This window comes from Pimephales promelas, chromosome 1 (assembly GCF_988280905.1).
Source record: "Pimephales promelas chromosome 1, fPimPro1.hap1.1, whole genome shotgun sequence".
Classification (NCBI taxonomy): domain Eukaryota; kingdom Metazoa; phylum Chordata; class Actinopteri; order Cypriniformes; family Leuciscidae; genus Pimephales; species Pimephales promelas.
Genome location: NC_142769.1, coordinates 2,204,915 through 2,349,093, shown reverse-complemented (window position 1 = coordinate 2,349,093; position 144,179 = coordinate 2,204,915). Strand labels below are relative to the sequence as shown.

At 37.6% G+C, this 144,179-nt stretch overlaps 4 protein-coding genes across 13 annotated transcripts in view; 3 read left to right on the top strand and 1 right to left on the bottom strand.

Moving 5' to 3' along the window:
- myo9aa (myosin IXAa) overlaps positions 1-2,740 on the top strand; it is a 180,159-nt gene extending 177,419 nt beyond the window's left edge. For all 8 annotated transcript variants that reach the window (XM_039690796.2, XM_039690795.2, XM_039690799.2 and 5 more), the window contains one exon: positions 1,280-2,740. In XM_039690796.2, coding sequence (XP_039546730.2) covers positions 1,280-1,683 — 404 coding nt within the window. In that variant the 3' untranslated portion in view covers positions 1,684-2,740. The remainder of the gene's footprint in view (positions 1-1,279) is intronic.
- Positions 2,741-4,958: 2,218 nt separating this feature from the next.
- Positions 4,959-15,435, top strand: scamp2l (secretory carrier membrane protein 2, like). Its single transcript, XM_039690746.2, has 9 exons — positions 4,959-5,332; positions 7,145-7,222; positions 7,597-7,671; positions 8,664-8,778; positions 9,497-9,625; positions 10,294-10,453; positions 11,778-11,879; positions 13,895-14,012; positions 14,086-15,435. The coding sequence occupies exons 1-9, from the start codon at positions 5,189-5,191 to the stop codon at positions 14,212-14,214; spliced, it is 1,050 nt and encodes a 349-aa protein (XP_039546680.2). The 5' UTR covers positions 4,959-5,188; the 3' UTR covers positions 14,215-15,435.
- Positions 15,436-16,984: 1,549 nt separating this feature from the next.
- Positions 16,985-29,261, top strand: enosf1 (enolase superfamily member 1). Its single transcript, XM_039690972.2, has 15 exons — positions 16,985-17,145; positions 17,223-17,325; positions 19,307-19,422; positions 19,499-19,585; positions 19,691-19,717; positions 20,433-20,505; positions 20,589-20,627; positions 21,993-22,075; positions 22,156-22,278; positions 23,648-23,782; positions 23,854-23,895; positions 24,741-24,870; positions 25,195-25,294; positions 26,482-26,563; positions 27,754-29,261. Exons 1-15 carry the CDS (start codon positions 17,062-17,064, stop codon positions 27,844-27,846), a joined length of 1,317 nt encoding a protein of 438 aa, XP_039546906.2. The 5' UTR covers positions 16,985-17,061; the 3' UTR covers positions 27,847-29,261.
- A 39,260-nt stretch (positions 29,262-68,521) lies between these two features.
- adamts7 (ADAM metallopeptidase with thrombospondin type 1 motif 7) lies at positions 68,522-142,390 on the bottom strand. Of its 3 annotated transcripts, XM_089134640.1 has the most exons (24): positions 141,971-142,390; positions 137,162-137,526; positions 133,961-134,138; positions 131,707-131,891; positions 125,317-125,400; positions 123,348-123,472; positions 123,122-123,271; positions 119,576-119,719; positions 113,240-113,384; positions 108,251-108,343; positions 108,005-108,150; positions 105,162-105,331; positions 103,060-103,193; positions 98,208-98,328; positions 97,852-98,096; positions 94,893-95,040; positions 88,562-88,688; positions 86,282-86,495; positions 82,936-84,522; positions 81,296-81,448; positions 81,039-81,212; positions 80,805-80,951; positions 78,249-78,411; positions 68,522-70,343 (listed from the first exon to the last, which is right to left on the bottom strand). In XM_089134640.1, the coding sequence occupies exons 1-24, from the start codon at positions 142,098-142,100 to the stop codon at positions 70,195-70,197; spliced, it is 5,277 nt and encodes a 1,758-aa protein (XP_088990766.1). In that variant the 5' UTR covers positions 142,101-142,390; the 3' UTR covers positions 68,522-70,194. The 3 variants fall into 3 exon arrangements, with proteins under 3 accessions (XP_088990766.1, XP_088990788.1, XP_088990818.1); XM_089134662.1 differs by lacking the exon at positions 108,251-108,343; XM_089134692.1 differs by lacking the exons at positions 68,522-70,343; positions 78,249-78,411; positions 80,805-80,951; positions 81,039-81,212 and having other exon boundaries at positions 81,354-81,491.
- Positions 142,391-144,179: the final 1,789 nt, after the last annotated feature.

The window sequence follows — 144,179 nt, the reverse complement described above, 5'->3', positions numbered from 1 at the left end:
TCCTGAATTATGTTTGTCATTACAAGAAGTGTAAAATGACACACAGATCTGGGCCAGGGCGGGTGCATTAAAAGTGTTTATATAAAATAAAAAATCCAAAATAAAAGTTGTGTTTATATGATGTGGGTGTAGTGTGTATAATTAATTTGTATATATAAATACACACAAGCATGTATATATTTAAGAAAAATTTGTTATATATAAAATATTTACATTTATTTATATATATATATATATATATATATATATACACATATACATACAGTATATACATGCAATTTTTTCTTAAAAATATACATATGTGTGTATTTATATATACAAATTAATTATACACACTACACCCACATCATATAAACACAAACTTTTATTTTTGATGCAATTAAATAATTAATAGTTGTCCAGCAATTATTTATATATATGTATATATATATATATATATATATATATATATATATATATATATATATATATAATTGCTGGGCAACTATTCATATATATATATATATATATATATATATATATATATATATATATATATATATAACTACCATATATATACCATATATACCATATGGTATATATATACCATACTATATATATATATATATATATATATATATATATATATATATATATAGTCAGTAGCACTTGTACTTTAAGTTGCTGGTTGTTAATGGTGCTAATGTTTGCCGTCCTCAGAGCGATTAAAAGTGTTTATATAAAATAAAAAATTCCAAAATAAAAATTTGTGTTTATATGATGTGGGTGTAGTGTGTATAATTATTTTGTATATATAAATACACACAAGCATGTATATATTTAAGAAAAATGTGTTATTTACATATAAAATATTTACATTTATTTATTTATATATATATATATATATATATATATATATATATATATATATATACATGCAATTTTTTCTTAAAAATATACATGCATATGTGTGTATTTATATATACAAATTAGTTATACACAGTACACCCACATCATATAAACACTAATTTTTATTTTTGATGCAATTTAATAATTAATAGTTGTCCAGCAATTATTTATATATATATATATATATATATATATATAATTAATTGCTGGGCAACTATATATATATATATATATATATTAATATACATAACTATTAATATATAACTACCATATATATACCGTATATACCATATGGTGTATATATATACCATACTATATATATATATATAGTCAGTAGCACTTGTACTTTAAGTTGCTGGTTGTTAATGGTGTTAATGTTTGCCGTCCTCAGAGCGAGGCCCAGCGCTGGCCGTCTCGAGGCCCAAGAAGTCCGAAGCGAAGAGCAGGAGAGTCCTGCGGAAACAGCCCGAATCCCTGGACTCCGTCGACTCCAGTTCCACCGTGTCCTCCGTGTCGTCCTCCTACATGCAGCCGAGCAGAACCCAGAGGTTACGGCTGCGCTCCAAATCGCCTTCGCCCCGATCACACCCGTCCGACGGCCTGGACCAGGACGACGAGGAGCGAGCGCAGTTCACCAGCCGAGGCACGTTCAACCCAGAGAAAGGCAAACAGCGTCTGCAGGGGGTCAAGAGCTCGCCTCAGAGACAGCGGGACAATCCCGGCGGAGAGAAGAGGGACCCGGATCTGCCGGCCGCGCAGGTGGTGGTGTACGGGAGCAACGAGTTCATGGTGTGAAGACGTCCGTCCCCGGAGAATTGCTGCATTATAGTCCTTAAGTGCCACGTCGAGATGGGCGGCGCTTCCCGAAGCAGGGAAAAGGGAATGTTGAAACGTTCCGAAACGGAACGTTCTCCTTTGATCTCGGATCGGGAGTTCCGTGACGTTCCGACGACGAAGCCATCGACGAACTCGAGCTGCTTTAACGTTTACAATGTAGAATCACGCGAGCAGATGTGTTTGCCCCCCCCAATCCTATTTTATTGACGTATAAATCTATATATAAATATACAAAGCCAGAGCACCAGTGATCGCTGGGTTGTTGAATTCATATATTATATCGAGAGAGAAGTGTGTGACAACCTCTGGTTGTGTGTTGTGCTTGGAGGGAAACCATGCCATTAAAGGGACCAAGCTAACTGGTGTCATAATGCCAGAGGATCCCACCGCTAAACGAAGACTCGCCACACAGTGTATTATTAAGTCATAATCCATCCCTGCTCTTTCTGCCTCAAAGAAACCAGTGTTAAAACACAAAGCCGCTGTTACTTACCTTTTTATATAGATATAATCCGCGTTACTTTTCTTGAATTACCTCTTGCCAGAAAATGACTAAAATATGACTTAATATATTACGGAATGGTCTCTTCTGCCTGTATATATAGTGCGATACACCCTATCCTTTTTCTAAATATTTAATAATTAAAAACCATGGCTATAGTAATCCACAGAAGTGCATTTGGATTCGAGACACCGCTCGCTTTCGACTGCAGCGTTTGATTATTAGGATAGTTATAAAATTCTTGTGCCACCAGCAAAATCGAGCATCTGTCGCTTCCATCCCTCGTGTTAAACTGTGGTCGCACGGTTCGTGGAGGGTTTCTGCATGTGACGGTGTTTTTCACAGGTGTACTGTGTGTGTGTGTGTGTGTGTTAATTTATATTCTGTTATCGCTGACACTGGTCACGCCGCCTGCAGGATTCAGCAAACTGATTTGTCTTCCGTCATGTGTTGAACAAATATTTCTTATGAAAGAGAAGGAGATGTAAAATAAATTACACATTTTGAACAAATGAGTAGTGGTTTGTTGCGAGTTGTTCCGCCCACATTCAGTTTTTTGTATTTCTTGATTGACCTGTTCATCACGCTCGAGTCTCTCCTTGTTTAAATGCGTGACTTTCTGAGCGTAGATGTTACAAATGCACCATTCGAATGGAAATGATTGATAACTCTTTTTTTTAAAGGTGATCCTCCACAGATTACTGCTGAAATGAAAGTGTGAAAGAAGCGGTGTTGGGTGTGACTAATTACTAAGTAATTAGTTACTGTAATTTAATTACTTTTCCCTTGAAAATCTAAAGTAAGGGATTACTCTTCATTTTTTTTAGTAATTTAATTACAGTTACTCCTGATGTAATTGAGGTAAATACACTCTCAGAAAAAAAAGGTACAATAGCCGTCACGGGGGCTGTACCTTTTCAAAAGGTACACTTTTGTACCCAAAGGCTGCATATTGGTACCTTAGTGGTACGTATTAGCACCTAAAATCTACATATTAGGACCTAAAATGGACATATTAGCTCCTGAAATGGACATATAATCACCTAAAATGTATAGCACCTAAAATGTACATATTAGTACATAAATGTACATATTAGAACCTAAAATGTAAATATTAGCACCTAAAATGTACATATTAGCTCCTGAAATGGACATATTATCACCGAAAATGTACTTAGCACCTAAAATGTACATATTAGTACCTAAATGTACATATTAGAACCTAAAATGTACATATTAGGACCTAAAATGGACATATTAGCTCCTGAAATGGACATATTAGCACCTAAAATGTACATATCACCACTTAAAATGTACATATTAACACTTAAAATGTACATATTAGCCCCTACAATGTACAAATTAGCACCTAAAATGGACAAAAGTTTTCCTTTTGAAAAGGTACAGCCCCAGTGACAGCTTTTGTACCTTTTTTTCTGAGAGTGTACTGTGTATAGAGCAATCCGATCTCACAACTAAATCGTACGACCGCACTCGTACAAATTCGTATGAATTAGCCATCTTGTAAAATATGTATGAAAAAAGTGTGAAAGGTCATGAGATCAGACATAACACAATAGTGGGTTTAACATCAAAATGTATTGTCTGATGTTAAAAAGTATGTTATTATAATGTAACCTTCGCCACCTTGGTCAGTTTAAGGATAATTCATGCAATTTTATTGTATTTATTTGAAAGAATTAAAACAGATTCATGTCTATGCTTGTATTATTCAGCTGATTGAGATTGATATGGGATTTTAAAAGTAATTAGTAATTAAAAGTAATTAAATACTTTGTAGAGAGAGTAATTAGTACAGTAATCTAATTACACTGTTGAAGAGGTAATTAGTAACTAGTAATTAATTACTTTTTAGAGTAACTTACCCAACACTGAAAAGAAGTTTGTTCATGTACTGTACTAAACATCTACATCTTTGAAACATAATGTCTAACCAAGTTGTTGATATGACAAGTTCCTATGGGATTTTATTTTAGGCGTAATTCAAAAAATAGCCACCAGATGACACACATTCTATATAATTTTATTATGTTACTCCTGTAACAAATCAATACACTTCTATCACAAATCAGTTGTCATATGTGTAACGTTGAGTTTCAGACCTTTCCGACAATATGTGTATTGTCATGAAAAGTTTTATTTAAAATAATTGAACATGACACGCCCACTAGTGGGAGGAGCCTGCCAAAAAAAGGCTTTAAAGTACCAATGCAATGTCCAAATTAAAAACGGTTGTCACAGGATAAATTTTGTGTTTTATGGGCTTCACAAAAAGAGTGCATTAGGTGTGGTGACAAATCGAGACCACATATGACCATTAATTAGTTAAAGTAGTACTAGCATAGCATACAGATGCCAGATTAGCCTAATAGCTTAGTTTATACACGCAATTCACAATCATCGTTACTGTAATTGCCTGTTAAATGCCTAAATCATTCATTTAAAAAAGAATGTAATGATGTTGAATTATTCACTTAATTGGTTATGTATTTATTCATTAATTAACATTTTATCAAGTGAAAGAAATGTTCAATTATGCACTATATAGTAACATATACATATTTTAAATTAATATCGTTCGTATGTACCTAGTATAATCATTAACTAATAGTTGTTAGAGACCCGATTTGTCATGACACCGGCCTGAGGACATAGTAATTGCGTAAGAGCTGTTAAACCTGTAATACTGCTGCCAAAGGAAAGGTGCGGAGTTATTTTGATTTCTCCAGAGAGGTTGAGTCTCGTGAATTGCACCTTCCTGTTTTCTTCCCTTTTGCAAGTCTACACATAATACAACGTTATTAAAATGTTATGTTACTGCACGTTTATTAGTTTAAGTCTACATCAGAACTCAAGAAGTATTAATTTCAAGTAGTGTGTAAGCAGAGCTGGAAGATGAGATCCAAACAAACTGGATCCTGGCGGTGACGTCATTGCCGAATGCACCGCGCATGCGCAGCAGCGGTCAGTGAGTTGCGCTGGCAGGTACACGGAGCACGAGAACACCTGTGCTTGCCACACCACAAGATGTCTGGATTCGATAACAACCCCTTTGCCGAACCTGTTGATGTCAATCCTTTCCAGGTAAATACCTAATGATTTATTATGCCTTTGGTAATATGTAATATAGTAATAGTTTTTCACTGTGAACCTGTTTGTTTGGTTCGGAGTCACTGGAGAAAGGTGAGAGGGCTCAGCCAATCAAATTTCACTGTTCGGGTTACAAGCCAATCACCTGCCGATGACGATCCAGGAAGTGTTTGTTTTTTTGTTTTTAGTTGCCTTTAAATATAACAATCGAGTTTTTATTCTGCGTCGTGAGCATTTTAATACTGTTTATCACCATTATGTAGAGACCTAAGCGTTTTGGCATACACTTTGATTAATCACTTCACGCGATAAGTGTGTGTTCAAATCCAACAGGTGCATCTTCAAGCCGTGCCGTGTTGACTTGTAGCTATTCATTCACAGATATCAACAATTCAGTTTTCACGAGTTCAAGTGCTAATTCTTGATATAAGGTATTAGATTTCTACTAGTAAAAATGTAAATTATTGATTCCAACAATGACGTAATTACTCACAGAAATACGAATTCTTTATATTAAAACTATCATTCTTGATGTCTGTAATTGTGTTTTCATTAGTTAAATGTAGGCTTAGTTACTAGTTAGTTAAACTAATTAGTTAATAATAGGCTACCTATCAAATTAACTGTTGATATCGAGAATTGATTTATTATTTCAGATTTTAAATAGGCCTATCATAAACATAGCCTAATTCTTACTAGAAAAAAGGTATTTCAATAATTATGGTTGGTGCAATTGTCTGTTCTTGATCATCAATTAAATTGCTGGTAGAAACATTTTCAGTTTTGACAAGTAACATACTAATCTTATGAATGTGATTGCTACTGGTAAGACTGAAATTACTCTCTCTACTTATTGATATCAGAAATAACAAATTGAATAGGCTATGTTGAATACATTTCTTCGGAAGTGTATTGCATTCACTCGAGGAAACAAAATCTGCTCTGTTTTTATGAATTAACGAATTAATTATCTCAGAATTACAAGATAATTTTTCATGGAAAAAAAGTTTTCACTCTATTTTTATGAATTAATTTTTTGAGTTTTTGAGATAATCAAGTCATTAATTCAGAAAAACAGAGCAAAAACTTTTTCCATGATAAATTATCTTGTAATTCTAATTAGTTAATTACTCGTTAATTCAGAAAAACAGAGTCGATTTTTTTTTTTCTTCAAGTGAATGCAATACTCTTCCGTACATTTCAGCAAGTGAAAATTTGGTTTTTGATTTCAGGAATTTATACTTTACTAGTAGAAATCATTATTGATATCAAAAAGTATATTTCTGCTAGTAAGAAATGCATAGCTGAAACATGAAATTGAAATTTCTAGCAACAATTAATTTGAATGGCAGCCTTTGGTTACATTTAACTAGTGAAAATACAATTACAGACATCAAGAATTACAGTTTTCTCTAGTTGAATTGAATTCTTGATATGAAGAATTTGATTTCGGCAAGTGATGACGTCATTGATGATATCAAGAGTTCACTTTTTTTTACTAGTGGAAATTTAATGTCAAAAATTGCCTACTAGAATTGCCTATTAGAAATCTCCTTCTTGATATCAAAAATAGCATTTTAACTAGTGAAAATTGACTTGTTGATATCAAGAATATCAGTTCCTGGGAAAGAATAAAACGGCTTGCTATAGTCGGCTGCATTTGCAGGCCAATTATAATTCACAAAAAACAGACGGGAAAAACAGATGGGAACTTTAAAGCACTTTAAATAATCCGTTGGCACCCAAAACCGTTCATAACATACAGTGTTTAATGAATAGGCAAGTGATATTTGTTTTGCCTGCCAGGATCCGTCAGTCACTCAGGTGACCAGCACTGCAGTCGATGGCGTGGGAGAGTTTAACCCGTTTACAGCCACTGCTCTGGTAAGCCTGAACCTTTCCAATCCTCATCCTGCAAATCAACAGTTCCTCGTGTCACAGTACATGCATATCAGTCGTAATGTGGATCCAAACGATCCTGCTGCATAATTTGTAATGGGATTGACATTTATTCAGATCTTCAAGACTGTAATAAGTCAAAAAAATAAATATTGCTCAAAAAAGAATCAAATAGAAGTCCTATTAAAAACTACAGTAGATGAACTGGAATCCCTTGAGAAGTTAATTTCTGTTTTCTTTTTTCTATAGTTGATTGAGTTTCCAATCCAATATATTCCTTAAGGAAGTTTTGAGTTTTATACCGAATGAAATCACAAGCAAAGAGTTTGTATTGAATATTTTCCCTCTCTCTTATTCAGAGTGGAAGCACCATCCCTGTGTCAGTCGCTTCTCAACCAGCGGTCCTCCAGACGACTGTGGAGCCCAGTCCACAGGTTAGTACAATATTCATGCACAACCGTAATGTTTTAGTACGGCATGAAAGAGGAAAAAGCTACTAGGGGTGTAACGGTACACAGAAGTCACAATTCGTACATTAACATGTCCACCATCGTCATTTTCTTAGATTGTGAGAGTTCTTTAAAGGTGCTGTATGTAACTTTTCCACATGCAAATACATGTTTGCAAATATTGAGGAAACATGTTAAGTTCACATTCTGGTTTCTCTGAAAAACTTTTCAACAGCCAGAATTTTTTTATTTTGAAATGTGTGTTTGTTTATTATAGTTTTGGTCTGTGATACTGCACGTTGCCGATTTGCTCATTTTCGTTGTCTATTGCGCTCGTTCCTGTTGCGTGCCCTCAAACTGGCAACGTGTGTGAGCGCCGTCGAGTCTGAGGAGCAGGTGGCGGGAGAAACGACGTTTTGAATTGGACTGCAGTACCTATTCCCACCACTAGCTGTCATTCTTGTCATCTTGAAAAAAAGCACACAACAGTGAAGGGGTGAATCTATAAAACATCAAGAGTGCAAAACAGACACATCCACACACACACAAATACACTTTTATACACAAACACACCAAAAAATTCAGATTATACACGTGTTTTGCATTTTTAAAATGCTCAGTTTGTCCACCAGATGGCATCCATCTCATTTCAAAAATTGCTTTTATGAGGCCTAGGCTTGACTCTAAAATGAAATACAGCTTTAAAAAAAAATATATATATATATTTTTTTTTTAAATATTATTTCTATTATATTCAATGGGGGAAAATTTGGTCATAATTATTGCATTAATACTAATTATATATTTTTTTATTTTTTAAATTTTCTCAAAACACCAAAAAAGAAAAGAAAAAATATTATAAATAACAAGTAAAAAAAAAATTATGATTTTTTTTTTTTTTTAATATGAATCCCGCCCTTTGGGTCCAGCATCTTTGGTTGATGTTAGTGTGTAAGTGTGTGTGGTTCCTCCATCAGGCCAGTGCCGCAGCGGGACAGGCGGATCTCCTCCGTCAGCAAGCGGAGCTAGAGAAGAAAGCAGCGGAGCTGGAACGTAAAGAACAGGAGCTTCGGGATCGAGACACTGCACGAGGTGAGACACTAACATTACATTCACGTTTATTTATATAGCGCTTTTCACAATACACATCATTTCAAAGCAGATTTACAGAAAATGCATGAGTCCACTTTACAATTGAATTTACAGTGATCTCTTATCTACGGTAGCGTATTGCATTCACTTGAAGAAAAAAATCTGCTCTGTTTTTCTGAATTAACGAGTTAATTTTTCATGAGAAAAAAAGTTTTTGCTCTGTTTTTCTGAATTAACGAGTTAATTTTTCATGGAATTATTATTTTTTTTGCTCTGTTTTTCTGAATTAATGAGTTAGTTTTTCTTGAGAAAATTTATTTTTGCTGTTTTTCTGAATTAACTCATTAATTCAGAAAAACAGAGCAAAAAAATAATAATTTCATGAAAAATTAGCTCGTTAATTCAGAAAAACAGAGCAAAAAAAAAATAATTCCATGAAAAATTAACTCGTTAATTCAGTAAAACAGAGCAAAAACTTTTTTTCTCATGAAAAATTAACTCGTTAATTCAGAAAAACAGAGCAGATTTTTTTCTTCAAGTGAATGCAATACGCCTCCGTACTTATCAGAGGTGACTGTCGAAGTTATGTATTTCAGAAATCCAAAATCACAATTAGCTACAAATGTAGTAATTTAAAGAATGTAATAATTGACTGCAGAAACAATGAGCTCTTAATGAATTCTCCAGCACTGATCTCACTCTGAATGTTTGCTTGCAGGTAAAGAGAACAACTGGCCACCTTTACCCAAGTTTCTCCCCATAAAACCTTGCTTTTATCAGGATTTTAGTGAAGAAATTCCCGTGGAATATCAGCGGGTTTGCAAGATGATGTACTACCTCTGGATGTGTAAGTGAACACACAGATGTGTTGGAATACAATCAAAAGTATTCAACCCTCATTGCAAATCATGTTTATTGCCAAAATGTACAGACTTTCAGCCGTTTGCGATGAACAAATCAAACAAAAGCAATTGAAATTGCTCAATATAACACATTTTTCAAGTGGTTTCCCCAAATTCAACTTAAAATGCAACTTTCGGAAATAATTACAAATTCACAGACTTTCCTGCTATAATCATCCTGCAGTATTTTGTATTTTTTTAAGTCTGCATTTGTGTAAAAATAAAATGTTTTAACATTTGCATTCTGAATAATGTCACCCGAGTATTCCATGCATGCAAAAGATGTGTGTACTGTGCCTACTACACTGTAAAAAAATAAAAAATTAACTTAAAAAATAAGTAACCTGGCTGCCTTAAAATTTTAAGTTCATTGAAATGGAAAAATTGAGTTAATACAATGAAGGAGTCATCAGAAACTCAAAATATTATGTTATTGAACCACAAAATATATTTAAGTTGATTTGACAAAAGAAAAAATGTTGTGTTTACAAATCATGAAAATATTTTTTTACAGTGTTTACATACTGAAAATAGTTTGAGAAGTACGTTGTATGCTAGTAGCAATGCTCGTTAGCAAACATTTGAGGATAATAATCCACATGTTGATCCACAGATCACAGTGTGACGCTGCTCCTGAACCTGCTGGCCTGTCTGGCGTATTTCTCTATAGACACGAGACAAGGAGTTGACTTCGGACTCGCAATCCTCTGGTTTCTTCTGTTCACTCCCGTCGCGTTCCTCTGCTGGTACCGACCCGTCTACAAGGCCTTTAAGTGAGTTCACTGTTGATACGTCGCATTATTTTGGTAACACTTTACAATAAGGTTCATTAGTTAACATGAACTAAGAATGAACAGCATTTATTAATCTTAGTTGATATTATTTACTAATACGTTATTAAAATCAAAGGTTGTATTAGTTAACATTAGTGTGAACTGCTGGATTTTTACTGTCACCCCCCCTTTTTTTTTTTAATAGACATGGAAATGCTAATTTCAAACTTAAATGGTTGTAATTCAAGAATGCTTTGGAATATAGACGTAAGATTGGTCTCGTTTTAAAGAAGACATTTGGCAGATTTTTCTCGAAGTGAAATAAATTAAGAAAGTGAAACAGAAAAAAAGTTATAGAAGTTTGAGTTTATAGAAATGTACAATGTAAAAAAAATAATTATTCATATTTTATATAAAATATATATTTTCCAAAAAAAAAAAAACAGTAATATTGTGAAATATTATTACAATTTAAAACATCGGTTTTCTATGTGAATATATAGTGAAGTGTAATTTATTCCTGTGTGATCAAAGCTGAATTTACAGCATATTTGCTCACGTGATCCTACGGACATTATTATAATATGATGCTCAAGAAACATTTATGATGTTGAAAACAGTTTTTTACATTTTTATTTCAGGATTCTTTGATGAATAGAAAGTTCAAAAGAACAGAATTGATCTGAAACGGAAAGCTTTTGTAAGATTAATCACTACCATTCAAAAGTTTGGGGTCAGTAAGAATTTATTTATTTTTTATTTTTGGGGGAAAGAAATTAGAAAATACTTTTATTCATCAAGGATGAGTTAAATTGATCAAAAGTTACAGTAAAGACATTTATAATGTTAGAAAAGATTCTATTTTAAATAAATGCTGTTCTTTTGAACTTTCTATTCATCGTAGAATTTTGGGGGGAAATGGTACACGACTGTTTTCAACATTGAAAATAATAATTTATGTTTTTTGAGCATATGATTTCTGAAGGATCATGTGACACTGATCAGCAACAGTAATGATGTTGAAAATTCAGCTTTCAAATTACATTTTAAAATAGATTAAAATAGAAAACTGTCATTTTCACAATATTACTGTTTGTCATTTTTTTTTTCATCAAATAAAGCAGCCTTGGTGAGCAGAAGAGACTTCATTTAAAAACATTAAAAATCTTACTGATCTAAAACTTTTGACTGGTAGTGATATATATATATATATATATATATATATATATATATATATACATAATATTAGTCATCATGACGGGGTGATTATTAACAGGTTACACTTTAACTTTTAATGTAACTTTTCTTTTGTTTTGCATTGCAGATCTGACAGCTCCTTCAGTTTCTTCTTTTTCTTCTTCATTTTCTCATTCCAAGTAATCGTGTACATCATCCAGAGCGTGGGCATCCCTGGCTGGGGAAACAGGTGAGTCTCGTCTCTGCACAGCTCTGCTTTAGTAAGTGTGTGATCTGAATCTTCACGTGTTCTTCCTCTCGGCATGTTTTTAGACAGATCGCCGCCTCATAATCTGTCGGTGTGTTGGTTTTCCGGGGCTCTCTCTGTTTTCTGCTGACCCGTCCTGTACTCTTCTCAGAAATGTGCTTTTTCATTTACAGTTTCATACTGTTTATTAGGGGTGCATTACTATATATATTGTGCATAGTTCACCCAAAATGGAAATTTTGCTTTTAGTTGAGTTAGTGTCAGTACTACATTAAACTATTATATATATAATGTTGATTATAATGTATAATAATGCAATGGGGGTCCTGATAATGTCAAATCTCTGATATTAGCAGTAAAAAGTGGCCAACATTATTTTAAACACATCTAGTCAGTGAAAGAGTGCAAGCATATTCGACTAAAATAAGCTTCAGAATTATGAATATTATTATTCTGGTGTCTCTATTGTCTGTGCTTTGGGTTTCCAGCACTGAATTTTTGCGAAATTGACGTGTTTCCATTGAAATCCAATCCTATTCATTTACACACTCAATGTAATATCAGATTTAGCATGTTAACCTTTTATCACATCTCTTGAGTATCGCAATAATGTCCTATTGTGAGTTTAATAATATCGTGACATGAGGGTATCGTTACACCCCTAATATTCACACTCTACCATTGCTATTAATATCCTACAAATCTCTATCCATCATTTAAAATTAGAGATAGCTGAAATTTTATTTTTACATTTAATTAAAAATAAAAATTGTATTTTTAAAAATTTAAAGAAATAAATTTAATTCATTAAAATTAAAATTTATTTTTTATTAATTACATTTTAATTAATTTTTGTAATGTTTAATTTTTTTAATTAAATAAAAAAATAATTTAATTAATTAAAATTTAAAATGTAATTTTATTAATTAAATTTTCATTTTAAAATTTTTATTTAAAAAATTAGAAATTTTATTAAATTTTTTTAAAACTATCTTTTGTCAATTGAATTTTGACAAAGATAGTTGTGTGTTTGCTGGGGAGAGGTGTGGGATTCCTTCTTAACCCAAAAAGTTGATCAAATTGTATGTTTCGTGGATTTAGGAAGAAAGTCTTGTTTATTTTTATTTATGTAGCGCTTTTTACAATACTGATTGTTTTAACCTTCAAATGGTCTTGGTTTCCTGTTTACACTTCTGGGCTTCGGGGTCTATACACCCCAACAATTGATTGAGTAATTATATAAAAAACTATACATTTTTAATCATGCAAATAATATATCATTTATTTTTCTGTTTACTTCTCATCTATTCATTAATGCTGTGTTTTTGGAGATATAAAGTACCACACAATTCCTCAACTACACCATTATTACACAGCATATGAAATATTATTTTTTTATCATACATTGCATTTATGCTCTAGTACTAGGCCTCATTTCTGTGTAAAAATTTTCAGATTTATGCCGGATTTTTTTATTTTTGACACATGAAGAATACATATTATTTAGTTTTTTTTTTTTCACATTTCCCATTCATTTCATTGTGGGGTCATTTTGACCCTCGAAGACCAGAAGTGTAAACATTTTTTTTATTATTATTCCTTCAGAACTATCGAATCAAGCCCAGTTTTTTGTGCGAGTATAGATAGATAATGTATAAAAAGTCCACTGAGATGAAGGGAACCTTTTTTTTATTAAGTAAAAGTCGATTGGGATCGTATAGACCCCATGACTTGATTGAGGGCTACAGAGATAACAGGAAAATAATGCGACAAAGTTTGTTTCTAGAAGAAAATAGCGTCACAGTCCAGCTTAAGTAAGTTCAGTGATGTTTCATTTTTGTTGTAAAAAAGTTTATATTCTGGAGGAAACAGTGACATCATCGTCCAGTTCAGTTCTCATATAATGGTGTCACTGCAGGCAGATCAATAATATTGTTGAATATGAAATGAACTGAGACTGTATGAAGCTGTAATGTGCTGATATGTTTGTGTGTCAGCGGCTGGATCACGGCCATCAGTGTGATCAACACCAATAAAGCTGTGTCCGTCTTCATGATGCTGGTCGCTGCGTTCTTCTCTGTCAACGCCATGCTGTCCGTCGTCTTACTCAAAATGGTAAGTTATTTTAGTTTTATTATGGTTTAGGATGGAAACTCTCTCGTTGACTGACTCTGCCGTGTGTTTTCAGGTGCACTCCATGTACAGACACACGGGCGCGAGCTTCCAGAAGGCCCAGGACGAGTTCTCTCAAGGTGTCGTCACGAACCGAAACTTCCAGTCCGCCGCCGCCACCGCCGCCGCTTCAGCCTTCCAGTAACATCGTTCATTCAAGGACGAACCGTGTCCGAGGCTTCTCGACACGCTCATTTGGTTTACTGAAAACACGTTTGGGTGAAAGTTACCTGGCTGTTGATCGTATAATGAAGGCAATGTATACAGGGTTTCATGCAAAAGGTACAATAAAGGAGTAGTTCACTTTTAGAAAACTTTTCCTGATGATTTCCTCACCCCCATGTCATCCAAGATGTCCATGTCTTTCTTTCTTCGGTCGAAAAGAAATTAAGGTTTTTGATGAAAACATTCCAGGATTTTCTCCATATAATGGACTTCAATGGGAACCAAATGAGAGTTTCAGTGCAAACTGTTCAAAGGGCTTTAAACGACTCCAGACGATGAATAAGGGTCTTATCAAGCGAAACGATTTATCAAAATGAACGAATGTCGAACTCATTTATCAAGATGAATTAATCTTTTTTCGTGTCATTTGGTTCATGCAACGAACAAAATGAACGAGTTGACTTGAGAAAAGATTTGTTCATTTTGATGAACGAGAGTCACGAACGCAAATCACAAAACAGAGCAAGACGAGCTTATAAAACTTAAACTTTGTTATTTATTTATTAAATGAGCGATCGTTTCACTTGATAAGACCCTTATTCATCGTCTGGAATCGTTTAAAGCCCTTTGAACAGTTTGCACTGAAACTCTCATTTAGACCTTGAACTGTTTGGTTCCCATTGAAGTCCATTATATGGAGAAAATCCTGGAATGTTTTCATCAAAAACCTTAATTTCTTTTCAACTGAAGAAAGAAACATCTTGGATGACATGGGGGTGAGTAAATTATCAGCAAAAGTTTTTCTTAGAAGTGAAGTTAAAGTGTTTCAAACGGCACTATTTACTTTGAATTTTATGTGATGTTACAACATCGTTATAATAGTCAATCCATGTTTCCAAATGACACTTTCCATTGCTATATATGTATTTAGATATCTCTCATATTGTTGTATGTTGAACAATCTTTGATTTAGTCCAGATAAATGTATTAAATGTCAGCTGGTTTTACAATATTCGAGCAATTTATCGTTATTCTGCGTATCTGTTTGTTACATTCTTAAACTGAAGTGATGATTTTGCAGTGTTCTTAATTACGAACAAAATATGTATATATTTATAAATGAATCGATTTTATTTTACTGTGGTTCAATTGGGTGGACATCTGTTTTATGAGTTATTGTTGAATAAACTTATTCAGATTATGTTGTTCATTGCTGTTTCTATATACAGTATATAATAAATTATAGTTAGCCTATATTATAAAGTGGGGTCTAAGCTTATTTTGATAAACGTACAATGTAACTTTAATATTATGTAAAATGTTTTTACATTGAGTGCTGTTTGAATTTATGTTGAAACAATATTTAATCTAAATATTTTGAAGTCGAGCATCAGTAAAAGTGAAATGTCTGAAGAAGAAAATAAAGCATTTAACTGACTCAAGAAAGAGCTGAAATATCAATATAGTCATGCAAGTACATTTTGTTTTATTTTTAAATTGTCTTGAAAGATTCTTTTATGAGTAATTATGACAAATTATATATCGTTGGAAAGGTCTATGACTTCTAAATAGATATTCTACCCCTGTTGTGTGTTACAAATTATGTAGGAAGAGTAATTAATGAATTTATGACAAGAGTGCACCTCAAAACTGCATCATAACAGGAGGTCTGACATTTATCACAAAAAGTCGATGCACCCACTTTTAATCATTGAAACTTCTGTTTTTATGCTAAAAGTTCAAAATAAAACATAATCTAGTATTTTTCAATAAATGCTAAAAAATTATAGTATAACATTATCCTCTAAAAAAATATAATATATATAATCCTCTAAAATATAATATTATTTTTATCAACTTTTATTTAATTATTTCACATATTTTAGTAGCTATCATAAATTAGGTATCATTTGAAAGCTTACAAACTCAGAATTCATCCTGTGAAAACCGTTTTATAATTGAACGTTGCGTTACCATAGAAACGGTACTTATTTTATCAGGCTCCTCCCCTTTTGGGCATCATTAAATTTCAGAATTTATGATCAAAACCTTTTCTAATCTTGACTAAACACATATTGACAGAAAGGTCTGAGTCTCCAAATTTTGTGACTTAATACAATTTTTGTGTATTAATTTGTTAAAGGCAGAATTTATACAACTAAATTAAATGGAATTCAATGGCACCCGGTGGCTATTTTTGGTACTACGCCTAAACAAAATCTCATGGGAACTGCAATTTGTAACTTGTAATTTTTTAACTTGGTTAGATTTATGGCTTTGATTTTATAGTAGTAAAAAATAAGTATATTTGATTTACTGTAAATTTAAACTTCCATTACTGTTTTATACTTTGATTTTTCAAGTGTTTTCACTTCAGCAATAAACTGTTGAGTGTTTTCTTTAAAACAAGACCAAACTATTTTCCAAACTATTATTAATTATGTTTAATTTTATAGTTGTTACCATAGAATACATGTGACAACAACACAATAAAATAAAGTGTAACTAATAAATGTAAATAAAAAAGTAGGCTTTGTTAGCTTTCTCACGGCAACAGAGATATTCATCCTATTATAGGACTTTTTTTTTATTAATTAATTTTATTTACAAAATAGGATAGCATACAACAACAGTATTCCAGCAGTGGTTTCGTTTCTGACGATCATATGATCACGTTGTTTCCACTTGTGACGTCGTTCCAAAACAGCCAATCATATTACGGTCTGAAAATATTGTCGAAAAGCCAGCCAATCAGAGCGTTCTTAGGTCGGAGTGTGGAACGAAGTGTTGCTCTCAACAGAAACACAAAGTTTACACCTGTAACAAAATGTCTGGAAGCAAAATAATAAACGTGAGCGTGCGCGACGTGAGATTCCCGACTTCACTAGAACAACATGGATCGGATGCAATGGTTTGTTTTCTCTGGTTTTTATATTACGCACCAACAACAATGAATGCATTGCTGTTATGAATGTGATTGATTCGCAGCACACCGATCCGGATTACTCCGTGGCGTATGTTGTTCTTGAGACGGACACGGAACTGAAGGGTTATGGCTTGACTTTTACTGTGGGAAGAGGGACGGAAATCGGTGAGCTTCACAAATATAGCAATTATACAAATACTGTATGTCATATGACCATGGCGTGCGAGTGCAATGTCTTATTCAATAACGACACGAGCCTGACACCCTCTGGAGAAAACGGTCATCAAGTAAAACTCCTTCACAATCGAATGAACGTGTATATTATGAATGAACAACTGTAAACATGAACGAAACCAGCTGTCTTTGCAGTTTATCTTGATTTTTCATTCAAAATTCGTTGATTTATAACATGGACTCCTTCAAGTAACTAGCATTTTAAACCCATGCCTGCCTCTACTAGAAGCTTTAACTATGGACAATAATCCAAAGTACACCTCAAAATCAACACAAAAATGGTTCACTGACCAGAGAATGAATATTTAGCATTTGCGAACACTTTGATTAAAGTCCCCCTCAAAAGCGACTTAAAGGGATACTCCACCGCTTTTTCATATTAAACTACGTGTGGTGTGATTCAAAACTTTTGCTGATAATTTACTCACCCCCATGTCATCCAAGATGTCCATGTCTTTCTTTCTTCAGTCGAAAAGAAATTGAGGTTTTTGATGAAAACATTCCAGCATTTTTCTCCATATAATGCACTTCCGAAAATTAACAAATCTTTTTCCCAGTCAATTCGTTCATTTCGTTCGTTGAATGAACCAAATGACTCGGAAAAAAATTCGTTAATTTTGATAAACGAGTCCGAACAGGAGAGTCACGAACGCGCATCACAGAACAGAGCTATTGACGACAATGTTGTCAAAACGATCCCGTTCACAGAACCACGAAAATGACTAAAAATGCCGTATTCTGTTGCCAGGCCAGTAGATGGCGAAGTCACTTTGTAAAGAAAAGCTACGCAACTATAGACTGAACCCTAGATTGAATGCGCATGATGCCACCGTTTTCACAAATTCATGTTTTTGTAGTTTACAAGGAGACGATAACGGTATCGTTCTCAAAAGCATGTGTTTTGAAACCCTAAAAGTTTGCATTTTCAGGCCCGCAAAATGGCCAAAACGCATAAAGTTTTCAGTTTTTAGTTAAAAACGGTGTGTGAAAACGGCCTCTAAAAGATCTAAACTAAAAATGTAAAAATTTGTATGCATTTTGGCAGTTAATTTACACAACGGCATTTTGCACACTTTTGATAACGATAACGTTATCATTCCCGTGTACAATTACAAAAACGCGAATTTGTGAAAATGGTGACATCATGCGCATGCGTATTATCTTTTCAGTCTATAGGCATGTGTGTTTCTGTACAAAGTCACATCGCCATCTACTGGCCTGGCAGCAGAACACAGCGTTTTGTGCCGTTTTCGCGGATCCGTGTGAATGGGGATCGTATTGACAACGTTGTCGTCTGGATGAGAAAAACACAAAGGAAACTTTCCCATTTTTCAACATTGTTGTAGTTTAAACGTACCCTTAGATATGTTACCTTGGTTGCGCAAAGAATTAAATGAAGTGCAAAAAATTGGGAAACACATTTCAGATAACAAAATTTTTTTATGATAAGAATATTTGACTAACTATTTTACCAAAGGTTAATATTTTGAATGATAGACCTGTTTTGATAATATTTACTAATATTAGTGCCCCAATAATAATAATGTCTGCATGTATGTGTCCACGCTATCGCTATTTTCACTAGTAACGAGTAACGCATTACTTTTAAATTTACAACAAATTACGAGTACTTTTACTTTCCCCAACAATGCTGTTCAGTTTATCAGTACCATACTTGTATTTAAGTATTCTCGGCTAAAACGGTGACATTGTGATGATGTAACCAGACCGAACAACGTTGATTTTGAGTTCAGTGTGTTTTATATTATTGCTAACAATAAATAAGCTGTTGTTTTGGCTTAAATGTCTCACTTTTTGGATTCCCATTAGTATCCCTCAGTTCCAAATTATGATAGAAATTCCCATTTTAGGCCTAGTTTACACTAATCTAGATCAGTGTGTGTGTGTGTAGTCGTATGTGCAGTTAAAGCCCTATCTACGTTGGTGTTGGGAAAGACTTTGGAGGAGATCACGGGTGACTTCAGAGGCTTCTACAGACTCCTGAGCAGTGATGGTCAGATGAGATGGGTGAGTATCAGGTGTGTTTCTGTCCGCTGCAGACTTCTTCATGTTCAGCTGAATCAACAGATGATCTCACTGATAGATCGGACCAGAAAAAGGAGTTATCCAGCTGGCGACGGCAGCCATTCTGAACGCCGTCTGGGATTTATGGGCACGAGTGGAGGGAAAGGTGAGCAACAACATCGATTCTTTTACATGTTGTCAATTTGCACAGATGTCGTGACAATTCATGAATACAGAATATCATTAAAGTTCAGAATTATATGTTTTGCAGCCCTTGTGGAAGCTGCTCGCTGACATGGTGAGGACTCGATTTTTATGATCGCAATTAAGATGCTAAACAAAGGAAAGTATGCAATATAGAAACTGTATTTCCATATTGTTAAATGTTTTGCTCAATAACCGGAGTTAATCCGGTTATTGAGCAAAATGTAAGACAAGACCTGATTTTTGTAGATTCGATTGTGATTCTAACTTTTCCATGAAAGATTATTATTATGGGTCAAAAAATATAGAAATTAGGGCTGTCAAACGATTAATCGCGATTAATCGCATCCAAAATAAAAGTTTGTGTTTACATAATATATGTGGGTGCACTGTGTATAATTATTTTGTATATATATATAAATATACACACATGCATGTATATTTAAGAAAGAAAATATTATTTATATAAAATATTTATATTTTTATATAATATAAATTATATATAAATCTATATACATGAAAATATTTCTTAAATATACACAAGCATGTGTGTGTATTTATATATATAAAATAATTATACACAGTGCACCCACATATATTATGTAAACACAAACTTTTATTTTGGATGCGATTAATCGTATGACAGCCCTAATACAGTAGAAATGGATGAATTGTGCACAACAAGAAAAAATAAATAGAGCCAATTTAGATTTTTATGCTCACCGTGAAGAAAGAAACTCTTGTTGATGTGCTTTATAGACGTGTTGAAGATTCAGCATTATGAGTATGTTTATGAATCCTCTGCCTAGGATCCTGTGAAGCTGATCAGCTGTATTGATTTCCGATATATCACTGATGCACTGACGGAGCAGGAAGCTTTAGGTGACGTCATTTAATCAGATATTCTTCATATTATGAATTACTTCTTATACTCCATAATAATACGTCTTTTCTCTTTCTTTTAGAAATTTTGGAAAAAGCCAAAACGGGAAAGAAAACTAGGGGTGAGATCAGTTCATAAACGCTATAAACTGTTTTAACTAGAGCCCGACCGATAAAGGATTTTGAAGGCCGATACCGATACAAATATTTTTGGGTTTTAAAATCCGATATTCCGATATATCGGCCGATATTTTATTTATTTATTTGAAACTGGACATGATAGTCATAAATTTTGTCATGCTTATTTGAGTTAAGAGAACTAATGAGGATGTTCTTTTAATTGTTATTCAAGCAATGTATGTATCGTGACCAACTCAACGAGTGTTGCCAACAGGAACGGTGTAGAGTGCCCTCTGGTGGACAAACTATACAACTCCAACACTCATGACATGGTTCAAGCGTGTTTCGTCCGTTTTTATTTTATTTTTTAAATATTAATTTATCGGCCATTATAACTGCCGATACCGATAGTTTGGAAAATGCCTAATATCGGCCGATAATATCGGTCTGCCGATATATCGGTCCGGCTCTAGTTTTAACATATTTATTTATCATTTTATAATTTTTCATATTTGATCAAATCACATACATGCTCTGCTAAATCTTTGGGGTCAGAATGAGTTTTGTTTTTGAAAAATTTTTTGGAAAGAGTTTTACCTTGTAAAGGGCCGTACACATCGGGACGAATATTGGCGCGCGTTATTCGCCAGCGTTTTTCAACATGTTATTTGTGTTCACACCTAAGCAAATTTCTCTGACGATGAGTCGAGTGAACATGCAAATTCATTCCCTGACATTAGATGGCGCTTAATGTAAAGCAGAAATAGTCCTATTTTGAAGTCGCAGTTGCGTTTGTCACATGCGTTTGACGCGTTTGACGCAACTCTACATTCATCTTGCCTTGCATCTTCGTCATTTTATTTCTTCCCGGCAGTGTAGATGCAACTTGGCGTATATCTTCTTCGCCGTTACGTATGTGTGGTTGGCAAGGTCGTTTTGTGTTTGAGCGCCCCCAAGTTGTGTTTTACTGTAACTTCAGAAGCTCCAAACACGTGAGCAAAAGCAGCAATCTCATTGGTCGGATAGTTTTTGACGAGGCGCGTCAAACCAAAAAAACATCTAAAAAAAATTTTTTTTTTTTTTTTTAAATGACGCTTTTACCTGTGCTGTTTTTCGCATCCGTGTGCACTAGAGCCAGACCGATATATCGGCCGGCCGATATTATCAGCCGATATTAGGAATTTTCCATAATATCGGTATCGGCAGTTATAATGGCCGATAAATTAATATTTAAAAAATAAAATAAAAACGGACGAAACACGCTTCAATCATCTCTCCTTGGCCTGTTGTATTGAAAATGTATGTTTTACAATTTGCAGTATGATGTTATCTATTGCTTGATTTGATGTGACCTCTGACCCCTGCAGAGGAGCAGATGTTAAGGGAAGGCTATCCCGCTTACACCACTTCATGTGCTTGGCTGGGCTACACTGACCAGCAACTTACCCAGGTACGCCTGTTCTTTGGCTGTTCGCTTTCTGTTATCATCATCATATTGTGATCTTAACAAATATCATTTGCTTTGAATAGCTCTGCTCTGAAGCTCTTGCCCAAGGATGGACTAAATTTAAAGTGAAGGTTGGAGCCGATTTGCAGGACGACATCCGTAGATGCAGCCTTATCCGAAAGTTGATTGGACCAGACAACACCCTGGTGATTCTCAGTCAAATGTGTATATAACAGTAGATAGATATTTCAGCCTGATCTGAATTAGCTTAAAGGGGTAGATCACACAGAAATGAAAATTGGCCCATGATTTACTCACTCTCAAGCCATCCTAGGTGTATATGACTTTCTTTTTTCAGACGAACTCAATCTGAGTTAAATTAATAAATGTCCTGACTCTTCCAAGCTTCATAAGGGCAGTGAATGGAGCATAGATGCTCTTTAATGATGGATAGATTCACTTTTATCATGGATAGATGCATTTTTATGAGGGATAGATGCACTTTTATGATGGATAGATGCACTTTTATGATGGATCGATGCACTTTTATGATGGATAGATGTACTTTTATGATGGATAGATGCACTTTTATGATGGATAGATGCACTTTTATGATGGATAGATGCACTTTTATGATGGATAGATGTACTTTTATGATGGATAGATGCACTTTTATGATGGATAGATGCACTTTTATGATGGATAGATGCACTTTTATGATGAATAGATGTACTTTTATGATGGATAGATGCACTTTTATCATGGATAGATGCACTTTTATCATGGATCGATGCACTTTTATCATGGATAGATGCACGCTTATGATGGATAGATGCACTTTTATGATGGATAGATGCACTTTTATGATGGATAGATGTACTTTTATGATGGATAGATGCACTTTTATCATGGATAGATGCACTTTTATGATGAATAGATGTACTTTTATGATGGATAGATGCACTTTTATCATGGATCGATGCACTTTTATCATGGATAGATGCACGCTTATGATAGATAGATGCACTTTTATGATGGATAGATGCACTTGTATGATGGATAGATGCATTTTATCATGGATAGATGCACTTTTATGATGGATAGATGCACTTTTATCATGGATAGATGCATTTTATCATGGATAGATGCACTTTTATGACGGATAGATGCATTTTATCATGGATAGATGCATTTTTATCATGGATAGATGCACTTTTATGATGGATAGATGCACTTTTATCATGGATAGATGCATTTTATCATGGATAGAGGCATTTTTATGATGGATAGATGCACTTTTATCATGGATAGATGCATTTTATCATGGATAGACACACTTTTATGATGGATAGATGCCTTTGTATGATGGATAGATGCACTTTTATGATGGATTTTTAAATATAACTCTGATTGTATTCGTCTGAAAGAAGAATATCATATACACCTAGGCTTATTTGAGGGCGAGTAAATTCATCTTTGGGCGAACTAACCCTTTAAGTTGAATGTTAAGTTGGTCCAGACTATGAACAGAAGGCTGTGTTTGGTTGGGGTGTTTAATGACCTCTTCTTTGTCAGATGATTGATGCCAACCAACGGTGGGATGTTAACGAAGCGGTTAATTGGGTAACCAAGCTTTCAGAGTTTCACCCCCTGTGGATTGAGGAGCCCACGTGTCCAGATGATATTCTAGGTCATGCTTCTATCTCGAAGGTAAACTGGTTCACTGTGTCCATTATTAGACCGTGTTAGTCAGGTTTTGAGGGTTTTTGTCTTGTTTTTAGGCACTTGCACCCTTCGGTATTGGAGTGGCCTCTGGAGAGCAGGTGAGAGTATATTTATTGGGTATAAAAGCCCGTTCACTCTAAGAATGGTAACTATAATAATGATAATAACTCTCATTTAGTTTATTCTATGTCGTCTGCCGCTTTAAATACGTGAGCTCTTAAAGCAGTTTGGATTCTGATTGGCTGTTAATGTTTTTATTGCTCATCAGCTGGAAAAAAACGTCTTCAACGATACTGTTCCTTTGGGCCGTTATCGTTCTAGTGTTGGTGTGACTCTGCTATTCTTTATATTTAGAATCATTTTCAGAACTATATTTATCGTTATCATTATAGATAGTTCACCCAAAAATGTAAATTCTGTCATTAATTGCTCTCCCTCATGTCGTTCCAAATCCGTAAGACTTTTGTTCATATTCAGAACACAAATGAAGATATTTTTGATAAAATCTGAGCGATTTCAGTCCGTCCATTGACAGTATAAGCAACTACCACGTTTACACATCAAATGATCATAAAACGAATCATATGAATGTGATCATATGAACAGATTGAATTTAGGCACATATATATCAATGTTCATTGATCAGTGAACATAAATAGAAGCCGAACCACCACTAAACCGCTCAATTCAAATTGATTCATATGGACTCTTTTTGATGTGTCAAAGTTGAATATTCAGTAACTTTTATTGAAATCTGTTTTTTTTTTTTTTAATCTTGTCATTTCAAATGGATATTTCATCATTTAATCACCAAAACTATTTAAGGACATCCATTATCGGATTATTTTAAAGTCTCTCCTTTTGTGTTGCATAGATGAAAGTCAGTTATCTCTTTAAGTTAATTTTGAGATTGCATACTATATATGCGTGTGCTTGTTTGCAGTGCCATAACCGAGTGATGTTCAAGCAGTTTCTCCAGGCCTCGGCTCTACAGTTTGTTCAGATTGACAGCTGTAGGGTGGGCAGTGTCAATGAAAACCTGGCCATCATACTCATGGCTGCTAAGTTTAATGGTACATCGAATGTTAATATTATCCACACGCGTCTCATTTGCTTGTCTGTGAAATCCAGGAGTGTATGTGAAGAGTTCAGATGCAAAAGCCTCTAAATGCCATTTGAAATTTTCTTCTTTAATGACGATTTTTATCAAACTTGTATATTTAAGTTCAGTGATTTCACTTAAATGGCAATGATAATTACCTATTAATTGTTATTTAAGTGAAATTACTGAACTTAAATATACAAGTTTGATAAAAATCGTCATTAAAGAAGAAAATTTCAAATGGCATTTAGAGGCTTTTGCATCTGAACTCTTCATGTGTTGTTCTTGTTTGCAGTTCCCGTGTGTCCTCACGCCGGGGGTGTGGGACTGTGCGAGCTCGTTCAACACCTCATTCTGTTCGACTACATTTCTGTGTCTGCTAGTTTAAGCAACAGGTGTGTGTATTGAACACGTATGTGTGTTTTCCCTAATGCTTTGAAGCCTTGATGCTTACTGAAAGAAATAGTTCATCCAAAACTGATGTTGTCATTTACACACCATCATCATATTATAATTATTAATAATTTGTTACGTCTTTAAAAGCAAAAGTTGTATTTGTTAACATTAGTTAATGCACTGTAAAACTAACCTTTTTTTTAATTATTAACTAACATTAAGATTAATTATGTTGTATACAAATGCATTGCTCACAGTTAGATCATGTTTGTTGATGCATTGACAAATGAGATCTTATTGTAAGAGATTTTCTGTCTATAAAACAAAAATCAATGGATACGTTGAGCTCAAAAGGGCACCATAACAGTAACTGTATTCCACGTCCTATTGCTGGTAATAAGTGTTATTAATATTAATAATAAACTATGAATACCTGTAATAGCCAGGTAAAACTGTTCAAAATGGACTAGTTGGTGGGTTGTGACTAAACTAGTCTTCAGAAAGCTGCATGTGATTAGGCTAATAGGCTTTGGCTTTGATTTCACCTCATCTCAATCTGATTTTACTTTATATATATAAATATATTTTGTTTATATGTTTATTTATGTATATATAATTTATAAAATGGTTAGTTCCAATCCTTGATTCTGATTGGTCAATAGTTGTGCTTTAAGACATGATAAAACACGGCTATGACCGCTTTACCCAACGGTTCTCTGAGTCTGATTCAACGAACAAAGCGAACGAATTGACTCTGTTTATTTTGATGAACGAGTTCGAACAGGAGAGCCACAAACGCGCATCACAGAACAGAGTGAGCATTTGAGCTTATAAAACTTCAACTTTTCTATTTATTTTTTAAACAAGCGATCGTTTCGCTTGATAAGACCCTTATTTATCGTCTCTCATTTGGACTTTGAACCGTTTGGACCCCAATGAAGTCCATTATATGGAGAAAAAATGCTGCTCACTTCACTAAGAGTTGATAACTCACTAACCACCATCCCTTGCTAAACTGCAACATCCTAGACTTCAAAATATTGGTCGAAATCATGTTGATATATTAAAAATAAGGGCAAACAGCTAATTGTGTTTAGTGGAAGTTCAATGAAGTGAATATTTTCAAGTGAAAAACTAAGTAATGAACTGATTGAGCCATTGAGTTTTTGCTTTGTATGTATTGCAGGATGTGTGAGTATGTGGATCATCTGCATGAACACTTCAGAAGCCCCACCGTCATCAGAAATGCCCACTACATGCCACCAGTGGTGAGTTAAAGAAGAAAACTCGCACAGCTAGGGATATCTTATGCTATCGTCTTTAAAATCACATTAAAATGCACACAGAGGAACAGGTGAGCAAAATGCCGGCACTATAAATGAAAATCTCAGTCTGAATCACTTTTACTATGCCACAGTTACACACATTTCTCCCTGAAACAGTGTGTGTGTGTGTGTGTGTGTGTAGAGCTAGTTTATATTGATCTGTGTCTGTGGTTTTTGCTGTGAAGCCTCTTTGAAATAGCTTTCTGAACTGATATCTGGAAATACTTTAGCCATGCAGTTATAGAAAAATAAGCCAGCAAAGCAGAATGAAATGAGACAAGTCAAATGTAATTAATATTAGTAATGTAAAAATACTTATAATGTGATAAAATGATGAGCTCATGATGATAACATACATTTTTGTGTATGTAACTGGCCTATGCTATTACATTTATACATTATGAACTTTCATTATGAATGACTACTGTATAACTGCACAGAAGATAAATGTAATAAAATATAATCTTCATAGTATCATAATTTTAAATGAAAATATTTATTCTTAACCGTCAGTAAAATTACAATGCAAAAACAATAATGAATGGTAACACTTGTTATATATGTCACATGCAGTAATAACTAGGGATGGGCAATGATTAATCGCGATTAATCGCATCCAAAATAAAAGTTTGTGTTTATGTCATATATGTGTGTGTGGTGTGTATAATTATTTTGTATATATGCATGTATATATTTAAGAAATATTTGCATGTATATACTTTATATATATTTATACGTAATTAATATTATGTATAAATATAAATATTTGATATATTAAGAACACATTTTTCTTAAATTTATGCATGCATGTGTTAGTATTTATATATACAAAATAATTATACACACCACACACATATATTACATAAACACAAACTTTTATTTTGGATGCGATTAATCGCGATTAATCATTGCCCATCCCTAGTAATAACAGTAAATTATGCATAATTACATGCAACTAACCCTCAAATTAATATTACTCGCTACTTAAATGTATGATTACACTCTAACAAGGGGACCTTAAAATAAAGTGTAACCTAATAAATAAAATATTGAGCTCCATTTGGACAAACTTGTCTAAAATGAAAAGTGGGGGTAAATAATAGCAGAATAAATAAGTGTTTGTACATCTTCAGGATCCTGGATTCTCTTGTGAAATGCTGGAAGAATCCGTGCGAAAGCATCAGTTTCCCGAGGGAGAGGTTTGGAGAGATATTGAGAAGCAGTAAACATCAAAACGTGCTTGAAACCCGGCTAGATTGGCAAACTATGAGATGTAAGGGATCATTTTGGGGATAAATATTCTATTTGAATGTTTTTAAAGGTTATTTGCTTATGTTGCATTCCTAAATGTTGGAAATCGAACGAGTGTGTGTCTACTAGTCTCGAAGTGAAGTGACTAACAATGGGGTTCTTGGGAGAGCGACGATAGGTTTTTGCAGTTAAACGTTGCTATTTTTATGCATTTTCTTAAGATATAAATATGTTTTGTCGTGGGTTCGACTCACAGCCAGCCAATAACAAACGTCATGTGAAGAGAATCGTGTCTGGGAATGCTGCAGATGACTATAGAAAGTCATATAGTATATTTTTGGATGAAAATTTCAACACGTTTCCACCAAATTTGGGTCAAATGTAGACAAACCCAAGTGTTGGGTTAACCCTAAAACTGTATTCTGTACAAATGTGGGCAAAATAGTTTTGATTTATTTTTTTAAAAATACTTCCCTTGATCTGAGCGCTACAAGACTTGGCTATTTTTCCTAAGTTTGCCTCCTGAACACACACAATTTTTTTTTTTTTGACTCAATTCTACAATGTTAAGTCGTGGGTGGAAAAAACAAACTCCTTAATCTTGTATTTGGGTCAAAAATGGGCATAGAAATGAATGGGAAAAACTGTGTGTGTATATATATATATATATATATATAATGAAATATATTTCAAAATAAGATACCAGGTGACAAAGTCACATCATCTTTAGGTTTTAGCTCTAAGAACTTATTGGAATGATATTTTAATGTAGTTAAAAAAATTAAAATAATAAAACATAAAAATAAGCATAATTTACATAGAAAATATGGTACTTTTCGAAGTGAATAAATTCATAAATACCCCCAAAATAGAAAAAAACACTATAAATGGATAGACAAAACTTTTTCGAAGACAGTGATATAACATTTATAATAAATAAAAATTAAGATCACACCTGAGTCCTCTGTGCCCACATTTGTCCAAAATTACAGAATTAAGGGCTATAAAGTGAATACAGTTTGAGCGCTACTAATGTAATTACAAAATGTACAGTTGAAAGTGAAAGTTGAAGTTGGGATACAATTCTAAATTACATTTTTTAACCCAACATTTGGGTTAAAACAACCCAGGATTGTTAGTGTAAGATAATATGTAATTTAGATACTTCTAATGATTTCCCACTGACTTGTAGATTCCCTGTTTAACCCTAAACTTGTGCTCGAAATGATTACAATATGAGTATATTACAATATAAAAATGATATTTTTGAGTTGATCCAAATGAAAATCAATGCATACTTTGATTTAATATTGCTTTTATTTTCTTTTAAATCATATACTTGTAGCTCATTTTTACATACTTTCTCCATTAAAATGTCATGAGCAAGCAATTGATTTTCACGAGTATCTATTATTCTCCATCAGGAGGCGCTGTTTCTCTTTCCATTAAAGTAATATGGAGATCAATGTTTCTATTGAAGACTGAAGGGCATTAGACGCGAGATGCATGAACTCTTTACAGGCTTTAATGATGAAGAATCAAAGCTTTGTCCTCACACTGACCTCTTTGTTTCAATGAGAGAACGGAATCACATCCAAGAATTTATAATTACTATAGGCTATTTACAGACGTCCATCAAATCCGGCAGACTGAAGAGGTTTTAGTCGAAAAGCAAACACAGCATTGACACTGAATGTTTCCAGCCGTCAGTTGGAGTGAAATAATCGTTCAATTTCATTTATTCCGACCGCTATGAGAATCACTGTCATAAAATATATAATCTGTTTAAAGTAATGGGTTTCGTTGTAGACGTGATGAAAGTTCACATCAGTGGAAGTCACGTGACCTTTAAAGGAATGGTCCTAAAATTAGAGGAAATGCTGTATTACAGACGCTTAATATGAGTTCATTTTAGACTAATAATTGAAGGAATTTCTCCTTTTTAATCTTTAGAATTAAGTTTTTAGACATAATTTGCTCCATTTACATCAAACTTTTCTTTTAACCCCTTAACCGTCCGTCACGTCCCACTGTGGGACGCTTGCCATTATATTTTTAAAACAATAATATCTTAGAAAAGACCTGAAGTAATATTCACAAACGATATATCATTTGAAAGCTTACAATCTCTACTTTCCATATTTGGAATATATAATAAATGACACAGGAGCCGTAATTTATTAATTTGCAACAAGAATATTTTCATACTCCCAAGGCGTGTTTAGACTTTTATTCTGAAAAGTGACGAACATGGAAAAAAATGTAGAAACCTCAGTTTGTTTTCATGCCAAGGTTCAAAAGATTGCATCCATTCAGTTATTTTAGAAAAAAAAAGGTCTGAAAATGTTTTAAATATGACGAAAAAAAATAATAAAGTCACTATTTGTGATGTGGCAAGCTATAACACGCATGCATGTTCTTTGTATGTGTTTCTAAGAGGTTGAATTCATATCAAAATCTGCCAAACTTCTCATATTACTTCTGAATAGGATCTCTACTTCATAAATTGTATGAAAATTGGGTAAATAATAGTTCATATCACTCAAAACACTTAGCCTATGGAAATGGAGGCGCCCTTATATGGGCTGTAATGGAGTCTGGTTGTGCCCTAGTGGAAGCGTTCGGTACTGCGGCCAAACAACATCTCACTGAAAGCTCATTTATTTGAGATATCAACCTAAAATTTAAAACACAACTTGTTCAGATTTTTCATTTTGATTTTTCTGCAGTTTTAGAGTAGCCCACGTCAGAATCCAGAGTTTTGAGAAGAATGGAGAATCTTAATTTTTCACCCCGAAATAAAAAAAACCAAAGGGGTACCCCTGTCGTTTTTTTTTTTTTGGGTCGAAATTTTGAGTTTCTCTGATCTTCTTGAAACTCTGGATTCTGATAGAGGGCCATGAGACTTAGACCTGAGTGCAAAAATGGAGGCTCTAGACCCTTTCAGAGCTGAGATATCGAAACTCAAAAATTCAACCCGAAAAAAAAAAACGACAGTGGTACCCCTTACGTTTTTTTTTTTTTCGGGCAAGAAATTAAGGTTCTCTAATCTTCTCAAAACTCTGGATTCTGATAGAGGGCCATGAGACTTAGACCTGAGTGCAAAAATAGAGGCTCTAGACCCTTCCAGAGCTGAGATATCGAAACTCAAAAATTCGACCCCCAAAAAAACGACAGTGGTACCCCTTTCGTGTTTTTTTTTTACGGGCGAAAACTTAAATTTCTCCAATCTTCTCAAAACTCTGGATTCTGATAGAGGGTCACGAGATTTAAACCTGAGTGCAAAAATGGAGGCTCTAGACCCTTCCAGAGCTGAGATATTGAGATCCCATGTAGCATTTATGCCATTATAAATATGTCAATTTCTCAGCTCTGGAAGGGTCTAGAGCCTCCATTTTGGCACTCAGGACTAAGTCTTTATATTTCCTGCTTTATATTTTGGGGTGAAGTGTGACCAGGATCTGGTTTTGAAGAGATTCACACACTGACTGCGGTGTGTGTGTGTGTGTGTGTGTGTGTGCACCTGCTGTCTAGTCTAGTACACAGTAGTGCAGTGCCAGATCAGTGCTGTGTGTAATAAGCCCAGCATTGTTTATGTGGATGAGTCCGTGTTGGCGCTGATTGTGTCGTCTTCACATCCGTTCCTCCACTCCTCCAGCACCTGACTGCCAACACTCACTTCAGTCCCTAATATGAAGACATGTTGTGATGGATCCGTGTCAATATCGGGATTCTGATGACACCTGGTTTGGCCTATAAATCCTTTAACATTCCCAGTTACTTAAGCCTCTAAATGTGTGTGTTGTGTACCGTTATAACCAAACTTCAGGCAGTTTAATGGGATTTATGTAACACGTTGGCCCCCCCTTTTTTTGTAGGGAAAGTGTTGGATATTAATAATGGCATAAATGCTAAGTGGGATCTCCATATCTCAGCTCTGGAAGGGTCTAGAGCCTCCATTTTGGCACTCAGGTCTAAGTTTCATGGGCCTCTATCAGAATCCAGAGTTTCGAGAAGATTGGAGAAACTCAAAAATTCGACCCAAAAAAAAAAACGACAGTGGTACCCCTTTCGCTTTTTTTTTTTTCGGGCGAAAAATTAAATTTCTCCAATCTTCTCAAAACTCTGGATTCTGATAGAGGGCCACGAGACTTAAACCTGAGTGCAAAAATGGAGGCTCTAGACCCTTCCAGAGCTGAGATATCGAAACTCAAAAATTCGACCCGAAAAAAAACAGACAGTGGTACCCCTTACGTTTTTTTTTTTGGGCCGAAAAATTACGCTTCTCCAATCTTCTCAAAACTCCGGATTCTGATAGAGGGCCACGAGACTTAAACCTGAGTGCAAAAATGGAGGCTCTAGACCCTTTCAGAGCTGAGATATCGAAACTCAAAAATTCGACCCGAAAAAAAAAACAGACAGTGGTACCCCTTTCGTATTTTTTTTCGGGCGAAAAATTTAATTTCTCCAATCTTCTCAAAACTCTGGATTCTGATAGAGGGCCATGAGACTTAGACCTGAGTGCAAAAATGGAGGCTCTAGACCCTTCCAGAGCTGAGATTACGAAATTAAAAAATTCGACCCGAAAACAAAACGACAGTGGTACCCCTTACGTTTTTTTTTTTGGGCCGAAAAATTACGCTTCTCCAATCTTCTCAAAACTCCGGATTCTGATAGAGGGCCACGAGACTTAAACCTGAGTGCAAAAATGGAGGCTCTAGACCCTTTCAGAGCTGAGATATCGAAACTCAAAAATTCGACCCGAAAAAAAAAACAGACAGTGGTACCCCTTTCGTATTTTTTTTCGGGCGAAAAATTAAATTTCTCCAATCTTCTCAAAACTCTGGATTCTGATAGAGGGCCATGAGACTTAGACCTGAGTGCAAAAATGGAGGCTCTAGACCCTTTCAGAGCTGAGATATCGAAACTCAAAAATTTGACCCGAAAAAAAAACGACAGTGGTACCCCTTACGTTTTTTTTTTTGGGCAGAAAAATTAAGTTTCTCCAATCTTCTCAAAACTCTGGATTCTGATAGAGGGTCACGAGATTTAAACCTGAGTGCAAAAATGGAGGCTCTAGACCCTTCCAGAGCTGAGATTACGAAACTCAAAAATTCGACCCGAAAAAAAAACGACAGTGGTACCCCTTACGTTTTTTTTTTTTTGGCCGAAAAATTCCGTTTCTCCAATCTTCTCAAAACTCTGGATTCTGATAGAGGGCCACGAGACTTAAACCTGAGTGCAAAAATGGAGGCTCTAGACCCTTCCAGAGCTGAGATATCGAAACTCAAAAATTCGACCCGAAAAAAAAACCGACAGTGGTACCCCTTTCGTATTTTTTTTCGGGCGAAAAATTAAATTTCTCCAATCTTCTCAAAACTCTGGATTCTGATAGAGGGCCATGAGACTTAGACCTGAGTGCAAAAATGGAGGCTCTAGACCCTTTCAGAGCTGAGATATCGAAACTCAAAAATTTGACCCGAAAAAAAAACGACAGTGGTACCCCTTTCGTGTTTTTTTGGGGGCGAAAAATTTAATTTCTCCAATCTTCTCAAAACTCTGGATTCTGATAGAGGGCCATGAGACTTAAACCTGAGTGCAAAAATGGAGGCTCTAGACCCTTCCAAAGCTGAGATATCGAAACTCAAAAATTCGACCCGAAAAAAAACAGACAGTGGTACCCCGTTCGTATTTTTTTTTCGGGCGAAAAATTTAATTTCTCCAATCTTCTCAAAACTCTGGATTCTGATAGAGGGCCATGAGACTTAGACCTGAGTGCAAAAATGGAGGCTCTAGACCCTTCCAGAGCTGAGATTACGAAATTAAAAAATTCGACCCGAAAACAAAACGACAGTGGTACCCCTTACGTTTTTTTTTTTTGGGCCGAAAAATTACGCTTCTCCAATCTTCTCAAAACTCCGGATTCTGATAGAGGGCCATGAGACTTAGACCTGAGTGCAAAAATGGAGGCTCTAGACCCTTTCAGAGCTGAGATATCGAAACTCAAAAATTCGACCCGAAAAAAAAAACAGACAGTGGTACCCCTTTCGTATTTTTTTTCGGGCGAAAAATTTAATTTCTCCAATCTTCTCAAAACTCTGGATTCTGATAGAGGGCCATGAGACTTAGACCTGAGTGCAAAAATGGAGGCTCTAGACCCTTCCAGAGCTGAGATTACGAAATTAAAAAATTCGACCCGAAAACAAAACGACAGTGGTACCCCTTACGTTTTTTTTTTTGGGCCGAAAAATTACGCTTCTCCAATCTTCTCAAAACTCCGGATTCTGATAGAGGGCCACGAGACTTAAACCTGAGTGCAAAAATGGAGGCTCTAGACCCTTTCAGAGCTGAGATATCGAAACTCAAAAATTCGACCCGAAAAAAAAAACAGACAGTGGTACCCCTTTCGTATTTTTTTTCGGGCGAAAAATTAAATTTCTCCAATCTTCTCAAAACTCTGGATTCTGATAGAGGGCCATGAGACTTAGACCTGAGTGCAAAAATGGAGGCTCTAGACCCTTTCAGAGCTGAGATATCGAAACTCAAAAATTTGACCCGAAAAAAAAACGACAGTGGTACCCCTTACGTTTTTTTTTTTGGGCAGAAAAATTAAGTTTCTCCAATCTTCTCAAAACTCTGGATTCTGATAGAGGGTCACGAGATTTAAACCTGAGTGCAAAAATGGAGGCTCTAGACCCTTCCAGAGCTGAGATTACGAAACTCAAAAATTCGACCCGAAAAAAAAACGACAGTGGTACCCCTTACGTTTTTTTTTTTTTGGCCGAAAAATTACGTTTCTCCAATCTTCTCAAAACTCTGGATTCTGATAGAGGGCCACGAGACTTAAACCTGAGTGCAAAAATGGAGGCTCTAGACCCTTCCAGAGCTGAGATATCGAAACTCAAAAATTCGACCCGAAAAAAAAACCGACAGTGGTACCCCTTTCGTATTTTTTTTCGGGCGAAAAATTAAATTTCTCCAATCTTCTCAAAACTCTGGATTCTGATAGAGGGCCATGAGACTTAGACCTGAGTGCAAAAATGGAGGCTCTAGACCCTTTCAGAGCTGAGATATCGAAACTCAAAAATTTGACCCGAAAAAAAAACGACAGTGGTACCCCTTTCGTGTTTTTTTGGGGGCGAAAAATTTAATTTCTCCAATCTTCTCAAAACTCTGGATTCTGATAGAGGGCCATGAGACTTAAACCTGAGTGCAAAAATGGAGGCTCTAGACCCTTCCAAAGCTGAGATATCGAAACTCAAAAATTCGACCCGAAAAAAAACAGACAGTGGTACCCCGTTCGTATTTTTTTTTCGGGCGAAAAATTTAATTTCTCCAATCTTCTCAAAACTCTGGATTCTGATAGAGGGCCATGAGACTTAGACCTGAGTGCAAAAATGGAGGCTCTAGACCCTTCCAGAGCTGAGATTACGAAATTAAAAAATTCGACCCGAAAACAAAACGACAGTGGTACCCCTTACGTTTTTTTTTTTTGGGCCGAAAAATTACGCTTCTCCAATCTTCTCAAAACTCCGGATTCTGATAGAGGGCCATGAGACTTAGACCTGAGTGCAAAAATGGAGGCTCTAGACCCTTTCAGAGCTGAGATATCGAAACTCAAAAATTTGACCCGAAAAAAAAACGACAGTGGTACCCCTTACGTTTTTTTTTTTGGGCAGAAAAATTAAGTTTCTCCAATCTTCTCAAAACTCTGGATTCTGATAGAGGGTCACGAGATTTAAACCTGAGTGCAAAAATGGAGGCTCTAGATCCTTCCAGAGCTGAGAAATTGAGATCCCATGTAGCATTTATGCCATTATAAATATGTCAATTTCTCAGCTCTGGAAGGGTCTAGAGCCTCCATTTTGGCACTCAGGACTAAGTCTTTATATTTCCTGCTTTATATTTTGGGGTGAAGTGTAACCAGGATCTGGTTTTGAAGAGATTCACACACTGACTGCGGTGTGTGTGTGCACCCGCTGTCTGGTCTAGTACACAGTAGTGCAGTGCCAGATCAGTGCTGTGTGTAATTAGCCCAGCATTGTTTATGTGGATGAGTCCGTGTTGGCGCTGATTGTGTCGTCTTCACATCCGTTCCTCCACTCCTCCAGCACCTGACTGCCAACACTCACTTCAGTCCCTAATATGAAGACATGTTGTGATGGATCCGTGCCAATATCGGGATTCTGATGACACCTGGTTTGGCCTATAAATCCTTTAACATTCCCAGTTATTTAAGCCTCTAAATGTGTGTGTTGTGTACCGTTATAACCGATCTTCAGGCAGTTTCATTGGATTTATGTAACACATTGGCCCCCCCTTTTTTTGTAGGGAAAGTGTTGGATATTTATAATGGCATAAATGCTAAGTGGGATCTCCATATCTCAGCTCTGGAAGGGTCTAGAGCCTCCATTTTGGCACTCAGGTCTAAGTCTCATGGGCCTCTATCAGAATCCAGAGTTTCGAGAAGATTGGAGAAACTCAAAAATTCGACCCAAAAAAAAAAACGACAGTGGTACCCCTTTCGGGGTTTTTTTTGGGCGAAAAATTTAATTTCTCCAATCTTCTCAAAACTCTGGATTCTGATAGAGGGCCATGAGACTTAGACCTGAGTGCAAAAATGGAGGCTCTAGACCCTTCCAGAGCTGAGATTACAAAACTCAAAAATTCGACCCGAAAACAAAACGACAGTGGTACCCCTTACGGTTTTTTTTTTGGGCCGAAAAATTAAGTTTCTCCAATCTTCTCAAAACTCTGGATTCTGATAGAGGCCCATGAGACTTAAACCTGAGTGCAAAAATGGAGGCTCTAGACCCTTTCAGAGCTGAGATATCGAAACTAAAAAATTTGACCCGAAAAAAAAAACGACAGTGGTACCCCTTTCGTGTTTTTTTTGGGGCGAAAAATTTAATTTCTCCAATCTTCTCAAAACTCTGGATTCTGATAGAGGGCCATGAGACTTAGACCTGAGTGCAAAAATGGAGGCTCTAGACCCTTACAGAGCTGAGATATCGAAACTCAAAAATTCGACCCGAAAAAAAACGACAGTGGTACCCCTTACGTTTTTTTTTTGGGCCGAAAAATTACGTTTCTCCCATCTTCTCAAAACTCTGGATTCTGATAGAGGGCCACGAGACTTAAACCTGAGTGCAAAAATGGAGGCTCTAGACCCTTCCAGAGCTGAGATATCGAAACTCAAAAATTCGACCCGAAAAAAAAAACGACAGTGGTACCCCTTACGTTTTTTTTTTTGGGCCGAAAAATTAAGTTTCTCCAATCTTCTCAAAACTCTGGATTCTGATAGAGGGCCATGAGACTTAGACCTGAGTGCAAAAATGGAGGCTCTAGACCCTTCCAAAGCTGAGATATCGAAACTCAAAAATTTGACCCGAAAAAAAAACGACAGTGGTACCCCTTACGTTTTTTTTTTGGGCCGAAAAATTACGTTTCTCCAATCTTCTCAAAACTCTGGATTCTGATAGAGGCCCATGAGACTTAAACCTGAGTGCAAAAATGGAGGCTCTAGACCCTTTCAGAGCTGAGATATCGAAACTCAAAAATTTGACCCGAAAAAAAAACGACAGTGGTACCCCTTTCGTGTTTTTTTGGGGCGAAAAATTTAATTTTTCCAATCTTCTCAAAACTCTGGATTCTGATAGAGGGCCATGAGACTTAAACCTGAGTGCAAAAATGGAGGCTCTAGACCCTTCCAGAGCTGAGATATCGAAACTCCAAAATTCGACCCGAAAAAGAACCGACAGTGGTACCCCTTACGGTTTTTTTTTTGGGCCGAAAAATTCCGTTTCTCCAATCTTCTCAAAACTCTGGATTCTGATAGAGGGCCACGAGACTTAAACCTGATTGCAAAAATGGAGGCTCTAGACCCTTCCAGAGCTGAGATATCGAAACTCAAAAATTTGACCCGAAAAAAAACCCACAGTGATACCCCTTACGTTTTTTTTTTTGGGCCGAAAAATTAAGTTTCTCCAATCTTCTCAAAACTCTGGATTCTGATAGAGGGCCACGAGACTTGAACCTGAGTGCAAAAATGGAGGCTCTAGACCCTTCCAGAGCTGAGATATCGAAACTCAAAAATTCGACCCGAAAAAAAAAACGACAGTGGTACCCCTTACGGTTTTTTTTTTTGGGCCGAAAAATTACGTTTCTCCAATCTTCTCAAAACTCTGGATTCTGATAGAGGGCCACGAGATTTAAACCTGAGTGCAAAAATGGAGGCTCTAGACCCTTCCAGAGCTGAGATATCGAAACTCAAAAATTCGACCCGAAAAAAAAACCGACAGTTGTACCCCTTACGTTTTTTTTTTTGGGCAGAAAAATTAAGTTTCTCCAATCTTCTCAAAACTCTGGATTCTGATAGAGGGCCATGAGACTTAGACCTGAGTGCAAAAATGGAGGCTCTAGACCCTTCCAAAGCTGAGATATCGAAACTCAAAAATTTGACCCGAAAAAAAAAACAGACAGTGGTACCCCTTTCGTATTTTTTTTTCGGGCGAAAAATTAAATTTCTCCAATCTTCTCAAAACTCTGGATTCTGATAGAGGGCCATGAGACTTAGACCTGAGTGCAAAAATGGAGGCTCTAGACCCTTCCAGAGCTGAGATTACAAAACTCAAAAATTCGACCCGAAAACAAAACGACAGTGGTACCCCTTACGGTTTTTTTTTTTGGGTCGAAAAATTACATTTCTCCAATCTTCTCAAAACTCTGGATTCTGATAGAGGGCCACGAGACTTAAACCTGAGTGCAAAAATGGAGGCTCTAGACCCTTCCAGAGCTGAGATATCGAAACTTAAAAATTCGACCCGAAAAAAAAACGACAGTGGTACCCCTTTCGTATTTTTTTTTGGGTCGAAAAATTACGTTTCTCCAATCTTCTCAAAACTCTGGATTCTGATAGAGGGCCAAGAGACTTAAACCTGAGTGCAAAAATGGAGGCTCTAGACCCTTCCAGAGCTGAGATATCGAAACTCAAAAATTCGACCCGAACAAAAAACGACAGTGGTACCCCTTACGTTTTTTTTTTGGGCCGAAAAATTAAGTTTCTCCAATCTTCTCAAAACTCTGGATTCTGATAGAGGGCCATGAGACTTAGACCTGAGTGCAAAAATGGAGGCTCTAGACCCTTCCAAAGCTGAGATATCGAAACTCCAAAATTTGACCCGAAAAAAAAACGACAGTGGTACCGATTACGTTTTTTTTTTGGGCCGAAAAATTACGTTTCTCCAATCTTCTCAAAACTCTGGATTCTGATAGAGGCCCATGAGACTTAAACCTGAGTGCAAAAATGGAGGCTCTAGACCCTTTCAGAGCTGAGATATCGAAACTAAAAAATTTGACCCGAAAAAAAAAACGACAGTGGTACCCCTTTCGTGTTTTTTTTGGGGCGAAAAATTTAATTTCTCCAATCTTCTCAAAACTCTGGATTCTGATAGAGGGCCATGAGACTTAGACCTGAGTGCAAAAATGGAGGCTCTAGACCCTTACAGAGCTGAGATATCGAAACTCAAAAATTCGACCCGAAAAAAAACGACAGTGGTACCCCTTACGTTTTTTTTTTGGGCCGAAAAATTACGTTTCTCCCATCTTCTCAAAACTCTGGATTCTGATAGAGGGCCACGAGACTTAAACCTGAGTGCAAAAATGGAGGCTCTAGACCCTTCCAGAGCTGAGATATCGAAACTCAAAAATTCGACCCGAAAAAAAAACGACAGTGGTACCCCTTACGTTTTTTTTTTTGGGCCGAAAAATTAAGTTTCTCCAATCTTCTCAAAACTCTGGATTCTGATAGAGGGCCATGAGACTTAGACCTGAGTGCAAAAATGGAGGCTCTAGACCCTTCCAAAGCTGAGATATCGAAACTCAAAAATTTGACCCGAAAAAAAAACGACAGTGGTACCCCTTACGTTTTTTTTTTGGGCCGAAAAATTACGTTTCTCCAATCTTCTCAAAACTCTGGATTCTGATAGAGGCCCATGAGACTTAAACCTGAGTGCAAAAATGGAGGCTCTAGACCCTTCCAGAGCTGAGATATCGAAACTCAAAAATTCGACCCGAAAAAAAAACGACAGTGGTACCCCTTACGTTTTTTTTTTTTGGGCCGAAAAATTTAATTTCTGCAATCTTCTCAAAACTCTGGATTCTGATAGAGGGCCACGAGACTTAAACCTGAGTGCAAAAATGGAGGCTCTAGACCCTTCCAGAGCTGAGATATCGAAACTCAAAAATTCGACCCGAAAAAAAAACGACAGTGGTACCCCTTACGTTTTTTTTTTTTGGGCCGAAAAATTTAATTTCTGCAATCTTCTCAAAACTCTGGATTCTGATAGAGGGCCACGAGACTTAAACCTGAGTGCAAAAATGGAGGCTCTAGACCCTTCCAGAGCTGAGATATCGAAACTCAAAAATTCGACCCGAAAAAAAAACGACAGTGGTACCCCTTACGTTTTTTTTTTGGGCCGAAAAATTACGTTTCTCCAATCTTCTCAAAACTCTGGATTCTGATAGAGGGCCACGAGACTTAAACCTGAGTGCAAAAATGGAGGCTCTAGACCCTTCCAGAGCTGAGATATCGAAACTCAAAAATTCGACCCGAAAAAAAAACGACAGTGGTACCCCTTACGTTTTTTTTTTTTGGGCCGCAAAATTACGTTTCTCCAATCTTCTCAAAACTCTGGATTCTGATAGAGGGCCATGAGACTTAAACCTGAGTGCAAAAATGGACGCTCTAGACCCTTACAGAGCTGAGATATCGAAACTCAAAAATTCGACCCGAAAAAAAACGACAGTGGTACCCCTTTCGCTTTTTTTTTTTTTGGGCCGAAAAATTAAGTTTCTCCAGTCTTCTCAAAACTCTGGATTCTGATAGAGGGCCATGAGACTTAGACCTGAGTGCAAAAATGGAGGCTCTAGACCCTTCTAGAGCTGAGATATCGAAACTCAAAAATTCGACCCGAAAAAAAAACGACAGTGGTACCCCTTACGTTTTTTTTTGGGGGCGAAAAATTTAATTTCTCCAATCTTCTCAAAACTCTGGATTCTGATAGAGGGCCATGAGACTTAGACCTGAGTGCAAAAATGGAGGCTCTAGACCCTTCCAGAGCTGAGATTACAAAACTCAAAAATTCGACCCGAAAACAAAACGACAGTGGTACCCCTTACGGTTTTTTTTTTGGGTCGAAAAATTACGTTTCTCCAATCTTCTCAAAACTCTGGATTCTGATAGAGGGCCACGAGACTTAAACCTGAGTGCAAAAATGGAGGCTCTAGACCCTTCCAGAGCTGAGATATCGAAACTTAAAAATTCGACCCGAAAAAAAAACGACAGTGGTACCCCTTACGTTTTTTTTTTTGGGTCGAAAAATTACGTTTCTCCAATCTTCTCAAAACTCTGGATTCTGATAGAGGGCCAAGAGACTTAGACCTGAGTGCAAAAATGGAGGCTCTAGACCCTTCCAGAGCTGAGATATCGAAACTTAAAAATTCGACCCGAAAACAAAACGACAGTGGTACCCCTTACGTTTTTTTTTTGGGCCGAAAAATTAAGTTTCTCCAGTCTTCTCAAAACTCTGGATTCTGATAGAGGGCCATGAGACTTAGACCTGAGTGCAAAAATGGAGGCTCTAGACCCTTCTAGAGCTGAGATATCGAAACTCAAAAATTCGACCCGAAAAAAAAACGACAGTGGTACCCCTTACGTTTTTTTTTTTGGGCCGAAAAATTTAATTTCTGCAATCTTCTCAAAACTCTGGATTCTGATAGAGGGCCACGAGACTTAAACCTGAGTGCAAAAATGGAGGCTCTAGACCCTTCCAGAGCTGAGATATCGAAACTCAAAAATTCGACCCGAAAAAAAAACGACAGTGGTACCCCTTACGTTTTTTTTTTTGGGCCGAAAAATTTAATTTCTGCAATCTTCTCAAAACTCTGGATTCTGATAGAGGGCCACGAGACTTAAACCTGAGTGCAAAAATGGAGGCTCTAGACCCTTCCAGAGCTGAGATATCGAAACTCAAAAATTCGACCCGAAAAAAAAACGACAGTGGTACCCCTTACGTTTTTTTTTTGGGCCGAAAAATTACGTTTCTCCAATCTTCTCAAAACTCTGGATTCTGATAGAGGGCCACGAGACTTAAACCTGAGTGCAAAAATGGAGGCTCTAGACCCTTCCAGAGCTGAGATATCGAAACTCAAAAATTCGACCCGAAAAAAAAACGACAGTGGTACCCCTTACGTTTTTTTTTTTTGGGCCGCAAAATTACGTTTCTCCAATCTTCTCAAAACTCTGGATTCTGATAGAGGGCCATGAGACTTAAACCTGAGTGCAAAAATGGACGCTCTAGACCCTTACAGAGCTGAGATATCGAAACTCAAAAATTCGACCCGAAAAAAAACGACAGTGGTACCCCTTTCGCTTTTTTTTTTTTTGGGCCGAAAAATTAAGTTTCTCCAGTCTTCTCAAAACTCTGGATTCTGATAGAGGGCCATGAGACTTAGACCTGAGTGCAAAAATGGAGGCTCTAGACCCTTCTAGAGCTGAGATATCGAAACTCAAAAATTCGACCCGAAAAAAAAACGACAGTGGTACCCCTTACGTTTTTTTTTTGGGGGCGAAAAATTTAATTTCTCCAATCTTCTCAAAACTCTGGATTCTGATAGAGGGCCATGAGACTTAGACCTGAGTGCAAAAATGGAGGCTCTAGACCCTTCCAGAGCTGAGATTACAAAACTCAAAAATTCGACCCGAAAACAAAACGACAGTGGTACCCCTTACGGTTTTTTTTTTGGGTCGAAAAATTACGTTTCTCCAATCTTCTCAAAACTCTGGATTCTGATAGAGGGCCACGAGACTTAAACCTGAGTGCAAAAATGGAGGCTCTAGACCCTTCCAGAGCTGAGATATCGAAACTTAAAAATTCGACCCGAAAAAAAAACGACAGTGGTACCCCTTACGTTTTTTTTTTTGGGTCGAAAAATTACGTTTCTCCAATCTTCTCAAAACTCTGGATTCTGATAGAGGCCCATGAGACTTAAACCTGAGTGCAAAAATGGAGGCTCTAGACCCTTTCAGAGCTGAGATATCGAAACTAAAAAATTTGACCCGAAAAAAAAAACGACAGTGGTACCCCTTACGTTTTTTTTTTTGGGCCGAAAAATTAAGTTTCTCCAGTCTTCTCAAAACTCTGGATTCTGATAGAGGGCCATGAGACTTAGACCTGAGTGCAAAAATGGAGGCTCTAGACCCTTCTAGAGCTGAGATATCGAAACTCAAAAATTCGACCCGAAAAAAAAAACGACAGTGGTACCCCTTACGTTTTTTTTTGGGGGCGAAAAATTTAATTTCTCCAATCTTCTCAAAACTCTGGATTCTGATAGAGGGCCATGAGACTTAGACCTGAGTGCAAAAATGGAGGCTCTAGACCCTTCCAGAGCTGAGATATCGAAACTTAAAAATTCGACCCGAAAAAAAAACGACAGTGGTACCCCTTACGTTTTTTTTTTGGGCCGAAAAATTAAGTTTCTCCAGTCTTCTCAAAACTCTGGATTCTGATAGAGGGCCATGAGACTTAGACCTGAGTGCAAAAATGGAGGCTCTAGACCCTTCTAGAGCTGAGATATCGAAACTCAAAAATTCGACCCGAAAAAAAAACGACAGTGGTACCCCTTTACGGTTTTTTTTTTGGGCCGAAAAATTACGTTTCTCCAATCTTCTCAAAACTCTGGATTCTGATAGAGGGCCACGAGACTTAAACCTGATTGCAAAAATGGAGGCTCTAGACCCTTCCAGAGCTGAGATATCGAAACTCAAAAATTTGACCCGAAAAAAAAACGACAGTGGTACCCCTTACGGTTTTTTTTTTTGGGCGAAAAATTAAGTTTCTCCAATCTTCTCAAAACTCTGGATTCTGATAGAGGGCCATGAGACTTAAACCTGAGTGCAAAAATGGAGGCTCTAGACCCTTCCAAAGCTGAGATAATTGAGATCCCATGTAGCATTTATGCCATTATAAATATGTCAATTTCTCAGCTCTGGAAGGGTCTAGAGCCTCTATTTTGGCACTCAGGACTAAGTCTTTATATTTCCTGCTTTATATTTTGGGGTGAAGTGTGACCAGGATCTGGTTTTGATGATATTCACACACTGACTGCGGTGTGTGTGCGTGTGTGTGTGTGTGTGTGTGTGTGCACCTGCTGTCTGGTGTAGTACACAGTAGTGCAGTGCCAGATCAGTGCTGTGTGTAATAAGCCCAGCTGGCCCGCCTCCTCACTCAGTGAGGCCCGCGGGTCAATTTTTAAATACCATAGAAATGTTGGTTTCATATGTTTTATTACGTGAAAATGGGTTGTGCATCTGAACCAATTCCAAATGTAATGATAAAGTATAACATGCTTAGTTGGACGACTCTGACCAGCGTCACTACAGTCAACGATGAAGAGAACCATGAGCGGGAAAAAAAGAAAACTGAACCAAGAAAATCGCACTTTTCAGATGAGATGGGAAACAGACTACCTATTTACAGAACTCAAAGGTAAATGAAACATATCAAGTCGAAAGAGAGAAACAGGATCAGCGATGACGTTCTGTTTCAGCTCATGAGGATTGGCTGCACTAACATTGACATTGACATCCAGTCTATTGTACGCCAGCAAGAGAAACCACAAGTATCTCATTAACTGTAAACTTCCCTCTGTAGGTGAGATAAAGCGGCAGCCTATGGTGAAAAGTATGCTTCACTTAATACTTTCTTTAATTTTGTGCCATCAGTAAATGTTTTTTGAGAGCCCACAATGTTTACACTGGAATAATAAAAAAATAATTTTAAAAAGTTTGTTAAAAAGTTCATTAATGAATAGAAGCAGAAAAAATAATTAAGTATGGAAATGCAGGTTGGTTCACTACACATTTCAGAGTCTGTAATAAAGACATACATATGTTTTGTTCTACTAAAATGGTAGTTTTTTTATTTTCCAATATCCCATTTTTTTTTTTTTTTTTTACTTAATAGGCTACTTTTCAGTTTTGTGCAATCATTGTATGTTTTTTGAGATCCCAACATGTTTGCACTGGAATAATATTAAAAACACAGTAATGCCACAACAATGCGTCTTTGTTTATGTTAAAAGTTCATTCATTAAAAGAAGCTGAGGAAATAATTGAATATGGATATGCAGGTTGATTTACTTAGCAGAGTCTGTAATAAAGACATACCTACATATGTTTTCTTCTAAAATGGCACCTCTAATCCTCCAATATCCCATTGGTGGAAGTGCACGTCACATTTGGCCCTCGGATAGTGGTGATAAAATATTTGTGGCCCTCACTATCATCAAAGTTGCCCATCCCTGGTCTAGAGCCTACATTTTTGCACTCAGGTCTAAGTCTCATGGCCCTCTATCAGAATCCAGAGTTTCAAGAAGATTAGAGAAACTCAAAATTTTGACCCGAAAAAAAAACGACAGTGGTACCCCTTTCGTTTTTTTTTTTTTTTGGGCCGAAAAATTAAGTTTCTCCATTCTTCTCAAAACTCTGGATTCTGATAGAGGGCCATGAGACTTAGACCTGAGTGCAAAAATGGAGGCTCTAGACCCTTACAGAGCTGAGATATCGAAACTCAAAAATTCGACCCGAAAAAAAAAACGACAGTGGTACCCCTTACGTTTTTTTTTTTTGGGCCGAAAAATTAAGTTTCTCCATTCTTCTCAAAACTCTGGATTCTGATAGAGGGCCATGAGACTTAGACCTGAGTGCAAAAATGGAGGCTCTAGACCCTTCCAAAGCTGAGATATCGAAACTCAAAAATTTGACCCGAAAAAAAAAACGACAGTGGTACCCCTTACGTTTTTTTTTGGGCCGAAAAATTAAGTTTCTCCAATCTTCTCAAAACTCTGGATTCTGATAGAGGGCCATGAGACTTAAACCTGAGTGCAAAAATGGACGCTCTAGACCCTTCCAGAGCTGAGATATCGAAACTCAAAAATTCGACCCGAAAAAAAAAACGACAGTGGTACCCCTTACGTTTTTTTTTTTTTTGGGCCGAAAAATTAAGTTTCCCCAATCTTCTCAAAACTCTGGATTCTGATAGAGGGCCATGAGACTTGAACCTGAGTGCAAAAATGGAGGCTCTAGACCCTTCCAAAGGTGAGATATCGAAACTCAAAAATTTGACCCGAAAAAAAAAACGACAGTGGTACCCCTTACGTTTTTTTTGGGGCGAAAAATTTAATTTCTCCAATCTTCTCAAAACTCTGGATTCTGATAGAGGGCCATGAGACTTAGACCTGAGTGCAAAAATGGAGGCTCTAGACCCTTCCAGAGCTGAGATTACAAAACTCAAAAATTCGACCCGAAAACAAAACGACAGTGGTACCCCTTACGGTTTTTTTTTTGGGCCGAAAAATTTCGTTTCTCCAATCTTCTCAAAACTCTGGATTCTGATAGAGGGCCACGAGACTTAAACCTGAGTGCAAAAATGGAGGCTCTAGACCCTTCCAGAGCTGAGATATCGAAACTCAAAAATTCGACCCGAAAAAAAAACGACAGTGGTACCCCTTACGTTTTTTTTTTTGGGCCGAAAAATTTAATTTCTGCAATCTTCTCAAAACTCTGGATTCTGATAGAGGGCCATGAGACTTAAACCTGAGTGCAAAAATGGAGGCTCTAGACCCTTCCAGAGCTGAGATATCGAAACTCAAAAATTCGACCCGAAAAAAAAACGAAAGTGGTACCCCTTACGTTTTTTTTTTGGGCCGAAAAATTAAGTTTCTCCAATCTTCTCAAAACTCTGGATTCTGATAGAGGGCCATGAGACTTAGACCTGAGTGCAAAAATGGAGGCTCTAGACCCTTCCAAAGCTGAGATATCGAAACTCAAAAATTTGACCCGAAAAAAAAACGACAGTGGTACCCCTTACGTTTTTTTTTTGGGCCGAAAAATTACGTTTCTCCAATCTTCTCAAAACTCTGGATTCTGATAGAGGGCCATGAGACTTAAACCTGAGTGCAAAAATGGAGGCTCTAGACCCTTTCAGAGCTGAGATATCGAAACTCAAAAATTTGACCCGAAAAAAAAACGACAGTGGTACCCCTTACGGTTTTTTTTTGGGCCGAAAAATTAAGTTTCTCCAATCTTCTCAAAACTCTGGATTCTGATAGAGGGCCACGAGACTTGAACCTGAGTGCAAAAATGGAGGCTCTAGACCCTTCCAGAGCTGAGATATCGAAACTCAAAAATTTGACCCGAAAAAAAAACGACAGTGGTACCCCTTACGTTTTTTTTTTTGGGCCGAAAAATTAAGTTTCTCCAATCTTCTCAAAACTCTGGATTCTGATAGAGGGCCACGAGACTTAAACATGAGTGCAAAAATGGAGGCTCTAGACCCTTCCAGAGCTGAGATATCGAAACTCAAAAATTCGACCCGAAAAAAAAACGACAGTGGTACCCCTTACGTTTTTTTTTTTTGGGCGAAAAATTAAGTTTCTCCAATCTTCTCAAAACTCTGGATTCTGATAGAGGGCCACGAGACTTAAACCTGATTGCAAAAATGGAGGCTCTAGACCCTTCCAGAGCTGAGATATCGAAACTCAAAAATTTGACCCGAAAAAAAAACGACAGTGGTACCCCTTACGTTTTTTTTTTTTTGGGCCGAAAAATTAAGTTTCTCCAATCTTCTCAAAACTCGGGATTCTGATAGAGGGCCATGAGACTTAAACCTGAGTGCAAAAATGGAGGCTCTAGACCCTTCCAAAGCTGAGATATCGAAACTCAAAAATTTGACCCAAAAAAAAAACGACAGTGGTACCCCTTTTGTGTTTTTTTGGGGCGAAAAATTTAATTTCTCCAATCTTCTCAAAACTCTGGATTCTGATAGAGGGCCATGAGACTTAGACCTGAGTGCAAAAATGGAGGCTCTAGACCCTTCCAGAGCTGAGATTACAAAACTCAAAAATTCGACCCGAAAACAAAACGACAGTGGTACCCCTTACGGTTTTTTTTTTGGGCCGAAAAATTTCGTTTCTCCAATCTTCTCAAAACTCTGGATTCTGATAGAGGGCCACGAGACTTAAACCTGAGTGCAAAAATGGAGGCTCTAGACCCTTCCAGAGCTGAGATATCGAAACTCAAAAATTCGACCCGAAAAAAAAACGACAGTGGTACCCCTTACGTTTTTTTTTTTGGGCCGAAAAATTTAATTTCTGCAATCTTCTCAAAACTCTGGATTCTGATAGAGGACCACGAGACTTAAACCTGAGTGCAAAAATGGAGGCTCTAGACCCTTCCAGAGCTGAGATATCGAAACTCAAAAATTCGACCCGAAAAAAAAACGACAGTGGTACCCCTTACGTTTTTTTTTTTTGGGCCGAAAAATTTAATTTCTGCAATCTTCTCAAAACTCTGGATTCTGATAGAGGGCCACGAGACTTAAACCTGAGTGCAAAAATGGAGGCTCTAGACCCTTCCAGAGCTGAGATATCGAAACTCAAAAATTCGACCCGAAAAAAAAACGACAGTGGTACCCCTTACGTTTTTTTTTTTGGGCCGAAAAATTACGTTTCTCCAATCTTCTCAAAACTCTGGATTCTGATAGAGGGCCACGAGACTTAAACCTGAGTGCAAAAATGGAGGCTCTAGACCCTTCCAGAGCTGAGATATCGAAACTCAAAAATTCGTCCCGAAAAAAAAACGACAGTGGTACCCCTTACGTTTTTTTTTTTTTGGGCCGCAAAATTAAGTTTCTCCAATCTTCTCAAAACTCTGGATTCTGATAGAGGGCCATGAGACTTAGACCTGAGTGCAAAAATGGAGGCTCTAGACCCTTCCAGAGCTGAGATATCGAAACTCAAAAATTCGACCCGAAAAAAAAACGACAGTGGTACCCCTTACGTTTTTTTTTTTTGGGCAGAAAAATTAAGTTTCTCCAATCTTCTCAAAACTCTGGATTCTGATAGAGGGCCATGAGACTTAGACCTGAGTGCAAAAATGGAGGCTCTAGACCCTTCCAGAGCTGAGATATCGAAACTCAAAAATTCGACCCGAAAAAAAAACGACAGTGGTACCCCTTACGTTTTTTTTTTTTGGGCAGAAAAATTAAGTTTCTCCAATCTTCTCAAAACTCTGGATTCTGATAGAGGGCCATGAGACTTAAACCTGAGTGCAAAAATGGAGGCTCTAGATCCTTCCAGAGCTGAGATACTGAGATCCCATGTAGCATTTATGCCATTATAAATATGTCAATATCTCAGCTCTGGAAGGGTCTAGAGCCTCCATTTTGGCACTCAGGACTAAGTCTTTATATTTCCTGCTTTATATTTTGGGGTGAAGTGTGACCAGGATCTGGTTTTGAAGAGATTCACACACTGACTGCGGTGTGTGTGTGTGTGTGTGTGTACCTGCTGTCTAGTCTAGTACACACTAGTGCAGTGCCAGATCAGTGCTGTGTGTAATAAGCCCAGCAGTGTTTATGTGGATGAGTCCGTGTTGGCGCTGATTGTGTCGTCTTCACATCCGTTCCTCCACTCCTCCAGCACCTGACTGCCAACACTCACTTCAGTCCCTAATATGAAGACATGTTGTGATGGATCCGTGTCAATATCGGGATTCTGATGACACCTGGTTTGGCCTATAAATCCTTTAACATTCCCAGTTATTTAAGCCTCTAAATGTGTGTGTTGTGTACCGTTATAACCGATCTTCAGGCAGTTTAATGGGATTTATGTAACACGTTGGCCCCCCCTTTTTTTGTAGGGAAAGTGTTGGATATTAATAATGGCATAAATGCTAAGTGGGATCTCCATATCTCAGCTCTGGAAGGGTCTAGAGCCTCCATTTTGGCACTCAGGTCTAAGTTTCATGGCCCTCTATCAGAATCCAGAGTTTCGAGAAGATTGGAGAAACTCAAAAATTCGACCCAAAAACAAAAAAACGACAGTGGTACCCCTTTCGGGGTTTTTTTTGGGCGAAAAATTAAATTTCTCCAATCTTCTCAAAACTCTGGATTCTGATAGAGGGCCATGAGACTTAGACCTGAGTGCAAAAATGGAGGCTCTAGACCCTTCCAGAGCTGAGATATTGAGATCCCATGTAGCATTTATGCCCTTATAAATATGTCAATTTCTCAGCTCTGGAAGGGTCTAGAGCCTCCATTTTGGCACTCAGGACTAAGTCTTCATATTTCCTGCTTTATATTTTTGGGTGAAGTGTGACCAGGATCTGGTTTTGATGAGATTCACACCCTGAATGTGGTGTGTGTGTGTGTGTGTGTGTGTGTGTGTGTGTGTTTGTGTGTGTGTGTGTGCGTGTGCACCTGCTGTCTGGTCTAGTACACAGTAGTGCAGTGCCAGATCAGTGCTGTGTGTAATAAGCCCAGCAGTGTTTATGTGGATGAGTGCGTGTTGGCGCTGTAAGAAAAAATGTATTGGACGTCAAAGATCTCAAAAATGAAGTTTATTACAGCATAGCAGTGGCAAGGCACACGAAGCACCTTGGGTTCACCGGCGTCAGAATGAACCCCGAACATTCAAATCTTCAACCTTTTATCCTGTTACTGTCCTCTTAATGTAAATGAAGTTGCTCTTGTCGTAACAGCTGTGTTCTGTCTTTGATCTTCTTTCAAATAAGAACGGCCAAATGTTTAAAGCAATACGGCCAAATGTTTAAGGTGATAACATCTCTTTGAAGCCCCCTAATCAGGATGGTTCTTGAATACCTGCTGTCCTTCCCACGCTATAGGTGATGAACATGACTGTGATACTTTTAAGATTGTAAGGAATTGATTCTATGATAAATAAGCTCTTTTAAGTGAAGGAACCTTTCAATATAATCTATATTGGAGTGGAAGTTGGATCGGAGCAGACTATAATTTCTTACAGCGCTGACTGTGTCCTTTTCACATCCGTTCCTCCACTCCTCCAGCACCTGACTGCCAACACTCACTTCAGTCCCTAATATGAAGACATGTTGTGATGGATCCGTGTCAATATCGGGATTCTGATAACACCTGGTTTGGCCTATACATCCTTTAACATTCCCAGTTACTTAAGCCTCTAAATGTGTGTGTTGTGTACCGTTATAACCGAACTTCAGGCAGTTTAATGGGATTTATGTAACACGTTGGCCCCCCCTTTTTTTGTAGGGAAAGTGTTGGATATTAATAATGGCATAAATGCTAAGTGGGATCTCCATATCTCTGCTCTGGAAGGGTCTAGAGCCTCCATTTTGGCACTCAGGTCTAAGTTTCATGGGCCTCTATCAGAATCCAGAGTTTCGAGAAGATCAGAGAAACTCAAAAATTCGACCCAAAAAAAAAACAACAACAGTGGTACCCCTTTCGCTTTTTTTTTTTTTGGGCCGAAAAATTAAGTTTCTCCAGTCTTCTCAAAACTCTGGATTCTGATAGAGGGCCATGAGACTTAGACCTGAGTGCAAAAATGGAGGCTCTAGACCCTTCTAGAGCTGAGATATCGAAACTCAAAAATTCGACCCGAAAAAAAAAACGACAGTGGTACCCCTTACGTTTTTTTTGGGGGCGAAAAATTTAATTTCTCCAATCTTCTCAAAACTCTGGATTCTGATAGAGGGCCACGAGACTTAAACCTGAGTGCAAAAATGGAGGCTCTAGACCCTTCCAGAGCTGAGATATCGAAACTCAAAAATTCGACCCGAAAAAAAAACGACAGTGGTACCCCTTACGTTTTTTTTTTTGGGCCGAAAAATTACGTTTCTCCAATCTTCTCAAAACTCTGGATTCTGATAGAGGGCCATGAGACTTAGACCTGAGTGCAAAAATGGAGGCTCTAGACCCTTCCAAAGCTGAGATATCGAAACTCAAAAATTTGACCCAAAAAAAAAACGACAGTGGTACCCCTTACGTTTTTTTTTTTGGGCCGAAAAATTACGTTTCTCCAATCTTCTCAAAACTCTGGATTCTGATAGAGGGCCATGAGACTTAAACCTGAGTGCAAAAATGGACGCTCTAGACCCTTCCAGAGCTGAGATATCGAAACTCAAAAATTCGACCCGAAAAAAAAAACGACAGTGGTACCCCTTACGTTTTTTTTTTTTTGGGCCGAAAAATTAAGTTTCTCCAATCTTCTCAAAACTCTGGATTCTGATAGAGGGCCATGAGACTTAGACCTGAGTGCAAAAATGGAGGCTCTAGACCCTTCCAAAGCTGAGATATCGAAACTCAAAAATTTGACCCGAAAAAAAAACGACAGTGGTACCCCTTACGTTTTTTTTTTGGGCCGAAAAATTAAGTTTCTCCAATCTTCTCAAAACTCTGGATTCTGATAGAGGGCCATGAGACTTAAACCTGAGTGCAAAAATGGACGCTCTAGACCCTTCCAGAGCTGAGATATCGAAACTCAAAAATTCGACCCGAAAAAAAAAACGACAGTGGTACCCCTTACGTTTTTTTTTTGGGCCGAAAAATTAAGTTTCTCCAATCTTCTCAAAACTCTGGATTCTGATAGAGGGCCATGAGACTTAGACCTGAGTGCAAAAATGGAGGCTCTAGACCCTTCCAAAGCTGAGATATCGAAACTCAAAAATTTGACCCGAAAAAAAAACGACAGTGGTACCCCTTACGTTTTTTTTTTTGGGGCGAAAAATTAAGTTTCTCCAATCTTCTCAAAACTCTGGATTCTGATAGAGGGCCAAGAGACTTAAACCTGAGTGCAAAAATGGAGGCTCTAGAACCTTCCAGAGCTGAGATATCGAAACTCAAAAATTCGACCCGAAAAAAAAACGACAGTGGTACCCCTTACGTTTTTTTTTTGGGCCGAAAAATTAAGTTTCTCCAATCTTCTCAAAACTCTGGATTCTGATAGAGGGCCATGAGACTTAGACCTGAGTGCAAAAATGGAGGCTCTAGACCCTTACAGAGCTGAGATATCGAAACTCAAAAATTTGACCCGAAAAAAAAACGACAGTGGTACCCCTTACGGTTTTTTTTTGGGCCGAAAAATTACGTTTCTCCAATCTTCTCAAAACTCTGGATTCTGATAGAGGGCCACGAGACTTGAACCTGAGTGCAAAAATGGAGGCTCTAGACCCTTCCAGAGCTGAGATATCGAAACTCAAAAATTCGACCCGAAAAAAAAACGACAGTGGTACCCCTTACGTTTTTTTTTTTTGGGCGAAAAATTAAGTTTCTCCAATCTTCTCAAAACTCTGGATTCTGATAGAGGGCCATGAGACTTAAACCTGAGTGCAAAAATGGAGGCTCTAGACCCTTCCAAAGCTGAGATAATTGAGATCCCATGTAGCATTTATGCCATTATAAATATGTCAATTTCTCAGCTCTGGAAGGGTCTAGAGCCTCTATTTTGGCACTCAGGACTAAGTCTTTATATTTCCTGCTTTATATTTTGGGGTGAAGTGTGACCAGGATCTGGTTTTGATGATATTCACACACTGACTGCGGTGTGTGTGCGTGTGTGTGTGTGTGTGTGTGTGTGCACCTGCTGTCTGGTGTAGTACACAGTAGTGCAGTGCCAGATCAGTGCTGTGTGTAATAAGCCCAGCTGGCCCGCCTCCTCACTCAGTGAGGCCCGCGGGTCAATTTTTAAATACCATAGAAATGTTGGTTTCATATGTTTTATTACGTGAAAATGGGTTGTGCATCTGAACCAATTCCAAATGTAATGATAAAGTATAACATGCTTAGTTGGACGACTCTGACCAGCGTCACTACAGTCAACGATGAAGAGAACCATGAGCGGGAAAAAAAGAAAACTGAACCAAGAAAATCGCACTTTTCAGATGAGATGGGAAACAGACTACCTATTTACAGAACTCAAAGGTAAATGAAACATATCAAGTCGAAAGAGAGAAACAGGATCAGCGATGACGTTCTGTTTCAGCTCATGAGGATTGGCTGCACTAACATTGACATTGACATCCAGTCTATTGTACGCCAGCAAGAGAAACCACAAGTATCTCATTAACTGTAAACTTCCCTCTGTAGGTGAGATAAAGCGGCAGCCTATGGTGAAAAGTATGCTTCACTTAATACTTTCTTTAATTTTGTGCCATCAGTAAATGTTTTTTGAGAGCCCACAATGTTTACACTGGAATAATAAAAAAATAATTTTAAAAAGTTTGTTAAAAAGTTAATTAATGAATAGAAGCAGAAAAAATAATTAAGTATGGAAATGCAGGTTGGTTCACTACACATTTCAGAGTCTGTAATAAAGACATACATATGTTTTGTTCTACTAAAATGGTAGTTTTTTTATTTTCCAATATCCCATTTTTTTTTTTTTTTACTTAATAGGCTACTTTTCAGTTTTGTGCAATCATTGTATGTTTTTTGAGATCCCAACATGTTTGCACTGGAATAATATTAAAAACACAGTAATGCCACAACAATGCGTCTTTGTTTATGTTAAAAGTTCATTCATTAAAAGAAGCTGAGGAAATAATTGAATATGGATATGCAGGTTGATTTACTTAGCAGAGTCTGTAATAAAGACATACCTACATATGTTTTCTTCTAAAATGGCACCTCTAATCCTCCAATATCCCATTGGTGGAAGTGCACGTCACATTTGGCCCTCGGATAGTGGTGATAAAATATTTGTGGCCCTCACTATCATCAAAGTTGCCCATCCCTGGTCTAGAGCCTACATTTTTGCACTCAGGTCTAAGTCTCATGGCCCTCTATCAGAATCCAGAGTTTCAAGAAGATTAGAGAAACTCAAAATTTTGACCCGAAAAAAAAACGACAGTGGTACCCCTTTCGTTTTTTTTTTTTTTGGGCCGAAAAATTAAGTTTCTCCATTCTTCTCAAAACTCTGGATTCTGATAGAGGGCCATGAGACTTAGACCTGAGTGCAAAAATGGAGGCTCTAGACCCTTACAGAGCTGAGATATCGAAACTCAAAAATTCGACCCGAAAAAAAAAACGACAGTGGTACCCCTTACGTTTTTTTTTTTGGGCCGAAAAATTAAGTTTCTCCATTCTTCTCAAAACTCTGGATTCTGATAGAGGGCCATGAGACTTAGACCTGAGTGCAAAAATGGAGGCTCTAGACCCTTCCAAAGCTGAGATATCGAAACTCAAAAATTTGACCCGAAAAAAAAAACGACAGTGGTACCCCTTACGTTTTTTTTTGGGCCGAAAAATTAAGTTTCTCCAATCTTCTCAAAACTCTGGATTCTGATAGAGGGCCATGAGACTTAAACCTGAGTGCAAAAATGGACGCTCTAGACCCTTCCAGAGCTGAGATATCGAAACTCAAAAATTCGACCCGAAAAAAAAAACGACAGTGGTACCCCTTACGTTTTTTTTTTTTGGGCCGAAAAATTAAGTTTCCCCAATCTTCTCAAAACTCTGGATTCTGATAGAGGGCCATGAGACTTGAACCTGAGTGCAAAAATGGAGGCTCTAGACCCTTCCAAAGGTGAGATATCGAAACTCAAAAATTTGACCCGAAAAAAAAAACGACAGTGGTACCCCTTTTGTGTTTTTTTTAGGGCGAAAAATTTAATTTCTCCAATCTTCTCAAAACTCTGGATTCTGATAGAGGGCCATGAGACTTAGACCTGAGTGCAAAAATGGAGGCTCTAGACCCTTCCAGAGCTGAGATTACAAAACTCAAAAATTCGACCCGAAAACAAAACGACAGTGGTACCCCTTACGGTTTTTTTTTTGGGCCGAAAAATTTCGTTTCTCCAATCTTCTCAAAACTCTGGATTCTGATAGAGGGCCACGAGACTTAAACCTGAGTGCAAAAATGGAGGCTCTAGACCCTTCCAGAGCTGAGATATCGAAACTCAAAAATTCGACCCGAAAAAAAAACGACAGTGGTACCCCTTACGTTTTTTTTTTTGGGCCGAAAAATTTAATTTCTGCAATCTTCTCAAAACTCTGGATTCTGATAGAGGGCCATGAGACTTAAACCTGAGTGCAAAAATGGAGGCTCTAGACCCTTCCAGAGCTGAGATATCGAAACTCAAAAATTCGACCCGAAAAAAAAACGACAGTGGTACCCCTTACGTTTTTTTTTTGGGCCGAAAAATTAAGTTTCTCCAATCTTCTCAAAACTCTGGATTCTGATAGAGGGCCATGAGACTTAGACCTGAGTGCAAAAATGGAGGCTCTAGACCCTTCCAAAGCTGAGATATCGAAACTCAAAAATTTGACCCGAAAAAAAAACGACAGTGGTACCCCTTACGTTTTTTTTTTGGGCCGAAAAATTACGTTTCTCCAATCTTCTCAAAACTCTGGATTCTGATAGAGGGCCATGAGACTTAAACCTGAGTGCAAAAATGGAGGCTCTAGACCCTTTCAGAGCTGAGATATCGAAACTCAAAAATTTGACCCGAAAAAAAAACGACAGTGGTACCCCTTACGGTTTTTTTTTGGGCCGAAAAATTAAGTTTCTCCAATCTTCTCAAAACTCTGGATTCTGATAGAGGGCCACGAGACTTGAACCTGAGTGCAAAAATGGAGGCTCTAGACCCTTCCAGAGCTGAGATATCGAAACTCAAAAATTTGACCCGAAAAAAAAACGACAGTGGTACCCCTTACGTTTTTTTTTTGGGCCGAAAAATTAAGTTTCTCCAATCTTCTCAAAACTCTGGATTCTGATAGAGGGCCACGAGACTTGAACCTGAGTGCAAAAATGGAGGCTCTAGACCCTTCCAGAGCTGAGATATCGAAACTCAAAAATTCGACCCGAAAAAAAAACGACAGTGGTACCCCTTACGTTTTTTTTTTTTGGGCGAAAAATTAAGTTTCTCCAATCTTCTCAAAACTCTGGATTCTGATAGAGGGCCACGAGACTTAAACCTGATTGTAAAAATGGAGGCTCTAGACCCTTCCAGAGCTGAGATATCGAAACTCAAAAATTTGACCCGAAAAAAAAACGACAGTGGTACCCCTTACGGTTTTTTTTTTTTGGGCCGAAAAATTAAGTTTCTCCAATCTTCTCAAAACTCGGGATTCTGATAGAGGGCCATGAGACTTAAACCTGAGTGCAAAAATGGAGGCTCTAGACCCTTCCAAAGCTGAGATATCGAAACTCAAAAATTTGACCCAAAAAAAAAACGACAGTGGTACCCCTTTTGTGTTTTTTTTGGGGCGAAAAATTTAATTTCTCCAATCTTCTCAAAACTCTGGATTCTGATAGAGGGCCATGAGACTTAGACCTGAGTGCAAAAATGGAGGCTCTAGACCCTTCCAGAGCTGAGATTACAAAACTCAAAAATTCGACCCGAAAACAAAACGACAGTGGTACCCCTTACGGTTTTTTTTTTGGGCCGAAAAATTTCGTTTCTCCAATCTTCTCAAAACTCTGGATTCTGATAGAGGGCCACGAGACTTAAACCTGAGTGCAAAAATGGAGGCTCTAGACCCTTCCAGAGCTGAGATATCGAAACTCAAAAATTCGACCCGAAAAAAAAACGACAGTGGTACCCCTTACGTTTTTTTTTTTTGGGCGAAAAATTAAGTTTCTCCAATCTTCTCAAAACTCTGGATTCTGATAGAGGGCCACGAGACTTAAACCTGATTGCAAAAATGGAGGCTCTAGACCCTTCCAGAGCTGAGATATCGAAACTCAAAAATTTGACCCGAAAAAAAAACGACAGTGGTACCCCTTACGTTTTTTTTTTTTTGGGCCGAAAAATTAAGTTTCTCCAATCTTCTCAAAACTCGGGATTCTGATAGAGGGCCATGAGACTTAAACCTGAGTGCAAAAATGGAGGCTCTAGACCCTTCCAAAGCTGAGATATCGAAACTCAAAAATTTGACCCCAAAAAAAAACGACAGTGGTACCCCTTTTGTGTTTTTTTTGGGGCGAAAAATTTAATTTCTCCAATCTTCTCAAAACTCTGGATTCTGATAGAGGGCCATGAGACTTAGACCTGAGTGCAAAAATGGAGGCTCTAGACCCTTCCAGAGCTGAGATTACAAAACTCAAAAATTCGACCCGAAAACAAAACGACAGTGGTACCCCTTACGGTTTTTTTTTTGGGCCGAAAAATTTCGTTTCTCCAATCTTCTCAAAACTCTGGATTCTGATAGAGGGCCACGAGACTTAAACCTGAGTGCAAAAATGGAGGCTCTAGACCCTTCCAGAGCTGAGATATCGAAACTCAAAAATTCGACCCGAAAAAAAAACGACAGTGGTACCCCTTAAGTTTTTTTTTTTGGGCCGAAAAATTTAATTTCTGCAATCTTCTCAAAACTCTGGATTCTGATAGAGGGCCACGAGACTTAAACCTGAGTGCAAAAATGGAGGCTCTAGACCCTTCCAGAGCTGAGATATCGAAACTCAAAAATTCGACCCGAAAAAAAAACGACAGTGGTACCCCTTACGTTTTTTTTTTTTGGGCCGAAAAATTTAATTTCTGCAATCTTCTCAAAACTCTGGATTCTGATAGAGGGCCACGAGACTTAAACCTGAGTGCAAAAATGGAGGCTCTAGACCCTTCCAGAGCTGAGATATCGAAACTCAAAAATTCGACCCGAAAAAAAAACGACAGTGGTACCCCTTACGTTTTTTTTTTTGGGCCGAAAAATTACGTTTCTCCAATCTTCTCAAAACTCTGGATTCTGATAGAGGGCCACGAGACTTAAACCTGAGTGCAAAAATGGAGGCTCTAGACCCTTCCAGAGCTGAGATATCGAAACTCAAAAATTCGACCCGGAAAAAAAACGACAGTGGTACCCCTTACGTTTTTTTTTTTTGGGCCGCAAAATTACGTTTCTCCAATCTTCTCAAAACTCTGGATTCTGATAGAGGGCCATGAGACTTAAACCTGAGTGCAAAAATGGAGGCTCTAGACCCTTCCAGAGCTGAGATATCGAAACTCAAAAATTCGACCCGAAAAAAAAACGACAGTGGTACCCCTTACGTTTTTTTTTTTTTGGGCCGCAAAATTACGTTTCTCCAATCTTCTCAAAACTCTGGATTCTGATAGAGGGCCACGAGACTTAAACCTGAGTGCAAAAATGGAGGCTCTAGACCCTTCCAGAGCTGAGATATCGAAACTCAAAAATTCGACCCGGAAAAAAAACGACAGTGGTACCCCTTACGTTTTTTTTTTTTGGGCCGCAAAATTACGTTTCTCCAATCTTCTCAAAACTCTGGATTCTGATAGAGGGCCATGAGACTTAAACCTGAGTGCAAAAATGGAGGCTCTAGACCCTTCCAGAGCTGAGATATCGAAACTCAAAAATTCGACCCGAAAAAAAAACGACAGTGGTACCCCTTACGTTTTTTTTTTTTGGGCCGCAAAATTACGTTTCTCCAATCTTCTCAAAACTCTGGATTCTGATAGAGGGCCACGAGACTTAAACCTGAGTGCAAAAATGGAGGCTCTAGACCCTTCCAGAGCTGAGATATCGAAACTCAAAAATTCGACCCGAAAAAAAAACGACAGTGGTACCCCTTACGTTTTTTTTTTTGGGCCGAAAAATTTAATTTCTGCAATCTTCTCAAAACTCTGGATTCTGATAGAGGGCCACGAGACTTAAACCTGAGTGCAAAAATGGAGGCTCTAGACCCTTCCAGAGCTGAGATATCGAAACTCAAAAATTCGACCCGAAAAAAAAACGACAGTGGTACCCCTTACGTTTTTTTTTTTTGGGCCGAAAAATTTAATTTCTGCAATCTTCTCAAAACTCTGGATTCTGATAGAGGGCCACGAGACTTAAACCTGAGTGCAAAAATGGAGGCTCTAGACCCTTCCAGAGCTGAGATATCGAAACTCAAAAATTCGACCCGAAAAAAAAAACGACAGTGGTACCCCTTACGTTTTTTTTTTGGGCCGAAAAATTACGTTTCTCCAATCTTCTCAAAACTCTGGATTCTGATAGAGGCCACGAGACTTAAACCTGAGTGCAAAAATGGAGGCTCTAGACCCTTCCAGAGCTGAGATATCGAAACTCAAAAATTCGACCCGAAAAAAAAACGACAGTGGTACCCCTTACGTTTTTTTTTTTTGGGCCGCAAAATTACGTTTCTCCAATCTTCTCAAAACTCTGGATTCTGATAGAGGGCCATGAGACTTAAACCTGAGTGCAAAAATGGACGCTCTAGACCCTTACAGAGCTGAGATATCGAAACTCAAAAATTCGACCCGAAAAAAAACGACAGTGGTACCCCTTTCGCTTTTTTTTTTTTGGGCCGAAAAATTAAGTTTCTCCAGTCTTCTCAAAACTCTGGATTATGATAGAGGGCCATGAGACTTAGACCTGAGTGCAAAAATGGAGGCTCTAGACCCTTCTAGAGCTGAGATATCGAAACTCAAAAATTCGACCCGAAAAAAAAACGACAGTGGTACCCCTTACGTTTTTTTTGGGGGGCGAAAAATTTAATTTCTCCAATCTTCTCAAAACTCTGGATTCTGATAGAGGGCCATGAGACTTAGACCTGAGTGCAAAAATGGAGGCTCTAGACCCTTCCAGAGCTGAGATTACAAAACTCAAAAATTCGACCCGAAAACAAAACGACAGTGGTACCCCTTACGGTTTTTTTTTTGGGTCGAAAAATTACGTTTCTCCAATCTTCTCAAAACTCTGGATTCTGATAGAGGGCCACGAGACTTAAACCTGAGTGCAAAAATGGAGGCTCTAGACCCTTCCAGAGCTGAGATATCGAAACTTAAAAATTCGACCCGAAAAAAAAACGACAGTGGTACCCCTTACGTTTTTTTTTTTGGGTCGAAAAATTACGTTTCTCCAATCTTCTCAAAACTCTGGATTCTGATAGAGCAGTCATTCCCAAAGTCGGGGTCCCGACCCACACGTGGGTCGCGGGAGATTTTGTCTGGGTCGCCAAGTCGAGCACTATTTTTCAGTGTGTTGTAGCCTAGGCTACTCTCTAGATATGGGCTATTCAATTGGCGGCCCGCGGGCCAAGTGCGGCCCGCCAATCATCTCCATACGGCCGAGGGCACCCCAACCTCCCTCTCCTCCTATTTTCTGGTGGTGCCGCGCGGCTAAATTTGGTTAGATATGCGCGTGGACGCAGTGGCTGCACTGTGTGTGTACCATGAGCACTCCGACTGACCTGAGAGAAAAGTTTACAGTCCGAATATTTCAGCAGTTTTTATGTGTGTCCCGTATTTTCTGTCGACTGAACCAGCGATAATAATCATTCGTTGGTTTGATTATTTCCTTTCCATGAATTGGCCATTGACCAAACGCGCGTGCATAACGGTCTGAAACGATTCGGATTTTTTTCACCTGAAGCGGTTTCTCGGTAAGCAGGGTTCTCAAGTCTCACGCATTGGCCGTGAGACACACTCATTTCAACCGGTTCACACGCTCACACGCCACACTGTGTATTTCTCACGCTGAAAAGGCAATGCCAACCAAGTTGTTCTGGCTGAAAGCTTTCTAACGTTGTATACGAGGCGCAGGCAAACAAGTTTCCTGCCGCCAGCGCGTATCTCCGCCAGATTGCGTTCGTTACTAGGCAACATATATGCGCGCTGCGTGCACCACTGATCTATACATGACATGTCATTCAGTAGCGCGAACACACGGAAATGGACGGAACATCCTCTGTCACCGTACGTTCGTTACTAGGTAACCAACAACATCGCGCGAACACATGTGTCGTGATGGAGAAGAAGGTAAGTTGGAAGAAGCTCGTCTAACATTTTTAGGCTAGAACATTTAATATATAGCCCATCGTACATTATTATTGATGCAGTCAAAAACTCTACAACTACTTTGCAACCAGGCTCAGTTTGGCTATCTTACGTTATCTGAAACTAAGAGAAATGTTAGTGGGTATGGAAAGGAATGAAGATTTACTGATTTTATTTTAAATTATATTATACTGTAATATTAATAGTCTTTCTAGTTACATTAAGGATGTATTACAGCAGATTGCTCTGGGTAATATTTAATCATTGTCATAATGTTGCATTTGTATTTTTCAAAGATGTCAGGAAAAAAGCAGAAAGATATTTTGTCATTTTGGGCACCAAAGGGTAAGCCCCCTAAAAAGGTTGCCAGATTAGAGGAGGAGACGGTGGAAGAGGTGGTGCATTCTAATCTGTCCATTTGTTCTCAATGTCCCACCACACAATAAATCATTCGTCTAGATAGAAGACGCATTAAAAAATCAAAATGCAATTTTTAAAGATTTGTTTGAAACTGTTTGGAGCAATTTGTTATATTTTTGGTTAGCTATATTTGTAATACTGCATTAAATAGTATTTGATGTGATGAATTGCTCTGTCATTTATCAGATTTACTAATTGTTATAATTTTAATTTGTTTTGGTTAATTATGAACAATGGGTAAAATTGGGGGCGGGGATGGGTGGGGCGGGGCTTCATTATGGCTCCTCCCCTAACCGCGTGTGATCTCACTCCAAGCTTTTGCTCAAACTTGAGAACCCTGTCGGTAAGTAACAACAAATAGAGAACAAAATAGCGCTGGTTTCAGTCGTTTCACTAGTTTACTTTGAACTAGGCAGCACGGCCCAGTGGATAACGGAACGCAAAGCTTAAAGGAGTTGCGTTTACTCCCGGTCCCGGACACTATTATTAAACAACGTTGCGCGACATCCTTTAAGAAGCGTCGGACACGTACTCCTCTCTCTTACAAACCACACATCACTCAATGATTTTAACTAGTTTTAAATCGGATGAAACAGTCTCAACATTCCCAACACTACTGATGAGAAAAATAGAAGAAACATGAATAAAGTTAGAAGACTAAATGCCCTAATCACCCCCCTTACAAACATTTACCATGTAATAGCCTGAATGTAATAATTTGCCATGGTTTGGGCATAAATGTGGAATATTTATATTGAATGCTATGTTATAGTCATTTATATTGCCTTAGATTTATTAGGGGGGTAGAGGAATAGTATTTAATCGTGTGTGTAGTTTATTTTTTTTTTGTGCCTGTTTAGGCATTTTTATGCAGTGGTAGTGAGCCATGCATGGTTACAAAGTCTCAGTGTCAGAATATTTTAATTTAAGCCTATAATAATTATTATAGTAAATTATGTACACTGTAACTATGAGAATATGAAAACAATGAGATGCCCTGTCAACTTTTCCTTTCTCATTTCACCTCTGCATATTGTCAACAACAGGTTAAACAAAAAAAGTGCTTTGTCAAATATCTGTATCTCTTTTAAATAGTTAACTGGAAGCTTAAAAAATGACCTTAAAAAATGGTCATACATATTTTGTTAATGCATAAATTCTCTTCGTGATATATGAACTATATGGGCCTAATGTTTTTTGGGTCACAAGGATTTATCGACTTTAAAATGTGGGTCGCCAGAAAAAAAGTTTGGGAAACACTGTGATAGAGGGCCAAGAGACTTAGACCTGAGTGCAAAAATGGAGGCTCTAGACCCTTCCAGAGCTGAGATATCGAAACTTAAAAATTCGACCCGAAAACAAAACGACAGTGGTACCCCTTACGGTTTTTTTTTGGGCCGAAAAATTAAGTTTCTCCAGTCTTCTCAAAACTCTGGATTCTGATAGAGGGCCATGAGACTTAGACCTGAGTGCAAAAATGGAGGCTCTAGACCCTTCTAGAGCTGAGATATCGAAACTCAAAAATTCGACCCGAAAAAAAAACGACAGTGGTACCCCTTACGTTTTTTTTTGGGGGCGAAAAATTTAATTTCTCCAATCTTCTCAAAACTCTGGATTCTGATAGAGGGCCATGAGACTTAGACCTGAGTGTAAAAATGGAGGCTCTAGACCCTTTCAGAGCTGAGATATCGAAACTCAAAAATTTGACCCGAAAAAGAAAACGACAGTGGTACCCCTTTCGTGTTTTTTTTTTGGGGCGAAAAATTAAGTTTCTCCAATCTTCTCAAAACTCTGGATTCTGATAGAGGGCCATGAGACTTAAACCTGAGTGCAAAAATGGAGGCTCTAGACCCTTCCAAAGCTGAGATATCGAAACTCAAAAATTTGACCCGAAAAAAAAAACAGACAGTGGTACCCCTTTCGTATTTTTTTTTCGGGCGAAAAATTAAATTTCTCCAATCTTCTCAAAACTCTGGATTCTGATAGAGGGCCAAGAGACTTAAACCTGAGTGCAAAAATGGAGGCTCTAGACCCTTCCAGAGCTGAGATATCGAAACTCAAAAATTTGACCCGAAAAAAAAAACGACAGTGGTACCCCTTTACGGTTTTTTTTTTGGGCCGAAAAATTACGTTTCTCCAATCTTCTCAAAACTCTGGATTCTGATAGAGGGCCACGAGACTTAAACCTGATTGCAAAAATGGAGGCTCTAGACCCTTCCAGAGCTGAGATATCGAAACTCAAAAATTTGACCCGAAAAAAAAACGACAGTGGTACCCCTTACGGTTTTTTTTTTTGGGCGAAAAATTAAGTTTCTCCAATCTTCTCAAAACTCTGGATTCTGATAGAGGGCCATGAGACTTAAACCTGAGTGCAAAAATGGAGGCTCTAGACCCTTCCAAAGCTGAGATAATTGAGATCCCATGTAGCATTTATGCCATTATAAATATGTCAATTTCTCAGCTCTGGAAGGGTCTAGAGCCTCTATTTTGGCACTCAGGACTAAGTCTTTATATTTCCTGCTTTATATTTTGGGGTGAAGTGTGACCAGGATCTGGTTTTGATGATATTCACACACTGACTGCGGTGTGTGTGCGTGTGTGTGTGTGTGTGTGTGTGTGTGTGCACCTGCTGTCTGGTGTAGTACACAGTAGTGCAGTGCCAGATCAGTGCTGTGTGTAATAAGCCCAGCTGGCCCGCCTCCTCACTCAGTGAGGCCCGCGGGTCAATTTTTAAATACCATAGAAATGTTGGTTTCATATGTTTTATTACGTGAAAATGGGTTGTGCATCTGAACCAATTCCAAATGTAATGATAAAGTATAACATGCTTAGTTGGACGACTCTGACCAGCGTCACTACAGTCAACGATGAAGAGAACCATGAGCGGGAAAAAAAGAAAACTGAACCAAGAAAATCGCACTTTTCAGATGAGATGGGAAACAGACTACCTATTTACAGAACTCAAAGGTAAATGAAACATATCAAGTCGAAAGAGAGAAACAGGATCAGCGATGACGTTCTGTTTCAGCTCATGAGGATTGGCTGCACTAACATTGACATTGACATCCAGTCTATTGTACGCCAGCAAGAGAAACCACAAGTATCTCATTAACTGTAAACTTCCCTCTGTAGGTGAGATAAAGCGGCAGCCTATGGTGAAAAGTATGCTTCACTTAATACTTTCTTTAATTTTGTGCCATCAGTAAATGTTTTTTGAGAGCCCACAATGTTTACACTGGAATAATAAAAAAATAATTTTAAAAAGTTTGTTAAAAAGTTCATTAATGAATAGAAGCAGAAAAAATAATTAAGTATGGAAATGCAGGTTGGTTCACTACACATTTCAGAGTCTGTAATAAAGACATACATATGTTTTGTTCTACTAAAATGGTAGTTTTTTTATTTTCCAATATCCCATTTTTTTTTTTTTTTTTACTTAATAGGCTACTTTTCAGTTTTGTGCAATCATTGTATGTTTTTTGAGATCCCAACATGTTTGCACTGGAATAATATTAAAAACACAGTAATGCCACAACAATGCGTCTTTGTTTATGTTAAAAGTTCATTCATTAAAAGAAGCTGAGGAAATAATTGAATATGGATATGCAGGTTGATTTACTTAGCAGAGTCTGTAATAAAGACATACCTACATATGTTTTCTTCTAAAATGGCACCTCTAATCCTCCAATATCCCATTGGTGGAAGTGCACGTCACATTTGGCCCTCGGATAGTGGTGATAAAATATTTGTGGCCCTCACTATCATCAAAGTTGCCCATCCCTGGTCTAGAGCCTACATTTTTGCACTCAGGTCTAAGTCTCATGGCCCTCTATCAGAATCCAGAGTTTCAAGAAGATCAGAGAAACTCAAAATTTCGACCCGAAAAAAACGACAGTGGTACCCCTTTCGTTTTTTTTTTTTTTTTGGGCAAAAAATTTAATTTCTCCAATCTTCTCAAAACTCTGGATTCTGATAGAGGGCCATGAGACTTGGACCTGAGTGCAAAAATGGAGGCTCTAGACCCTTCCAGAGCTGAGATATCGAAACTCAAAAATTCGACCCGAAAAAAAAAAAACGACAGTGGTACCCCTTACGTTTTTTTGTTTTTTTTTTCGGGCGAAAAATTAAGTTTCTCCATTCTTCTCAAGACTCTGGATTCTGATAGAGGGCCATGAGACTTAAACCTGAGTGCAAAAATTGAGGCTCTAGACCCTTCCAGAGCTGAGATATTGAGATCCCATGCACAATTAATGCCATTATAAATATCTCAATATCTCAGCTCTGGAAGGGTCTAGAACAGGGGTGGGCAAACTTTTTGGCTCAAGGGCCACACTGGGTTTTAAAATTTGACAGAGGGCTGGCCCAGTGGCAGATTATACCAGCAAATACATTTACGTGGATCACGTAATTTACATGGTATTATATTGGTATCATATTAAATTATACATAGATTTCCCCATTTAGCATTGTTATATTTTGGGGTTATTTTTTTTATTTAATTTTATTTTTATTTTATATATATATATTTATATTCTTTTTAAATATTGTTTATCCTTAGTATTATTTAATGAGCCTAACAGTAAATTAGAAACAAAACACCAGCAAGTGTACACTTAGTAGAGTAAAAATTAATTCAACTTTATTAAAACTCCAGATGGTAATCAAAATGCACTTAATACACAAACGTCATACATTTGTGAAAAAATAAAATAAAAATAAACAAATTTACTAATTTATTTTAAGTATGATAAATAAAACGTAAAAATCAGATAAGAACATTTATTGAACAAAACCGGTTTCTGTACATGGCAGAGACGGGAGCGTAGTCGAAAGCCGGGCGATAAAGGTCGGTAACCGGAAGCAGTCCAAGAGACAAATACAGAGGTAGCAAAGAAACTAAATATCAAATGAAAAACGAAAAAATCAAATGAAAACTAATCAGGCGTACAAGTGGTTATAGTTTCCAAAAAAGGAAAAAACATTAACGTGCAACAAGGCCTTGTTGCGCTTTAGTCGCTGTCTGAAGGATTGCTGAAATGTCAATGTGGCCCCGAATGCAATCTTTAAGACAATGTTTGAAACACTCGACGGGCCGTAGTTTGCCCACCCCTGATTTAAATCATTGTAAGACTGCATTGTAGAAGCTGTTTCATTCCTATACGCGAGTGTTTGAATCAAGATAGTGATATTTTAACAATTAATCGTGCAGCTCTAATGTATGCATTTGTAATGATTATTTTGTGTATATGTTCATTCATCTAAAAGAGTAAGTAATACACACATAAAATTAAAACACTATAAATATTGTCTTTAGATTTCAAGTACCAGCCAACACTAGACTGAGTGAGGAGCTGAACGCTCGCTACCTTTAGCACCAGGTACTTCCTTACTGGTTTTAGATTTGATTTGCAATCAGATGCAATAAATAGAAACATTGACAAGCTCAACTTGCAATTACACGGAATTGCTCGCTAGTATATGTGGGAAAAAAAATGAATGATAAACAACACAAAACAGGAATAAAATTACAAATAACCCAGACAGCAACATAGTGTCGGCCCAGATCCGGCCCACATCTGAACCGCGTGGAATCCCTTTACAGTCTCTCCAGAAAAGCGAGATTTAGTGCATAATCAGGCAAAGTCGTATTTTTCACTTTCGCCGCATAAATTGCAGATTTCAGTGCAGAATATGCGGGACTTGCATGATTTAGTGCACAAGAGTAGCCGTTTCCCCCTGTTGCCATGGGAATGTTATGAAGTGACGTAATTACGCGACGTGAAAATCACACTTAATTTTTTTTATATTTCATTCATGAATTTTTCCAGAAGTTAAAACAGTTTACAGTAGCTTATTTCTTTTGTAAAGCTACAGAACTTGTTTGACTCATTAATGTTTTGATGTGTTTATTAAAGGGGACATATCATGCTAAATCCACTTTTAACCCTTAAATCCATTTTGTTGTATATTTGGAGTGTTTATAAGTAAAGAAAAGTTGAAATTATTCTCTTCAGGTGCTTCGTTTATATCTTTATATTCTGTTTTGGTCATATTTTACAACCTGTTCAGATTTTTCTGTTCTCTATGACGCATTTTGAACAATTACGTCACAGTATTTGCAGCGGAACTGACAAATAAGGACATTGACTTCGAGCAATCCACCATTTTTTTTTCTCACTTCGTTTTTGTAGTCCGAACTCAGTGATGCAGAAGTTATGAGAGGGCAAGTCAAAATGTTGGATGTAGTGACCCACACGCTTCATGCTGTGTTTTCTGATGCTTTTCTAAACGTAACGTATTACCAATACAGATTTTTAGTGGTAAGATTAGACCGTAGTCATTTATCTTGTTAGTGTGCTTGTTTTAACAAGAGAAATAATCGACTTTCACTTGTAACACAATACTGTGTTGTTTTAACCCAACTTTGGGTCAAATATGGACAAACCCAGCCATTGGGTTACATGTTTTAATTACATTTTTAACCCAATGTTTGGGTTTGTCCATATTTGACCCAAAGTTTGGTTAAAACAACCCAGCATTTTTAGAGTATATGAAGATGTTGTTCTGCAGGTTCGTCGTCGTATTTTTCCACTCGCTCTGGATCGAACTTGATGGACAACTCTTCCTTTGTTGACATTTTGTTAACGTGTGAATAAAAATGGTCTGTGACACTATATAATCGTATATCTGTAATCAAACTACAAAAATGGCCGAACGGGGTGGAGTTGAACCGACCGTGAACTCCGCGACCTGGAGAGCGGGCGGGGTATGACGCATCTCCTTTGCATTTAAGGGGGCCGCTCCAAAACGAGTTGCTCACAGACGCACATCAGAAAAGGGGCCTGTGGAGCTATAATAATGAGGAATTCAGACCCAAGCATTGCAGTTTCGCTTTATATAGACCACAAATGTATGATTTATATGTAAAAAGGAACGATTTAAAAGCATGATATGTACCCTTTAAGGTCTGAAATAAAACAAGATGAGAACTGAAATATTCCAGCACTTTCTGTGATGTAGTTATGCTTGCTTATCATATGAAGTAATGAGAAATGACTCGTTATTTTAAGGTAGCCGAGTGAGAACAGGGTGTTGGGGAATCACTTTCTCTTTTTCATCAAACTGCAATTTTTGCAAGTTCCCGCAATTTCATCGCATAAAAATCCCGCATATTTTAATCCCGCAAGGATTTTTGCCCGCAACAATCACAAAACAACTCCCGTTTTTCTGGAAGGACTGACTATATTGCTGTCTGGGAACTGAACTGCAGTCTTGGAAGGGTTAAAAGATATGATTAAAATGTCCAACATTATGAATATATATGGTCCATCAATTGCCAACTAGTAAAGAAAATTAAAAAATGTCCTCAGCAAGGAACTGCTTTGCTACCACTTATCTGAGATGATGGATGGAAATAAGCACCACTTGTTCTGGTAAAGGGTGTAGGGACAAAGTGGCTCCCTGATAAACTGTTGGTCAATCCCAGACAGCAACATAGTGTCGGCCCAGATCCGGCACACATCCGGTACATGTGGATTCCACACGCAGAGACAATGTTGCTGTCTGGGATGACCAGACCAGGCGAAAGTCTGTCCAACAATGGATTGGTCCATACCCAGACCCCAACATAGTGTCGGCTCAGATCCGGCCCACATCCGGCCCACATCCGGTATTCCACATGGATCTGGGCAGAGATAATGTTGCTGTCTGGGATGACCAGACCAGACGAAAGTATGTCCAACAATGGATTGGTCCATACCCAGACCCCAACATAGTGTCGACTCAGATCCGGCCCACATCCGGCCCACATCCGGTATTCCACATGGATCTGGGCAGAGATAATGTTGCTGTCTGGGATGACCAGACCAGACGAAATTCTGTCCAACAATGGATTGGTCCATACCCAGACCCCAACATAGTGTCGACTCAGATCCGGCCCACATCCGGCCCACATCCGGTATTCCACATGGATCTGGGCAGAGATAATGTTGCTGTCTGGGATGACCAGACCAGACGAAAGTATGTCCAACAATGGATTGGTCCACACCCAGACAGCAACATAGTGTCGGCTCAGATCCGGCCCACATCCGGTACACATGGATCTGGGCAGAGATAATGTTGCTGTCTGGGATGACCAGACCAGAAGAAAGTCAGTCCAACAATGGATTGGTCCACACCCAGGCGTACCGGATCTGGGCCGACACTATGTAGCTGTCTGGTAGCTGCTTTGAGTATTTGTGTCATAATCTTGTGTTACAACGGTCAATCTCTTTGTATGTCAGCGGCTTGCAGTGCGTTCTCCGCCCCGTGATGGGAGCCCGCAGGTCCTGCAACACTTTCCCCGGACCGAAGGCACCTGACATCGGCCAAGCCATCGGAGGGTCTGACAGAAGCGGAGTGTCAAGTGGTCCCGTAAACACAACTGACCTGAAAGACAGAGAGAACGAACATGAGAGACAGCGAGAGCGCTTCGCCACTGCACCGCATGCATGCACTACTGCGTTCACACATCAGGGTGTTTGTCCTCAAGCCAGGCAACACATTACAGCAACACCAACACCTCGAGAGTACAAGACCAAAACTGAGACAACAAGATGCATTTTCAAATGAAATTGTACTAGTATTAAACCTAAGAAATTTGTTTTAAAATGTCTATGTAATACAAAGGCGGGGGATATACACAGTATATTGTGCATGATGCATGCTTCTGCACTAAGCATAGACAAGTTTGTCAAAGGACTCCCAGTGCCAGGTTAAATGTAAATAAGAAGATTAATCTACTTCAAACATCACCAGACGCAAGCGGTATAGCATCTTCTGATAGTATGCCACTGAGACATCACATCACAACATTGCAATATATTCCCATAAAAAAATCTCTGAGGGACATTTTTTTTTACCTTTGTTGGGCATGTTTTTCAGCACATTCCTCAAGACAAGAAATATTTTCTTTCTAAATACCAGTTAGAAGACATCATGTGCCTGTAAAAGGCTGATTATAAGCATACTTCAAATGCTTTGTATGCAGCCTTGTTTGAAACAGTGATAAAAACAAAGACGCTTAGAGGAGAGACCAAAAACAAAGAAGGGTTTACAACGCAAAGTTACAGAAGAGTTGGCATACTAAATGGATTTTCTGTGCATTTCCACTGGATGATTCCACCAACAGAAGGAGTCATTGACATCTCAGCACGACAGCATTTCCTCGCGCTGCTAGATCAGTGTGTTGAAATCAGTGGGGTCACACACTGAACCCTCGCCTTCCCACACTGCCCTGGGAGAAGTGACGTTCTGTGACCGATGTCCGAAAAAAATCTCAGTGTCCAAGAGACTCATTTATAAACATAGACTTCTTACAAAACACACACTGAAAGCCTATGTCTATGCACACGATGGATGGACGGACGGACGGACGGACGGTTGGATGGATGAATGGATGGTTGATTGGTTGGTTGGTTGGATGGATGGATGGATGGATAGATAGAAGGACAGACGGTTGGATGGATGGACGGTTGGTTGGATGGTTGGACGGTTGGTTGGATGGGTGGATGGATGGATGGTTGGATGGATGGATGGATAGAGGGACAGACGGTTGGTTGGATGGATGGATGGATGGATGGATGGATGGTTGGATGGATGCAAGGTTGGTTGGATGCAAGGATGGATGGTTGGATGGATGGATGGATGCAAGGATGGATGGATGGATGGATGGATAGAGGGACAGACGGTTGGTTGGATGGATGGATGGATGGATGGATGGTTGGATGGATGCAAGGATGGATGGTTGGATGGATGGATGGATGCAAGGATGGATGGATGGATACAAGGTTGGTTGGATAGATGGATGCAAGGTTGGTTGGATGGACGGACGGATGGATGGTTGGATGGACGGTTGGATGGAAGGATGAATGGCAGATGGACGGTTGGATGGATGAATGGACGGATGGATGGATGATGGATGGACAGACGGACGATAGGATGGCTGGGCGAACGGGTGGACGGATGGTTGGTTGGTTGGATGGACGGACGGACAGACAGACAGACGGATGGATGGTTGGATGGTTGGATGGATGGACGGACGGAATGGATGGTTGGTTGGATGGATTTGATGGATGCAAGGATGGATGGATATATGGTTGGTTATATAGTTGGATGGATAGATGGTTGCATGGTTGGGTAGATTAACTGTACCATTCAATCAAATTATCCAAAATGTTCAACTATTAAATATTTTAATCATAGCTTTCAATTATACATTTTTTGGGATATACTCAGGATTGTTAAATATTCATAATCAAGAATGAATATTAACATATTAACCTCCGATTTCAACTCAATCATTTAAAAGCATGGTGTGTGTGAGATAATGAAAGACTTGCACACACACACACACACACACACACACACACACACTTCCTGTATTTACATGATTTATTCCACACAGAGAAGCAAACCGAGTCCCGTGACACACAGTGGCCTTGGGCTGGGAGAGGGCTCATTAATCCGGTCTGAACTCACCCCACCTCCCCGACATCCTGTAGGAGCTGCTTTAAACAATGCCGAGGACTCGGAGTGATACAGGAAATGTAGTTTGTGTTTATTTTTGGTCACTCATTCAGTCCTCAAACCAAATGAGCAGATAGTGGGCCATTCTCATAGAAACTACTGTAAATCAGTTTTCCAATCAGGGATTTCCCCCAACCTTTAACATGAAACCAGAATTTGGTCAATATACTTCTTAAATGCAAGTTTCTCATATAATTAATATAGTCATGAAAATATGTATTTTTATAATCTTCCGTCAATAATATCCAACAAAATCACATCTGCCACTGACCTTACTTTTACCTCAGTTAATGTTACCCAAGTTAACTCATGTACCTAATACCTAATGTATTTATCATAATTTGTTGTTGTTGTTGTTGTTGTTGTTATGGACAAAAAAAACCTTGAAAGCATTGCAAATAAGAATTGCAATTCTCATTAATGTCTCCTACTGTAGACAGCATTGGTAATGAACAGAAAGCAAATAGAGACTATCACAGAATATAAACTCAAACTTAATCTTCAAATTCTTCCAGGAGCAAATCTGTATGTCAACAATTACTTTTCCTAAAGACTCCCAGCTAACAGGGAACTTAAAAAATAAATCAAAAAATAATGTTACCATTACTGAATTTTTGTTCATAACTTGCCAGAACTTTGGCCAAAGTTATCTGGTCTTTAATAATGTTCTCAAAGCAAAAAAAAAAAAAAAAAAAAGTTTAAACATCGTTCCTGGAACTTTTTTTTTTACCTGAAACGTTTAGTTGCACTTTTAAAAGTTATACTTGTTACATTTGAATGTTCTGAAACGTTTCCAGAGTTCCTGCAAAATTGTAAAATTATGGATGTTCGTACCTTAATGTTCGCAGAACCAAGAAAAAAACATTTCAAAAGTATTTTGACCTTTCAGAGAACATTCAAAAAAGATTTTATGACTTAATGGGAAAGCAAAATATTCTTAGCACATCATTTTGTTAGCTGGAGATCTGGGGAAACATTTCCAAAAAACGGTGTAAGAAAGTAACAGCTGACTTCTGTTAAAATGCCATTAAAATCCACTTGTGATCTATTTGGACAGCGTCAAAAGAATTCAATCCAAACACTTATGCAAGACCTCTCTTAACATCCAAAACACTGTCAGTGAGGTGATCTCATCTGCAGCGTGCCTTGCCAAAAGAGGTTATTATCTGAGGCACAGGAAGAAAAAAAAAACAGTCCTATTAATAGCCCTTTGGGGAGCCATCATTTACAAATCTAGAGTGGGGAAATCCACAGAAGGAACCCAGGACAGAAAAACCCTCAGAAATACCAACGGTTGTTTGATCCTCCAGCTGACACTATGACAATATGTGCCAACAGGACCAGGTTTTGGGTAGCTGGTCAAGAAGCGCATTAATTTACAATCCAACACCAACAAACAAACTGAAACAAAGAAAGGAGATGGCTGAAGTTAACTATTCCATGGCTGGGAGTCTAGATCTAGTTTAATGTATCAACCAACTAAATCTTTAAAGCAACACCAAGTAACTTTTCCTACAGGTTGGAAGTGGAATTGCCCATTACCGCTGTGATAAATAACTGATCCTACCGCAGCCGACTGCCGCACACACACTCGCTGTTTATCCAGCGCCGGCTTTGGAATGAATGATGTCCAAAGGCAAGGTAGAGCATGTTGCTTGATTTCATGAAAGTGTGATGTATTGCGACATCAGAAACGAAGAAAAACTAAATAATGACTATTGTAAAGCTTGACGTAAAGCAAGTCAGATTTGTAGTTTTCTTCTGTCTTATTAGAACCACAGAAACGCGACCCGATCTGGCAATCTTACATGGCGTGGTTATAGCAGATATAGGAAGGCATAAGGGTGTCTTTCACCCTGTTACGACTCAATGAACCACTCAAACCATTTTAGAAACATTATTTTAAGGTAAAAAAAATCTTACTTCATGTTGCTTTACATGGGTACAAATGGAAATTAAGGTAGTCTCACATAGCAAATTTAAGCCACTTTTTGCCACTTTTTGTGTGTCGTATGCCTCAGACCATGAAGAGATTGTGGGTGATAGGGTGACCATTGACCAATGGAACAGTCTTTCCTCTATGGGAGAACCAACCATCCATCCATCCATCAGTTCATCCATCCATCTAACAGTCCATCCATCTATTCATCCATCCATCCACCCATCCATCCAACAGTCCGTCTATCCATCCATCCAACAGTCCATCCATCCACCCATCCATCATCCATCCAACAGTCCTTCCATCCAACCAATCAACCAACCATCCATCCATCCAACCAACAGTCCAATCAACCAACAGTCCAATCAACCAACCATCCATCCATCCAACAGTCAACCATCTGCAATCAACCAACCAACCATCCATCCAACAGTCCATCCATCCATCCATCCATCCATCCAACCAACCAACCAACCAACTAACCATCTATCCATTTATCCATCCAACAGTCAACCATCTGCAATCAACCAACCAACCATCCATGCATCCAACAGTCCATCCATCCATCCAACCAATCAACCAACCAACCAACCAACCAACCAACTAACCATCTATCCATTTATCCATCCATCCATTCATCCATCCAACAGTCCATTCATCCAACCAATCAACCAACCATCAATCCATTCATCCATCCAACAGTCCATCCATCCATCTAACAGTCTATCATCCATCCAACAGTCCATCCATCCATCCATCCAACAGTCTATCCATCCAACAGTCCATCCAACCAACCAACAAACCATCCATCCATCCATCATCCAACACTCCATCTATCCAACCAACCAACAGTCCAACCTATCAACCAACCATCCATCCAACCAACCAACCATCCGACCAACCAACCAACCAACCATCCAACCAACCAACCAACCAACCATCCATCCATCCAGCCAGCCAACCAACCAACAGTCCAACCAATCAACCAACCAACTAACCACCTATCCATTCATCCATCCATCCATTCATCCATCCAACAGTCCATCCATCCAACCAACAGTCCAACTAATCAACCAACCATCAATCCATCCATCCATCCAACAGTCCATCCATCCAACCAACAGTCCAACTAATCAACCAACCATCAATCCATCCATCCATCCAACAGTCCAACCAACCAACCAACCAACCAAGCAACCAACCGTCTATCCATCCATCTTTATCCTTTTCATTCATTTCCTTTCTCGATTGTTTGTAATCCACGTAACATTCTGCATGTCCAAGGAAGTAATGTAAAGTGTGACGAAATAAGAGAGGAAGCTCTTGAGGATATCTGAGCAAAAGTGGCCACAGGAGATGCATTTAAAAAGCATTTTAATACTAGGTGGAAACCAGGCCCTAGTATTCCCCTAAGTAATACATTTTGTACCTGAAGACTAAAATCGCATTAAAAAAGGTTATTGCCAAGGGAAAAAAATTGAAATTCTCCGCGCTATGAAAGGTAAAATTCAAGGTCTGCAACAGAACAACATCTTGAGGCCTGAAAAGTCTGTATGGATTAAAATAAATAATACATCAAGTCTTAATGATTACTGAGGTGTTTCATCTTGAAAACGCTTGCGCACAACATGGTGGCATAATCATGTTAAAAATAATCATGAAGTACTAGTGACCTGCAATCGGGTGAAATAATAACGAGCAAACATTGCTTTTCCCAAAACCAATCAAACGTGGGTGGATTTCCTGGATAATTTATTTAAAAAGGTAAGGATTTAAACACATATACCACCAAACAGCTCATCACGAATTAGATTTTAATTAGCACACTGAGCCAAAGCAATTTTCTCAGCGCTAGCACATAACAGGCCTGGCAGGACATCTCAAAGTAATGACGATACTAATTAAAGGCTAGGAGACAGGTGAGCTGTATTACTTGAAGAAGAGCGAAGTGACTGGAATTCCTCAAAGGGGTATGTAAAGGTTAACGAAGTGAGCATTTTTATGCTTATTAATTTCCAATTTGGTGATAACTGCTATCTGTGAACCTCAAATCAAGGACAATATTTGAATAATATATTATTCCAGTAAAAACAACAGGTTGTGAATGAATGCCATTTCATCTCAATTCTATGCAAAGATCATAGAATGATGTCTTTTGTCTTATTTTCTGAGACTACAACTCTTGTTCATGTAATAGACCAGTGTCGTTCTCTTTATATATCAGAGAATAATCATTGTCTGGTGTTTTGGACAGTGGACACAGCTTTCCCATGTTAAAAGATCAGCAACGAAGGAGGATTCAGGGGTTTGTAAATGGCACAGGCATTCTGTCTGAGTCTTCAGCAACCGGTAATGATCAAGCCAAACCAATCTAGAGGTGCAGCATTTAACGGATCGTTGAATAGCAAACTCGGGGGATAAAAGTGTTCTCTCTCTCTCTATGATTGCTGATAAATGCAAGGCAATTTCTTTTTAAACCTACAAATGTCATTAGTATGCATGCTACCAGGTAACTGCAGTTCACAATAACACACACCATTACTTACCAGAGCATACTGATTTGAGCACACAAGGTTTGTCCAAGCAATACAACAAAATGTTTCTGTTTGAATCAATTTTAGCACAAGTCTTTTGGAAGTGCAAACATCATCATCATGTCGACAACATGATCCAATCTCGTCCAGTCTCAGCTACAACTACAGTGTATGAGGGCAGGACAAAGTGTGTTGCGCGCAGGCAGGCGCTGGCGCTGGCATTATGCAGGCAGTTCAGAATCACTTCTTTCTTTTTTCCCCCTCTTTTTATGAGAGGAAATATCCAAAAAAGCTTAAAGGAGTAGTTCACTTTTAAAAAAAACGATTGCTGATAATTTCCTCACCCCCGTGTCATCCAAGATGTTCATGTCTTTCTTTCTTCAGTCGAAAAGAAATTAAGGTTTTTGATGAAAACATTCCAGGATTTTTCTCCATATAATGGACTTCAATGGGAACCAAACAGTTCAAGGTCCAAAAGACAGTTTCAGTGCAAACTGTTCAAAGGGCTTTAAACGACACCAGACGATGAATAAGGGTCTTATCAATCAAAACGATCGCTCATTAAAAAAAAAAAAAATGTTTAAGTTTTATAAGCTCAAATGCTCGCCTTGCTCTGTTCTGTGATGCGCGTTTGTGACTCTCCTGTCCGAACTCGTTCATCAAAATGAAAAAAAATCTTTTTTTCGAGTCATTTCGTTCATTCAACGAACGAAATGAACGAATTGACTCACTCATCAAAATGAATGAACCTTTTTTCGAGTCATTTGGTTCAGTCAACGAACGAAATGAACGAATTGACTTCATTTTGATTTGATTTGTTCATTTTGATGAACGAGTTCGAACAGGAGAGTTCCGAACACACATCACAGAACAGAGCAAGACGAACATTTGAGCTCATAAAACTTTTTCTTTTTTTCTTTTTTTAAATGAGCGATCGTTTTGCTTGATACGACCCTTATTTATCATCTGGAATCATTTAACGCCCTTTGAACAGTTTGCAGTTTGCACTGAAACTCTCTTTTGGACCTTGAACCGTTTGGTTCCCATTGAAGTCCATTATATGGAGAAAAATCCTGGAATGTTTTCATGAAAAACCTTAATTTCTTTTCGACTGAAGAAAGAAAGACGTGGACATCTTGGATGACATGGGGACGAGTAAATTATCAGCACAAGTTTTTTTTTTTTTAAATGAACTACTCCTTTAATGGGGGCACTTTATGAAATGAAAAATGAAATGAAAGTGCACCCTGAATTTGTACATTGTCTCTGGCTAGCACACAAAGCTCTACTCACCAGAGGGGGCGCTGTCACAGTCATGAACGTTACACTTCTTTGTGTTCTTTGGTCGAGGTTCATGATCACAATCCACATGCTCATTTTCGTCCTCAAGCTCGGCCTTAGTGTTGACACATTTGACCAATCGCTGCTGAACGCCTCCTCCGCAGGTCACAGAGCACTGCCAACACACAATAGACAAGCCTGTTAAACACCCAGGACGGTTTCCATCCAGCCTTTAACAATCTTCCATCAGATGCAAAGTTTTGACAACACATGAATGTCTTCAAACGGGTCATATCCTATCATTTTCATTAAGTTTTTTTTTCTATTTTCAGTAGACGTGTTTACATGTGACTAATGTTCATCAATCAGAATGAATCCAATCCAAAGTTTCTGAAAGTTCTGTTTACATGAACCCTAAACGTTCCGGCCCGATTCACATATATTGCTATAGATACCATGAGCATAATCGTCCTTTTTGCCTTATGACACATCTAAGACATTATAAGAGCTTTTAGCAATCTCATGATGAGTTTGTAAGACATGAGATGCGAATAAACATATGCACATTTGTATAGCGTAAAACACGGCAGTGTGCATGTGTTTTTTTATTCACCACACCTTTCAATCCAATTTAAATATCATTCAGATTGAGTTGAATTTGCATCGATTGAAGTGTTTACATGAAGTCTGATTGAGCCACCAATCCAATTATAAATGGATTATTTTAGTGCATGAAAACAGTGACCGTCTCTCTGACCCGTAGAATTAAAAAGGTGATGCACAAAGTTGAATATTTTCTCATAAGAACACTCCCAGACAGCAACATAGTGTTGTTGTCATTCAACCCCTACCACAGGCAGCTTTCACAACCTTTCGGCACATCCCTACCTTTGTTTATGCCCATTACTGTAACTCTCAGATACCCGCACTTTACTTCACTGATTGTCCAATTCTGTTGCTTCCTACGTTTAAGTTTGACATTCTGCACACACTGTGAATAGTCCATTACATATCTTTACCTGAATGAAAAACCGAATGAGAGAAAATTACCCATGAATCATTCTGTAATTTTCGTCCACTATTTGGGATATTGCCATTTTCAGAAATTGCCACAACAGAAAAAAACGACATTAATCTGTAACTTTCAAAGAAATGTTTGCTTGTACATCTTTTTTATTCCTTCTAATACATAATAAATACACTGGCCAAAGTTCTGGGTGGTTGGGGGTTTACAAAAGTATTCTTGTTCACCAATCTTCACTTTTACATTCAAACCAGTCACGAGATGTAACAAGGTTTAGAGCCAGACCGATATTATCGGCTGATATTAGGCATTTTCCAAACTATCGGTATCGGCAGTTATAATGGCCGATAAATTAATATTTCAACATTAAAATAAAAATGGGCGAAACAAGCTTGAAACATGTCATGAGTGTTGGAGTTGTATAGTTTGTCCACCAGAGGGCAATGTTCTGTTGCGACAATAAAAGAAAAAAGTTTCTTTTTAAAATGCATTTTCTTATTATTTTAGTTAAAACTTATACATAACTACAAATAACTAATGTTAGGGAAATCTGTTAATATTTTGTTGCGCATTTCTGGAAAAAAAATAAAAATATCGGCCGATATATCGGAATATCGGATTTTAAAACCAACAATTTTTTGTATCGGTATCGGCCTTCTAAATCCTTTATCGGTCGGGCTCCACTTTCTTCTTCTTTGCAGTCTTCTAGTTTTATGCTGTGTTGTTCGCTCACTGATCTGCACTTATATAACCAAACAGATGTTTTGGGGTTTTAATGTTGTTCAATAAATAAAATCTGAGATTCTGAACAGAAAGCAGCAAATGGTGTCCATCTAATTCCGATTATCTGGGCTATTTGTTTCACATCTTCGTATGCATCAATTGTTATCTAGTGTAGAGACACACTGTTAAACCTGGTGACTTGTAAAAATCAAATGCTTCCTTAAAGGAGTAGTTAACTTTTGAAAAAAACTTTTCACCCCCATGTCATCCAAGATGTCCAAGTCTTTCTTTCTTCAGTCGATAAGAAATTAAGTCAAATGCTCGCCTTGCTCTGTTCTGTGTGACTCCTGTTCGAACTCGTTCATCAAAATGAACAAATCTTTTTCTGAGTCATTTCGTTCGTTTTGTTCGTTGAATGAACCAAATGACTCGGAAAAAGATTCTTCGAGTTTGAACAGAAGAGTCACGAACGCGCATCACAGAACAGAGCAAGGCGAGTATTTGTGCTTATAAAACTTAAACTTTGTTTTTTATTTATTAAATGAGCGATCGTTTCGCTAGGTATGACCCTTATTCATCGTCTGGAATCGCTTAAAGCCCTTTGAACAGTTTGCAGTTTGCACTGAAACTGTCTTTTGGACCTTGAACCGTTTGGTTCCCATTGAAGTTCATTAAATGAAGAAAAATCCTGGAATGTTTTCATCAAAAACCTTAATTTCTTTTCGACTGAAGAAAGGCAGACATGGACATCTTGGATGACATAGGGGTGAGTAAATTATCAGCAAACGTTTTTTCAAAAGTGAACTACGTATGACCCTCACCTGACCCCAGGATCCAGTAATCCACTGATTGCATGGATGGATGTTGCAAGTCTGGATGTAGCTGGGCTTCCCGTCGTCATCACATTTCCCAGTTTCAGGGCAAGTGACCAGCCTCTGTTGCTCCCCAACTCCACACAGCTCTGAACACTGTAGTCATAGATGGAGATGAAGAGAGTCGAGTGAAGGTAAGGAAACAGAACCAAAGAGCTAAGGAGGGGAGACCAGCTCCTTTACCTGCCCCCAAGAGGAGGTGTACCAATCTAAACAGTTGTGGATGTTACAGGGAATCCGGACAGGAGGTCTAGGGGAGGTGGCCTGACAATGAAACGGCCTCAGCAACCTTTGATCCCGTGTGTCGTAACAATGAATCTCTCGAACCTTCACTCCTACACCACAGTTTTTCGAGCACTGCCAAAATAGAAACGTCCATTGTTTTGTCAGTCGCTGGAAATTCATTAATTTTAGGTTTGGCTGCATGCATGTGGACTTACTTTAGTCCACTCTCCAATTTTCCATGCAGAGCAGGGTCGAAGGTAGCAGCGGCGCGCTGGCACGGGCCTAGTAGCTAAATCACAGTCTGATTCTTCACCAGTGCTGCAGGACACTGATCTCCAGATGGCACCAAGCCCACAACTTGTGGAGCACTACCATACAAAATCATTTGTAGTATTGAAGTATCGGTTGACACTGAAACAGGCATGCAAAATTAATTTATCCAAGACCCATTCCTGGATCAACATTTTTATTAACTACCTTATCAAATTACCTTTAAACATTAGCGGTTACGGGCTTCAACAACATTATTATTAATATATCATCCCTTTGATTTTCAGGTTATGAAACCTGGCGTACACATACACACTAGCTATGTTCACATTCAAAGTTTTGAATTTAACTTGGACGATCACATAAAACATTTGCAAAAAATAGCACAGTTTCCATCCAGTGACTTGAAGAGAACAAAATCGTAACTTTCTGATTAACTGCTGCCGCCAATTATTACTAAGAAAATACAATCAATTACCAGTGCCTCAGAACATCCAGATGAAGCGCAATAAATGCGATCATGTTATCTTGCTTCCTTGTTTGAGAATGCAGTCATGTAAGAAAGTTCGGGACTTTCCTGTTATCTGGACCCCACGATGGCCAACCCCTAACCCCGCCCCTAAACCTACCCATCACTGGGGTTAAGACCAATCAGGGATGATGGCATACCCCTAACCCCGCCCCTAAACCTACCCGTCACTGGGGTTAAGACCAATCAGGGATGATGGCCTACCCCTAACCCCGCCTCTAAACCTACCAGTCATTGGGGTTAAGACCAATCAGGGATGATGGCCTACCCCTAACCCCGCCCCTAAACCTACCCGTCACTGGGGCTAAGACCAATCAGGGATGATGGCCTACCCCTAACCCCGCCCCTAAACCTACCCGTCACTGGGGTTAAGACTAATCAGGGACGATGACCTACCCCTAACCCCGCCCCTAAACTTACCCGTCACTGGGGTTAAGACCAATCAGGGACGATGGCCTACCCCTAACCCCGCCCCTAAACCTACCCGTCACTGGGGCTAAGACCAATCAGGGATGATGGCCTACCCCTAACCCCGCCCCTAAACCTACCTGTCACTGGGGTTAAGACCAATCAGGGACGATGGCCTACCCCTAACCCCGCCCCTAAACCTACCTGTCACTGGGGTTAAGACCAATCAGGGATAACATTAGTTCCTAAATGTTATATGGTGGGGTCCGGATAACAGGAAAGTACCGAAAGCTCTTATTGGATAAAAAAAACGTTTTTTTTTTAATACACATTTTTTAATTTATGCACATCTTGGCATTTCCATCCAGTGTTTTTTTTTTTTATGCAATATCCTAAAATTCACATAAAATGGGTGAATGGAAACATGGCTAATGTCTGACTTTAAGGATGGACAGCTGTACCACCTGACCCTTGTATCGATTTTTGTTGCTAAAATAACCTGAAAGACAAAGCTATGTTTGTTTTGAAACCCAAAACTGTGGCGTCAGCATAATTCAAGGACTCTAATCATGGTGGCCGCCTGCTGTTTCTCAGCCCATGCTGGTTTCATATCTAGAGAATGTGAGGAATGCATAATTAGCTACTCACAGCACTCCAGTTGCCTTTTTTCCAGTGTGCAGGGAAGGCCGAGGGGGAAAGGGAAGACATGACCAGCCCAGTGGGCATCATAGGGCTAGAAGAATGCACTGAATGCTCAATGCTAATGTCCTGAGATGGCTGCTCAGTAGGAGTAGAGAGAGTCGGGTTCAGCCCAGTAGGTCTAAGTGTTCGGGAAATAATAATCTCATTGTTGCCAGTCTCTGTCAAGCGAGGTAAGGGGATCGGAGTTCCCCAAGGCTCTATTCTAGGCCCGATTGAACTGTGAAGTTCTGCTGCGATTGTAGTGTCAGGAATCTCAGTCGGAGTGAAGAGTGGGGGCTCAAAGTCACTTTCCGTTTCTGTAGGAGGTAGAGCTGTTGTTCCAGCTGCTGAGGTCATGCTACTGTAATGTTTGGCTGGGATAGAGGAAGTTAGAGACGGAGAAGACTCTTGAGAAAGGCTATCTGAGGTCGTTACAGCGGACCATGGTTCACTAGCCTTCGTTTTAGTTGTTTGGACAGTGAAATCTTCACTGGGAGCACTGCGTAGAAGATCCATTGGTTGAGAAGTTGCACTCAGCGAGACTGGCGGCGAGGTCGTAATCCATTGTAATTGAGTAGTGGGATTATAAACGTGTCTGTTCTCAAACCGAAACAGCCTTTTCGGTTCATAATTTTGAGTACTATGCTGAGGTTGAAAGCTTTCCCAGTCACTTTCACCCACAGGAACATCTTCATCTTTTTGACTGCCTTTGTATTCGTCGTTGTTATTTGACTTTCCGTTCAAGCTTACATGTGTTTCTTGAGTTAAAAAGATGTTTGGCACAGTTCCATATGATAATGTAAGCTTGTCCTGAGGGGACACATCTGCAGTGGATGGAGGTTTCCTTGTAATACTGATGTCCGGACTCAAGCCAATATCAAAGTCTGATGCCTTCAATTTGTTAAATAACCTGGTCGCTACAGAGGAGGGTTCAGTTGTTGTAATGACAGGCAGAAAATAGTCCTCAGCAAATAGCTCATCATTATTTTCCTCCAGTACGTCTTTCTTTTGAGGTCCATGACCTTCAGTAGCTGTAATGCTGTCAAAGCGAATAGTGGTGGGACTGTATTGGTTTGCAGAAGAGGTAGTTACGGGGACATCTGTCCCTCCATGTTTTATTCCTGAGTTATCAAACATATCCTTTTCGTCTTTATTAAGGTCATAAGACAGATCCTCGTGGAATTTTATAAAGTTATAGTCATAGTAAAAATCATCAACTTGAAGATTTTTCACAATCGAATTTTCCGAGGACTTTTCAATATGACTGTAATGTGAGAAATCATCTTCTATAATGTCATTGAGGTCAACATTGCCCCTCGGCTGATTTAGAGTAAGACCGTCATGAGGTATAGCTTTTATCTCATTGAAAAACTCTTTGCTGGACGCTCCACTTCCTGACCAGTCGTTGCCAAAGATGTCCGAGTTTATGGAGCAGTCCTTAGCGTAGCATGGCATGGTTGAATTAGGCTTGGCTTTCGGATCACAGTCTTCACCGGTATTCCAGCTGCAGGTCACGTCACGTATGCGGACACCAGATGCACAGCTCACTGAGCACTGAGGAAGAAGCAGACGGTAAGAGCTGTCAAGTCAGAATATCGATTTAAAAACAGCAAGTGAGACCGTTCTGTATATCAATGAGTCAAAAGAGTTTAAAAGCGTCGCCTTTGTGCAGTTTTATCCCATGAAACACAATCTGAAGCTCGTCTTATGGGAAAGTAGGGAGTAGTCATGAAGCATGTATAGTGTTTGTAGTATCGACAGCATTATTGTGAAGATTATATGTTCACCTCAGCTCAAATATTGTGGTATTGAGATAGTTCTGATAGCATGAAAATGATACTAGTTACAGTCAAATCTACTCAAATCCATAGTTTGGTTCAAACCTTATTTTTTTATTTAATAATAATCAGAAAAAAATAAATCTATATTTTTTAATGCACAGATCATATATATTTATATAAATAACGAGCTGTCAAGCGATTAATCAGGATTAATCGCATCCAAAATAAAAGTTTGTGTTTACATAATATATGTGGGTGCACTGTGTATAATTATTTTATATATATAAATACACATACATGCTTGTATATATTTAAGAAATATTTTCATGTATATACTGTATATAGATTTATATATGTAACACAAACTTTTATTTTGGATGCGATTAATCGCAATTAATCGCGATTAATCGTTTGACAGCCCTAATATACTGTGTATATATATACTGTATGTATAATTATTTTGTATAAATACACACATATTCATGTATATATTTAAGAAAAATGTGTTATTTATAAAATATTAATATTTATATATAATATCAATTATGCATTAATATATGTTCAGTAGGCTATATACATGCAAATATTTCTTAAATACATACATAATCAATGCCCAGAACTAATATATATATATATATATATTAGGGCTGTGCAAAAATTAATTGCGATTAATCACATCCAAAATAAAAGTCTGTGTTTACATAATATATTTGTGTGTGCTGTATATAATTATTTTGTATATATAAATACACACACATGCAAGTATATATTTAAGAAAATTTGTTATTCATATATAAAATATTTATATTTATATAATATAGATTATGTAATTATATATATAAATATACAGAATTTAAGCGCAAATAATTCTTAAATATATACATGCATGCATAGGTATTTATATATACAAAATAATTATATACAGCACACGCAACTATATTATGTAAACACAGACTTTTATTTTGGATGCGATTAATCGCAATTAATTTTTGCACAACCCTAATATATATTTATATATATGTATATATAGCGCTCCTATAATGCTACAATCTCAGTAAAACCTTTCTTCACAGATCATTCTGTACTCTTCAAGAATGTCATAATCTGATTTCAATCATGACAACTCTCAGAGTGTAAAGGATATGACAATGTTGATATGTTTGGTCTTGGCGGAATAGGTATGATACGCTTTTGCTGTTATTGCCGAGAGTCGCTCCTGCCTAATTGCCAATACACACACGACACGCTGCTGTGAGCAAGTAAGACATGCTGCTGCTGTACAATACAGTGTACATGAATTACCCATAGCAGATCTATACAGGTGGAGCTGGGGAAGGTGGAGGGTTTCTGAAACTGCTACAGCAAATGCTGACCGATATTTGAAGGATGAGCAGCGAGCTCATTGGCCACTGAAACAGCAGGACCAATCAGCTGTGCCCTAGAGAGAATGATGTGATTGCAAGCAGGTTGAGTTAAGGACCTGCGCCATCTAGAGTTTCACGACAGAACTTCGTACGTAAAAGCCGGCTCACCTCAGACCAGCTTCCTGAAGTCCAGTCAGCAGGACAGGACACGCGTGTGTTACACGGGACGATTGACTCGGGCTTAGGCAAGTGTTGACATTCAGTGGGCTGAAGCGCTTGTTGCTCATCCAGCCCTAGGCTCCGAATACACAGCACTGTTCTCTTCCTAAGCCCCATGTCCCCACAGCTAGATGAGCACTTCTGCCACTCTCCAACCCACCATCTGATGACAAAGAAACACCACAGGAATTACTGTAATCTTACTGCACTTAAAGGGATACTCCACTTTTTTTTGGAGATAGGCTCATTTTACAACTCCCCCAGAGTTAAACAGTTGAGTTTTACCGTTTTCAAATCCATTCAGACGATTTTTTGATATTTAGAAGAATATCACTTACCAGACAGTTTCTGGTCTCATTGACTTCTATAGTAGGAAAAAAATATACTATAGAAGTCAATGAGACCAGAAACTGTCTGTTCACTGATATTCTTCTAAATATCAGAAAATCGTCTGAATACATTCGAAAACGGTAAAACCCAACTGTTTAACTCTGGGGGAGTTGTAAAATGAGCCTATTTCCAAAAAAAGTGGAGTATCCCTTTAAAGGGATGTGATATTACTCCAAAACATATGATAATAGGTTAACAAAAAATGTAGCCTACTGTTGATTTGATATTACATTGTGGGTGAATAGGCTTGTAACCCAAGGACAATGGTGCCACCAGAATAACAATATTCATGATTCTGAAGCTGAAAATATAGAATTATTTTAGACGAATATTCTTGCACTTTTTCTGACTAGATATATTTAGATGTATTTTTAAATAATGTTGGACACTTTTTACTGGTCAAGTTATTAGCATTATAAGGACCCACAAATATACCTCCATTGCATTATTATACATTATAATCAACATTATATATAGGGTTGGTTATCGAGAATCGAGTATCGATTGGAACCGGGACTAACTTTTCGTTTTTCCCAGAATTGTTCAAAAGTTAAAATTTCGATTCCTTGTTTCGATATTCATAGTCCGCCGACTGGAAGAAGAAATTGTTGAACAACACCAACGAAGAAGCGTTGGCATAACCGCGCGAGTCGAACATGAGTAACTTACGTCGGCGGTCCAAAGTGTGGCTTCACCTTTCTAAAAATAACGAAATCTCGGCAAAATGCAAAATTTGTGACAGAAGGAGTATTTCCTTCAGAAAGGATTATTTCCTTCAGAAAAACCGTTGGTTAGCTAAACTTTTTTGACCCTGCCTCTTAAAAGAATCGGAATCGAGAATCGTTAGGAACCGGAATCGAAACAAGGAATCGGAATCAGAATCGTTCAAATTCAAACGATACCCAACCCTAATTATATATAGTAGTTTAATTTAGTACTGAGAATTTTTTCCTCACACAGTAAGTTTTATTTTGGGAACTATTCACGATACATATTGTTGCATTTTTGTATTGCGATATATTGTGGCACGATATATTGTTACACCCCTAGTCATCGGAGGATTGTTTGTCCAGAGGCTAAAGACTACAGTCAGTAGTCGGGTCTGTCCCGCATGTCCTCAACCCACCCATAGAGGGCGATCTCACTCAGATAATGAACACATAGTGTCGGCCATCTTTGTTTGGAAGCTAAGCTCTTGTTCTGTGGAGAATCTGTCGGGGTTACCATCCTCTTTTTCCCGGACATGTCCGGCCGTCGATATCCGGGATTCAGCTTTTGCTTTCTGCAGTCGCCATTCATTTCGCCATTCACACATGCAATTTTGTTTCAATCTAACTGAATTCATTCCGATTGGTGAATCTGCAAATCGGAATAATTCGCCACAGTAAACATGACTCGCGCCGTTCTCCCGCGGCCCTCACTCGTCCCGCTCGCCACAGTAAACATAATGAACGGCGACTGTAGGACGCAAAAGCCGAATCCAGGACATTTTGGGCGATCTCGAAACACATTTTTGGCCAGACTCATCACAGAGACTCACTAGTAGCCTAGAGTTGTTGTTTAACTACTGCGCTCTGTTACCAGTGGGCGTGGCCTCGTAGGAGCAAGTGCATTCTGGGAGTTGTTGTCTTTCATCCACATAAGCCAAAAATACATGTTCTGGCTTTTCTCAGTCTACAAAGCTCCAAAGTCAAAAGTAATTTCACATTTCTTCTACATAAATGACCCATTTAAATACACATTCATCTTTCCAGAGCTGAAGTATCCCTTTAAAAGCCACCAAGCGTGCTGCTGCTGATGGGTGAGTAAAGCATAGGGCTGTTCAGCAGTAAAACTCACATGGCTGGACATGAGCCCTTATTACAGGTAGTTTGCTTGTCATCAGGCCTAGCAGACTGATCACAGTAATGCTCCTCAACGATCCCAGACGTTCTCTCCACACAGTGTACAACTTGCCTTTGCACACCTGGAAAAACAAAAAAAAATCAGTGGTTTAGAAAAAGGTACATTTGCTAATGCACACAAGTATGCACTTAACATGCGGCAATCACAGAAAAGGGTAAATTATGGAATCGTCTGGCATTTTAACAGAGAAAGTTGACAACTGTACCACAGCCTGCCCTTCTTCAAAGGGAAAAAAGCTCAAATTAATACACACATTTTATATTACAAATATTAAATTATAAATATATATAAATATTATGCAATATTAAAGGTTACCAAAAATCTAAATACGGTTTATTCATTGGATCCCTTATTAAGGTCTTATCCGTTAATGCATTAACTTACATGAATTTGCATTGAACAATGTATTCGGGAACACTTTATTTTTCAACTTGTTTTATTTAATATTTTAACAGATACAAATTTGGATCCTAAAAATGGATTAGTAAATGTTGAAATTCACATGAACTAAGATTATTAAATACTGCAAGTATTGTTCATTGTTATCTCCTGTTAACTAACCAGTGTTTCCCACAATGATTTTCAACAATTTAGTCAAACGTTTAAGTTCATTTACTTTCCATGATCAATTAGCCAATAGGTGTAAACACATTATTTTTCTAATAGTATTATAAAAATATGATCAAATCAGGGGGAAAATGCCAATAAAAGTTTCTTATGAATTTTAACCTTGCACTTTATATATTTTACAATGGTGTTTTTATGATCATACCTGTAGTACTTTGAGGTTCGTCTTAAATATAAAGTGCATTAGAAATAAAATGTATTTTTATTATCATTAATATGTAGTGTTAGTGGCATTTCACTCTCTTTTATGCTTATATTCAACACTAAACTGAAAATTTACCTGCATGACAAGTCTCTTAATATTATTTTATTTATTAATAATTCAGTTTGCCTTTACGAACACGAGCACCAGCCTATAATCTTTTTCTGATTATCCTATTTTCCTCTCTTTGAATGTAAGAACATCTTGAGCTGAGATGAGCAAATTCATGGCCTCTGATACTAACCACCTTCATTACTCTATTACTATTCTACCTTAGAAATTGAATTGACTCTTGTTGTGTACTCTCCTCATCCTCGGGCTGGTCTCGACCTTTATTTGACCGCTTTGAGAAGCAAAGTGTCCAACAAAGAGATAAAAAGACCCACAGTCCTTCACAGGTGTTTGAAGACTGTAATCAGATGAAACAGATGGGCTAAAGGGCCCCGGGGCCCATGTGTCCGTCTGCACTGATTGGTGTGACCCCCAAAAGACAGACCTGATCTCCATGTATACAATGTCATATGTTCAACAGAATCCTACTGAGGTGTATTGCATTCACTTGAAGAAAAAAAATCTACTCTGTTTTTCTGAATTAACCAGTTAATTTCTCATGAGAAAAAAATATTTTGCTCTGTTTTTCTGAATTAACGAGTTAATTTTTCATGGATTTTTTTTTGCTCTGTTTTTCTGAATTAACGAGTTAATTTTTCATGGAATTTTTTTTTTTTTTGAAAAAAACTCAAAAACTTTTTTCTCACGAAAAATTCACTCATTAATTCAGAAAAACAGAGCAAAAAATTTTTTTCTCATGAAAAATTAACTCGTTAATTCAGAAAAACACAGCAAAAAAAAATTTTCTCATGAAAAATTAACTCATTAATTCAGAAAAACAGAGCAAATTTTTTTTCTCATGAAAAATTAACTCGTTAATTCAGAAAAACAGAGTAGATTTTTTTTCTTCAAGTGAATGCAACACGCCTCCGTAGAATCCCACATTAGAGGTGTTGATTTAAAATGTTCATTGGTGGATTAATTATGGAAAAAATAACGATAATTCTTAATCGTGTTCAGTGTGAAAGGCCCTTTACACTGCATGCAGTTTAGTTATGAACAAGATGACTGCATGATCAAGCCTTATTAGAATACAGCTAAAAAAAAAATGTCACAAAAATTCAAGATATGGGGGCAAAAATGCCCCAGATGGGTTTTTGTCTCATGTTTATATCATATGATATATTGGAAAGGCTGAAACTTTCGTGATGATGCAGCACTGACCTGTGAACTGCACAGAGCATCATTCACATTCATGTTTTCACCACATAGCATTATTAGAATAAAAAAAAAATACACCGTTCCATGGCTTTAAATCATTTGGGTGTCATTTCTAAGCCAAAATTGATGTGTGATTAATTCGCAATTAATGTAATTAATTCGATTAAAAGCAGTGCTATCTTGCATTTCTTTCAGTTGCACCAGATGACTTTGCCCACACACACACACATATTTAATCATTTATTGGCTTAGCCAGATCTTCAGAATGACAACGGTCAGTGCGAGTGACGTCTAAAGCTGAGACTAACTCAGTTCATAATATCATTTTTGCATGATAAATGCATAGCTCAGCTTATTTTAAAACATTATTTGATGTCCTGGGAACCCTTCATTTGAGTTTGGACCGACAAAGCTTTAATTCTGCTAATTTTGATATAGAATAATTGATTTACCTGCTGTGCCAGATCAATTAAATGATGCCATTTGTTTGAGCACTTCAGTCAAATTAAAGATGAGCAGCGGTTAATTGCATCTAAAGATGAACATATTCACTCTAACTCTTCAGAACTAGCCCGAATGGTGCTCTTGGGGTAGACATGGACACATTTTTTGTAATATTCAACTTCATTTTCATATTTTATTACAAATAACATTACAAATAAATGTTAATTAAAAACTATATGTGCTGTGCAATGACCTTTAAAATGAACAAATGTTACAAAGAACACATTTAGCTAAAGACAATTTCATGTGAAACTATCCACTGATCATAATCAACGAGAATCAATACAATGTACTTTAATTTCAAGAGGAGTTACTTGAGTGAAGTAGTAAAATATACATCAGAAAAATAAATGACAGAATAAATCAAATTTGCCTTCGCACTATTAAAACATCCTGCATAGCTTAAAGAATTCTCCTCATGAAATTTTTCATTTATTTAATCAAGCTCCAAAAATGGCTCATTTTGATATTTCGGGATCTGTGACATCACACAGGCAAATATATTTGCATATGCCCGCCCCCAGAGCAAGACATCAACCAATAGTTTTACAGCATGAATCCACTATAGGCTCCGCCCCCTGGCATTCAGTCATGCCTACACTGACAAATACAAATAAAATCCATTATAATGACTGATGCTGTCTACACTGATACAGTAAACAGTTTCTGACGTACTCCACATGCTTAATAATGCTTTGTCTGTAAATGATGGTTTTATATGGATAACGTTTTCAATATCGAGTGGGTGTTGATACTGTTTCCTATGCAATGATGTTAGCCAATATTAATAGTGAGCGTTTACTGACAGCCTTAAAGGAGCCGCGACTTAAAACAGATCATTTCAGGGTGAGAATGAAGGTAGAAAATAATAATTTTCTGCATATATATTTGTGTTTTTATTATGCAAAAAAACTTTATTAACATCATAAGTGAACCCTTAACCCCTTCGCTGTCACCCCCCTTTTTGAGAATGGGGGTTTAAATGCACTAAATGGCTGTAATTCAAGAGTGTTTGACTATATACCCAAGTTTGGTCTTGTTTTAAAGCAAACACTCAGCAGATTATTGCTGAAGTGAAAACACTTCGAAAAATGAAAGTATGAAAAAGATATGGAGGTTTAAATTTACAGTAAATCAAATATACTGTACTTTATATTTTTTATTTTATATAAATTTATATTTTACAAAATATTTGAACAGTTTAGATGCAAAAGCCTCTAAATGCCATTTGAAATGTTCTTCTTTAATGATGATTTTTATCAAGCTTGTATATTGAAGTTCAGTAATTTCACTCAAATAATAATTAATAGGTAATTATCATTGCCATTTAAGTGAAATCACTGAACTTAAATATGCAAGCTTGATAAAAATGATCATTCTAGAAGAAAATTTCAAATGGCACTTGAAGGCTTTTGTATATGAACTCTTCATTTTTTACTCTAAAATTACTATAAAATCAAAGCCATAAATCTAAGGAACATATTAAAATAATAATAATAAAAAACAATCCATGTCAATACCGCTTTAAGAAACTCTATCTGGTACCTCAAGTATACAAAGGATGAGATATTCAGTCTAATCAGGTCAGTATACAAACCTCTTTCTATTAGTAAAACTATATGAAATGATTAACAAATAAATGTGTTGTATACGATTGGTTCAGCTTCAGCAGCTTCTCTAAATCATTTCTACCAACTCTCCACTTGCTAGCACTTTTCTATCTCTAAATGAAAAGAGTTGTATAAAACTTTAATCCCAGTGTTGATCCTTATGAATACATCATTTAAACGATACATTTACCAAAGCTTCCCACAGAGTGCAATTGCATGCAAATCCTTAAGCCTGTGATTTCAGCTGCCTTGTCAAATACAAAAAAAGTTCAATTTTTTCAGATTAAATATTGGTCTCTGAGATACAAATAACAAAATATGCAGCAAAATCAGAGGTAGTCCATCATGAGGAAAAGATTTTTGTAAAAGGAGCTTGTAAAAACTCTCGGGATGTTCGTCATAATTACACTTTGATTATCATATAGCCATTTGTTTAACGGAGAATGAACGACACTGCAGGAACTTCAAATGTACTTTCTTAAACATTGACGATAGTATTTCTTCCTGCATGGCTCCTAATTACATTCATTACAACAGCGGCAGATCATTAACTGGAAATGATTAGATTGACCCGCCAGCTGGCCCAAAAAAATACCCAGCTGTGATCCCTGGGTCAAATTAGACACACTTTAATCACGAATTCAGAGAATGTTTAATGGTATTTAGAGAACAACAAGTCTAAAGACCCCATTTGTTGCTGAAAATTGTGAAAGGCCATAATTTGTCTTAAAATATGGGAACATTCAGTGACTTTTCTATTACTTTTTTTGCACGCTCTTCTTGACTATATATCCCATTGTCTCGTTTTATTGACCCATAGACAATAAAAAGCAAAAAACTCCTATGTTCAAGTGTTATAAAAATGTGTACAAAATGTTGTTAACTTTTTTTTTGGGTGGGTGGGGGGGGGGCGGGGGGGCGGGTGGGATGACCATGTTGGAAGGGGGAGGGGTATTTTTTTATTATTTTTTTTAATTTTTTTATTTATTTATTTTTTTGGTTATAAGGTTTTGGTTTCTTAAGATAAAAAATGAAACTGGAGAAATATTTCAATGCTTGTCAAATGTAACATGCATCATCCTCCAATAAAAATATATATATATATATATATATATATATAAAAAAGAGTGCAAAACAGACACATCCACACAAACACACTTTTATACACACACACACACACACACCAAAAAATTCTGATTATACATGTGTTTTGCATTTTTAAAATGCTTAGTTTGTCCACCAAATGGCATCCATCTCATTTCAAAAATTGCTTTTATGAGGCCTAAGCTTGACTCTAAAATGAAATACAGCTTTAAAAAAAAATATATATATATTTTTTAAAATATTTTTTCTATTACATTCAATGGGAAATTTTGTCATAATTATTGCATTAATACTAATTATAAATTTTTTTTTATTTTTGAAATTTTCTCAAAACACCAAAAAAGAAAAGGAAAAATATTATAAAAAAAACAAGTAAATAAAAAATAAAAAAACATGACAAACTTTTTAAAATATGAATCCCGCCCTTTTGGGTCCATTTGGACCCGAACACCCCGAGTGTGACTCTGAAACGAACAACCTCAGAGGGTTAATCCAGGAATCACATGCGTGCCGAACCATATGGCCTGGTCAGTACAAATCTGTTTAACCCCTAAAATCTAAAATCACACAAAACTCCCTCTCACGTAGATTGAAATACAGTAAATGTGACAATATTATACCATTATTTAAGTATTATTTCTAAGCTTATTTGAGCTGGGATGTTTTCACAGTATTATATTTGAGCATCAGCTTGTCCAAAGTCTGTTTCCTATAAAGTTTATTTCGGCACTGTTCACTGTCTGTCTGCAGTTATTGAGAACGCAATTTGTTCCAGAGAGCTGATTTATTGGTGAAACCGAGCAAATAGAGGCAGAGAGAGCAACAGATCAACTTTCTGCACTTTTCAGTATAATATGAAACTGTAACAGTGTAAGTAAATACACATAGAGTGGTGAAGCAGATCCGTCAGGATTGGGCGTAAGTGTACAACAAGACGACTCCTTACCAGTTCCACATGTGGCGCTGCACTGAGTCCAACTCCCATAAATCCACTGGAAATACGAGACAGCAGTGCCGTTGTTGGAATCGACTAGAGTGTCTCTGCTTATGGTGTACTCGTACCTCACCCCAGGATTCGACTCCTGAAAAAGCAGCTGGAGAACATTGAGGCCAGATTAAAGAGATATCCTGACACAAGAACACACAAATCACGTGAAAACACACAAATCTCAGATTTGCCCATACATTTAGATATATATTACGATGATTCTATTGCATTGTCTGTCCCTCTGTCCGAATATACTACACTTTTTAAAAGTATGCAATTTCAGAGATAGCATCTTTGGCGCGTTTATCACATTTTTACATATCTTCGTGCTGAGACCAGAGACAGTTGTTTGAATATTTTATGTGAAATCGTATTATTTTAATTGGTGCGAGATTTTTTTCATTAAAGCTACACTGTGTGATTTTTACCCCCATCTGGTGGTGAAAAGGTACATGACCATCCAGTGAATATTAGTTTCTGTTCCTCTCAATTCTGATGTCGTTTTAACTCCTATTGTGGCCAATGTAGTCAAAGATTAGCATGGCTTCCAGTTCGACCTCGTCCATGAGTGTTAACTCAAACGTAAGCCTGAATTAACGGGTATGTCCCTCTTTGGCTAATGTACTTTCAAGATGGAGGGGCAACATGGCGAACCCCTTACCCGTATGTATTTTCAATGGCGTATTATACACTCACGAGAATACTTTATTACTTGAACGAAGTAAATATACATTAATGAGCAAATATATAAGTGTTTTTAGCTAAGAATAAACTAAAAGAGTCACACAGTGTAGCTTTAATAAAGAACTTCTATCTTCTGTCTAAAACATACAGCGTCATCTTTAAAGAATGATTGACTTTAACGTACATCAGGTGACCTGTAAAAAAACTATTTCCATTGCAGTTTTGTGAAACATTCCTTTTTCAAACTACCTTCTGCGTATGTAAAAACTTTTTTTGCGATATATGGGAGTTTTTGCGAAATTTACATTTCTTATTTTCAATTTGCACAATTTGAAGGGTAATGGCTTGTACAGTTCGGTACGAGCGTCAGAACCGCGTTTTCTCACATTTTTGGGATTCCTGGTGCTGTTTTAACTCCGTTACACATATTATAAGCTTTTCAAGAGTTCTCAGCTGGTAAAAATACACACATTCATATTTAGTCCAGCGCACAGGATTCTTTTGGATGTTCGGTAAGTTCCGTCACAAAATATACGTCATAAAAGCTTTTGTTTTTATCTTTAGGTTCGACAGTGTGAACACTAAGTGAACCAGAACCATGACAACCAAACTACAAGTGTGAACACACTGAGGGTAAAACAGAAAAATGTGAGGTTGTAGGCTAGTCTCAGCCACATGGGATTTTAAAATACGGATAGTGATAAGAAGACTTTACTATGGATCCAGATTTCATTTGTCTGCCTCCTGCTGCTGTAGAAATCCCTCGTTCCCCACCCGCGCAAAGGCTTCGAGCCAAAGGTCTTAAATCACTCAGTGGGAGGAAGTCCTTTATCTAGATTGCCCCGTCTCTGCTAGACATACTAGCCTAAATCCCTCATAAACGGCGTCCTCGCTTTATTGGCACTCCAACATAAAAAAAGCATGCACATTCTCTATTAATAATCAGACTCTGTCTGCTAATGATTAATGGGGAATAAGCCTTCTATGCAGTAAGTTCAATAATCAATCCACTAAATATATTCTGCTAATTAAACAAGAACTGGAATAAAGTCATATATTAATATTTTGTTATTGAAAAAGTTCACAAAGCTAGTTCCCGCTTGATGCAAATCCATTGATTTCACTTTTCCAGTCCTGTTCAAATACAGTAGTCAACATTTGAAGTGGATCAAAAAAAGTTGTCTTAAGACAAGAAGGGGTATTGTTCAAAATTAAGGTTGATACACTTCAAAATGTTACTTTATTTACTGTTGATGGACACATTTATTTAAAAAAAACTATTTATTAAGCACTACAGTCCTGTTCCCCATATACATACTATGTACTCATGATAGTAATTGATATAACTGGCTAATAACTCAGTACTAACCCTGAAACCACTAAACCTAACCTTAAAGGAGTAGTTCCCTTTTGAAAAAACTTTTGCTAATAACTTACTCACCCCCATGTCATCCAAGATGTCCATGTCTTTCTTTCTTCAGTCGAAAAGAAATTAAGATTTTTGATGAAAACATTTCAGCATTTTTCTCCATATAATGGACTTCAATGGGAACCAAACGGTTCAAGGTCCAAAAGACAGTTTAAGTGCAAACTGTTCGAAGGGCTTTAAACGATTCCAGACTACGAATAAAGGTCTTATCAAGCGAAACAATCGCTCATTTAATAAATAACAAAGTTTAAGTTTTATAAGCTCAAATGCTCACTTTGCTCTGTACTGCGATGCACATTCGTGACTCTCCTGTTTGAACTCGTTCATCAAAATAAATGAATCTTTTTACGAGTCATTTGGTTCATTCAACGAACGAAACGAACAAACTGATTCAGAAAAAGATTCGTTCATTTTGATGTCGCGAACATGCATCGTAGTACAGAGCAAGGCGAGCATTTGAGCTTATAAAACTTAAACTTTATTTATTTATTAAATGAGCGATCGTTTCGCTTGATAAGACCCTTATTCATCGACTGGAGTCGTTTAAATCCCTTTGAACAGTTTGCACTGAAACTCTCATTTGGACCTTGAACCGTTTTTTTTTTTTAAAGTGAACTACTCTAAATGTGAGATGTTAAATTATGTTTACCATTTTAAGCCTCTATTTGAACTCTAAACCACATTTCAGGCATCAATTCACTACACTGTGACCTAGTTTAGCAGAACACTTTAGCAGGTGCTTCTGAAACCAAAACCCCCCAAACATGACATACTAGATTCTGTTTGAATGCATGGAAGTAGTACCTGAATCCACACCGGCTCCATGGTCGGCCCGGGGGAAGATATGTTTTCCAGCTGCCCGGTCCTTTCATAAGTGAATACTGTTCCTGCTCCCTTATACTCGCCATTCCACTGGATCGTCCAGCCACCGTTCAGGAAATATTTATCAGGGTCACTACTGCGTAATGCCAAGTAGTTCTCAGCCTCTGCGACTTCCTCAATACGGATGTCCCGTGCTCCTTCCGGAATAAGGCCTATGTCTACATAGCCTGGGAGACAAAAAAAACAACAACAACCTCAGCTTATTAAAACAAATTAAGTAGAAAGAAAACAAATGTGTACTGTAATATATTTATGACATGAATGCTACTTTCACAAACCGAGCCCTTCGCTGTCCTCAAAGGTCTTTCTCACTGTCTCACATGTAGATCCATTTCCATGGCAAACCCCACATTGATCCTCAACGGCATCCGAGTCGATTTCATAATCACAGCCTATGTACTGTGACACGATCATATAAAAGATAAAAAAAAAAAAACATTTAATTTTAAAAAGTGCATCCTCCATGCTGTCTGTTATAATGATTGGGTGTTCTGATTGGTTGCCAGGGTGTTGCTAAGTGGTTATTAGGTTATTCTGGATGGTACGATTCTGGAAAAATTAAGAATCATTTTTTTTGTTTAAACAGAGATCATGATTCTAAACAGGCAACGAAACAAAATAACATGTAATTTACTAGAGGTTCTGACAAAATGTTGAATGCTGCAGTCTATTTAAAATGTTTAATTGATTAATCTGACAGTCACAACTACTGGTGAAACGATGTAATTGATACAATCGTTATTTGAAGTGCAATTATGTCCAAAAAGGGATTTTCTCTGTTTTGAACGCTACTGTAGACATCAGCAGCAACACAGATCTGAATTAGATTAATCGTGCAGCTCTACTGGATGGTTGTGAATGTTTACTTACTTGCAACGTCCAAATCGTTTCAGGTTACAACTGTAACCTCTGTTCCCTAAGAACAGGGAACGAGACGCTGCGTCGATGGCGCTTTGGGGAATGCCTCCGTGTGAACCGGTGTCTGAAATGCTTATCTAATCACGACAATCCTATATCTTCAATCCTATGACATCAGTACTAGTGTGACCCGGAAGTATATAAGGGGAGAATATGTCAACATCTCATCGTCTGAAGGGACTGTCCAGCAGGCATCCCCAAAGGCATTTGGCGAAAGACGCAGTTTTTCCTGTTCTCAGGGAACAAAGGTTACAGTCGTACTTTGGGGAATGATATACCAACGCTGCTATGCTGAGGGGAGTGCATGCCAAATTATGCTGTGATAAAAACTTCAAAGATGGCAGTTTCACTGAAATGCCAAAACACTCCCCCTTACGCCGCCTTCACACTGGCAGTTGAAATCAGCTCCGATGCGGCTGCGAAACGACCGGAAGTCATTCATTTCCTATGGAGATTCGCAGACCGCATGCGAATGGGTCCGAAACGGGTCCGACCGAGTGCGGTGCGAAGAAAATCGTGTCCGTTGGTCATCCGGATGCGTTCAAAAATTTGAACTCTTGCGAAAAGCTACGGACGGTTCCTATCCGACAATTCCAGCGGAAGTTGAGCGTTGCTATGGTACTGATAAACAAACCTGAATTATTAACTTTTAATAAAATAAATATTGATTTTATAACGATAATTTGTGATGTCATTTTTTATTTTCATGACTTTCTAACGTTTATAAGGGCAGTTAATACAATTAAATTGAAGGTAGACATTGAACTATTGACCACTATATCACATTTTTTAGCCGACCTGACATGTCAACGTCCTGAGAAACTTTCCTCACGCAGCATAACCCTAATCAGAGAGATCATACAGAACTGACAGAATCAAACTTTAATCTCTCCCCCATTTTTGTTCTACCCGCGTCCGACGCTTTTCACTGTGTAGTACGACGTCCGTTGGGAACGTATTGCGTATTACGGAGCTGATTTCAACTGCCAGTGTGAAGGCAGCGTTAGGGTCACATACTGGCTGTCAGTGATAATATTTCCTACAGCCACTGCCCAAGCTATAAGCTTCAAGGAGGCCTTCAAAACAATGAAGGCCTACCGAGGCCACTCAAACTCAAAGGCTTGGAACCAACAGCTTCCATGCAAGGGATTCCTTTAGGGAATATGACCAGGGGGTCCAAAGGAGTCCCATCCAGTCACTTTCTGAGGGTGGCATGAAGTCAACCCCACATGCCACCTGGGAGGGCTGACCTGGTCTAATTTACTGACCTAGACTTGCCAACAACCCATCTTTTTCCTAAACAGATTCTCCACCAAAACTTGCCTCACTTGTTGAGGCATCCAATAGGGAAGACTGCAGATAGTGGCAGTAATGGCTCACATTTACTGACCTAGTCTTATGACCTATGCCTAACGGGCATCCTGGAGTGTAGAACTCTTTTTCTAACCCTTGCAAACGAGGGGAGTAACTCTACTCGATCCTGGATCTACACAGTGCTTCAAAGCCCCGTGGAGGCTGGGCACTCTGAAAAGGGACCCTGATAAGGGGAGCGCCTCCAGCTCTAGGGCTGATCTAACAGGGAGACCTCGTGAGAGTCCTTCGACCTTCCGACCAGACTTGGGAAGCTAAATATTCATACAGAACAATCCTCAGATAGATTCTGGAATACTATGCTCAAACCTGATCAAGTATTGACCAGGCTCTGGGCTAGAAACAGGGAGGCTTCGTGGGAGCCTGCAACGTGATACTTAATGCCTTTGCAATGCTAAGCATCCAACTCGTTGGAGAGCCGCTTTCAAGGGGACCTTTAAAGGCCCAACTACTTACATAGCTGTGTTTTCGCATTCTCTCAACATGAATGGCGATGAATGTGCACTGAATTTGGGCTCTTCCATGCCTTTTCCATCTCATTGTGTAGATCGGGCAGGAATGGAAGGCTCACGAGAGCTGGAGCTTTATGACGGGAAAGAAATCGTTCATCAAGTTACGAACGGCCTCTTCCCTCACGTGCACCTACGACAGTTGAAGCTTCACTGAAGAGCGTAACACTGAACAGCTTAACACAGGGGACGCGAGGGGACGGGTTGGAAATCCTCTTCACCCTCATTAGCCATTTCCTGCTCTCTTGGGCTGGATGTTTTTATACACAGCAGAGCACTCGCTGCTGGATCAGAGGATGTTAGTGATAATACATCCTCATCCTGCACCTCTCAAAAGTCTCTGAGGGGCGCGAGAGATTAACGGTTCACACAACCTCCTCAGCGAGCTCCCTCTGAAAAAACGATTCGATCCTGGTACAGATGTCTAACCCTCTTCCCTCGAGAAGAGAGCAGACGAGAGTGTAGCTGTCATAGTGTCACAAGCAGAATCCTCAGGAGCCCAAACAATAAACGCACAAGTTGTGTGTCATTAAGTATCAAATATCTTCGACACAGATGCACACACTTCCTGAGCATTTTTCACAAGCCATGATTACCTTTTTGAAGTTTCAGGTTGAAGCGTACAAACAAAACAGTCTCTGAAGATGAAAAGATGTTGACAGGTTCTCCAGGCTCCCCTTATATAATTCCACATCGCACTAGTAGTGATGTCATTAGCTGTCGCCGGCCAATACGATTGCCGTGATTAGATAAGCGTTTCAGACATCGGTTCATGCAGAGGCGTTCCCCAAATCGCCATCGACACAAAAGGGAACCAATTTTTGTACCAATCCAATTAGAATCCGATCATATTTAGAAAATGTAAACAGCAAAAAATAATAATAATAAATCACATGAAATCCATTTTGAGCAACTATTCATATATGGTTTGAAATCCTGACCACTCTAATCAGATTTCGTGTGGTTTATGTCTTTCTCACGCCACGTAAAATGTTAACATGCCAGACGCTGTTATAGAAAACTTGCTGAATGTTGATGCAGAAACAAGGTTGTGTTGTTTAGCCAGTCGAGCAAAAAATTACAATACAATGTTGACACGGAAAGAACACAACGGGACACACAAATCAGATCTGAACCGTTGAGATACACAGTGTGGATAGTTAATAATGTCTCCAATAAGATTCCAATCGGATACACACTATCCGGTGGACCGGGAGAATAATAGAGTCAACTTTATAGTTTTCTACACAATGTGTATCTGATATGAATAAATCACATCATCAAATTATAACAAAGGATTATTATAGGTGTGTTTCTTGCCTTGACATAAGGCATGTGTTCAGGTTTTCCAATGTTTTATCTTCTGCTAGATGACAAACGCAAGTGAAATAGCTCTCTTCAGAAGAGATTCTCTTCAAAAAATCTCCACAATTTTACTGCACTGTAAAAAATATTTTCAAGATTTGTTATCACAACATATTTTCTTTTATAATAATTTATTTAGTTGAGATAACTTATTATTTTGAGTTTCTGATGATTAAATCAATCTCCTTCATTGTATTAACTCACTTTTCCAGTTCAATCAACTTAAAATTTTTAAGGCAACCCAGGTTACTTACTTTTTTAAGTTAAACCAACAATATTTTTTACAGTGTAGTAATCACAACATATTTTCTTTTGTCAAATCAACTTAAATAATTTATTTAGTTCAGATAACATATAATTTTGAGTTTCTGATGGTTAAATCAATCTCCTTCATTGTATTAACTCACTTTTCCAGTTCAATCAACTTAAGATTTTTAAGGCAACCCAGGTTATTTACTTTTTTAAGTTAAACCAACAATATTTTTTTACAGTGTAGTAATCACCACATTTTTTCTTTTGTCAAATCAACTTAAATAATTTATTTAGTTCAGATAACATACAATTTTGAGTTTCTGATGGTTAAATGAATCTCCTTCATTGTATTAACTCACTTTTTCCAGTTCAATGAACTTAAAATTGTACTTTTTTAAGTTAAACCATCAATATTTTTTTACAGTGTGCCTATAACAGTATAATAAGGCTATGGTTGGTTCAGTGAGCTCTGTAGAAGCAAGACTGCATCAAAAACAAGCTTCCTTCTTTATTCATCATTACCATGCATGCATTTCAGCCTGGGGACGAACAAGGACTTGTTCAGATATGTTTTTGAGTTTCTCTTGTGTCATATAATTTCACAGTTGACTGATACTCAAGCTGACAGACTCTCAATGGCTTGCGAAGAAAATGACAAGTAGAAATTTACAAGGAGAGTCTGAGACTGAGCAAAGAGGTCAAAGCCATTACCAACCTTGCAAATGCCGTTCACGCATATGTCCCGTCTCTGACTGCCTTCATAACACTGCGTCCCGTCCAAGACCGTGTCTAGCATCCGCTCCGAGAACTGCTCGTTCACAGGTCTGCAGTGCAGCTCGCACGGATCAACTGAAATCACACAAACGTAGCCTTCCCGTAACATCTATTTAAAAAAAGCCTCCACAAAAACTCTTTTTATCACCCCAGTACACTACATATGAAGTGCTAGAGCTGCACCATTCAGGATAAATGAAGAATCATGATTTTCTGTAACAAGTTAAGCTAACTCATTTCATTTGAGGAATGCCTCAATTCATTTAAGTTAATTAAAAACAATAGTTATGAGTACTCTGAAATTATTTCAGTTGAGTTCACTAAAAGTAGTTATTGGAGTCAAGAAATTAAGTGATTAATTAAGTGATTGTTGGGCATTAATGATGAACATCTGAAACACAAGAAACACAAGAACTACAACTGAATTCCAACCATGATATTAGATGAAATCAACTGAAGATAAAATGTTTAAATCTCTCAAGATCTCAGCCGAGGACGGTTGAACAACTCCACAAACAGCATTACCAGCTTCACTTATTACTAACCAGTTTGACTTTTATCATTCGTCTACAGAAGTTGTTATTAGGAATGATTTAGTTGGGCTCTTGACCCCTGACTTTATAACACCAGGTTTTCCTCTGGCTGCTGTAACTGAGCGTTTATATAACACATTTGTTATGGCACAAAAGCCAAAAGAAAATTTTGTTTTGATGATGATTTATGGAAAGATGAATCATCATTTGGTGTAACGCGATATTTATTCAAATATTTATGTAACGCGATGCATATATTTTTAAGTAAAGAATGTTGCGTAGACTCAAATATTTATGTAGCGCGATGCATATATTTTTAAGTAAATAATGTTACGTGAACTCAAATATTTATGTAGTGCGATGCATATATTTTTAAGTAAAGAATGTTGTGTGAACTCAAATATTTATGTAACGTGATGCCTATATTTTTAAGTAAATAATGTTACGTGAACTCAAATATTTATGTAGTGCGATGCATATATTTTTAAGTAAAAAATGTTGCATGAACTCAAATATTTATGTAACGCGATGCATATATTTTTAAGTAAAGAATGTTGTGTGAACTCAAATATTTATGTAACGTGATGCCTATATTTTTAAGTAAAGAATGTTACACGAACTCCAATATTTATGTAACGTGATGCATATATTTTTAAGTAAAGAATGTTGCGTGAACTCAAATATTTATGTAACGTGATGCCTATATTTTTAAGTAAAGAATGTTACACGAACTCAAATATTTATGTAACGTGATGCATATATTTTTAAGTAAAGAATGTTACGTGAACTCAAATATTTATGTAACACGATGCATATATTTTTAAGTAAAGAATGTTACACAAAGTCAAATATTTATGTAACACGATGCATATATTTTTAAGTAAAGAATGTTGCGTGAACTCAAATATTTATGTAGCGCGATGCATATATTTTTAAGTAAAGAATGTTACACGAACTCAAATATTTATGTAACGTGATGCATATATATTTAAGTAAAGAATGTTACGTGAACTCAAATATTTATGTAACGTGATGCCTATATTTTTAAGTAAAGAATGTTGCGTGAACTCAAATATTTATGTAGCGTGATGCATATATTTTTAAGTAAAGAATGTTACACAAACTCAAATATTTATGTAACGTGATGCATATATTTTTAAGTAAATAATGTTACGTGAACTCAAATATTTATGTAACACGATGCATATATTTTTAAGTAAATAATGTTACGTGAACTCAAATATTTATGTAACGCGATTCATATATTTTTAAGTAAAGAATGTTGCATGAACTGAAATATTTATGTAACGCGATGCATATATTTTTAAGTAAAGAATGTTGCGTGAACTCAAATATTTAAGTACATATAACAAAGGTTTTCTTGTTAATTTTAAGTAAAATGATTCCAAGTCGGGATTACTTAAAAAGTATAATGCAAAAATGGCGCGTATATATTTTAAATAAATCCAACACATCATTTTTAGTGTGTACGCAGTGGCATAATGCTTACCTCTGTTATTCACATGCGTCCATTTATAAAACTTCCCCTTATAAGGGACTGTGTTAAAGCGGGTGCACTGAATGTATCTGAAGCTGGGCTGGTCCACAGGGCAGGGTTCACGGTTACAGGTCCGATATCTGCGCCGTTCTCCCAGACAGTATTTACCGCCATATTTGGGTCTAAAAAAAAGCATGAAACATTCAAAACGTCATTAGGTCATTCAAAATCGCTTGTTATTTGTAGAAATATTCACAAAAAAGACGCATTCTCATCCTAGGGCGTCATATAGTGACGCTTTTAAAATTTCGTCTAAAATCCAGGGCACATAGCACCCTTTAACAAACGCACAGAGCTTTGTTCGGTTATGGGTAGGTTTAGGTCTGGGGTAGTGTTAGGGTTAGACCACTAGGAGGCGCCTTCTGGCCCTAAAGGGTGCCATGTGCTGGTGTTGGATGTAGATGACATGTCAAAAGCATCAGTATATGACGCCTTGGGATGAGACCTGGCTGAAAAGACACATATAGGCTAGTCAAAGAGCTTGAAATTGGTATAAAATGTCTAGATCACCTTGTCAAAGCAGCCATTGGCTCTAAACGCAAATAAAATTGCGTATTTATCTGAATGCAATATGAAAGGTGCCCGTGCAAAACTCCCTAGCATGATTGCATGTCTGTGTTCTGGGTGGTTGTTCAAAGGAATAGTTGAACTAAAATATTTTACTTTTCTATGAAACAGAAGATGTTATTTTTGTGCATTTTTGTCACATAATGGTAGGCGTCTCAAACAAACATCTAAAAGCTTAATTCATAGATGCACATTAAACAGGGACAGGAGAAATGATCTTAACATCAAATCAAAATGTAATTTTTTTTTCTCTTAAATGGAAGATAATTGTTGTTATCTTTTTCCCACATCCTTGAAAAGTTCTTCTGAAATATGATGCAGATGTTGCACATGCTTTCCATCAATTACAACATCTTAGAGATGCATTCACATGTAGGCCACAATCTGTTTCCATCTTTAAAAACTTGCTTCGAGTGCAAACCATCTGCCAGAATAGAGAATAGCAAGCCAAATACATTGAAATCATTATACTTCACAAACTCTGAACATGTGGACCAGAGACAGTGACTTGTTTTATTAGTCTAGCAATGCTCTCCAATATTGAATGTATTCACGATTTCTCATCATCAGAACCACAGAGACACATAAAAGCCATTGAGGATGACGGAGGTTATACATGATCAATATGTATGTATAAAATGATGATATTCATAATGCATTATACATTTGTAACCAACAGTAAAATGCATTATATTAATTGCAGATTCCTTGTTACATCTAAAATTGGTTGTTTGTCATGCATTATACTTTAAAGGCATGACATAAGTACTGTTATGTATTATAGCTGTGGAGACAATACAATGCATTATTGGGCTTACCACTTTATTGTTACAGTGTCATTGTTACATGTAGTTGCTATAGTAATAATAATAACTACAATTGTGCATAATTACCAAAAAACCCAAACCTAACCCTATAGTAAGTACAGTACATGTAGTTAATTACAGTAATATTACTCAGTAACAAAGATACCTTTGAAAAAAACGGTAACCGGTATCTTTGTTACATGTTATGTGTAGTTAGTAATAATAACTATATATTATGCATAAATACATGCAACTAAACCTAATCCTAGTTGATTATTACTCTGCACTTAAATGAATAATTCGACTGCAACCCTTTATTTGATGGCGTTCTTGTTACAGTGTAATTATACATTTATAACAGTAAGTAATAAACTTAAACCTTTTGTTATTTCACTTTTTAACCTTTTTTTTTACTTCAACAACCAAGGATTCCAAGGGTCATATTTAAAATAAGACCACACTTAAAGGGATAAGGTGTCATCCAAGATGTCCATGTCTTTCATTCTTCAGTCGAAAAGAAATTAAGGTTTTTGATGAAAACATTCCAGGATTTTCTCCATATAATGGACTTCAATGGGAACCAAACGGTTCAAGGTCCAAAAGACAGTTTCAGTGCAAACTGTTCAAAGGGCTTTAAACGATTCCAGACGATGAATAAGGGTCTTATCAAGCGAAACGATCGATCATTCGAAAAATAAATAACAAAGTTTAAGTTTTATAAGCTCAAATGGCTCAACGAACGAAATGAACGAATTGACTCAGAAAAAGATTCGTTCATATTGATGAACGAGTTCGAACAGGAGAGTCACGAACGCGCATTCCAGAACAGAGCAAGGCGAGCATTTGAGCTTATACAACTTAAACTTTGTTATTATTTTTTTTTTCTGTAACCCTTTATTTGATGGCGTTCTTGTTACAGTGTAATTATACATTTATAACAGTAAGGATAATGGTGTGGTTTAGGGTTAGTTGCATATAATTATGTGTAATTATGTGTAATTACTATTGTAACTACATGTGAGAAGGACAATGCATTAAAATATGTTTATAATGCATTATATATAAAGGCTTGCAAAATAAACACACACTCAAACACTAAATATCATTTCCCTGTCAACCATAAACATGCTGGCCTTCTCTCATACAATCGATGATAAAAATAGCTACTCCCACTCGCACGTGCTTTTGTATGTGTGTCATATTTTCTTTCTTTTTTTTTCTGAAACAGGAAACTAGGAAACTCACTGTTTGTGATGGGCAGGTGTAGGGGTCGGTTTACTGTGTGTGTGTGTGTGTGGCAGGTTTAGGGGTAGGGTAAGTGTATATACAGTTTGGACAGCATAAAACCCATTACGCCTATGGAAACAAATGTGTGTGTTTTCTTCTTCTGAAACTGGAAACAGAGGAAACCAGGACACTCACACTGGGTTGGCACAGTCCCTCTGGGCATTCTGAACGCCCGTGCCGCAGGTCCTGGTGCACTCGGACCAGTCGCTCCACGAATCCCAGCCTCCATTCACGCTTTCAGGCTGGGAGCCCGCCACCACACACTCACCGTCAAAACACCACTGACGAAAACAAAAGATCTTCAGTTAGTCAGAGTACAAGGAACTGGGAAGGAGAACTCGCAGGTGAACGGCATGCAGGGAAATGAAAACCCCGGCTTGCCTTGTCCTCTCCACACTTGGTCCCATCCACGGCCCCGTCCAGCCTGGAGTGACAGGTCGAGCCCACCGTACACCACAGGGTGCTGCACATGTTCTGCAGGGGGCAGTCATTTCAAGGGTTTCAATCATTTATAATATTAGATTATTGGGGCTTTCTCAATAGGAATGAAGTACCCGGATGAGGATCGATTTTAGCTCTTTTGGAGGAACTAATTTAGCTGCTACTTCAGAGTCGGTCTAAACCAGCGCTATAGGAACTATCCGTGACGTTAGTGTTCGCTGATTGGCCGAAGGCACGTGAAACTCCAGCACCCGCCATTTTAAAAAAAAAGGGGACCAAGAGAAACATGATTATGTATTTCTGGTTCGCTGGACATCAACCACACGGGCATATGCTACCGGTAATAACTTTAGCGTAGAACATCCCACACTCTTAGAAGAAAAGGTTCTATATGGAACCTTAAAAGTTCTATCAGCGATATGTATTTGGAACCCCTAAAAGGTTCTTAATCACTCTTCAAAAATATATAGAACCCTGGGGTTCCGTACTTGGCCAATAGAACCTTTTACCAAAAAAAATGGTTCTATATAGAACCATTTTGGAGTTCCAAATATGAAGTGGGGGATGGAACCATTTCTGGTTCAAAATAGAACCATTTCTTCTAAGAGTGCAAAGACGTTCAATGAGTTTAAGGAGCCGATTCATGTGTGGAAATGACTCCTCACAACCATTCTTTCACAGTTTGAGCCTTTGACATATCATCCTGGAATATGGCCGTCATGTTCTTCATAAATGTTATTTAAGAAATTAACCTAACGTTTTTAAAAAATAATAAGTTTATATTAGCATCTAATGGGGAAAATGAGGTACTGCACCCAAACAAAATTTCTTGAGATATCAACCTCAAATTTGGAACACGACTTGTTTAAATGTATGGCTTTGATTTTCTAGCATTTTAAAATATATATTTTATATACTAAATTATTTATTAACTTAAACCTTTTGTTATTTCACTTTTTAACCTTTTTTTTTAAATTCAACAACCAAGGTTTCCAAGGGTCATGTTTAAAATAAGACCACACTTCAAGGAATAGTTCAATATAAAAAAAACCCCCAAACTTTTGCTGATAATTTACTCACCCCCATGTCATCCAAGATGTCCGTGTCTTTCATTCTTCAGTCGAAAAGAAATTAAGGTTTTTGATGAAAACATTCCAGGATTTTCTCCATATAATGGACTTTAATGGGAACCAAACGGTTCAAGGTCCAAAAGACAGTTTCAGTGCAAACTGTTCAAAGGGTTTTAAACGATTACAGACGATGAATAAGGGTCTTATCAAGCGAAACGATCGCTCATTCGAAAAATAGATAACAAAGTTTAAGTTTTATACACACAAATGGCTCAACGAACGAAATGAACAAATTGACTCCGAAAAAGATTCGTTCATTTTGATGAACGAGTTCGAACAGGAGAGTCACGAGCAAGGCGAGCATTTGAGCTTATAAAACTTAAACTTTGGGTTTTTTTTTTTAAATGAGCGATCGTTTCGATTGATAAGACCCTTATTAATCGTCTGGAATCGTTTAAAGCCCTTTGAACAGTTTGCAGTGAAACTGTCTTTTGGACCTTGAACTGTTTGCTTCCCATTGAAGTCCATTATATGGAGAAAAATCCTGGAAAACATTCTTTTCGACTAAAGAAAGAAAGACATGGACATCTTGGATGACATTGGGGGCGAGTAAATTATCAGCAAAAGTTTTTTTTTAAAGTGAACTACTCCTTTAAGTCTTTAAATTCTTATGACACTCAATTATGTCAGGGCATACAGTAAATCTGAGATGGTGGATTTGTGTCCTGTTAATATCTATAAGAGCATTAATATTCTCAAGACTTTTACGAAATGGCAAATCTTGTGTACCAAACACAAACATTAATTGCATTTCTTAACCTCTGCAATTTCCTCTGTTTCACTGCTTGAACTGTAACAGCCCTGATAAGGAAGCTGAAGTCTGGCTTTATCTGTGTCCGAAGGAGCGAGTGGCAACTCCTCTGCTGTGTCTGTGACATTTGGACAGTAATTGGAGCGATGGCTAGTATCTGTCAACAGCAGAAAGCAGAAAACATCGCTGATGCGACTTGACATACATGACCGACACACAACCCAGCAATCTGATGCCCTTTTCCCTATATTAATTCTGCAGGACGCCATTCAAACCAGATACGCTGTTTTCCCCCGTATTGTTCAGCTAGCTTACTATAGGTGAGAAATATTCAAGGTAAAGAGCTCTATCTTGCACCCGGTGCAAATACACTGACGCATGTATCATTCCTATTTTGACTTTTCCCTCCACAGACGCACATCGGTAAACTAGGGAATGAATTTGCGCTCCCTGGGCGGGTCGGTGCAAAAAGGAGGCGTGTTTCGGCGCAAACAATCCCTGGTGCTATTTTACAGTTCCAGAAAACAATTGCGCCACTGACCAGAAAAAAAAAAGTCTAAAGTCGGTGGCGTTGCGCGTACATTCAGATGCTATTTTAAGCGCGCATGCTTGGCCATAATACAGAGTGAACAACGCGCATTCACTGTAGATGATTCTCTCATCTACACAGATGCATTTTACTTTTGCAGAGCAAAAGGAAAACTATTAAAACAGGAGGGAAATCATTGTTGTGTCCATGACGATGGGAAAAATAGGCATAAAGCTTACACATTTACCCAAATTATTATAAGCATGTTTAACCAAAGCTAATTTGACTGTGTTTGTCCCATCCCCAAAGTCATTTCTCTTTCGTTTACGGCCCTGACGAGAACATCGATCAAAAGGACGTCAGGTACACTCTCAGAAAAAAAGGTACAAAAGCTGTCACTGGGGCTGTAACTTTTCAAAAGGTACACTTTTGTACCCAAAGGCTGCATATTGGTACCTTAGTAGTACATTAGCACCTAAAATGTACATGTTAGCACCTAAAATGTAAATATTAGCACCTAAAATGTACATATTAGCACCTAAAATGTACATATTAGCACCTGAAATGTACATATTAGCACCTAAAATGGACATAATTAGCTCCTGAAATTTACATATTAGCACCTAAAATGTACTTATTAGGACCTAAAATGTACATATTAGCACCTAAAATGTACTTATTAGGACCTAAAATGGACATATTAGCACCTAAAATGGACATATTAACACTTAAAATGTACATATTAGCACCTAAAATTTACATATTAACACCAAAAATGTACATATGAACACCTAAAATGTACATATTAGCACCTAAAATGTAAATATTAGGACCTAAAATGTACTTATTAGCACCTAAAATGTACTTCTTAGGACCTAAAATGAACATAATTAGCTCCTGAAATGTACATATTAGCACCTAAAATGGACATAATTAGCTCCTGAAATTGACATAGTAGCACCTAAAATGTACATATTAGCACCTGAAATGTACATAATAGCACCTAAAATGGACAAAAGTTTACCTTTGTATGTGTAAACGGGCCGTTATAATAGAATTGCGCCATGGAACAAGCGCACCTTGTTCATCAATGTGATATGACGCTCTGATTGGTTTGTTTCCCGTTATGCCCAAACCACACCTATGAATAATGAAGCTATCCCGCTGGTTAAACAGCAACAGCACCCAAGACCCGGCCACAAAGTGTGCTTTTGTTTCCCACTAAAACAGCTGGGAATCAGATGGTACTGATGTAAGTAACGGAGACTTCCTCTGTGATGGAAAAGTGTGTGTGTGGTCTATGCCCTTCCAGACACTTGAACTAGAAAAGGTTCACAATATAACAGTGAGAACATTTGAGAAGCCCATGGGCCTGGAAATACACGACGTGCTTATGAGAACGTTTCCTAAAGAGATCCGATTCAGAACAGCATCCCAGCAGACAAGACATTTGTTGTGTGTCTGTTCTGTTACATGGACGAAAGAAACTACATGACCTGAACTCTGGCTTCACAGTCAAGCCAAATTAAAGAATTATTTAGTGTGACGTCAATATCAGGCCAACGTAATGTTGATTTAGTAGTTCGAAACAGCTTGCCAAAGCGAACTCTCCAGAAAAATATTTATAACTAAACCGGCTGGGAAACGCCTCTGAACTCCCATTGGTCCCTGGTGATGATGTAATAGGTGATGATGTAATACATGTAAATCCATAGATATCTATATAAAGGCTCGATGTCTTAAGGCAGAGTTTCTATCGTCATCACCGGCGGCCATCTTGTCACAAGATGAGTGGTCAGCACGAACACAAATACTCTTGACGGATTTACAAACGCTTTGGTTTCTTACAAACGTTATTAACGTGGCTATAATTATCTGGATGATTATTTATTTATACACTTATTATTCATAAGTATGCAGTGTCATAACTACATCTCTGACGATTATAACAAACCAAACCGTTTGAAAATCGGTAGAAAATTGAGCAAGTTATGGTTATTTTAATAATACATGTACCATTAACACGATGTTACGAGTGAGCCAGCTGCCTGTGACAAGATGGCCGCCAGGTGCAGACGTCGACCTCCATTGGCCAGCAGCGTGGACGACATATCTAGCCTTTATATAGATATCTATGTGTAAATTCATTTCTTCTTGAGATCAGACGCGAGTAAAAGCATGAACACACTGGACCGAACAAACAAAAGTAAAAGTATTTTGATAAAACCAGACTAGTTTGCAAAATTGTGTTGAAAAACTGTAAGAAGAAGCGCTAATATACTTTTTCTGCTGGGAACTGTAAAAAAAAAAAAAAGTAGGCTATAATGTAACCTACATTATAGCCTACTTTTTTTTTGACAGTTCCCAGCAGAAAACGTCTCGCTCCATCCGCACTTCATAAACAGATCATTTAAGACACTTCTCTACACCTCTGACCCATTTTCCTCAGTAGTTTGGCATCACACGTGTGTCTGCAGGGGGAATGGGAGGTATCCGTGGGTTTAAGGGGAAGATCTTACGTCTACGTCGTCACAGAGCAGTGAGTTTGACCCGTACTGGAGCTTGCACTGGTGAGCGGCGCTGTACAGGATGCCGGCGGGAGACGAACGCTTCGACAGCTCGTTTCTGACGGGAGGATCATCCAGACACCAGCCCCAGCCTCGACTGTGGAGAACAACACACAAACACATTCTCACGTCAGCACTTTCATAACTTCCAATGTTACGTTATCATAACTGAACAGCAGCTTCGATCTAAAAACACAAATCCAGAAGTCCAGATAACTCGGAAAAGGCTTTTTTGTAAGACTTTACAATACGGGTGCATTAATTCATGCTTAACTAATGCACAGATAATACTGAATTAATGATTATTTAAGCTATTCATTAATGATTACCACATTAGGAACTAATTGTATTAGTTCATACATGAATTGTTCTTAATTAAATATGTCATTGTGGATTAATTCCATAATAATACATTTGTTAAACTAATAGTATTAATTAATATGTTAATTACCAGAATGAGCCAAAGCCTTGTATTTCAACTTCCAGATAATATGACAGGTACACTAATATGCATTAATACATGATTAATTACTTCATTGTTAGTGCAAATTCATGTGCAAATTACTACAATTACTAAATGAATAGTTAATAATGACGTGCCCCCACAAGTAAAGTCATAACATAATGATACCTTTGCAAATCATTAGCTAATGATTAATTAAAGCAGACAACTGGAAATTGAAGTGCATAACTTTGACTAATTGTGGTAATCAACACATTAATTTACACTATTAGTTAAGAAAATATGTTATTAAGGAATTAATACACAATGGCACGTTGAATTAATAGCAATTAATGTATTACTTAATCTATTAATCATATAGACGTGGCTGATGCAGTAATCATTAATTAATGGTTTAGTTCTTCATGTGTTATACATTAACTCATGATTATCTGTGCATTAGTTAAAGAATGAATTAATGCATATTAGTGCACCCGTATTGTAAAGTGTTACTGGCTTTTTTGGTTTGCTTAGTTGCGGACATGTAATATTCAACGATATTATTGATCTCTCAGCATTGACACCATTATATGAGAACTGAACTGAGCTGGACGATAATATCACTGTTTTCTCCAGAGCGGCTGTATATAAAAATTAACTAAATTACCTTTTTACACCAAAAATGAACCATCGTTGAGCTGGACTACGACACTATTTTCTTCTAGAAACAAACATTGTCGCATTATTATCTCTGTAAAGCTGCTTCGAAACGATCAGTATTGTAAAAGCGCTATATAAGCTGACTTGAATCGTCCACACTAATACATTTTTGTTTGAAAACATCTTTTTCTCTCCGTTTTGGCCTTGTGTCCACACTGAGACGGTGTCACGGAAAATTAAGCTTTTCGAAAACGCTCTCCAAATACATTTTAAAACTGTTGGACTGGGAAAACGGAGGTATTGAAAACAATGATGTTAGTTTAGTCATGTGACGCATATTGAACCCATAGATAGTCATGTGTATACTGGTATTATGCCTGTTATTTGCTATTCAATTTCACACAGTTCACATCACACTCTTCATATCACAGTCCTGCAAAGATTACACTCGCAGTGAATGAGATCGAGTGCCTGAAAATATTACATAAGCCCTCAAAACTTGAAGAAAATGCTCACCAAAAAAAATATTCCCATTGCGGACACTAAATTTTACTTTAGTTATATTTTTGCCAGATCCTATTTTACAATGTACAAGAAAAACCAGCTCAACTATATAGAAAACCTTCCAGCAATAAAAAATTTAATTCAGTTTCTACAAAAACAAAACTCTTCAAGTCAAAGAGGACAGCGTGTCATCCTTTAAAGGGATAGTTGACTTTGAAATTAATTTTTGAAATGTTTTATCTTACCTCAAGGGCATCCAAGATGTAGGTGTCTTTGTTTCCACAGTATTTTCAATTTTGATATTTTTAGGTCAAACCGTTCGTTTATCAGTCATATAATGGAGGTCTATGGTCACCACCTCAAAGAGCATGCACAGAGAAGACCAAATTAAACATGATTTAATAACTCGTAAATGTAAGTACACATTGATGGCCTAATACTCGAAACGAGCGGTTTGTGTGAGAAAACAAACAGTATTTATATAGTTTTTACCTCTTGTAACCACAGCCACGTCCAACTGATCTGAGGGAGCGGCGCTTCGGTCAAAACTATATAAATACCGTTCGTTTTCTCACACAAACCGCTCGTTTCGGGTCTAAGGCCATCAATGTGTCCTTACATTTACGAGCCATTAAAATGTTTAATTTGGACTTCTCTGTGCAAGACAAGAACGGTTTGACCTAAAAATATCAAAATTGAAACTACTGTGGAAACAAAGACACCTACATCTTGGATGCCCTTGAGGTAAGCTAAAACATACCAAAAAATAATTTCAAAGTGAACTATCCCTTTAATTAAGTTTTTGTACTAAAACTCACACACACAACAGCTGGAACTGACACATCGGGTAATTGGATACATGGTGCTGCCAATCTCCTTTTATAAGCACACAATTGAGTAAAGACTGAACAAAGAGAGGTTCCTTCGGGACACATCTGTCTGTAAGCCTCCCAAACCACATGGTCCTTCCCTCAAATTCTCTGCAACACAGTCCCTATTCAAAAAAACAACCAGCACAGTGTGTAAATTACATTAATATCGTTCACAGGGCTTTACAATACACACAAAAAAGACATTAAAAGAAAGAGACTAACAGAGATTTGAACTGGAACGACAAGAGGATGAATTTACTGAATCGAACACAGGAAATGATATCATGGGAAATTAATTGTTTACACACAATGACCACAACATGTAACTCATGCACAACCCCCTGAACCAATTCTGCTAAACTACAAGCACAATTCCTGCTTTACACTCTGAAACACACTTTTTTCAAAACACTACACACAATTATCTGGCACGATTTTCATGCACCATTCAGATATGCACACACTTACTCGTCACATGGGCAAACACCCGTCACACAGTTTTACAAATTAGCAATCAGAGCTTTAATACGAAACAGAGGAGAGGATGCAGCGTATTTATTTATTTTTAAATGCATGCAGTACATTTTTTCTGTTGTTTTGTATGTAGACCACTGTATGTGCGACTGTGTGTTCGTTGGGATGTACATTGTTTTTGAGGGAAAAATAAAATGTATTTGTTACCATGTATGTGTGTTCTGGGTATAAAAACAATATTCTAAAATATTTTACCAAATATTTACTATTTACTATTTACAAATATTTACTCAAATATTTTAACACACTTATGTATGTACTGTCAAAAAGAGGCCTAAGTCATTATGATGAATGGAGAAGAACTGTAAAAATGAATATGCTTCATCTAATAAAAAAAAATTGTGGCAACAGATTACAAGCAATATTATTAATTAAATTTAACAAATTATAATTGAGTAATAATTAAACAAATCCAAATCAATTCCTTAAAAGTTAACCAATTAAAATGAGTAAAACTTACAACAACCAAAAAAAAAAAAACATATTTAAGTCACCATTATGGTGATCAGTGTTTGTTTTAAAATTACGGTTTTCTCCTTCAGTGATTCTGCTTGTTAACAAAAATAAATAGTTCTTAATTAATCTTTAACATCTGTCTGTTAGTGAGATATTTTTGTTATATTTTTTGGCGTAAACTTTACTCATTTTAAATGGTTAACTTTTAAGGAATAATTTGATTAATTATTACTCAATTCTAATTTGTTAAATTTAATTAATAATATTGCTTGTAATCTGTTGCCACAATTCTATTGATTAGATAAAGAATATGTATTTTTACAGTGTGGTTCTTATAATTGTCTATTCATATGGTGGTTTGTGTGTCATTTGAAAACAAAATACCGTACCATTTTGAGAATAAATAACATTGTTTTGAATGTAAAGTTTCATTTTGCAGGAAAATTGATGGGTTTTTGCCAATTGTGTGTGTGTTTTTTGATTTGTGTGTAGAGTTCTGAGAGTGTGAGGAAAAATTATCCTGTAAAAAAAGCAGTAAACTATACTGGCGGCTGTGGTTTCCAGCATCATACGGTAAAAATATGGTGTGTTACTGTTTTTGAAATCAACAGCTAAATACCGTATTGTTAGCTACAGTAGAAAACTTTCATTTAACAGCTATATGCTCTAACACAAAAAGAGTAACGCACCGTATAGTTACAGGATGATGCTGCCAACCACAGCTGCCAGTAGTTTACCGCTTTTTACAGGATTTTTTTTTACAGTGTATGTAAACAACCGTCCATTAACTCTTTTTTTTCAGTCGCGTATGAAATATTGAGAATATGGAGCTCACATAAATAACACAATTTGGCACAGTTGTTGTTATTTACAGTATATGCCCAAAAAAAATTATATTTACCGCTTTTTACAGGATTTTTTTTACAGTAAACAATCGAGAAAAACTGTAAGGGTCCATAAACCCTTTTTTTTTCAGTCGCATATGAAATATTGAGAATATGGAGCTCACATAAATATCACAATTTGGCAAAGTTGTTGCTATTTAGAGTATATGCCCAGAAAAAAATTATATTTACCGTTTTTTACAGGATTTGTTCTTTACAGTGTGTGTAAACAATCAAGAAAAACTGTAAGTGTCCATAAACTCTTTTTTTCTGTCGTAAATGAAATTTTGAGAATATGGAGCTCACATAAATAACACAATTTGGAAAAGTTTTTGTTATTTACAGTATATGCCCAGAAAAAAATTATATTTACCGCTTTTTACAGGATTTTTTTACAGTAAACAATCAAGAAAAACTGTAAGTGTCCATTAACTCTTTTTTTTCAGTTGCGTATGAAATATTGAGAATATGGAGCTCACATAAATATCACAATTTGGCACAGTTGTTGCTATTTACAGTATATGCCCAGAAATGATGATAACTTGCAATGTAACTCAGACTAATGCACATTTAAACATCAGTTGTTACTCTATATCTGGTAATAATATGTCTTAGAAAGATGAAATAAAGTCCTTTTTTACATCTTGTGCCACTGTAGATATCCAAACAATGATCTAACGTCTATCATCAGAGTGTAACAGTAACACACAGATCGACTAATATAATGGTAGGCCTGAGCAATCAAAACTTAAAGGCATTAAGATAACCTAATTTCTCATTTGCTGATGTATCCGTTTGGCCTAGATATTGTAACATATCCTGTGTTTGGGCACTGGCAGATGTTTTAAACATTTCCCCTCATTTCAGGCCAAGCTGCAGTAGGCAAGCCTTGTCTAATGTCCTCCATATGGCAGGCAACACAACTAGTGTTACGAAGACAGAAGAATCAACACAGCCGGACTCCTTCTTCTTGGGAAATCTCATTCATTCACACACATGCATGCATGCAAAGGTCAAGAAGGACAGAGCCAGCTTGTTGAGGGGGTAAAAGACTGATAAAGCCGTTCCAATGAACTCCATTAAGTATAAAAATCAAAGGGTACAACGATTACTCCAATTTGTGCCATCTGCCCATTTTATGCAATAGTTATTCATTACACAACTTGGAGGAATGCTTTCATGTCCCTTCTTCTCTCCATAATAATAATAAAAAAAATACTGTGACAATGTTTCTATTTTTTACAAGATGCATTTATATTTCACAACTTATAACCATATATTTCATTAAGTGGTGTAATGTTCATATGCCTACTTTAACTACCAAATCCAAAACATAGCAAATAATAAAATGTACCACAATAATGCATTGACTTGTTCACAAAACACAGTCAATACGCATATATAGATGTTGACACACTCTTGACACTAAAAAAATGCACTAAATATCATCAAATGTAACAAAAAAACACTAATGTACATTATAAAACATGCAATCATGTGTGATTTGTAATGCAGGGAATGTTTTTACAGTAAATTAAATTTCAAATACCACACATTTGACAAAATTTGACTGTTAAACCATTTACAGGTTTTCACCATATGGTAAGGTAACAAAGTTAACCAATTAACATGTTTTCACTGTAACTTTTTACAATATTTTTCTGTCATTTTTTTTTTAACAGTACAGGTGAAACTCGAAAAATGAGAATATGGTGCAAATTGCAAAAGTTCATTTATTTCAGTAATTCAACTTAAAAGGTGAAACTAATATATTATGCAAAGTGAGATATTTCAAGCCTTTATTTGTTATAATTTTGGTTATTATGGCTTACGGCTTATAAAAACACCAAATTCAAAATGAGAATATTGTGAAAAGGTTTTCATATCTGTAAGAAGAGCTGTGTTAAAAAAAGGAGAGGCATGGTTGTTGACTTACTCGAGGAAGCGTGTGATGTACTGACGACTGCAGCGAGACCAGTTTGGCGGAGAGGTGCCGTACAGGAGCTGTGGAGACATGACGAAAGGCCTTTTCCCGATGGGCTCGCAGTCGTTGCCGTTCCCGTCGTGCTGAATCCCAAAGCTGTGGCGTGAGAGCAGATTGGACAGTGAGAGGCGAGAGAACAGATGGACTGGCTTTACAACAGATTTCGATGTTCCTTTGAGCTTTTTTTGTTTCTGTGCTAAGCTTACAGTATTGTTCTTGCTTCATATTTAAAGTTGTGATGGTTTAATCGAACTTGTAGGGTCATTATAAACAAATACCCCCTCCGGACATTCCGGTTCTCCAGACATGAGTTCTGGTTTATACACTAGACTTGCATTATAAGTGCATTACTATTCAAACAAATGCAGAGGGCATGCGAAGAAAATCATTTTCTGTGAATAATGTAACAGATGCTGTTGCTAAAGCTTGTTTTGAGCATTTCTTAAACTACATTGATTAAATTCACATTTTCCCATACACTCTTAGAAGAAAAGGTTCTATATAGTACTTTAAAAGGTTCTATGAGTGCCACGTATTTGGAACCCCTAAAAGGTTCTATACACTCTTAAAAAAAGGGTTCCTTTGGGTTCTATATAGAACCCTGGGGTTCCATACTTGGCCAATAGAACCTTTTACCAAAACAATGGTTCTATATAGAACCCTGGGGTTCCACACTTGGCCAATAGAACCTTTTCCAAAAAAAATGGTTCTATATAGAACCCTGGAGTTCCATACTTGGCCAACAGAACCTTTTACCAAAAAATGGTTCTATATAGAACCCTGGGGTTCCACACTTGGCCAATAGAACCTTTTACCAAAAAAATGGTTCTATATAGAACCCTGGGGTTCCATACTTGGCCAATAGAACCTTTTACCCAAAAAATGGTTCTATATAGAACCCTGGAGTTCCATACTTGGCCAATAGAACCTTTTACCCAAAAAATGGTTCTATATAGAACCCTGGGGTTCCATACTTGGCCAATAGAACCTTTTACCAAAAAATGGTTCTATATAGAACCCCGGGGTTCCATACTTGGCCAATAGAACCTTTTACCAAAAATTGTTCTATATAGAACCCTGGGGTTCCACACTTGGCCAATAGAACCTTTTACCAAAAAATGGTTCAATATAGAACCCTGGGGTTCCATACTTGGCCAATAGAACCTTTTACCCAAAAAATGGTTCTATATAGAACCCTGGAGTTCCATACTTGGCCAATAGAACCTTTTACCAAAAAATGGTTCTATATAGAACCCTGGGGTTCCATACTTGGCCAATAGAACCTTTTACCAAAAAATGGTTCTATATAGAACCCTGGGGTTCCATACTTGGCCAATAGAACCTTTTACCAAAAATGGTTCTATATAGAACCCTGGAGTTCCATACTTGGCCAACAGAACCTTTTACCAAAAAATGGTTCTATATAGAACCCTGGGGTTCCACACTTGGCCAATAGAACCTTTTACCAAAAAAAATGGAGTTCCATATATGAAGTGGGGGATGGAACCATTTCTGGTTCTAAATAGAACCATTTCTTCTAAGAGTGTATATTACACAGACTGCAATAGTAGTCTAGAAACACAGTTACTGAGTCCTGCTGTGCTTCACTGTTTATCATGAAATCATTGTTTATATCTCTATGTGGTGTGTGACCACAAACATTTTCAAAAGGCATGTGCGCAGAACAAACGGCACGAGATCAAATGAGCTCTAAGTCGAAGCACAAGTCTCAAATATGCCATTTAACAGCACGTTCTTAAGAGAAAACAACAAAAGAAATCCCATCCATTGGGCTTCAGAAGTCATTTTCTGGCCGCCATCATTTACATAATGGTCTGGCACAAACACTGACCTCTTAAAAACTATTTCATGTAATCTTGAAGGGAAAGATACACAATAAATCAAACACATCTGAATGACATGCTGGCTCAAATTCAGCAACTGTAATTGGTACCAGAAAGAAATTGGTCTCTCGTATAGGAATATAGCGAGTGAATATTCAGCCTTACACTGCCTGCAGTAAAGTGTGTGTTACTGGACTATTAAAGCCACAGAACTAATGCATGTTTCATCAAGGACACCTTGGCTTTCGGAGACACGCAAAATGAGCAATTTACATATGCAACACTGTCTAGTTTTAGTGAGACTGTATTGCTTTCGAAACATGAGTGTGTGTGTGTGTGTGTGTGTGTGTGTGTGTGTGTGTGTGTGTGCGGTTTCCCTACAGTAGTTCAGGCTGCAGGATTTCTAAATGTCTAAAGAAACTCCATCTAAATACATTTCTTGTCTATTATCACCATCTGCAATTTCGACGGAAACAAACGCAGGTACAATAGCAAAACAATATTGTAATGTAATTGGTAGCACTTCAATGTTAATATGAATAAGAAGAGATTTGATTGGCATTACCGTTTTTTTTTTTAACTTTTATTCAGAAAGGATGCATTAAACTGATAAAAATGACAGTAAAGACTTTTAATTTCAAATAAATGCCGTTCTTTTAGGCTTTCTATTCATTAAAGAACTCTGAACACGGTTTCCACAAAATCTTGACCAAATTTTCAACGTTGATAATAATCAGAAATTAACATGCTTGCAGTGAAAGGCTAACAGAAATAGAGCTAGTTTGTCACTTTTCTTGTTTTCTGTGTTAGTAGACGCACCGATTACAGCACTTAATTATAGTTCAGCTTTAAAAATACTTTTGCTGATAATTTACTCACCCCCATGTCATCCAAGATGTCCACGTCTTTCTTTCTTCAGTCGAAAAGAAATTAAGGTTTTTGATGAAAACATTCCAGGATTTTTCTCCATATAATGGACTTCAATGGGAACCAAACGGTTCAAGGTCCAAATGAGAGTTTCAGTGCAAACTGCAAACTGTTGAAAGGGCTTTAAACGACTCCAGACGATGAATAAGGGTCTTATCAAGTGAAACCATCGCTCATTTCAACAATAAATACAAAAGTTTACATTTTATAAGCACACATCCTCTCCTGTTCAAAATCAAAACGAACAAATCTTTATTTGAGTCATTTGGTTGATTCAACGAACGAAATGACTCGAAAAAAGATTCGTTCATTTTGATGAACAAGTTCGAACAAGAGAGTTACGAACGCTCATCACAGGCGAGCATTTGAGCTTATAAAACTTAAAGTTTTTAATTTATTTGTTAAATGAGCGATCGTTTCGCTTGATAAGACCCTTATTCATCGTCTGAAATCATTTAAAGCCTTTTGAACAGTTTGCACTGAAACTCTCATTTGGACCTTGAACCGTTTGGACCCCATTGAAGTCCATTATATGGAGAAAAATCCTGGAATGTTTTTATCAAAAACCTTAATTTCTTTTCGACTGAAGAAAGAAAGACACGGACATCTTGGATGACATGGGGGCGAGTGAATTATCAGCAAACGTTTTTTTTTTTTAAAGTGAACTACTCCTTTAGATCACTCTTAGATTAACCGATTGACAGATAATGTGTGTTCCAGCACTTACTTGTGTCCGAGCTCATGTGCAACCGTGAACGCCAGAGGAAGGCCAGTGTCTTCATTAATACTGCAGCTGCGGTGAGGCTGACACATCCCAGCCACATGAGACAGACCCAACGTCTCACAGGGCTTATTGATGGCGGCACAAATGTCTTTCCTGCGTCACAGACAAAGATGCATTAAACTGTGTGTGTAAAGCAATGTAAAGCTGATTAGAGTTAGGCCAGATGTACCTTGTGATCAGGACAGCCACGTCATGATGGACCGGATGGTCGTCGTCCTTCATGTTAATGCCTTTCTGCCACTTACAGAAGCTGTTCAGGCTGTGGTCGGCATGATGGCTGATCTTCAAATCCTCCTGATAATGCATAAAGTTACATACTTACAGTGTGTAAGTATGAGTTTAAAGAAGAAATACAGTTGCATGGATTTGTGTAAAAGCAATTAGAAAATGGCAGCTTTTATTAAAGATATCATGTTGTAGAATGAGAGTTTGAAGGTGAAAATGGAAGTTAACACAATGCATATAAATTAAAATTAAAGGGATATTCCACTTTTTTTTTTTTTTGGAAATAGGCTCATTTTACAACTCCCCCAGAGTTAAACAGCTGAGGTTTACCGTTTCCGAATCCATTGAGCCGATTTTTTGATATTTAGAAGAATATCACTTACCAGATAGTTTCTGGTCTCATTGACTTCCATAGTAGGAAAAAAATATACTATGGAAGTCAATGAGACCAGAAGCTGTCTGGTAAGTGATATTCTTCAAAATATCAGAAAATCGGCTGAATGGATTCGAAAACAGTAAACCTCAGCTGTTTAACTCTGGGGGAGTGGTAAAATGAGCCTATTTCCAAAAAAAGTGGAGTATCCCTTTAAATGGGAACCTTAAAAAGCTTAATTTAAAGGAAAAACTCTCTATGTTTATGGCATTCACAGCCTATGCTAATTTATAAATTGATTCTCGTGTGTTCATTTGAAGAGGGCATATTTGAGCTCATGGCATTTAAAACCAATCTGGAGTGCATTTGCTAAAAGCATCGTTAGCCAACTATTTGCAATTACCAACATAGATCAAAGACTCGATGTTTGCCGAAACCATAGTTTGAAGTCTTCTGAAGAGACACTAATGCTATTCCATAAGAACCAGTGAAGTTCGTCTCACATGTCAAGGTGTGCTTCTGTTGACCATATTTGATGTGCTCTATGCAAACAACATCTACATCTTTAATGCACACATCTAGGAGAATGACCCCAACCATGCATAGTGTGTACGTAGTCTGAACAACTAGATGAAGCATTTAAAATCTCATCAGAGATGTGTGTCTCTGTTCTCCAGATGTGGAGCAAGCAAACCTGCTTTGTTCACTGTAGTTTCTCTCAACAGATGGGTTAATATATTAATATTACATTGGGCAGAAGAAATTTTGGGCGGTATTTATTCATGTTTTTTGTTTGCAGCCTTAAATCAAAACTCTTTCTATGGCTGTACATGTCAATAAACACATTACATGAGTGACTCCTAGAGCCCGACCGATAAAGGACACAAATATTTGTTGGTTTTAAAATCCGATATATCGGCCGATATTTCTTTTATTTTTATTTTTCAGAAATGCGCAACAAAACATTAACAGATTTCCCTAACATTAGTTATTTGTAGTTATGTTAAGTTTTAACTAAAATAATAAGAAAATGCATTTTAAAAAGAAACTTTTTTCTTTTATTGTCGCAACAGAACATTGCCCTCTGGTGGACAAACTATACAACTCCAACACTCATGACATGTTTCAAGCGTGTTTCATCCATTTTTATTTTAATGTTGAAATATTCATTTATCAGCCATTATAACTGCCGATACCGATAGTTTGGAAAATGCCTAATATCGGCCGATAATATCGGCCTGCCGATATATCGGTCTGGCTCTAGTGACTCCTGTCATTATCATAATAATAATAATATTTTATACAATTATTTATAGTTTATCTAACCCATCAGGCAGCAAACGTGGTGACACAAATGGGAAAAGTGAGGAACTGTGATATCCGACATAAATCAGAGATGGTCCGACCCTTGAATTAGGTGACTCACTCCTGCATTTAAACGCAGTCGTCCCTCCTAAAACCATGTGTGCGTGTGCCTTAGATGATTCAGAACGACTGCATGTATTTTTAGAGCAAGGGTTTGCTTTGTCATCTCGCTTACCTCGTCCTTTTCCAGCAGAATGAGACGCACGACTGCAATGTTGATGGCATTTCCGATGCTGGGATCCCGAAACAACCCTGCCACCTATAAAACACAACACTCTCACATGTGAAGAGCAACATTGCAACCCTTCTACTACAGTGATCTGCATTGTAAACAATTATCGTGATTTTAACGGTAAAAATACTGTAAAAATGCAACAGTGAAAAACTGTTAATTCGTTAACAGTTTCCGTACGGTGAATAGCTGTGATTTAATGTAATTTTACAGTAAAATTGACCGTTTTTGGAAGTGAAAAAGTATAATTTACAGTAAAAAAAAACGAAATTGACATTCCTACGAATTCCCTGCACGACACTTCACATTTGATGTATTTTTGTTGAAATAACTGTCTTCAGAGTTTCTAATTAAGTATGTACATGTGAATCTTTTTAATATTTAATCTTGTTCGATTAATGTTTAATGCATTTTTAAAAGTTTTATGTGTGTTACCATGACGACTTTTAGTGTTTGTGTGAAGGACACTGTGTATTAACTTTCTTGCGGAAAAGCAGCTTGTGATGAGCTTTGATGCATCATGTGACTCTGTGATTGGTGGTTGTCAGTGTATTACAATAGTACCAAACAAAAATTAGTAATTCAAAAAGTCAGTAAATTACTATTAAATCAGACAATGAAATTTTTTTACTGTTAATTTTAAGTTAAGGTCCCTATCTTGCACGCGGCGCAAATGACTTTATACACTGACGCATGTATCATTCCTCTCTTGCATCCGCGCAAAGCACATCGGTAAACTAGGGAATGAACTTGCGCTCCTTGGGCGGGTCGGCGCAAAAAGGAGGCGTGTTTCGGCGCAAACAATCACTAGTGCTATTTTACAGTTCCAGAAAACAATTGCGCCACTGACCAGAAAAAAACAAGTCTAAAGTCGGTGGCGTTGCGCGTACATTCAGATGCTATTTTAAGCGTGCATGCTTGGCCATAATACAAAGTGTGAATGACGCGCATACACGGTACACTGAAAAAAAAAAACGTAATTTTTACGGTAAAAAAAATGGCAGCTGGTTGCCAAACCTTTACCGTTAAAAAATACGGCAGGAACGTTTGACTTAACTTAAAATTTACAGTAATAAACATATTTCATTTTCTGATAAAATGTTGATTTAGCAACCTTTTTAAAATATTGTTTATGTTTTGTACCATTGTAATACAACCAACAATCATCACAAAAGCGATGAGAGTCACATGAGCAATCGAAGCTCATCACAAGTAGTCTTCCATAAAAAGGTTAATATTTAAAGAAGCCGCACAGTGTCACTCACACAAACATTAAACACCATCATGGTAACACACATAAAATAAGAAAAACTACAATAAACAATAATTTAACAACATTAAATGTAACATAAAACTGATTAGAAAAAAAAGGAACCATAGTTAATTCAACAAAAACACAAAGTTGAAGTGTCACACAGGGAATTGTGAGAATGTAAATTTACATTTTTTTTTACTGTAAATTACACAATGAGTTGTTCTTTTTCACTTTCAAAAACTGTAAATTTAACGGTATTTTACAGTAAAATTATATCACAGTTATTTACCGTACATAGTACGGAAACTTTCTGTTAACCAATAAACAGTTTTGTACTGTAGCATTTTTACAGTCTTTTACCGTTAAAATCACGATTCTTTTTTTCAGATGCAATTTACTTTATGCAAATGATACATTATTATATGGAAAACTATTAAAACAGGAGGGAAATCATTGTTGTGTCCATGACGATGGGAAAAATAGGCATAAAGCTTACACATTTACCCAAATTATTATAAGCATGTTTAACCGAAGCTAATTTGACTGTGTTTGTCCCATCCCCAAAGTCATTTCTCTTTCGTTTACGGCCCTGACGAGAACATCGATCTCCACGGCTGTGAACCGATTGAAGCACGCCTGGTAAATCCACCATTATAATAGTATTGCGCCATGTAACAAGCGCACCTCGTTCATCACGCTCTTAAAAGGAATGTGATATGACGCTCTGATTGGTTTGTTTCCCGTTATGCCCAAACCACACCTATGAATAATGAAGCTACTTCAGACCAACCCCTTTTAAACTTGCGTCGGGTGCAAGAGTCATTTATCCCGCCGGTTAAAATAGCAACAGCGCGGGGATCTACCCACAAAGATACTTGCGTTTCAGATCGTTAGGGTTAGGTTAAAACATTTTAGGTTTTACCGTAAATCCTAAAATGTTGCTACCGTATTTTATACGGTAAACTTCAGGCAACAGTGTATCCATTCTGGTTCAAAAACAATTTTTAATGAGTGAAAAGGCGAGAGAAAGCCAAGAAAATGTGAAGAGAAATCTGACTTTTAATAAGGGCGCTGCCAGCTGAGGTCATCACAGATCTTCACAGGTGTTTAGATGAAATCCGGGGAGCTGAAGTCCCCTAAATAGGGTGTAGAAATGATACTGAACTGCTCTCACATCAAAGCTCTCCTTGAGGTAAATGCGGTCTGAAATGTGAGAGGCATTTTCTCTGCTTCGGTGAGGCTCATTACAAAATGTTCCAGTGAATCAACGAGGCATCTTTTATGTGCTGTCCTTTGGTGAAATCTTCCGCAGACATGTGAATGACACCCTGAAAGGCTGCTTAACTTTTTATTTTACAGGTTTCGGGTGCAAACGTTACAGCTTGCATGAAATATACTGGCAGATATATTTAGCCAGGTTAAGATAAATCAAAAAAGGGACCTTTTATAAATAGATAAACTGTAAGTATTAGCATTAATGAGTCGAAAAAGATTGTCCTACGGTGAATATTATCATGTAGGCTATGCTACTATATGAGAAAAAATTTAAAATAAAACGATTATTTAACGATAATGATCGATCGTTTCGCTTGATAAGACCCTTATTCATCGTCTGGAATCGTTTAAAGCCCTTTGAACAGTTTGCAGTGAAACTCTCATTTGGACCTTGAATCGTTTGGTTCCCATTGAAGTCCATTATATGGAGAAAATCCTGGAACGTTTTCATCAAAAACCTTAATTTCTTTTCGACTGAAGAAAGAAAGACACGAACATCTTGGATGACATGGGGGTGAGTAAATTATCAGCAAAAGTTTTTTCAAAAGTAAGTGCTTTTGAAACTCCTTTAACTAATGAACCTTCTTGTTAAATGTTACCTCGATATAAAACGGTATTGCCTCATCTTATTTCATTTATAAAAAAAAAACATAGCTATCAATATGCTGACCAGCCCTAGCAATTACCCTCACACTTTTTGCCTGATGGATGAAAAAGCACATCATCTTCTTTAGGACTTATATTTAATGAGAGACCGAGCCGATCTAGAGACCTGAATATCACAGAGACTCGGGGTGGGCTCTTTTTTTGCAGTTGATGAAAAATCCCTTTTTCCCGAGAGAATCTCAAAAGAACGGATCAAACATTCAGTGCTTCCTTCATGTGTGTGCTATGCTTTTTATTATTATTATTATTATTTTGCAATGTCATGCTTGCACTTAGATCATGCTAAAATCAAATTCTACTGAAAATAACTCAAACTGGGCTGGTGATGTAAAGTGTTCAAAATCCATGAAAACACACGAGGATCTGCTAAGAAACTTCGGTGTGTGCATAAGACTAACATGACACCTTCATAATCATGACATTTTTAAGTTTTATGCATGTTTGTGACAACTGTCATTAAGTGTCATTCACTCAATTATGCCATTTTTAATGCAAATATGACATTGTTTGAGATGTTTTTGTTATGACACCTTGACATTACTAAGACAACACAACCTGTCATAAACATGACATAGCAGATTAATTAACAAACTTAAGAAGCTTTATGGGTTAATATTACATTAAACTGTCAGGTGGTTGGTTTTGACATTGGCTGTCATGAGGCCATTATAACTTTTTAATGACAAATTCAATTAGTACCACTGAAGTTGAGGAGACGAAAAATTTCATGACACAGTTATAATGGCCTCATCACAGCCAATGTCATGACAGTTTAACTTCATTTAATGTCAAGTTGTGACATTAAAATGACAAGGACATCTCAAACAATGTCATATTTGCATTCAAAATGTCATTATTGAGCGAAAAACACTTAATGACAGTTGTCATAAACATGCATAAACCCTACTTCATATTCAAGACATATGTCATGTCATGGTTATGAAGGTGTCATGTCAGTCTAATGAACACCCCTTCAAGTAAAGTGTTACCCGATAGGTTACAGTGTCCTTGTTGCATAGTAATATGGTAAATTATGCATAATTACATGCAATTAACCCTCAACCAAACTCTATAGTAAGTAAATGTAGTTGCTTAATATTACTCAGGACTTACAAAACAATGACACATTAAAATAAAGTGTAAGCGAAACTTCATAAGGTGAAGTCATTTTTTACTTGAAAATGAGGTTATGAATCATTACCTTCTTCAACAATACATAAAAACAACTCAAATACAGCAACGATGAGTTTATAATGCCAGAAATAAACCTCAGCCGACGCGGATGATGGAATGTTTCCCATTTATAGACGGTTCTTGTTCTTCAATACCAACCAAGTGTCTGGAATGGAAAACTTTTCCTCCCTGAGGGGCTCAAACACATCAGAAGCCAGACGAAGCATAGCGAGTATATTTTGGATAACAGACTGGATCTGTAACATGGTCAGCTGACTCGGATCCAAACTAAAGTGCTGCTGACTTAAGGACATTGTTGCGGAAAGCTAAAGGGAGGAAATGAGGGTAGTTTAAAACAGCACATCAGACTTAAAGGAGTAGTTCACTTTAAAAAAAACTTTTGCTGATAATTTACTCACCCCCATGTCATCCAAGATGTCCATGTCTTTCTTTCTTCAGTCGAAAAGAAATTAAGGTTTTTGATGAAAACATTCCAGGATTTTCTCCATATAATGGACTTCAATGGGGACCAAACGGTTCAAGGTCCAAAAGACAGTTTCAGTGCAAACTGTTCAAAGGGCTTTAAACGATTCCAGACGATGAATAAGGGTCTTATCAAGCGAAACGATCGCTCATTTAATAAATAAATAACAAAGTTTAAGTTTTAAGCTCAAATGCTCGCCTTGCTCTGTTATAATAATAATAATAAACTTTATTTTATATAGCGCCTTTAAAAAGTATCTCAAAACGCTTCACAAATATAGAAACAATGCATTAGTAGTTGCTGACAGAAAAACGTAAAAAAAAACAACATTATGAAATTTAGGATTAATGATAATAATAACAATTTTCAACAATTAAGTAAAAACTACCCTAAACAAATAAGTTTTAATTGATGATTTAAAAACACTAAGAGATTCTGTTCTGTGATGCGCGTTCGTGACTCTCCTGTTCGAACTCGTTCATCAAAATGAACAAATCTTTTTTCGAGACATTTTGTTCATTCAACGAACGAAATGAACGAATCTTTTTTCGAGTCATTTGGTTCATTCAACGAACGAAATGAACAAATCTTTTTTCGAGTCATTTGGTTCATTTGACGAACGAAATGACTCGAAAAAAGATTCGTTCATTTTGATGAACGAGTTCGAACAGGAGAATCACGAAGGCGCATCACAGAACAGAGCAAGGCGAGCGTTTGAGCTTATAAAACTTAAAATTTGTTATTTATTTATTAAATGAGCGATCGTTTCGCTTAACAAGACCCTTATTCATCGTCTAGTGTCGTTTAAAGCCCTTTGAACAGTTTGCACTGAAACTGTCATTTGGACCTTGAACCGTTTGGTTCCCATTGAAGTCCATTATATGGAGAAAATCCTGGAATGTTTTCATCAAAAACCTTCATTTCTTTTCGACTGAAGAAAGAAAGACATGGACATCTTGGATGACATGGGGGTGAGTAAATTATCAGCAAAAGTTTTTTCAAAAGTAGTAATAAGGAAACGAAAAGTGTGCATTTGGAAACTTTTCAGATTTTTTTGTGGGTGTTCCAAGTCTATTCCTAACTGGGATCTTTACATACTCTGTATAAACAGTACAGTATTTGAAAAGGTAGTGTATATATTGTCACCCACTCTTTCACGTCTTCCCGTTTTCTCTGATTTAGTGTGTGTGTTCATCCGGTCTGTACCCGTTGGAATTCTATTAATAGTAAAAGTTTGTATTGGAGCTTTTTGCCTCTTCGTCCTCTTCGTCATTTGAGCTTACACCACACAGTGACGTTTCCATTGCAGTTTTGCAAAAGATTACTTATTTGAATTGCCTGAAAAACGTTTTTGCGTAATATATGGGAGTTTTCACGAAATTAACGCGCATTTTCAATTCGCAATGTCAATTTGCGCAAATTTGAAGGGTAAAAGAAACGCGGCTAGTAATAGTGATTCTCGTAATACTCTGTTACTCACAATATTCATGACAGAGAGCACATAGCTCACAACTCCTTTGCTTCCATGGTACTCCACCATTTTCGAATCAGCCACTACCAGAGTCTCGACCCACTTCTCGGAGCTGATGGATCGCTGTCTGATGCGCCTGCGCCGCTGCCGTCTCTCCCAGCGCTCTCGCTGCCTCTCCACCTGCTCTGCCTCTCCTGGAGGACCAAAAGAGAGTCAGAAATCACACTGGATGAAGGATGTGACATCTGGGCACAATTATCAAGTCTCATTGAATCCCTATGGACCCTATCATACATCTGGTGCAATGCAGCGCCAGGCGTGACACAAATGTGTTTTGCTAGTTTCAGCCTGACGCAGTTATTATTTTCACATCGTTTAAATAGCAAATGCATTTGCGCCCATTTGTGGTGTGCAAACCTGTTTTCAGTGTTTTCAGGCGCATTGTTGGAGCGGTGCTATTTGGAGGAACTGAAATAGACTGAGGCTATGGTTACACAGAAACAATCTGAAGAGAAAACGCAAAAGTGGCGTTGAGTTTTCACTTTTTATTCTGCGTTTGAATGGGAAATCCGCGTCCACATGGTGACACAAAAGTGTGTGAAAATCAATGTAGTATGCACTCCAGGCAGCTAGGTGGCGATGTGGAGCTCTGCCACACAACAACACCAAGTCTGCGCTAGAGCCCGACCGATAAAGGATTTTGAAGGCCGATACCGATACAAATATTTGTTGGCTTTAAAATCCGATATTCGATATATCGGCCGATATTTTTATTTATTTATTTCAGAAACGCGCAACAAAACATCAACAGATTTCCCTAACATTAGTTATTTGTAGTTATTTATGAGTTTTAACTAAAATAATGAGATAATGCTTTTAAAAAGAAACTTGTTTCTTTTATTGTCGCAACAGAACAGACTGATGATAGTGGCGTTAGCTAGCTTTGTGGTTAGCTAGTCTATGATGAGCCATAATTTAGCAACGGATAACGTCATACTGCAAATTGTAAAACATACATTTTCAATATAACAGGCCCAGGAGAGATGATACGTCTCATTGCTATAACTGTCACGTGCTATTAAAGAAATACTTCAGTCACATTGTCAAAAGTTAAAAGGACAGTCAGTCAACTACACTGTAACAACGTAACTTAACTATAACTAGCTAATTCCGCTTCACTCTCGGCTTATTTATCAGCAGCAAAACTGGACATGATAGTCACAAATTTTGTCATGCTTATTTGAGTTAAGAGAACTGATGGGGATGTTCTTTTAATTGTTATTCAAGCAACGAGTGTTGCCAACAGGAACGGTGTAGAGTGCCCTCTGGTGGACAAACTATACAACTCCAACACTCATGACATGGTTCAAGCGTGTTTCGTCCGTTTTTATTTTATTTTTGAAATATTCATTTATCGTCCAGAATAACTGCCGATATAACTGCCGGAAAATGCCTAATATCGGCCGATAATATCGGCCTGCCGATATATCGGTCTGGCTCTAGTCCGCGCGCCTGCGTACAACCTTCACTGTCATGCAGACTTTTGCGTTTTCACCCTTTAGACGGCAACACGGAGGGTGGTTTCACTTTTTTGCGTTTTTAAGCCCCAAAAACGCCGTCGCCGTGTAAACGAAAGGCACATCCAATAAAATAATTTTACGTTTTCACCAGGAATTGTTCTTGTGTAAACAGGGCCTAAGCCATTGACCAACTGAAACCTGGCCTAAAGTATATATATTTGTTAATATTTTTTTTTAAAGTCAATATTTTTAGTTAGTACACACACACTCTCCTAATTACACACACACACACTGCTTATTACATGCACAGGGACGCACAGCTGCACACAAACATGCAAAATATTAAAAATAAAAGGATTACAATGTTAAAGAATACATCTACTTGTCTAAAGATTACACACTTTAACCTCACACACACACACACACACACAGCTTTAACCTCAGATCCGTTTCCTCGGCTTGCAAATTCCTCCATGTAAATAGCGAATCCGCCATGATGCGAGCGCAACTGGCTTTTAAATTGAAGGGGAAATTAAACTCTGATTGTTTTGTTTTTGTTTTTTTGCACGTTATGCTCAATAAACACCCATTGCTCATTAAGAGAATTGGGACAATCCTTTTAGACCATGAACCGGGTGCGCTGGACTATTTTTCCTGTCCTTAAACTAGCAAAAGTGGATTCAATTTTGCCGTGCGCTTTAGACCATGCACTTAGATCCTTAAAATAGGACACTAAGTCTGACCTCTGACCCCACAGGTGGCGTTGGCTGTGTGCTCCCTGAACAGAGGTTGCACCAGCTGGCGTTCTGATTGGACAGCATGTCTCTTGTAGATAGCGTGAGCCTGTGGGTTCGACTCTTCTTGTGCCGTCTCCAGTGGACTAATGAAGAATTCCTCTCCTGAGAGCTTGAACAGCCCTGTCTAGAGAGAACAGAAGGTCAAAATTAAACAGCTTAACAACTCACTAATTCACTGCATTTGTATTTTTTGGCACCATCTTGTTATTACAGGATTATCATATTTCAGCTTCCAACTGAAACTAAATATAATAAAATAAGCACTAACAGAAATATCATAAAAAATATACATAAAAAATATCTCATTTCAGCTATTTGCCAATGCAACATGTCTACTTTTCATTGTTTAACTTAAATAACTAACTAAAACTGAAATAAAAAATACGGAATTTTAGAAAAAACTATAATAAATACACAAACACACAACAAAATTGCTAAAAGTCTAACAAAAATTTTAATATTAATAAAACATAATAGTATCTTAATTATCCTAAAATAACACTGTTATCATCTAAATATTAAAACTTAAATATTAAAATACTAAAACTTTAAACTTTAGAGTAAACTACTTGTCAGAGAATTATCTTTAAAGGATCAATGACAAACTGCAAAAGAATTGAAAAATCTTTTCAAGTTTTTTTTTTTATATTTGTACTGTATATTTATCATGGTAAATGTACTATTAATTTATAAATATAAATTTTGCTTTTTGGGAGGTCATTCTACTTGACATTTTATAATATGAAATAACCTTATATTTGTCCAATTTTTTTATTGAATTACAATGCTAAATTCTTTCTATATCCAAAACTTCATTATTTTTAAAAGAGGCTTTTTATTTTTCATGTTACGGTACGGCACGGTTCGGTACGGCTCACTTTTGGCGCTTTTACAATGCATGGTACGGTACGGTACGGCTCACTTCGGCTCGCTTTAAATGGTACCACCTCTGTTGAGGTTCCAAGCGTACCATACCGATACTAAAATGTGACGTGAACACACTGCAGATCACTGATTGGTCAGAGTCAGACAGAATCGCCACTACCAGCGTCATTGTATTGCGAGACATCAAACCCGCTAGATTTAAATAGCCAGTAACAGTCACCGCTGTAGCATCTGTTTTAAAACTGACTTGCTTGAAGAAAAAAGAAAGAAAAAAAACTTCCAAAAAAGAAATGGCTGAATCATGGTCAGTAGACGAAGTGCAGACGTTCCTCTCGTTGGTTGCCGAGGAACGAATAAACTATAACTGTCGGACTATAATCCCACCCACTTTGAAGCGGTACTAACTGCAGTGGAAAAGCAAACCGAGCTAAAGCTAACCGTGCCGAGTCGTACCACATAGTGGAATAACGAAGCCAGTCGAACCATGCCGAACGGTATTGAGCCGTATCGAGCCGTACCAGCAGTGGAAAAGCACCAATTGTAGACGGGGTGGGTACTACCATCCAGTGTTGTAGTCGAGACCACCTCACTCGAGTCCGAGTCCAGACCGAGACCAGAGAGAGTCGAGTCCGAGTCAAGACCGAGTCCATAGAGAGTCGAGTCCGAGTCGAGTCCGAGACCAGAGACGGTCGAGTCCGAGTCGAGACCGAGACCACTGAGGGTTGATTACCTAATTTACTTTTATTTACTTAGAGAAATCCTTTTTTTTTTTACTGAATTTACTTGATCAGTTTAGGGTAAAAAGGCCACATAATAGGTGGTGTTAAAAGTAATTTTATTACAATTTGTCATGCGCAGTTGCGCACTAGAAAATCACCAATCACTGGATGTGTCAATCAATTTAAAGAAATATTTTATAGGGCTGTCGCGGTAATGGAATTTCCCTTGCGGTAATATTGAGTGGCTCAATAGCGCGATATGCGGTATTACCGCCATTTATTTATTTATTTTATATGTTTTTGTTGCTATATAAATAAAGTTTACGATGTGGACAAAAACGAGGACATTTTCAGTAAGCATTGTAACCGAAACTAAACGGCGTCTACAGTATATGCGAATTGAAAAACTTTCACTCAGCGCGCAAATTGTTATGACAACGGACTTTGAGCGAGTCATTGAACCGTTCATTCAACGAACACGTTTAAAAAGGCTGATTCATTAAAAGAGATGTAAAGAAACAATATGTTAATTATTTCTAACATTGATGTTCAACGTTTCGAGGCTCAGCTGAGCAGCAATGCGTCGCATAGGCAACGCTGAAGCTGATGCTTCACTTATTAGAGACCCATTGATTCAATGCGTGACTCACTGATTTTATTTCGGCTTCCTTGTGCTGTGGGATGTTGAACAGCGCTGCTGCTGACGCGCATTTATGGGAAAATACACGTGAAGAGAACGTTAAAATGATGATGCAACAAATATTTTCTTAAAATAAAGATTCTCTTCCCTTTGATACGACAAGCTTTTCACGACTTCAAAGACAGAGGCAGGTAATTGCACGCGCTCTGCCGATCTCTCTCATTCACTATCTGCCTGTAGGCTACACATCACCATGATAAACAGTCTTGTTATCATTATGAACTGGTTTAACATTCAATACACATGCATTACGTTCAAAACAAGAAGGGTATAACGTTAGCCTTATAAAAAAAATTGAATATCGCGGTTGCTGCGGTTACGTGCAATCCTCTGCGGTTGTCTTGTCAGAAGCGCGGTAGCTACTACAATATTGCGGTTACCGCGACAGCCCTAATTAACATACATTAATAATCATGAAAAATATTTTGAATTGAACTCGAGTGGACTCGAGTCGGGAATAAGTCCGAGTCCTAAAAAAAAAATGTTCGAGTCCGAGTCAATTCCGAGTCCAAATGCACACGAGTCCATGACAAGACCAAGACCATTAAAATATGGTCTCGAGACCGAGTCCGAGACGAGTCCGAGTCTCGAGTACTACAACACTGCTACCATCCCTCAAAGTTTCAAGTCTTTGCGGTTTGGTCTGTTTCGGTCGGTTTTGGTTTGGTCTGCCCAATCACTTTGAGGGGAGAACGCTGATTCTTGGACATTCTAACAATTACAATAGGGTTAAACCCCTAAAAATAGTATCAACAATGTTTGATTAAACAATTCCCTATTTTTAAAATTCTACATAGGAACATCGCGTGAAACATCCACATATAAGTATGCTCATGGACTCACCAGGCCATTGCAGGTGCTCACAGCTGCTTGACCCCAGGTCAGTTTACTGCTCCAGACATCTCCCAAGAAGAAGCAGAGAGAGTGGCCATGACCGTGTAACGTAGACCCTCGCAGGCCACCGTACCTCCGCTCTGTGAGGAATCCAGGCGCTAGTAGATGAGGGTTTAGGGTGAGGTTAAAGTGCAGGTCCTGACCACCATACTGCAGACGGTAGAAAACCCGGGTCAGCCTCTTGTTATGTGCCGTCTCTCTCCTCTGAATTCGACTCACGCGGTGGGACACAAGATTGGACAAAAACTGTCCTGATGAATCCACTCGGATAGGGTGAACCACTTGATAGTTTGGAAACCCATCAAGAGAACGATCTACAAAAACAACAAAGTAACTATTAAGATAAAAACTGTCACATACCAGAAGTGGAATTGTTTAATAGTTAAACTTTGTGCCAAAAGACCAATCGGATGAAAAAAACACAACATAGATTTGCGATCTGAGCCCCATCTATCAATTTGTGAAGGGTTGCGTCTACTGTTGTTGAGGTTTTACTTAAATTGGGATGTAAAGTTCACACTAGGGTAAATATCAGTTAGTTTTTATAGTGCCCTTCTTATGCTACTTTAAATGGTCCCAATTGCTCTAATTGGTCAGATGGCTCAGTCTGTTGTGATTGGTCTACACTGCTCGGATTGGTCAGATGGCTCAGTCTGTTGTGATTGGTCTACTCTGCTCTGATTGGTCAGATGGCTCAGTCTGTTTTGATTGGTCTACTCTGCTCTGATTGGTCAGATGGCTCAGTCTGTTGTGATTGGTCTACACTGCTCTGATTGGTCAGATGGCTCAGTCTGTTGTGATTGGTCTACTCTGCTCTGATTGGTCAGATGGCTCAGTCTGTTGTGATTGGTCTCCTCTGCTCTGATTGGTCAGATGGCTCAGTCTGTTGTGATTGGTCTACTCTGTTCTGATTGGTCAGATGGCCCAGTCTGTTTTGATTGGTCTACTCTGCTCTGATTGGTCAGATGGCCCAGTCTGTTTTGATTGGTCTACTCTGCTCTGATTGGTCAGATGGCCCAGTCTGTTATGATTGGTCTACTCTGCTCTGATTGGTCAGATGGCCCAGTCTGTTATGATTGGTCTACTCTTCTCTGATTGGTCAGATGGCCCAGTCTGTTATGATTGGTCTACTCTGCTCTGATTGGTCAGGTGGCCCAGTCTGTTTTGATTGGTCTACTCTGCTCTGATTGGTCAGATGGCCCAGTCTGTTATGATTGGTCTACTCTTCTCTGATTGGTCAGATGGCCCAGTCTGTTATGATTGGTCTACTCTTCTCTGATTGGTCAGATGGCCCAGTCTGTTATGATTGGTCTACTCTGCTCTGATTGGTCAGATGGCCCAGTCTGTTATGATTGGTCTACTCTGCTCTGATTGGTCAGGTGGCCCAGTCTGTTGTGATTGGTCTACTCTGCTCTGATTGGTCATATGGCTCAGTCTGTTGTGATTGGTCTACTCTGCTCTGATTGGTCAGATGGCTCAGTCTGTTGTGATTGGTCTACTCTTCTCTGATTGGTCAGATGGCTCAGTCTGTTATGATTGGTCTACTCTGCTTTGATTGGTCAGATGGCTCAGTCTGTTATGATTGGTATACTCTGCTCTGACTGGTCAGGTGGTTTAGTCTGTTATGATTGGTCTACTCTGCTCTGATTGGTCAGGTGGCTCAGTCTGATGTAATTGGTCGACCTCTTACAGAACGTCAGAAACCAAGCGGCCATTACCATATCTGATTTTCAGCCCCGTGAAGCATCAGAGAGAAAGAAAAAAATGGAAATATGGGGGGCATAATGGGGTTTCTTTAACTATTATAGCTATCAATCTGGTTACTGCAAGGTTAGTAAGCTTTTTGTAGAGTAGTCAATGGAAAGAAGTAATAATGAATCAAAATAATTAGTAAATAATACATCTTCAGGAAGAGTAAAATTTGGCATGCACAAATAAACGTGCACTATTTAAGTTGACTGTGCTGAAGAGCGGCAAATAACATGCAAAACATGAGCTCATTATTCCAGCCATTACTGCTGTTTGGAGGCTTCCATGAATATTTAGTTTATATGTATATGTATGCTTCAACTAAGTTCCACTTGTGGCAAGGTTTGCATGGATAAGCCCCACTTACTTTTTTCTCCAGGAAATATTGCATATTACAAACAACTAAATAGTAATGTTTTATGTTATTCACAATTTCGTATTGTCTAACAATGCACCAAAGTATCAATGAGTTCAAACTTTAAAATAAAAGTCCTCAAATTCCCCAAAGATTTTACTAAACGCACTGATTACAGGATTTTTGGGGATTGTGTGACAGTGTGGCTCCAGTGCAACTGACAAATCATTTCAATTCCTATGACTTGCAAAGCAATTGAATTGTACATTGAATAATTCATGAAATAAATCCAAACAATACACCAGAATAATTCTTACAGAAGGATTTATAGCAATTATGTGCCATGAAGATTAAAATATCTTGTCATGACTGAGAGTGTAAAGTAGTTTAAACAGTCTTTGTTATATGGCTTGACTTTGTTCATTGGCAGCCCTGTTGCTTTGACCTCCATGATTATGGAAGCAGAGGGAAACAGTATTACCCCCCAGTGTCCTCCACCAAATGGGATATGGAGTTGCTTCATCAGGGCAAAAATAACTCAAAACCACACCAACGCCTCTGAGAGAACATGTGACATCGATATTTAGAAACAATTCACATTACAGTATCCTTTTTATCTTATACTTTAATATTATTCACACAGCACTAAATAAATATTACAGGCTCATCCAAATACTTATTAAATGGTATATAACACACACAGTTTCTGCCAATCTCATGTTAATCTTGCATCCTTTAGTTTTAACAGATTTATAAAGACACAGATACAGCTGTACGGTATTAATTTTTTGGCTGCAATCAAATCTAACATAAGAGTGAGTTGATAAGTAAAGGGATAGTATCCATTACATCAGAATAGCCAAAAAGAGCTAGATTGTGTTAATATGGTATGCGCTTGAAAACAATTAAAAAATGCTAAAGCAGAAAATATAGGGAGAACCCTAAATATGCCAATGTCACCTCTGGGCACCCATCACATTGAGGAGATATTTTGTTTAATCTAGTTTTGGAGTACCGAATGTGGTGTTTAACATTGTATTTCTTGTCATTTATATCTCAAATTCACAGAACAACACTTTATTCTGGACACTTCATCGATCAGCTTAATAGACCAGGTTGGTGCATATGTTGCAAAAGCACAAACAAAACAAGATGTCCAAAGAACAGGGCCCGTATTATTAAAAATTCTTAGAATCCTCTCAAAAAACTCTTAATTTAGCTTAAAAACGTTTACGTGGGAGTCTAAAGAGCGATTCGGGACCGACCTGAGAGCATCTCATCTATAACGTCTTATTAACTCACTGTCACCTATTGTCTGCATCACATTTCTTCTCCCTCTTCATCGTTCTGCCATTTTCTCCTCTTCTAAAGAAACTCTTAAGCCTCTTAAAAGTCTGCGTACGTGCTCCTAACAATTTTAGAATATTTTATGAATGGTGTATCTTTAATAAACATAGGCCTGTACTGCATGTTGTTTCAAAATAATAAACAAAGCAAACTTTGCATGAAATATTTCAAATTGAAAAGTAAAATAAATGTCACTTTAAAAATAAATAAATGTGTCCAAAATTTGTAGCCTGTTGAAATTGTGGAGGACTGGACAGGACTGATGATGAATTGATTGTTTTAAATGTTCTTAATTTTGAATAAAAAGTAGTTTCACTTTATTTGGATGGTAGGGTAGGGTTAGGGATGGAATACGTTGACATGTATTTGTAAAGTTACTTATTGTCAGAAAGCCTGTTGGAGGAGCATCACAATAACGAGATATTAAAGGGATAGTTCACTTTGAAATTAACTTTTGGTATGTTTTATCTTACCACAAGAGCATCCAAGATGTAGGTGTCTTTGCTTCCACAGTATTTTCAATTTTGATGTTTTTAGGTCAAACCGTTTGTATCTATTAGTCATATAATGGAGGTCTATGGTCACCACCTCAAAGAGCATGCACAGAGATGTCCAGATTAAACATTATTTAATGACTCGTAAATGTAAGCACACATTGATGGCCTAAGACACGAAACGAGCGGTTTGTGTGAGAAAACGAACAGTATTTATATCGTTTTTACCTCTTGTAACCACAGCCACGTCCAACTGAGCTAAAAACGATATAAATACTGTTCGTTTTCTCACACAAACCGCTCGTTTCGTGTCTTAGGCCATCAATGTGTGCTTACATTACGTGTCATTAAATCATGTTTAATTTGGATTTCTCCGTGCATGCTCTTTGAGGTGGTGACCATAAACCTCCATTATATGACTGACAGACTCAAACGGTTTGACCTAAAAATATCAAAATTGAAACTATTGCGGAAACAAAGACTTGGATGCCCTTGAGGTAAGCAAAAACATACCAAAAATGAATTTCAAAGTGATCTATCCCTTTAAGCAGACGGACTAATAATATTCAGAGAGACAGCTTGACATGTAATTGCAAAATTACTGTATATTTTAATAATCAGCATAGGCCTGTATGTTACACAAAGAACACATTTTATGAAATATTTCAAATTGAAAACTTTTTGTGGGCACTGTCTGTAGCCTGTTGAATCTCCATTGCGCGCGCGTGCGCGCACACATCAACTGACCCCGAGACAAAACAATGCTGCAAATCACGGCGTGGGAGTGTAATGAGACTCAAGCAACCCACTCACCTGTGTCGTGATTATATCCGCTCGGGTTTGTGCTCTCCAGAATGGACAGAAGCCCAGCTGTAATCGTAAACAAGAAAGAAAAACTTGCTGGTCCCAAAACTTTCCTCCCGCAGTCCAGCTGAACCATCATGTCAAACTGCACAGATCACCCCTGGTGCATCTACAGTCCATTTAAATGGAGAGAGTTTAAGTAGGAACTTTTTCCTCAGCCTAATGCATCGGTGGTTTGGACCCATCACACAAAAGAACGGTGCATTTATTACGCCAGAGATCTGCAATGATCATCATCATCAGTCCGAAGCAAATAACCCAGCATTATAAAGTGTGTGAATCCGGTGCAGGGGCGAGTCTGGACTCCGTTAACTCATCTGGGACGACTGGAGTTACTGATGCCGCACACAGAAGAACTGTGTGAGAGTTTCTGTAAAACTTTGTCAAAGTTCCGCCCTCTGGCAGGAGGAGGAGGAGGAGGCTTTCTTTGTCTTCAGTGTGTCAGACTCACTCAACGGAACCCGTTCTAGTCTTTGTTTGGTGCTTTCCGTGTTTCAGGGACTCTCGTCTCATCATTTAAACAATACTTAATCATTTGGCATTGCATAGAGCAGGAGTAAAGGAACATTACACCGGAGGCGTCCCGTCTGTGCGGGTTTATTTATTGAACACAATCTGACGTCTTGGCCGTTGCGTTTTATCGTCTTGCAGCAGTAAATATAATATTCGACCTGCATTCAGTTCAATTCCTTTTACTTACGGATTGCTTTTTTTGAACACAAGAATCTATTTTAATTTCAATTTCAAAACACTTTATTTTGTGCAATTTGTGAGGCCACATATAGTAGCTAACGAAAACATATGCATTATGACAATCTACGTTAAATAAATAAAACAGTGTAAAATACATATTAATGAATACCTAGCTATAACTAAATCAAGACATAATCAACATGTTGACATGTGTTCTTGTTGAGAGCATTTAAAAAAAAAACCTTTTGCTGATAATTTACTCACCCCCATGTCATCCAAGATGTCCATGTATTTCTTTCTTCAGTCGAAAAGAAATTAAGGTTTTTGATGAAAACATTCCAGGATTGGAACATTCCAATGGGAACCAAACGGTTTCAGTACAAACTGCAAACTGTTCAAAGGGATTTAAACGATTCCAGACGATGAATAAGGGTCTTATCAAGCGAATCGATTGCTCCTTTAATAAATAAGTAAAGTTTTATAAGCTCAAATGCTCGCCTTGCTCTGTTCTGTGATGCACATTCGTGACTCTCCTGTTCGAACTCATTCATCAAAATTAACAAATCTTTTCCAGAGTCAACCCATTCATTTCATTCGTTGAATGAACCAAATGACACGAAAAAAGATTTGTTAATTTTGATAAAGGAGTTCAATCAGGAGAGTCACGAACGCGCGTCATGGAACAGAGCAAGGCGAGCATTTGAGCTTATAAAACTTAAACTTTGTTATTTATTAATTAAATGAGCGATCGTTTCGCTTGATAAGACCCTTATTCATCGTCTGGAATCGTTTAAAGCTGCACTGAAACTCTCATTTGGATCTTGAACCGTTTGGTTCCCATTGAAGTCCATTATATGGAGAAAATCCTGGAATGTTTTCATCAAAAACCTTAATTTCTTTTTGACTGAAGAAAGAATGACATGGACATCTTGGATGACATGGGGGTGAGTAAATTATCAGCAAAAGTTTTTTTTTTTTTTTTTTTTAAGTGAACTGCTCCTTTAATAATAATGCCAATAACCAGTTCATGACCCTCTATGATGCAATCCATATCAGTGATATCAAGGCTTGTTTATCTCCACTTGGACATGTAAAATAAATAACTTATTTTATATTGCACACACACAAAAAAAAAAAAAACATAAATACCTCATACCTTCCGGTTTGTATTTCCACAGAATGAAGGTAAGATCTTACGGAGTTATGAATGAACCGTTCTTTGGTCTACTGACATTCCTGACATCAGCTTCAAACATTACAATCCTCATGATAACTTTCCTTATCTCTACAATAAGTAAATCCACTTCACCAGCTAATTCGACAGCGATGCCAAATATACAGAGCTACCACAAAGAAAAAGAGACACGATTCTAAAGATGGCCTCCTGCTTGTTAGTTATTTATGAGATATTTTGTACTTTTGGGTGAATTATCCCTTTAACCCCAACTATGTTAATGTCCATTGT

What these genes read in the sequence shown, in the direction of transcription:
- scamp2l (XM_039690746.2), top strand. Translation starts at nt 5,189, where the DNA reads ATGCACCGCGCATGCGCAGCAGCGGTCAGTGAGTTGCGCTGGCAGGTA. An exon ending in CGTTTACAGCCACTGCTCTG is followed by an intron (nt 7,223 to 7,596) that starts GTAAGCCTGAAC and finishes TCTCTTATTCAG; the next exon opens with AGTGGAAGCACCATCCCTGT. An exon ending in CTGTGGAGCCCAGTCCACAG is followed by an intron (nt 7,672 to 8,663) that starts GTTAGTACAATA and finishes TTCCTCCATCAG; the next exon opens with GCCAGTGCCGCAGCGGGACA.
- enosf1 (XM_039690972.2), top strand. Translation starts at nt 17,062, where the DNA reads ATGTCTGGAAGCAAAATAATAAACGTGAGCGTGCGCGACGTGAGATTC. An exon ending in GTGATGGTCAGATGAGATGG is followed by an intron (nt 19,423 to 19,498) that starts GTGAGTATCAGG and finishes TCTCACTGATAG; the next exon opens with ATCGGACCAGAAAAAGGAGT. An exon ending in CCCACTACATGCCACCAGTG is followed by an intron (nt 26,564 to 27,753) that starts GTGAGTTAAAGA and finishes GTACATCTTCAG; the next exon opens with GATCCTGGATTCTCTTGTGA.
- adamts7 (XM_089134640.1), bottom strand. Translation starts at nt 142,100, where the DNA reads ATGATGGTTCAGCTGGACTGCGGGAGGAAAGTTTTGGGACCAGCAAGT. An exon ending in TTCTGCTGGAAAAGGACGAG is followed by an intron (nt 123,473 to 125,316) that starts GTAAGCGAGATG and finishes ATGCATTATCAG; the next exon opens with GAGGATTTGAAGATCAGCCA. An exon ending in CAGCGCCACATGTGGAACTG is followed by an intron (nt 88,689 to 94,892) that starts GTAAGGAGTCGT and finishes TTGTTTTTCCAG; the next exon opens with GTGTGCAAAGGCAAGTTGTA.